General features: G+C 35.0%; 10 protein-coding genes across 13 annotated transcripts; 4 read left to right on the forward strand and 6 right to left on the reverse strand.

Moving 5' to 3' along the window:
* The first annotated feature begins 5,452 nt into the window (after positions 1–5,452).
* On the forward strand, positions 5,453–23,990 carry LOC145606706 (uncharacterized). Its single transcript, XM_081662531.1, has 25 exons — positions 5,453–5,618; positions 5,810–5,923; positions 9,418–9,769; positions 9,902–10,053; positions 10,242–10,481; positions 12,536–12,645; positions 12,740–12,817; positions 12,917–13,023; positions 13,679–13,767; positions 13,872–13,987; positions 14,977–15,080; positions 15,471–15,548; positions 15,660–15,738; positions 15,816–15,984; positions 17,045–17,115; positions 18,247–18,327; positions 18,406–18,476; positions 18,742–18,838; positions 18,967–19,026; positions 19,642–19,696; positions 19,790–20,181; positions 20,317–22,074; positions 22,345–22,920; positions 23,024–23,082; positions 23,535–23,990. Exons 2-25 carry the CDS (start codon positions 5,902–5,904, stop codon positions 23,728–23,730), a joined length of 5,112 nt encoding a protein of 1,703 aa, XP_081518657.1. The 5' UTR covers positions 5,453–5,618; positions 5,810–5,901; the 3' UTR covers positions 23,731–23,990.
* A 5,919-nt stretch (positions 23,991–29,909) lies between these two features.
* On the reverse strand, positions 29,910–32,853 carry LOC145606727 (DNA-directed RNA polymerases II, IV and V subunit 9A). The gene is made up of 4 exons (XM_081662552.1): positions 32,628–32,853; positions 32,429–32,504; positions 30,954–31,112; positions 29,910–30,196 (listed from the first exon to the last, which is right to left on the reverse strand). The coding sequence occupies exons 1-4, from the start codon at positions 32,654–32,656 to the stop codon at positions 30,116–30,118; spliced, it is 345 nt and encodes a 114-aa protein (XP_081518678.1). The 5' UTR covers positions 32,657–32,853; the 3' UTR covers positions 29,910–30,115.
* Positions 32,854–33,512: 659 nt separating this feature from the next.
* On the reverse strand, positions 33,513–36,643 carry LOC145606728 (DNA-directed RNA polymerases II, IV and V subunit 9B-like). Its single transcript, XM_081662553.1, has 4 exons — positions 36,432–36,643; positions 36,153–36,228; positions 34,476–34,634; positions 33,513–33,815 (listed from the first exon to the last, which is right to left on the reverse strand). The coding sequence occupies exons 1-4, from the start codon at positions 36,458–36,460 to the stop codon at positions 33,735–33,737; spliced, it is 345 nt and encodes a 114-aa protein (XP_081518679.1). The 5' UTR covers positions 36,461–36,643; the 3' UTR covers positions 33,513–33,734.
* Positions 36,644–39,902: 3,259 nt separating this feature from the next.
* LOC145609102 (outer envelope pore protein 16-2, chloroplastic-like) lies at positions 39,903–42,267 on the reverse strand. Its single transcript, XM_081664663.1, has 7 exons — positions 42,086–42,267; positions 41,317–41,368; positions 41,106–41,165; positions 40,972–41,003; positions 40,693–40,726; positions 40,427–40,494; positions 39,903–40,183 (listed from the first exon to the last, which is right to left on the reverse strand). Exons 1-7 carry the CDS (start codon positions 42,254–42,256, stop codon positions 40,040–40,042), a joined length of 561 nt encoding a protein of 186 aa, XP_081520789.1. The 5' UTR covers positions 42,257–42,267; the 3' UTR covers positions 39,903–40,039.
* An 810-nt stretch (positions 42,268–43,077) lies between these two features.
* LOC145607663 (uncharacterized) lies at positions 43,078–61,712 on the reverse strand. Of its 2 annotated transcripts, none has more exons than XM_081663258.1 (24): positions 61,385–61,712; positions 60,134–60,214; positions 59,957–60,056; positions 59,784–59,868; positions 59,654–59,703; positions 56,805–56,884; positions 56,034–56,093; positions 54,712–54,811; positions 54,512–54,589; positions 53,413–53,477; positions 53,203–53,271; positions 53,039–53,116; positions 52,869–52,964; positions 51,381–51,451; positions 50,444–50,521; positions 50,128–50,221; positions 48,910–49,008; positions 46,967–47,172; positions 46,755–46,869; positions 44,989–45,120; positions 44,791–44,898; positions 44,611–44,717; positions 44,413–44,514; positions 43,078–44,338 (listed from the first exon to the last, which is right to left on the reverse strand). In XM_081663258.1, exons 1-24 carry the CDS (start codon positions 61,499–61,501, stop codon positions 43,717–43,719), a joined length of 2,793 nt encoding a protein of 930 aa, XP_081519384.1. In that variant the 5' UTR covers positions 61,502–61,712; the 3' UTR covers positions 43,078–43,716. The 2 variants fall into 2 exon arrangements, with proteins under 2 accessions (XP_081519384.1, XP_081519383.1); XM_081663257.1 differs by having other exon boundaries at positions 56,034–56,096.
* Positions 61,713–64,281: 2,569 nt separating this feature from the next.
* Positions 64,282–64,776, reverse strand: LOC145607600 (uncharacterized). Its single transcript, XM_081663200.1, has one exon. It carries the CDS (start codon positions 64,774–64,776, stop codon positions 64,282–64,284), a length of 495 nt encoding a protein of 164 aa, XP_081519326.1.
* Positions 64,777–65,935: 1,159 nt separating this feature from the next.
* Positions 65,936–75,088, forward strand: LOC145606847 (dihydrolipoyl dehydrogenase 2, chloroplastic-like). The gene is made up of 15 exons (XM_081662690.1): positions 65,936–66,382; positions 68,018–68,164; positions 69,825–69,959; positions 70,157–70,262; positions 71,101–71,225; positions 71,497–71,622; positions 71,714–71,794; positions 72,064–72,126; positions 72,216–72,290; positions 72,376–72,454; positions 72,582–72,682; positions 73,531–73,644; positions 74,121–74,234; positions 74,380–74,451; positions 74,677–75,088. The coding sequence occupies exons 1-15, from the start codon at positions 66,077–66,079 to the stop codon at positions 74,722–74,724; spliced, it is 1,692 nt and encodes a 563-aa protein (XP_081518816.1). The 5' UTR covers positions 65,936–66,076; the 3' UTR covers positions 74,725–75,088.
* A 5,328-nt stretch (positions 75,089–80,416) lies between these two features.
* LOC145608121 (small COPII coat GTPase SAR1A-like) lies at positions 80,417–84,394 on the forward strand. Its single transcript, XM_081663721.1, has 3 exons — positions 80,417–80,695; positions 80,793–80,924; positions 83,878–84,394. The coding sequence occupies exons 1-3, from the start codon at positions 80,567–80,569 to the stop codon at positions 84,196–84,198; spliced, it is 582 nt and encodes a 193-aa protein (XP_081519847.1). The 5' UTR covers positions 80,417–80,566; the 3' UTR covers positions 84,199–84,394.
* Positions 84,395–86,497: 2,103 nt separating this feature from the next.
* Positions 86,498–87,951, forward strand: LOC145608166 (small COPII coat GTPase SAR1A-like). The gene is made up of 3 exons (XM_081663777.1): positions 86,498–86,711; positions 86,847–86,978; positions 87,474–87,951. The coding sequence occupies exons 1-3, from the start codon at positions 86,583–86,585 to the stop codon at positions 87,792–87,794; spliced, it is 582 nt and encodes a 193-aa protein (XP_081519903.1). The 5' UTR covers positions 86,498–86,582; the 3' UTR covers positions 87,795–87,951.
* A 6,572-nt stretch (positions 87,952–94,523) lies between these two features.
* Positions 94,524–104,517, reverse strand: LOC145608200 (calmodulin-binding transcription activator 5-like). 3 transcript variants are annotated; one of them, XM_081663814.1, is made up of 14 exons: positions 104,401–104,517; positions 104,125–104,249; positions 102,225–102,350; positions 101,622–101,737; positions 100,895–100,983; positions 100,664–100,709; positions 98,713–98,851; positions 98,480–98,599; positions 98,334–98,392; positions 97,463–97,897; positions 96,595–97,289; positions 95,616–96,162; positions 94,857–95,165; positions 94,524–94,771 (listed from the first exon to the last, which is right to left on the reverse strand). In XM_081663814.1, the coding sequence occupies exons 2-14, from the start codon at positions 104,186–104,188 to the stop codon at positions 94,721–94,723; spliced, it is 2,796 nt and encodes a 931-aa protein (XP_081519940.1). In that variant the 5' UTR covers positions 104,189–104,249; positions 104,401–104,517; the 3' UTR covers positions 94,524–94,720. The 3 variants fall into 3 exon arrangements, with proteins under 3 accessions (XP_081519940.1, XP_081519939.1, XP_081519941.1); XM_081663813.1 differs by having other exon boundaries at positions 98,334–98,395; XM_081663815.1 differs by lacking the exons at positions 104,125–104,249; positions 104,401–104,517 and having other exon boundaries at positions 98,334–98,395; positions 100,891–100,983.
* Positions 104,518–108,598: the final 4,081 nt, after the last annotated feature.

The following is a 108,598-nucleotide window of genomic DNA, read 5'->3' on the forward strand; positions in this document are numbered from 1 at the left end:
TTTGTGGTAACACAGGGCCTCTAAAGTACTTAAGACGGCCCTGGTTCTTGTCAAACACAAACATGTTCTTTTCTCAATCACAGGTATGTTCTTTTTCAAACACTAGCATGTTCTTTTTTTATACCCATGTTCTTTAAAATATGTCTAATGTTCTTTTCGGGTGCACCATGCGCATGGTGCACCCGGGTGCACTATACTATTTTCGCTCTAGATCCTTATAATATTACCATCGTAATTTATAAATATATAAACCTTTACTAATATAGTGTTTTTATAAAAAATAATTTACGAGTGAGAAGGTACGTACGGTGTACCCATATGGCCATATGTACTATTTTCTTACACGGTTAGTAGCAAAGACCATAGACTCTTAAGAGTAAAAAGGGTCAAATATTATACTAGTTGTTGTTCAACATCAAATTAACTCATGTAACTCGACACACCTTAATTAATACTCCAAGAGAATGTTCCTTTTTATAATTACTTCCTTGACCATTATCACTCATTGTTGTGTGGTATTGGTGTAAACTTTGGAACGCCGCCAAAACATAGTTGCATAATTGTCAAATTAATTCGATCAACCATTGATCCAAAGCCATTATTTTCATCAACTACTACATTTTTTTTTGAAGGAAACTACTAGCGTCGTTAATTTTCTACCCTCAAACTTTAGATTTTCATTTTTTTTTTAAACATTTCAATTACATATTTAGTATAATAAAGAGTTAATTTTATGAGACAAATTAAATACAGAGAAAGAGAAGAAAGAGACGAAAGAGTTTTAAGTCAAAAGGTGAAGTCGTTAATCCTTAACGCGTGGTTGGTTGACATTCAACCCGTACATGAAACATGAGTATATAGCCATGCAAAACCCCCTTACGTCATTGCAAATGATCGCATCATATATACGATGTATGTGTCAACGTCCTTATATCATTGTTGAGTAATAAACCATACTTCTATACTTCTATAGTTCTATGTCATCCGTATGTTTTTCTTTTGTGCAAGTTTATCAGTTTTTTTAAACTTGCTCCAAGAGATTTCTTTTTTCTTTACTCCCTCCGTTCCACAATGATTGGAATTTTTAACTTTTAAGAAAGAGAGAATTTTCTAAATTTCTCTTAATCTATAAGAGTAAATATAGTCATGTGGGATCTAGTTTGATTTGTCTTGGTGAGTGGATTATTAATATTTAACTTTTATAATTTTTGCCAGTGTGAGATTCAAGATATTTGCGGTCAAAGATGGGTAAAATTTTGCATCGATTTGCGAAACATGAACATCATTATGAAAAGGAGGGAGTATTTTATCATCCTATTGTGAATAAAGGATAATGATACATATATACAACACTAGACAACATACGGAGTATAAAAAAGCCAAAAAAAATATAGCATGCATTAACCTAGTATTAATAACAACGATTAACGCGTTATTTTGTCATAACTTTTCAAATTTATACATTTTTAGGAAATACCTTTTTTTTGTGTAAGTGAAACATTTTTCATGGGCATGTTTGTCAATGCATAACTTTGACCAATATATCTTTAATTATCAATTATTCTAGTAATTAGTAAAATTATAACCGTTAAATATTAATAATTCTCATTGAGACAGTTTCAATAAATACTGTAAAACTATATACGAAGTATTTTTTTTCTTATGTATAAATCACTAATATTAGTCAATGTGTATTGATAATTAGTACAAAAAGTCAAACAGTTTCAAATATATATATATATATATATATATAATTGATTCTTATTTTCAATCCTAAGGGCTTGATAAACCTATGAAAAAGATGTTGACAAAAAACAGTAGGAGGAGTAAAGTGTAAAAAACAAGAAGAAGAGTGAGGTGAAACTTTTTGGTGCACTAAAGGCTTACACGGTTTGTTGGACCATACATGGATTCCCCTGAACAGTGGACACACCCCATATTTGATATTCCTATGACATTAACAATAAGTCAAAAATAGTGGAGTAAAAAATAATGTACTAGTACTACTATGTCTTAAGAAAATGACCCACAACACACATGTTGCATATAATATAATCATGCATCAAAACAATTGAATTGTTACATGATTATATGACCCAAGCAATAATAAACGTGGAATTATGCTTTGTTGTTCCAATTTAACGCCGCCTTTTGGCATATTATATAGAGTACTCACATACTTTTGCCAAGACTTTACTAAATACATGTATTATTTATTATTTCTTATTAGTATATTATACGCTACGTCATGTATGCCATATATATTATACACTCGTGTATTATTAAAACTTAGGTAAACTTGTTTTGAAAAGTCGCATGCCAATCTGTTCACATATTATTGAAAGTAGGTCAACTCATTTTAAAAGTCTCATGTTTTCTATTTTACACTTACTTACTTAGGGCCTGTTCATATTTACTGAATTAAGCTGAACTGAACTGAACTGAACTGATTGAAACTGAACTGAACTGAATTGAGCTGAAATGAATATTTTATGTGAGAGGGAAATTAAGAGCTGAACTGAACTGAACTGAACTGAACTGAAATTAAGTAAATATGAATAGGCCCTTAGTATTTCTCATGATATATAACCTTGGATTCTGATGTAAAAAAAAAAATTAAAAAAATTTTAAAAAAAATTATAAAAGTAAACTCGGATTCCAAAGGAAAATAATAATTTTGTGTTTTCAATCCAATCTCAATAAAATATCAAAATTATCCTATCCACATCGAAAACACAGTTTATATGTGTATTTATTTTGGATGGGCTCATCAACTAATCATGAACCCATTTTATTTCCTTTAAACCCTATACACCTCTTACACTTTAATAGCTTACCCATTTCTACCTCTCATTTTCCTTCTTCCCCAAATTCTCATAAATTATCTTAGATTTGTAAAATTTTCTCAGTAGATTTGACGGCATTGACAACGAGCATATATCTAGTAATTTTGGCCCTCCATGATGAATAATATTAGTATTATTAAGGGTTGATAATTTTTATCCTTAGTATATATATAGGATTATAATCCGGTGTCTTTGTTATGATGTTTAATTTTCACTAGCCCTTCGATCATTATTTTTCCATTATTGCTCAAAATTGATGACTAGTTGCTCTAATCACTAACAATAATTATATGTATGAGTGTATGATAGATCCGGGCTTGTTTAATACGATCTCTACCAGGCGTTATATGTATGAGTGTATGATACTAAATACTAATTTCTTAGGGAGGTCTTCTAATTCTAAGATAAAGAAGCATTATCAAAAGGAAAATTTGTCAGAAAAAATATTTTTAAAACTCACTTTTACAAGAAAAAACCTTTTAAAACCTTTTTCTTAAAAAAAATAATCATCATGGCTATTTTTTTGTAAGATGAAGTCTCCCCTCCATTTTCCGATGTTGACCTCTTCTTTTCACTGATTGCACCTAAGTAAGTCTATATTTGCACTCCTTCTACTTTATTTCCCTCTTATTTTCACTTTTATCTACGTACCTTGAGACTTCGTTAGCTCTTGCCAAGTAAATTTCAACCAATAATTGAATGCGAAGAATTAGTTAGCTTTCCAAACATGCCCAAACACGAGTTAAAGATATTTGTGTTGAAGAAGAGAGATTTAATCATTTTATAAGGCTAAGGGACTACTCCTCCTATTGCCATATGATTTTGAGATGGAAACTTCTTAGACGTGTGAAGTGGACTTTGTCACTTAGTTTGCGGGTGTGGCCTAGACTCGTATATAACATGGTATCAGAGCCAGACCCACGATATGAGACCCTAAATAGCTAAAGTTCACTAGACCAAGAGTATGTTCATGTGAGGGGGAGTGAAGAAGCACTCTAACCTAAAAAATCACATGAGACAAAGTTAAAAAATGACCTTTACATGTGAGGGGGAGTGTTGAAGAATAGACCTCCCAAATGTCACCACATGTAAGTGTCCCACATTGGTTAAAGAAGAAAGAGTTAATCACTTTATAAGGCTAAGGATCGGGGCTACTCCTCCTATTGCCATATGATTTTGAGATGGAATCTTGGTTTGTGGGTGCGACCTAGACCTGTATTTAACAATATGAATATGCATGGGACGTTTTTGGAATCTATCATCATTGAATAGCTCTCTAATAGAGACAGAATGCATTTTTGTTGTAATTTATACGAAGTATTAGTATTACAAAGTAGTAAAAAAGATTTACCAGTAACCAAGAGGCCGGTATCACATATGTCTACACAAAATATAGGGTTTTGTCTTTTAAGGGAATAAGAGAGAAGATAGAGAGATAAAAGAATCTAATGTTGGGTTTCAGATTTTAATCCCTAATTTCAGTCAGTTATGAATACAACATATTAACTAATTTGCCAAACATACCCAATAACACACGAGCTTACCATTAATTAACATATAACATTTTTGGGATTTATCAATCTTCAGTTTTGCATATAGATCATTTAGAGCATTTCCATTAGCGAACTAATTAAGTATGGTTTTAATTAGTTGGACGTTAACTGATCAAAGGAATCTCACTCGAGAGCTAGCTAAAGTTGTTTATATACGATCAAATAAGGCTTTTAGCTCACACATAACATTTCTAAATTTTCATAAAAAAGCTTTAAAATACAATATCTATATATATACTTAACATCTGTAAACGCATACGCACTCTATAAGACATTATTCACACACTCGTCATCTTCAAATGCATGACTGCATGTGAGGTGACGATATAAAGTCAAATTCTAGCACTGTATCATTCACAGGAGATAAACAATACATTATAGCGAATAAAGAAAGTAGACGAGAAAGAGCGGACACTTTTTCTATCTATAAACTATTCTCGTATAACATTAACCTTCAATCAGTAAGAATAAACCGGAGTAAATGCTCCACTAAGTTAACCGATCAAAGCATTAACATACAAAACTCAACAGCCGATCAAACCTCGTTTACATCGCTTACTCTTTAAGACTCGCTCCACACAAAAGCAAATGTGAAATTTATTTGGTTCAGCCTGATCCGGATTGGCCAAACTGACCCATACAATCAAGGACTGGGCTTCAACATCTTTAAGGCCTTCAACAAACCACTTTACACCACTGAAATCAGCTATCATCATCCAGACATCCAGTGATCCAGCCTAAGCAATATCAATTTTTACAGATTTCTTTGATATTTTCTGATTTATTTCCATGTATTTCCTGATTTATTACTCCGCATAATATTTCCATATATTCTGAAGAAACAAAAAGTAACAAAGGACGAGTGAGCGTAAAGTATATAAATACACTTATAAATTAAAAAATAAAAATCATATATTAAAAAAAACAGTAAAAAAAAAAAAAACGCCTCCTTCGACGTTCTAATCTCCGCAACCTCCACTTTCTCTTCTCTCTCCTATAAACACCATAACTATATTATAGACTCAACAAAAAAAACTTAGCTCTGTTGTTTAACCCCTAAAAAAATCACTTCTTTTTTTTGTTTTTTGGTTTTATTTAAGAATTTGTTCTTTTTCTGCTTAAAAACCCTTAAAAATTCACCCCCATTTTACTATTCTATTCCATTGGAGGTTGATTTTGAGATAATCAACTAATTCTACAGAATTTTATACCATTGGAGGTAATTTAATTTTCTGGGTATTATTCTAATTTTTGTTTTATGTTGTTTGTATCTATTTTTTTGCATGGATTTTGATAATGGGATCTTGTAGTTTTTTAATAGTTTTTATTTTTGGGTGAATTTTGTTTTTTGGGTTGATGAAATTGTGGGGTTTTTTGGGAATTGAAAAGGGTAATTGTTTGATTTTTCAGGAGAATGCAATTATGGTATATGGTAATTCAAGGTTTTGGAGCCGCAGAAGAGAGTTTTTAGTGTCTGCGTATTGTGCTTCTTGTTGACCTTAATGGAAAATCCTGGAATCAAAGGTTTGATTTTTGTATTTTTATTTGCATTTTAATTTAGATTTATGTGTTGGAGACGGCGAGCCGTTTTTATTGAATGAGACTTAATTTCATGATTTTGTTTCCAAGATGTTATCTTGTTATTTGATTTTGTAATGTACATTGTCTTGTTCAACTTAACTAGTGGAGAAACTAAAATTTTAAACTTATTATAGCACCTTTAGGTTCACAATCATGGCCTATTTGAAATCCTGTAGTCTTTTATACTGTCTATTAGTTAGATTTTGGTATGGATTGTGCGTGCTCGATTGCTGTGATAAACTATACTGGTCCCCTGATTTAGGTTACCTTTGAATCAATTTGTTTAATCAAGTCTTGTACGGGCTTTAGATATTTGAAATTATCTCCTTGAGGTCACTATGGATAGAGCTGTGCCGTCGTTTATTACATTGAGATTTCTACATAGATTTGCTATTGAGCCTTAAGGATAGGTGAGTAGATTCAGTATAATCTCTTAGTCGGTCCAAAATACTTCGTTTAGTTTACTTCCATATTCGTGTAGCAAAGGTTTGATGTTTGTTTTTGTATCTGCATTTACATTATGATTTGTGTTGGAGATTGGGAGTCACCCTTATTGATTGAGACTTAATTTTGTGATTTTGTTTGCTTGTTATCTTGTTCTTTGTCTTTGTAATGTACATTGTCTTGTTCAACTTAATTAGTGGTTGAGTGGAGAAACTGAATTTATTAATATATTATAGCACCTTTAGGATCACAATCATGGCCTATTTGAAATCCTGTAGTTTTTGATACTCTACTAGTTTCGTTTTTGGTACGGATTGTGGATGCTCAATTGCTGTGATAATCTATATTGGTCCGCTGATTTAGGTTACCTTTGAATCAATTTGTTTAATCAAGTCTTGTATGGGCTTTAGATTTTTGGAATACACTCCTTGAGGTGACTCTGGATAGAGCTGTGCCATTGTATATTACATGAGATTTTTAGATGGATTTGCTATTGAGCGTTAGGGATAAATGAGTAGATTCAGTGTAATCTCTTACTCGGTCCAAAAAATATTACTTCCATATTCATGTATCAAAGGATTGATGTTTGCATCTGTGGCTGCATTTACATTTAGATTTGTGTGTTGGAGACGGTGAGTCAGTTTTATTGATTGAGACTAATTTCATGATTCTGTTTTCATGTTATCTTGTTAAGTTTTTGTAATGTACATTGTTTTGTAAAACTTATTTAATGGTTGAGTGGAGAAACTAAATTTTTAATTTGGTATACCATCTTTAGGTTTTCAATCATGGCCTATTTGAAAGCTTGTAGTCCTTGATACTGTTACTAGTTTCGTATTTTGTACCGATTGTGCATACTAGTCCACTGATTCAAACTTTTGGGGAAACAATTTGTCTAAACAAGTTTGTATGGGCTTTAGATATATAGAATACGCTCCTGGAGGTCACTATGGGTAGAGCTGTGCTGTTGTATATTACAATGAGATTTTTTGATAATGTGCTATTGAGCATTTAGGATAGTTGAGTAGAACCAGTGTAATCTCTTAGTCGGTCCAAAAATTAGTGTACTTACATATTAGGTCAAAATGGAAGTTCAGGTGAGCGCTTTAACCTTGCTCCACCACCTATTTGTGGTACTTATTAATATCGACATTCTCAAATTCTTGCCGACCTAGTTCATCGTTCCACTTGTACTTTTATCGCTAAAATTATCATGATAAAAATATTCTTAATGTAGAGTTATCAACCATCCTGGCGAAGCCCATAATCATTTTCATATTGTGCACTCTAACAGCGGGTTCTCTTTTGCCATTTCGTTGTACTGTTTTGGATGTCATCCCCCCTCCCGATACTTTTGTGATTATTTACTTTTGCATCGCTGTTGGTTGGTAGCACATGTGCCAATAAGCTTAGAGCTTCGTAACTTCATAAGGCTTTAATTGGCAAACACTCACAAGTCACAAGAGTCACAACTGTGTGCCATGGGTTGATTTCTGGTTGTAATATCTGTTCTCGGTGTGCTTTAGGGTCTCCTGAGATTTAGATTGTTCACTCTGCCTTTGTGTGTGTGTGACTGTGTGGGAGGGGGGTGTTTGCTTCCAACTTTACCCTTCACTCTAAATCATCAAGGCCCACCCCTTTTGCAGAACCTTATTTAGATTGCACCATACGTGCCCATATGCATGAACCCATGTAAGATAAGTATAAAGAGTTCTTGAGATGTTTGTAAAAACCAAGGTTTAACTGTTAGTGAAAGGCATGCTTCTTACTTTTCAGTAATTCAAGCAAAATAAAGCTGGATTGTTGGGCTCTTTGTCTTTTGGTCTTGTTCAGGTAAACTTTTTTGGACGTGTTCAATTTGATGAATCTCTTTGGGATCTTTTTTGGACGTGTTCAATTTGATGAATCTCTTTGGGATCATTTGTTTTATTGATCTTTACTTTGCTTTTGAGAGCTTGCATATCCCTGTTAATATGCTCCGTCCTTGCACTACAATGCATTGGATCTTTCTACCATGAAGGCATGAAGGTTAATGATCTTCTTAATAACTTAATGTTCTTTTGGAATAAAAGGGCTTTATTGTTATATTCAAACTACAGTGGAAAATTTTAGTAGGATAATCATTGAGGATATTTAAGATGTCTACTAAATTTTCGGTTACTTTGTTAAATTCTTTGAGGATATCATAGTGTTCCTGTGATTTCTCAAGAATTTGCAATTTTCAATATGTGTATGGCTGAGAATGTTGCATGTCAAGACTTAAGTACACCTTATATCACTGCTTGCACGCTATTATAATACTTATGATTAAAGGACATGCAGGCCAATCTAACAGCCCGTCTTATGTGTGGCTAGCTATACTGTGTGATCACTTATAAAAGAACAAAGTAACCCATATAACGCTGATCGAGTAAACCCTATAATAATGACTGAGTAACCCCTATTACACTAACCGAGTAACCCTATATCACTGACCAAGTAACCCCTGTAATAATGACTGAGTAACCCCTATTACACTAACCGAGTAACCCTATATCACTGACCAAGTAACCCCTTTAATACTGACTAAGTAACCCCTATTACAATAACGAAGTAACCCTTGCCACACGGTGTGGCCAGCCACATATAAGACTTTGTGTAAATCTAATAAGCACAAACAAATTAGTATATGTATTGCAGAGGGTGATAATTGAAGCTGGCTATATTATGTCTCATTTATCTTGGTAAGAAATCGAAGATTATTAATCCTTTATGCACTTCTCTATTCTTTGGTTGGGACTTGGGTTTGAGAAGGGGATTTTCTAGATGATGCTTATAGTTATAGCCTAAGACATCAGAGTTTTGGTCTGTTTAAATCTTACATTTCTATTCTTCAGTTAGTTTTTCTGGATCAGCTCGTGCCTAAAATATATATGTTGACAACATTATTTCTTTAATCATTTTTAAAAGTTGGGTGTTGAAGTGGTTACATGTGCTTGTCTGCTTCTGTTCAGGAAATATGGCTCTTGAGAAACACACCCCTGCTAGAAATCTGACTGCTAATGTGAAACCTTTGAGTTTCCCTCTCAAAGTCCGGGAAAAAGCAGCTCTTGCAGATCCAGAGATGAACACTGATTTGGAGGCTGACGTTGATGTTGATCTCAGAGAAATTTATTTCCTTATCATGCATTTCTTGTCTGATGGGCCATGTCAAAGAACTTGTGGACAATTTTGGAATGAGCTTCTTGAGAATGACCTACTACCTAGAAGATACCATGCTTGGTATTCTAGGAGTGGGGTTCCTAGTGGTGATGAAAATGATGACGGCCTGTCATTTCCATTGAGTTACAATAAACTAAAGCAGCGGTATGTTTTATGCTTATTATCTCGATCAAAAGATTCAATACAGACGATCTCTCAGCGAAGATATGCTGTAAATATATCATTGTAGCATTCGATTATGAGATTTCTCTCACTGGGTTGTTTTTCTTCCTGTAGGTATGCTCATATCGGAAAGAATCACTTAATAAAGCTTCTGAGGCAGCTATTACTTAATAAAGCCAATCCACATGGTATTGTTGCAAGGAATATACCAAATGCAGCTGATGTTCCTACACTTTTGGGGGCTGGATCATTTTCACTCTTGGCCGGTATGTTCATGTATCTGCACATCTATATTTTTGTTAGTATTCCTTTGAATGATTTATTGTTTGTTTCGGAGATGCAATTCCTTTTTTGAAAGTGTAGATGCTATAATGAACCTCTGATATATATCTGAAAAATACAGCAAACTTACAATTAAGAGCGATAACTTTTTTTCCCCCATATATCCTTGCAGATGATGGGATCAAAGGAGACAATGAGATTAAACCACCGCCTGTTTTCATGCGTTGGCCTCATATGCAAGCTGATCAGGTGCGTGGGCTGAGGCTGAGAGAAATTGGTGGTGGATTTGCGAGACACCATAGAGCACCATCTACACGTGCTGCCTGTTATACTATTGTAAAACCATCCACTATGGTGCAAAAGATGCAAAATGTAAAAAAAATAAGGGGACACCGTGATGCTGTTTATTGTGGTAAGCTGTTTATCCATATAATCCTTGTCCTGATTCTAGCTTTTACTGAGAGCAGATTTATCCCTTTTATTTGAATTTTTAATGTTTTTGGCAGGGTAGGAAATACTTCATCCATTCCACAAATATTGCAACAGTTACCATTATAGGAAATCTTACAAACATTGCAATATTTTTCTATTTACACATGTTTTCTCTCTTTCTCTCTGCTCCCCACATGGGTCCCTATCTTTATTCCTCTCTATCTCTCTCCTCTTCTTAAAATCCATGTCCTTCCCCCTATGTTGCAATATTAGGGGAAGTGGGTAACGGAGGAAGTGCATTTTTTATTTATTATAATTTTTTATAGTCTATTTGATGTCTAAATTTTGTGGTAGTTATAATATCAAAGAACATAGGTGAAAGCCTTTCCCTTTTCTTGGTTTAATCTATTGGTTTTTCTCTATGTACTCATCTCATTTCATGATTAATGTTAGTTAAATGCTGGTAAAGTAATTTTCAATTTGGCTACTATTATGATGAGAAGTTTGTAATGTCATGTGAAATCAAGAGAAACCGATATCACATTTCTATCTGAGATATAATTGATGTATCCTTTATTCCACATTTTCTTTGCTTGTCATGCTATTTATTGTGCTATAACTGCTATCCACTTTGAAGATCTGATCTTTCAGATTCTTTTAGTCTCTTAGTGGTTTAATGTACTTCACCCATTGATTGTCCAATATGCTTGATGCTAATTAGGCTTGTGATATGGCTTCATATATTAATCAGATTTTTTTTTAAAAAAATTTTGGTTAACATTGAAGTTCACATATCTTGCTTTAATTTTTCATATAAATAATCTCTGAAATACCACCACCACCACCACCAACAACAACAACAAAGTCATAATCCCAACATGATTTGAGATCAATCGTCATAAGGAATTGTCTTTGAAAAATGAAACAAGAAAGTAAAGAGAACCTCTAATGTACCAGGCTGTATCTTGCTTCAACTTGTGAGATACCAAACTTTTTTATTGTGGCTTAATCGTGTGGATTCTCAAGTTTTTGTTACCCCAGTCACTAAATTTTTTTCCTCCATGTTTTTTTCCTTGTAAGATTTTAATAGGGTTTGAAATGAAGGGTTATGAAACTTCCATTTTAGTCAAAGGAGTAATTGCTAATAAAGCATTGGATATTATTGCTTTGATACCGTTCTGCTAATACTTTGTTATTTTTATTTGAATCGTTATTAATGCACAAGGATTTTTATATAAAGCATTGGCTTTTGCAATTTATGCAACAGAGGGGGTACCTCAACGGTACCCATAGCGAAAGTCAACTTTTTCTGGAATCAAATTCAATAAGAAAGCCTATTTCGAGAAAACTTATACTTTATGTATATCTTTCCAACCACAAAATTGCCATACAAGCAGATTGCGTAGTTTTTTTTTTTTTTTTTTTTTTTTCTCTTCCCGTGGCCACCAATCCAGTATAACATGCAATTGTTTCGCAATGGAAACTGTACAAATCCACACTAACCATATTAATTTATGGAAAGAAACAAACTTGGCTTCCAGTCTCTCCACCACAATAAGTGTAATGCAAATGACTTCAATTGTGATGGATTTATTTGGCGTTCAAATCTTCTACTTATCTTGTGTATTTAGCCTTTACAAAACAGCTGTAAAGTTACGAAGTTATTGAGATTATTTTAGTACTTATATCTGATATTTTGTACTACCCAATTCCAATTACGGTTTTAACCCATATTTACACTATTTCAATTTTCATGAACACCTTTTACCATCTTACCCTTCATTACCCCACATTATACCTTTCTCATCTCCCTTACTTTATCGGCTTTCACCCACCTTATTTATTTTCTCTCTTGATTTATTTACCTTTTTTTTTTTTTTTTTTTTTTTGTTTCACATCCACTCACCTTTTGTTGTTGTTGTTGTTGTTGTTGTTGTTGTTGTTGTTGTGTTGAGAGAAACAAAAAATCACGGAGCTTTTATTTGTAGTTGACAAACAGTAATATCTCTCTTCTTTTTTGAATTATTTTGGCAGCTGTATGTGACCGCTCGGGAAGGTTTGTCATAACTGGTTCAGATGACCGCCTTGTGAAGATTTGGTCCATGGAAACTGCTTATATCTTGGCCAGCTGCCGTGGGCATGAAGTGCGCTTTGATGCTTTCAATTATTTTAATGATTTTCAGACAGTTGATTTTATATTCTTATTTTGTTACTTATTTACACTTGCTATTATCGAAGGGTGACATCACTGACTTGGCTGTGAGTTCCAACAATGCTTTGGTGGCATCTGCTTCAAATGATTGTGTTATTAGAACTGTGAGTGTGTGGTTCTCTTGCAACTCTGATATTACAACCATTGTCTCTTGTCTTCTCTTATAGAGTACCTTAATCTGTTCATTGTGGTTTACATGACAGTGGCGTTTGCCAGATGGGCAGCCAATTTCAGTTCTGCGAGGGCATACAGGAGCAGTTACTGCCATTGCCTTTAGCCCAAGGCCTAGTGCTATATATCAGCTTCTATCGTAAGGATTGTCCTGCTTCAAATTTTCTTGTCTCGTTCTTACATCATATATTGCTAGATGTTCTTAACTTTAAAGACTTAGTTCTTTTAGACCTTGTGCTGTGTGAGCTAGGAGATATTGGTATTACATTGTTTACTTAGTTGTTCATTGAATCATTTACTTCTTGTGGATATCAATTCTTGTTCAACGTTATGTGTCAATTGTGTTTTCCTTACCCGCTTATTTTTTTATGAATGGAAAGTGCCTATTCTGCCTAATGTGCTTTTTTTTTTTTTTTTTTTTTTTGAAAGCCTAATGTGCTTTATACAAAAAGTTTCTGGTGAATAAAAGCTTCACATGCTTTGTACATTAAGGGGTATATGACTTAAGCTTGTTACCTATGTAGCAAGCTAGCAATATATTGGTCTTCCCTTGTCCTTATTAATGTTATATTGCAACTTGTTCTGCCTGTCTCATGGTGATGCTAGGATATATCTAATATACTAGACTTATGTAGTTATGTTTGATTTTAGTTATGATGTCACTTTTCAAATTGCACTATCAATGAGACAATTAATTCACACAGAGAGAGTTGCTTTCTCCACAACTTTCTCAGCTAGCTGTTTGCTTGATTTTCTTATGCTATGATTCATGCACTGTATTCTCTGGTCTGTAGATCAGCTGATGATGGAACATGTAGACTATGGGATGCAAGGTACTCGCAGTTCAAGCCACGTATTTATCTTCCCAAACCTCCTGATGCAGGTTGACTTTTACTTCAATTGCAGCCGATTATTTGTTAATTTTATTTATTTAATAATTTTTTAATAAATTAGTAGAGTGATTTACTGAAGCTGGAAATGTCGTAGGAAAAGGCACTGCTGCTTCATCCATCGCTGGTGAACAGAATCATCAGATCTTTTGTTGTGCATTCAATGCCAACGGGACTGTCTTTGTGACTGGTAGCTCAGATAATCTTGCAAGGGTATGTTTAATTATGCCCGAGGTTTAGTTTATCCAAATTGAAACTGTTTTATGAGGGATATGTATTGAAGTAAATCTATATTTCACCTTAGTTAGCTGTGACTAGCGGAAGGCTTTTATGAGATGCCCCCCTTCCTCCGTTCCAACCCCCCCCCCCCCCCCCCCTTTCTGTAGTTTAACTGTATAGTAAAATGTAAACAAATGACAAAGGAGGAGGTGGAAGAAGGGAAGAGGAAAGGGGGCAGGGGATATACTTCAAGATAGCTTCCTTGATTGTCGCTGATTACATGGGTCTATAAAGGGTGGAAGGGCCATCTCTTATTGATGGGTTAAGTCTTGCCTGGTCACTTTTCCCCTTTCTTCTTTCTGGATTTGTTTTTTTTTTTTTTTCCCTCCTTGAGGAGGTGCTTTCTTCAACCAAATCAGGATTTAGGTGTGGGAAACTGGGAATGGAATAAAAAAAAACTTGAACCTGCTGTTTGGTACAAAATATTGCACTAGCAGTCCATATCTTCAACCCTTTTAAATCTTTTACCTTAATCCCAAGGAAGAGCAGAGGGATGCCCACAATCTCCACCAATACCAAACACCACAACTGTACTTACCAGCGCCAGCACCATCCCTATAAACTATAATCCCTTCTGACTCTCTCTTACCTCCCCACCCCAACCCCCCCAACATTTCAAGAGTTACAGATTATATTTTTCCGACCAAACAACTGGAATCAGTTTGAGGTTTGATAGCCAGCCCGATACCTGGTACTAGTGCCAAAACCAAACAGGTCATACATTCTCGGAAATTTCCTGCACCTTAGCACAAGTACCTCGCAGAGTGTATTTAAACCCTTGTACCATTTCTTCTCCCATTTGTCTTCAATAGAGGTCACCCTCACCTTATCTATAACGCTTTGCTTTTTAAACTGCGTGATATTGAGTTATGTACTACACTTGAATAACTTCTAGTAATGAAATCAATTTTGTTTTTCTGCAGGTCTGGAATGCTTGTAAATCCGCTACTGACAATTCAGAACAACCTATTAGTGAGATGGATGTTCTCTCTGGCCATGAAAATGATGTTAATTATGTGCAATTTAGGTCAGTTCACTTCAAATTACTGTAGCTAAAGGGTGGTTTGTCTCTATAGTAGCTGGGTGCTGATAAGAGATGGGAGCTTCAACATTTCTTACAGCCAGGATTGGGGTGGGTGGGTGTTGTGGGGGTGGGGTGGGGAGTCCGACCAATTTTTAAGCTCGTGGTTGGGGAGGCTACTTTGGCTTTAGCCTGAAAGAACCCAGAATTATATGAATTAATGTTGATTTGCTAATTATGTCTTGCATGCACTTTATTGGGTAGTGTTCAGAGTTCTATTTTCTAGTTGAGATTGACTACACTTGTTATGTTTTTGCAAAACAGAGGTTTGCATCTTTAATTCAGATTGTCCCTTGACATAATTGGATGCTGATAAGTTGTTGTGCTTTTCTACAGTGGTTGTGCTGTGACTCCTCGATTCTCTGCTACGGATACAACCAAGGAAGATAATTGTCCCAAATTCAAAAATACATGGTACTTAAACTGTTAAACACCTATTTTTTTCCCGGTTATCCCGTGTACAGTGTGGTTGATTTCAGTGAAAGTTTTTGCTTTGTGACAAATTTATCTCCCAAAATTTGGCAGGTTTTCTCGTGATAATATAGTTACCTGTTCTCGTGATGGTAGTGCAATTATTTGGATTCCAAGGTCACGCAAATCACATGTGAGCTATGATAGGAAATTATTCTTTTTATTATGTGTTTGGATTAGTTCATCACTGAAAACATGTTTTCCTGTCAGACAAGAGCTGGGCGTTGGACTCGGGCATATCATCTCAAGGTTCCTCCTCCACCCATGCTTCCACAGCCTCCGCGAGGGGGCCCAAGACAGAGAGTTCAACCTACGCCTCGTGGTGTTAATATGATTGTGTGGAGTCTAGATAATCGATTTGTCCTTGCTGCTATCATGGGTAAGTTAATGTCAATTAAATTTCTTAAAAGGGTGCTTTAAGAGCATAAATGTTTTGTAACTGCTTCAGGTGATCTTGTGTTTGATTTACCATAAGGTGGTATTTAGATAGTTTATTAAACTGCCTTTTTAATTCACTGTGCATGTTTGTATTTGCTTTGGTTTAGCCGTCATGTCGAATGGGGTACTATAGGGATTGTGTTGCCCATCTTTTATAGGAGAACCAATTTATTGATGTAATATCACGTTAATATTCTTGATAATGTGGCTCCCAGTTCAATGCTTTTATCTATTTCGAAAATCAAATACTAACTCTAGCTCACAGTATTTGAAATTTTAGAACTTTGCACATAAACTAAGGAAAGCAAAGGGAGAGTATATATACTTAGTATTTGATTAACCAATTGATGTGTTTTTCTAATCTAAATAATTTTATTGTAATAATGATAAGATCACTTTTGAGATTCAGGAGAAAAAGGGGGAGGATGCTAAGTTGGACATGCCTTTTTGTGGATTACATTGCTAGATCAAACTAGTAGAATTTCCCTGTGTAGATGTATAACTTAGTCAATTTTAAGAAAATTCCTGTCCTATCAATTTCCAACAGTATTTTCGGCCATATCTTCATTGGGCACTTATGTTTTGGAATTGTGTATACAATGATCAGGGGTCTAAATTTACGTGGTACTCTTATTTTCACAGCCTATTCCATGATGGCCATTCATTAAGGGAAGTGTTTTGAGAGTTTTACACTTATATTGAAACAGGATTTTCTTGTTTTTAGTGTGTTGTACATCAAATCTGAGTGTAAACAAGGCACATGGCTAATAGATGTTTTTCTGGGGCTTGGGCTTGTTTTGTTGAGTGATGTCTCTGTTGGTTGAACCTATGGCTGATGGTGCTAGTTAGAAATTTTAAAGCGTCTTTTATTGGATTTGCTCATTGAATTTGCTCGTTCTACACTGTAGATAAAAAATTTCTATGGTGCTATTATGTTAGTGAGACTGGTTTTGTCTCTTGACCTTATCCATATTACTATGCCTGCCTTTTCCTCATGACAGATTGCAGAATATGTGTTTGGAATGCTTCTGATGGTAGCTTGGTTCATTCATTGACGGGTCATACCGAGTCGGTAAGTTGTTTTCCTTCCAGAATTCCTGATTGCATTGCACTAATTATCAGATTTGGATGAGCAGTTTTGTATCTGTTAATTTGTCTCTTTTTCCTTCCCCCCCACCCCCCCCCCCCCCCCCCGTGCCGATCAATGGTTCTGGAAGGGGTAATGTGCATCAGACTGAGATAATTAGTGGTACTATTACATGTTATACTCTTCTTTGCTCCATGTTGCCCTTCTTGCAAATATTTGTAAAGTTACTAATGTATGCCTGAGTATTGTGACATACACTCCTGCTCTTTAATATGCATTCTCATCATGTTTCATACCTGAATAGCAGTAGGAAGGTTAGCTGAACAAGAATTTGGGAATTTGGAGTTTAGTTAAATATGAAACCACATTCCAGCCTTTTAATTCATGTGCTGTAACATTGACTATGACAACTTTCAGTTTCTAATTTGTGTATCGAAAAGAGTTCCTAATACTTGCCTAAGGTACTGCAAGGCTCACAGAGTGATTGCCTCTGACCTTGAGACAGAAAGACATGAGTTTTAGTGGTTTTTTTTTTTTTTTTTTTTTTTTTTTTTTTTATTTTTTTTTTTTTTATATCCTGATATATTTCCTCTTGTTTCCTATAAATTGCAACAACTTGAATGTTTGAATCACATGTGTTGGCACGCAACTTTGGCCATTAATATCTTTAATTTGTTGATAGTTCAAAATTATATAAAGTCGATTCATTGAAAAATATACATTTTGTCTAATAAAAAGATACTACTTCTCTTTTTTTTTTTTTTTTTTTTTTTTTAATTTTATTTTATTTTATTTTATTTTTTTATAATGTTCTTAACACTTTCCATTTTAATTTGTTACATAATGTTCATAAAACTTTCCATTTTAATTTGTTTCATAATGATCTCAGTGCTTGCACTTTATTCCACTTTTGGCAAACTCATTTCACCACCTTAAGCTTTTTTGTGTTAATAGTAAACATTGAGAACATTATGTATTGGTGAATCTTTCTTCAATTTCCTCGTGCATGTTAAATTGTCTATCATGTAGTTGTATTAATACTTTGTTTATTTCAGCTGTCTGAGATTTTATGATTGTGTGACATGGAAAAGTGTTTGTCCTGTTTGTTTCTTATAGACATATGTCCTGGATGTTCACCCTTTCAACCCTCGCATAGCTATGAGTGCTGGATATGATGGGAAAACCATAATTTGGGATGTAAGTTTCAGTGAACTTTCCTTATATACATTCCACCAGACTTGTATGCTTAGTCTTTCTAGTATCGTTTTATTGCAGATATGGGAAGGAAAGCCCATTCGAATCTATGACACTGGACGGTTTAAATTGGTTGATGGAAAGTTCTCAATGTAAGCGGTCATGTTGGCTTTCGTCTGTTCTTTTGCTTGTGCCACAGTGCTTGACTGCTTGTTACTGCATTTATCATCATATTCCTTTATTATTGTCTGGATTAAAAAGCTAAACTTGATTTGCAGCTCTTTTGTTTGCTACCTATAGAGATGAATGTGTCACAGCTCATCTGAATATCCTTTGTTAGTTTGTGTTTTCTCATATATATTTCTCTCTCTCTCTCTCCTTTTTTTTTTTTTTTTATTTTTTTATTTCTGTAAATAGGGATGGGACCTCAATTGTACTTTCAGATGATGTCGGTCAACTGTATTTTTTGAGCACTGGTCAAGGCGAGTCCCAAATGGATGCGAAATATGATCAGGTACTAAGAGAAAATACTCATTTCCTTATAATTTTATGCTGTGTAAGATGCTCAAAGTACCTTTTTTTTATTTTTTTATTTTATTTTATTTTTTATTTTATAATATCTTATAATTGCAAAATTTGCAGTTCTTTCTCGGGGATTATCGTCCACTTGTCCGAGATACTAGTGGAAATGTTATTGATCAGGTTAGTTTGTAGTATCTTTAAGGCTTCCATCATTCTTTATGAATGATTATAGTTCTCATTTTATAAAGATATAACTAGTGAGTAGCCCGGTTGTGCCCCGGGTTGAAACTGTTGTAGACGTGTGTAATCGATAATTTTTATATAGGTTTTTAAAATTGTAATTGTCATTGTTAAACTCAAATTGATTTTTTTTTTTTTTTAAGTATATTTTATTTTAATTGAACCTTGTGGTTTGCACTTATATAAGTTTTTTTTACATATTAATAACAATACTTGATAATTGGCTTAGATGGTGAAATGGTTATTCTTGCTATAAGAGGTTGAGGGTTCGATTCTCCTTACCCTTATGTTTTTTTATTCAATAATATTGGTTGCTTTGGTGATGTGGCATATGTGACATTGTTTGAGTGATGATGTGGCATCATGAGATATTGGGAAGATACGTGGCACATCAACATTCTTATGAACGCCTTTTAATATATAGCATAGATTTCTTGAAATAAGAGATTTCTGTTGTGAGCTGTGGCTGTACTGGAGTTATGTTTAGGAGTATTCATGTTGTTCATCTGCCTCTGTGGATATGTGATTTTGATTTATAGATCTCTCTTGGTGCAGGAAACTCAACTTCCTCCTTACCGAAGGAACATGCAAGACCTTCTTTGTGATTCAAGTTTGTCTTTGTTCCCATCACTTTATTTCAAGTGGTTAAATATAAATATTACTTTGTATTCAACATTATTGATTATTGAGATTTATTTTCTAGGCATGATACCATACCCAGAACCCTACCAAAGCATGTATCAGCGAAGACGGCTTGGAACTCTGGGCATTGAGTGGCTCCCATCTTCTGTACAGTTTTCTGTGGGTCCAGACTTCAGTTCAGGCCAAGACCATATGATACCCCTGCCAGATTTTGATGTATTAATTGATCCACTGCCAAATTTTGTGGATGTCATGGATTGGGAGCCAGAAGAAGTATTAGTTAGTGATGATACTGACTCTGAGTTCAATGTTACGGATTCCTTTGGCGGCAATGGAGGACATATTAGCTCAACATCATCTGGTGATTTGGAATGCAGTGAAGAAGACACTGATGCTGATTGCATTAACAGAGATAGTGTTCGTAGATCAAGGAGGAGAAAGAAAAAGAGAGAAGTACATTTTCTTATATGTTTTTTTTTTTTTTTTTTTTTTTGGTACAAAAATAATCTTAGTTCTCAATGACACACTCATCTTTTTACCTACATAATATTATGTCTATTCATGTGTGTACATTTTTTTGTTTTGCAGACAGAGATAACTACTTCTTCAGGGAGGCGTGTCAAAAGAAGAAATCTGGATAAGTGTGATGGTAGTACCCATAGAACTGACCCAAGCAGGAAATCAAGAAATGGGCAAAAACGGTCCAAGAAGAAGTCATTAAAGGCTTCAAGACCCCAAAGAGCTGCTGCTCGTAATGCTCTTAGCTTGTTTTCTAAAATCAAAGGTACTACTCCAGATCTTGATGAAGTTGTATATGACTCTGAAGGTGATACATCAGACAGTGAATCTGTACTTGAATATTCTGACTTTGAGGGTGAGGAATCTGATAAGTTTGTTCCAGATGAGAGAGCAAAGAATCTGAAGGGGAAAGAAGTAATGGTTGATGATTCTGAGGGTATATCTAGATCTAAAGTGTTCTCTGGAACTCATGAGAGTGCTGGGAACAGGAATAAGTTAGTTCTAAAACTTCCAGTTCGTGATCCAAATCGAGTTCTATTTTCAGGTAAATCTATCCCGACCTCTGGAAATCAGATAGATTTGGCAGGCTTTTCATCTTCAGCATCAGGTGGTCCTTTAGAAGTTGGAAAAGATTCAACCCAACAGGACGTGAATTACTTACATGGCAATGCAAACCTCCGTGAATATGATAGACTGGGTTGGCTAGGTGGATTAGGCAATGATGCTATAAAATGGGGTGTGGTCAGAGCTCGTACTTCTAACAAAATTAAATTGAAAGGAGCCCCTGTATTGGTTGGTTGTGGGTCTAGTTCTTTCAATGACAACCAAAATGAAACTGTTAAGGAGCTTGGTGCAGATCTAAAATCTGTAGTTGAGCGAAGTGATGATAATGGCAAGTTGCAGGAAATTGCGCAGCATAATCATGAGCATTTAGGGTATCCTAATGGGTTAAATGATGGAAATATTAATGAGCTGTCCGATTTCAATAGATCCCTGGCTTCTAATGGAGTGCAGGATGAAGTTCATGTAGCTACTGGGAATGGAGCTCCGTGCTCAAATAGCAGTGATGCAAACAATGTGTCTACATTGTTGAGTATTGGAGAAAAGAAGGTTGCATCAGATTCAAACGATACTTATGAGATGAAAGTTATACCCAATGAAGGGAATGAAAAGAATGGTACGATTCTTGTAGAGCAAAGATCTGGTGCTGAAGAGCTTGAAGAGGAAAACCCCCACCTTAAAGATGGTTTGGATGGTGGAGAGTCTAATGGAGAACAAATTTTGGATGGAGTTAAAGCTAATGCTAGCTCTGCATTGCTAAATTCACAGGCTTCACATTCACATAAGATTGATAAGATGTACAGTGCTGTTTACAGAAGGTCAAGGTCCTTTAAGGCAGTGAGGACATCTTCAGATAGCAATGTTGTTCATGTTGGTGAAAATACCTCAAATGCAAGCTGTCAAAGTCTGAATGGAAGTGCTGATACAAATGGTATTATGGTTAAGGGCATTAACCAGGCCCAATCTGTGGAGCTTAGGGACACAGTTGAAGAGCATTTGAAGAGATCGGTAGAGAGGTCAAGAAGAACTGAGGATTCTGCATCGAACAAGGTTGATCGGCGTCCTCAAGAAGAGTGGGGATCTAGTACGACTGTGGGACTGAGGTCCACAAGAAATAGGAGAATTAATTTTATTCGTGATGCTAGTCTAATGGATATGAGGAAGTCAAGTCAGTCACAAAGAAAATTATCCTGGTTGATGCTTTCTGTTCCTGATTGTTCTCGATATATTCCTCAGCAGGGAGATGAAGTTGCATATATGAGGCAGGTAATGACTTGGTATCGGGATTTTCTAAAGGTTACTGTACCTTCCCCCTCCCCCCTCTTTGTATATATTTATTTATATTTAACAAATGTTTAAAAATGCTCTTCTAGATTGTCAAATTCGACTGTTGAAATAAGGGATACTAATTATACTATGACCATTCTTACTATAGATGTTTGTAGAAGGGTACATTGGTAGTTGTTATGTATAGAGAATTTATTAAAGCCAGATAATCTTTCTGATTACTCTCCATTTTTGTTGATGCTCTTGTAGGGGCATAAGGAATACATATCTTGCAATAGCTCTTCTGTGAGGGGACCTTGGGAATATTTGAAAGGAGAGATCAGAGCTGTGGAGCTCTGCAAAGTTATTGAGCTAGAGTATTCTGTTGTTCCAGGCTCGGGTGATAGCTGCTGTAAAATGACACTTGAATTTATAGACCCAAATTCTAGTGTCTTTGGTAAGAAATTTAAGCTGACATTGCCAGAAGTTTCAGATTTTCCGGATTTTCTTGTTGAGAGAACAAGGTATGAGACTGCTATTGAGAGAAACTGGACTAAGAGAGACAAATGTCAGGTTTGGTGGAAAAATGAAGGTGATGGGGATGGTAGTTGGTGGGAGGGTCGAGTTCATGATGTGAAGGCCAAATCCCTTGAGTTTCCTGATAGTCCATGGGAAAGATATGTCATTCGATACAAAAGTGATCCAACTGAAATACATGAACATAGTCCTTGGGAACTTTATGATGCTGGCGACACACACTGGGAGCAGCCTCATCTTGATGACCACACCACAAACATACTGCTGTCATTAATTGCTAAATTAGTGCAGTCGGGAAATAAAGCTCAGGTAGTGACAGTAGATAATTTTGGGGTTGATTTGATAATATATCAGTTTTTGTGGATTTCTACTTCTTGGAAATTGACCTATTTTTTTCATTAACTTTTTTCAGGATATTTACGGGGTTCAGAAATTGCAGCAGGTTTCTGGGAAGTCAAATTTCTTGAATAGGTGAAGTACACATGAACGCTAATTTGTTTTCCTGCATGATATCTTCATTTCTTATAGTTACATTGAAAAAAATTTCTAAGGGAACCTTGATTTTTACCTCAAAAAGTATACTATTGCAATAGATTATGATATGTCATCATCCATCTTTTTTCTTGGGAAAAGATCCCCTTTTAATTCAACTGGAATGACCTGAATTGAGCAAAAATTGAGAGATGGTTTTCCTTAACTATTTTTATGTACCATGAAAGTAGTAAATAGTATTACTCAACCAATGGAGTGGTCTATTAGAGAGATCAGAAAGGCGTCAAAGCTAATTACATGTGATGAGTCATTGCTCTAATAAGCCCAAACATCGATTTCTACAAGCTCTTTCCTTGTGTCTACTGACCACTGAGATTCTGACTCTTGAGTTTTGTTAAATTTGACACAATCGTGTTTTTGTAAATATGCAGGTTTCCAGTGCCATTATCTCTGGAAGTGATCCAGTCGAGGCTAGAAAATAACTATTACCGAAGCTTGGAGGCAGTGAATCATGACATAAATGTTATGCTGTCAAACGCCGAGAGTTATTTTGGGAAAAATGCAGAGCTTTTGAAGAAGATTGGACGGTTATCAGAATGGTTTGCAAAGAAGTTATTATCATTGTAGCATTAGGGATCTCTCCTAATACAATTTTGTAGAGGAAATTTCAGTTTATTACAAATTTACAATTATTAAACACTCTGTTTTTTTTTTTTTTTTTTTTTTGGAGGGTAACATTGTGATTTTCATTGTAGATATGTAGCAATTCATAGTCCTCAATTAGGCGCCCCACCAAAGAGTTAGTTTCTTAGTGGGACATTCTTTTTAGCTTAGGAATTAGGGAAACAGGTAGGTTGCAATTACTGCTAAATCTGTATATACATACTACAGTTTAAAAAAAAAAAAAAAATTAATCTTAGTTTTTTCTGGCGAAATGTTGTCATGTTCTTTGAAAAAAGATGGAATGCAACTCATGATTTTGCCTAGTCAAGATGGGGCTGTTGAAACTCAAAAGGGGAATGTAAGGGCTTGATGACCGGTCTAAGACTGGACCAGACCAAACACCGGAATTTTAAAATTCAAGAATCGGAGACCGGACCCGTTTGGAACGGTTTTCGATTTTTTCTGTATCTTTAATACGGAGTAGTTTTTAATATAATAGTATGAAAAAGTAGAAAATAAAATATAAATCCTCCGTTACATATTAGTTGCAACTTTGGAATATTTTATCTCTCACAAATATTACCCAAAGTTGCAACTAATATGTAACGGAGGTAGTACATTTAAACGTTTGAGATAACTTTTATAAATAGTATTTAGAAATTAAACCCTTTTTAAAATGTTTTACTCATTTGTCTTCATTAATATTAATTGCATTTTTTTTAACTCTTAACATAGTGACAAAATTTATACCTCTAAAACTATGTATACATATTTTCCCTTATTAATACGGTTAACAACTAATATGTGGCTTAAAGGTCAAACTAAAAGAGCTCTCCAAATATGGCTAACTCAGGGCTTGTTCTAATATACTGAGCTGAACTGAATTGATAGGAACTGAATTGAACTGAACCGAAATGAATTGTTTATGAGAGAAGAAATTAGGAACTGAACTGATTGGAGCTGAACTGAACTGAATTAAACTGAAATTAAGCTGAAGAGAACATACCCTTAGGACATGAATTACGCTCGTTAACCACCATAGTATAAGAAAAATGATTATTTATTGCTTATTTTGAGCGTCTACAATGAAATTATTCACAATGTAAAGATATTTATAGCATATTGAATATAAAATCAAACATTTAAAAGGTTTATTCATAATCAAACAAAAAAAAAACCGATCTAGTCCAAGACCTGTTTTTTAAATTTCTCGATTTAGAGACTCGACCGATTACTTCATTCTGGTAAATTTTTATGGTCCAGACTGATTTTGGAACACCCTTCAATGTATAAAGCGTGCTGGTCATTAAGCTAGACATGATGAAAGAACGAAACCATAATCCCATTCCAAAGTATGCCTTAACCCTTAAACTAGATTGTATAATCTTTAAAAATTATGAAGTGTTAAAAACCCACCCCCCTTCAATATACTTATATGACATCATTATAGTCAAGTCACATCACATTAGTACACTTACATGACATCACTATATTTCATGAATTTCAAAATAGAATCAAAACTCATTCTTGGTACGTTATGGACATTTTTATCGGTGTCTTATGGTTTCAAACCTACTTAATTATATGACCCCAGGAGACATCCAACATATTCAGTTCATTTTTTTAAAAATATATCAAAAATTGATCCGAAATCGTGTATAGCCTTCAATTTTGGACAATTTTCCACTTATTTTGACTCGGAAAAAATAATTGCCGAGATACTTACCATGGACCCTAATACACCCAGGGAGTCTATTTGGGTGGGTGCAACCATCCAATATGCCTTTAAACAGTCAATTTCCCCGTTCAAAACTTGCACCGATTTCGTGAACTAAAGCCAACCACAAACATTTTTGACAACACATAATGGTCATGTATGGTTCCAAATGACATCAAATGACCCTAAGATGTATCCCCTAGGGTCAAAAGACTTTTCGCTACCGGGCCCTGTAACCTCAAAAATTCCTCAAAAAGCGTGGATTATAGCCTTTGATTTAGAAAATTTTTGACCTATATTCGCCCAGAAATTAAAATTGCCGAGATGTATACCATGGTCCCTAATACCCTCTGGGAGTCCAATTGGTTGGGTGGAACCATCCAATTTGCCTTAAAAAGGTCAATTTACACAATCGAAACTTGCACCGATTACGTGAACTCAAGCCTACACCGGACATTTTTGACAACATATAATGGTCATATATGGTTCCAAACGTCATTAATTATATGACCCTAAGATGTATCCCCTAGGGTCTCAAGATTTTTCGCCACCGGGCCCGTAACCTCAAAAATTCCTCAAAAGACGTGGATTATAGCCTTCGATTTTGGAACTTTTTGACCTTTTTTCGAACAGAAATTAAAATTGCCGAGATGTTTACCATGGTCCCTAATATCCTCTGGGAGTCCAATTGAGTGGGTGGAACCATACAATTTGCCTTAAAACGATCAATTTACCCGTTCGAAACTTGCACCGATTTCGTGAACTCAAGCCTACATCGGACATTTTTAACAACATATAATGGTCATATATGGTTCCAACCGTCATTATATGACCCTAAGATGTATCCCTTATGGTCTCAAGACTTTTCACCACCGGGCCCCGTAACCTCAAAAATTCCTCAAAAAGTGTGGATTACAGCCTTCGTTTTTGGAATTTTTTGACCTTTTTTCTTCCAGAAATTAAAATTGCCCAGATGTCAACCATGGTCCCCAATACCCTCCGGGAGTCTAATTGGGTGGGTGGAACCATCCAATTTGCGTTAAAGCAGTCAATTTACCCATTCGAAACTTGCACCGATTTCGTGAACTTAAGCCTACGACGATCATTTTAAAGAACATATAATGGTCATATATGGTTCCAAACGTCATTATATAACCCTAAGATGTAACTCCTAGGGTCTCAATACTTTTCGCCACCGGGCCCCGTAACCTGTAAAATTCCTCAAAAAGCGTGGAATATAGCCTTCGATTTTTGAATTTTTTTGACCTTTTTTCGCCCAGAAATCAAAATTGCATTAATAATTACCATGGTCCCTAATACCCTCATGGAGTCCAATTGGGTGGGTGGAACCAACCAATTTGCCTTAAAATGGTCAATTTACCCGTTTGAAACTTGCACCGATTTCGTGAACTCAACCCTTCAACGGACATTTTTGACAACATATAATGGTCATATATGGTTCCAAACGTCATTATATGACCTTAAGATGTATCACTTACGGTTTCAAGACTTTTCGCCAACGGGCTCCGTAACCTCAAAAATTCCTCAAAAAGCGTAGATTATAGCCTTCGGTTTTGGAATTTTTTGACCTTTTTTCGCCCAGAAATTAAAATTGCCGAGATTTTTACCATGGTACCAAATACCCTTTGGGAGTCAAATTGGGTGGGTGGAACCATCTAATTTGCCTTAAAACGGTCAATTTACCCGTTTGAAACTTGCACTGATTTTGTGAACTCAAGATTTTATTGGACATTTTTGACAACATATAATGGTCATATATGGTTCCAAACGTCATTATATGACTCTAAGATGTATCTCCTATGGTCTCAAGACTTTTCGCCTCCGGGCCCTGTAACCTCAAAAATTCCTCAAAAAGTGTGGATTATAGTCTTCGATTTTTGAATTTTTTGACCTTTTTCGCCAGAAATTAAAATTGCCGAAATGTGTATCAAGGTCCTAAATACCCTCCGGAGTCCAATTGGGTTGGTGGAACCATCTAATTTGCCTTAAAATGGTCAATTTACCCGTTCGAAACTTGTTGCGATTTCGTGAACTCAAGCCTACAACGGACTTTTTTGACAACATATAATGGTCATATATGGTTTCAAACGTCATTATATGACAACATATAATGGTTATATATAGTTTCAAGACTTTTTGCCGCCGTAACTTCAAAAATTCCTCAGAAAGCGTGGATTATAGTATTCGATTTTAGAATTTTTTTGGCCTTTTTTCGCCCAGAAATTAAAATTGCTGAGATGTTTACCATGTTCCCTAATATACTTCACGTCTTCAGGAGTCCAATTGGGTGGGTTGAACCATCCAATTTGCATTAAAACAGTCAATTTACCCATTCGAAACTTGCACCGATTTCGTGAACTTAAGCCTACAACAGACATTATTGACAACATATAATGGTCATATATGGTTCCAAACGTCATTTTATGGCCTAAGATGTATCCTCTAGGTTCTCAAGACTTTTCGTCACCGGGCCCCGTAACCTCAAAAATTCCTCAAAAAGCGTGGATTATAGCGTTCGATTTTGGAATTTTTTACCTTTTCTCACCCAGAAATTAAAATTGCCAAGATGTTTACTATGGTCCCTAATATCCTTCGGGAGTTCAATTGGGTGGGTGGAACTGTCCAATTTGCCTTTAAACGGTCAATTTACGCGTTCGAAACTTGCACCGATTTCGTGAAGTCAAGCCTACCACGGACATTTTTGACAGCATATAATGATTATATATGGTTCCAAACATCATTATATGACCCTAAGATGTATCCCCTAGGGTCTCAAGACTTTTCGGCACCGGGCCCCGTAACCTTAAAAAATTCTTAAAAAGCGTGGATAATAACCTTCAATTTTGGAATTTTTTGACCTTTTTCGCGTGGAAATAAAATCTGCCGAGGTGTTTACCAAGGTCCCTAATACCTTATGGGAGTCCAATTGGGTGGGTGGAACCGTCCAATTTGCCTTAAAACGGTCAATTTACTCGTTTTCGTACATTCCACTTGTATTGGCTATAAGCTTTCACGGGGCATGTATGTAGCCGGATTTTGGTCAAATATGTGTCGAAATAATATTATATGACCCCGAGATGCATCCTGTAATGTTCCTTGATATTCTGGCACCGGGTCTCGACACCTCCTAAATCGCTCCAATTTCGTGTATTATAGCCTTTATATTTTGCCTCCGTATATCATTGTTTCACCCGGCCTTGGGAGTCATAACTAGTGCTCGGAACTCAGTATGCCTTGTCCTTGGGTGCACATGTCTTGTGGACATGCCACACGGCCCCTTGTACCATCTAACATCCAACACTTAGGCTTTGTGACTTGTCTTCATCCCGTACTTAGCATTTTTTTAGCATACGAGATGCATCGCTAACCTCGTTTTCCAAAATATAGGTGTTTTTACAGATGGAGGGGAGGGACGAAACTCAGCGACATAGGGCTGAATCTCGGTGGATCGTGGCAACAAGGCCACTCTGCCACTTATAATACCCCGTCATGTATTTAAGTCTTTTGCAAAGGATTCAACTTGCCGCTCAGTAGAAATTGTACTTCAAGGCGGCTCTCACGACGCATCCACCGCGCGAGCTTAGCCGATGACATGTGCCCTTAGGGCCGAAACCCCTTCTATAGGACGACAATCGGGCAGCGGGCTCATGCGTCGTTTTTCGCCCGGATTCTGACTTAGAGGCATTCAATCATAATCTAGCACACGGTAGTTTCGTGCCATTGGCTTTTCAACCAATCGCGATGACCAATTGTGTGAATCAACGGTTCCTCTCATACTAGGTTGAATTACCATTGCAACACTTGTCTCACGACAGTCTAAACCCAACTCACGTTCCCTAATGGTGGGTGAACAATCCAACACTTGGTGAATTCTGTCTCACAATGATAGGAAGAGCAGACATCGAAGGATAAAAAAGCACCGTCGCCATGAACACTTGGTTGCCACAAGCCAGTTATCCCTCCATGTGCTAACTTTTCTGACACCTCTAGCTTTAAATTCAAAAGGTCTAAAGGATCTAAAAGGAAACATTTAAAAGGTTTATTCATAATCAAACAAAAAAACCGATCTAGTCCAAAACCTGTTTTTTAAATTTCTCGATCTAGAGACTCGACCGGTTTCTTCATTCCGGTTAATTTTTATGGTCCAAACCAATTTTTGAACACCCTTCAATGTATGAAGCGTGCTGGTCAGTAAGCTAGACATGATGAAAGAACGAAACCATAATCCCATTCCAAAGTATGCTCCCTTTAACACATTTGTAGAGTCAAGGCCTCCTTTACCCTTAAACTAGATTGTATAGTCTTTAAAAACTATGAGCAAAGGGGAAAATCACATGTACAAAGGTTGGAATCCATAATGAAAAAGAAACACAAAAAACAAATGCCAAACAAATTGCCAATACAATAGTAAAAAGACCGGTAAGGCGACCTCATTTCATAAGTCATGGAGAGTAATTTGATATTGGTATACATCTTAAAGCAAGGGGTAGGCTCCAGTTCACAGAGCTTAATAACTAAACCACCAATATTAGTCCAGCTGTTGGTTTTAGAATATACATGATATCGGGAACAGCTGGCCAGAGCAGATTCATTAGCATAAAGTTGGGACAGTTAATCTCTCCAGCGATGACCACAGCTTGGATTGCAGCAGACAAAGAACAGTGTCATACCTTCCTCTCCTCTAGATGTTGCCTGAACAGTAAGTTCCATTTGAATTGAATTAGAAAATTAACTTGGTCGTCAAAAAAAAAAAAAAAAAATAATAATAAATCTAAAAGATAAATAAATACATTAACTTAAATCAACCACTGGAAGGTTATTCATAGTAAATTGTAATCTTAGAAAAGCAAGCTGTAATAAATTATGTAAAACTGAAAAGGGTTCATTGAAATGTCATACATTTATTATCAACAAAAGATTAGATCTAATTCTGCATAAGCATGGAATAATCTGATATACCCCCCCTCCCTTTTCCATGGTGCCACAGCTCCACCCTGCCCTACCTGACATGGATATCTTAATTTTGCAGGGGCAGAATGATCTGATACATAAGCACTTACATGAATCTAGCAATATATCAGAGAATATTTGCATGATTCAGAATATTGTTGTCTTGATTTAGTAAAGATGCTATATGTATCACAAGAACGTAGTGGCAAAGAGAATTTAGTTGGTAGCAACAACCTAGAAACATCATGTCGTAGCAACTTTTGCAAAAGGGCAATCACAATAGGCTTAGTCATAGCAAATTATTAAATTGTTTAGCTCCCCTTTTCCTTTTCCCCATCTAGTACTTTTTTAGATTTTAGAGTGGTTAAATAAATAAATCACTGCATTGTGAGTTCCATAGTAAGGTGCTCAAGACAGCAGCCAAAGATATTGTAGGTGAAAGGAGTCCACCCACTAGCTCATGTGCTTGCAAGGATAGTAACCAAAAGTAAAAGTTCACCTGAAAAAATACAGCCTCTCCATGATTGCATTGAGTACAACGGACTGACTTCGTACGGGGAAGAGTTGGATCTGCAGCTACATCTTGTAAGACCTGAGTACGTTCACCAACAGCGTGATGTATCTCATTTCTGTAAACGCAGTTGTTATCAGCAACCTCCTACATGAAAGATAAAGATCATAGGTAAGTTAGCAAGCAGCCAAAGTAAAGAGTTTGCAAAGCAGCTATGTGAAAATGACAGATTCAGAAAGCAGTTTGAATGCTGCAAACTGTGCAAATAGACATTTCACCCTGCTATACCAGATTCAGTCATTGGGTAATACGGTAATTCACAGCGGAAAAACCAGTTACGCAAATTACTACATAACTTCTAGGGCGACTAGTACAAAAGGACAAAATGATGAGCACTTTACTGCTAACTCAAAAAACACGAAAAAAAATCAAAGGCTAAAAGAAGCACCAAAAGAGCTCCATCCCCACATTCCCCTCCCCCAGCAGAGAGGCTGACAATAAAGCAAACAGAACACTTTTCACCTTTTGAAAGATTTGCAGAAGTTTGCAACATGTACAATCAGGAATCTCAAGATACAATATAATCAGAACTTCTGACTAACCCAAATGTAATGAATGATCATAACCATAAAATTTTATACCAATTCATTGCAGAGGCTAGGCTGCTAGGTTCATAATGAATACAGAGACTTGGCTTCTATTAACAACATTAGGAGACTTTACTGATGTTTCATTGTAGATACGTAGTAACACAGACTTTGAAGTTCAAAAAATTATAAGTCACAGTTGAAGATATAATGATTCACATACACTAAGAGGAAATAGAAACACCGAAAATGAATAAGACCATGGTCACACAATCAATTCCATTTATATCCACAAGAGATGTATAGAACCAATACCACTGATATGCAACATTCCTTTGACAAGAAAATTAACCACATTACTCAGAGGGAAGGTGTTCCTTTCACACACCCCCCCCCCCCCCCCCCCCCTCTTTTCAATTCCTATAATATGCAAATTGGCCATCTTCATTCATACTACGAAGCACTAGTCCATATTTTTTCATGATAATATAAAATACAATCCTCGGCTCAATTTCTATGGTTAACAGGTTAAGTATTGCCACCATCGATGCAATTTAAAGTTATAGTACAGAAGCACAGCTTCCTACATCCAAACGACCAAATCCCTCACTCTTTTCGTAGTCGAAACCAACGTCATAATGCCAAACTATAAACCCAATTATTATGACGACCAAAAATCTTATTGCATAAAAACTTCAGCTTTTATCAATTAATGTAAAACCCAACAATATTTCAAAATTCAACTACTCCAAATTCCATATTATTAATCAAACCAATTAAGAATCAACAAGTTCCTGAACATAAAACCCTAATTAGTAAACTTAAAACTGTAATTAAGAAAGATAACAAACACAAAAAGGAGAGAGAATTGAAAACCTGGTGATCGCAATTTCGGCAAGCGTAAAGGAGAATCTTATGATCTTTGTCCTCCTTTGGGTATAGAATATTGTTGCTGTTCATTCACGCACAAAAATTAACAATAAAAAAATAAGAAAAAATAGAAATTTATCAATATTAAAGCAAGAAAACTGTTGAATTAATTGATTTTGCAGAAGAAGATGAGAAAGTTACTGACCATTCACGGCAAAACTTCATGGTACTCATCTTGGATAATGTATTAAGCTCGAATCAAATCGATGAAAAATTGGAGAAAGGGATTTGGGGAAATCAGATTATCGAAGAAGAAATATTGGATGCCCTAATATTGTGTTTTCTTACTCTTGTTCTTCAGTCTTCACTAGAATAAGAAGCTAGAAGCTGGGGTTTTAGAGTTTAGTAGCCCTGAAATTAGTTACGAGTTTTGTTGGGGGTTTAACAAAATAAAAACTTGGATGGCTTAAATTACTTAAATAATTACCGTATGACTTTAGCACTTTTCACGTACTTTTTTATACCTATATTTTGTAATTTGTATATCATGAAAAATATAGTCATGTAAAATTTTGTAAATTCATCACAATATATATTTTTAAAACATCAAATTTTATAATTTTGTTTATTGATTTAAAGATACTAATGGTTTAATTTGTATCTTGGCATACATGACTATAGTCTACTTAAAATAAATGGCGAAAGAACTTATACTCTGACATACTTGTTTTCTACCCTTGTGATGTACGATATTTTTTTTTTATGAATTACTGTATTAAATTTATAAATCGTACTTATTCAAATAGATGATGAAATTCGTTTTGTTGGCCTCAAAAATTATAATTACAAAGATTAAATTGTCGCAATTTAATCAATTTGATGTACTAACGTGTGAATAAAGGTGTCAAAATCTGACTCGATCGACCCGGTCTGAAAAACATTCGATTAAGATTTCGGCTCGTATGGACTCGATAATTTAACATGACTCAAGTTTGAAATTAGACTTAACCGACCTAATCGAACCCGACCAGGATATCCAAATTGACACCAATTGGGATAAAAGGTTTATCGAGCATAAAAGGCATTGAAATTGTGAAAAGAAAGAAAAAAAAAAAGGCAAGTGAAACCCTCATACACAAGAGATCTAGTCAGCCAGGATCATGTATTTCCAGTGGTTGAACTTACAACTTAACATTTCTAAGTTATGAAAACACCATAATTAAATCTACTGTAGGTTTCCAAAAATACAAATTAGGATGATTAGAATCATGAACAACTGGTCAGCAGATACATCAGCATAAAAAGGGGGCAATCAATCTCTCCATTTATGATTACAGGTTGGATTGCAGCAGACAAAGAACAATGTCATACCTTCCTCTCCTCTCAATGTTTCCTGGATAAGCCCCAAATGAGATGGATTAGAAACATATAGCGAAATTCACCATGGTATAGCTGAAGTATTATATTTAAATTGTATATAGCGAAAGTCAGTCCTAGGTTAAAAATTATGACACATGAGAAGTAAGATGCTATATGTATCATACAAATGGCGTCAAGAGAATTTAGTTGGTAACATCAAACTAGAGAGCAACATATCTAGCTAATCAGATTACAGGCTTCGTTGTGTCTTATTAGCCCATGCCCTTTTTTTAACATGTTTTCCCTTCCATAAATTCCCCCCAAGTTAGTGCAGCATGTAGAACTTTGCATGATAGTAAGGAATCGAACCACAATATGAGGTCAAAATAAAGCCCATGCCCTTTTTTTAACATGTTTTCCCTTCCATAAATTCCCCCCAAGTTAGTGCAGCATGTAGAACTTTGCATGATAGTAAGGAATCGAACCACAATATGAGGTCAAAATAATAAATTGATCACCACATCATAAGATCCAAGAATTGCCAAGATAACAAAGAACTAAAATGATCACTGCATCATAAGTTCCATAGTAATTAGTAAGGGTGGTCAAGGTAGCAAACAAACACGATGCTTGGTCATAACAGCTGACATATCACATATCCTTTCAAAGAGAATAAACAAAATTTGAGGTTCACCTGGTAAAAGACAGCCTCTCCGTGATTGCATTGAGTACAACGGACAGACTTGGTCCGGGGAAGAGTTGGATCTTTAGCTACATCTTGTAGGGCCTGAGTACTCTCTCCAGCAGAGTGGTGTATCTCCTTTCTGTATACACAAATGTTATCAGCAACACCCTACAGGGAAAACAAGGGTCATAAGTAAGTGAGCAAACTCCCAAAGAAAGGAGTTGTTTATAAATAAGAAAACATTAGCCATGCTTATGGCTTTTCATCCTCCTATCATCAAGTAATAGATAAATAAACAAAAAAACTACCACAAGAGCGCCCTCCCCCATAGAAAAAAGGTTGACAATCAATAATAACAGAGAGGGCCAGCCAGCTTCTGAATGAAGTGTGGATATACAACACTAATAAAGCATTTTTTAAAACTAAGCCAAATGCAATGAATGATCATGCAAGATAGAAACTCTTGTATCAATTCACTATGAAAGCTCCTAGGTTTATAGTGAATCCAAAGACCGTCTTTCTTGGGTTAACATTATGACACATTTTTTACCTTCCATCTTAAAGCAATAAAAGCACATACAGTAAATAATAATGAAACACCAAAATTACACAAGATCATGGAGACAGAAGAAAAATCAAAAGTAAATCTTGCACACTTTTAACCTTGAATTGGTTGAGATGGCTCACTTGAAGCATTATGAGCACATACAATACATGATTCATTTTTAAAATCAAAAGTAAATCTTGCACACTTTTAACCTTGAATTGGTTGAGATGGCTCACTTGAAGCATTATGAGCACATACAATACATGAAGCGCCAAAATTGCACAAGTCCAACATTGTGGTCACATCAGAAAAATCAATTCCATTTATATCCATGAGATGGCAATAACACCACCACACAACATTTCAACAAGAGAATTTATAGCAAGAAATCTATAGTGAAGGTATTCCCTCCAAAAGCCTTTTTCATGTCCTCTAACAATGCTAAAAACCAGGTTCAACAAGCAAAGACCAAACCTTTTGTTAAGAAAAAGAACACTATTGCAAGCCAAGCTAATAATAGTGGTAATAGCCTAGCATTAATAGATGGGCTGTTGTGTCAAATGTGTGTTTGATATAATAAGTGGATTTTATGAAGTCAACTCACTTACTAAATCCAAGCAGGTTTAAAACAAACCCAACAACTATATCCAAACAGGTGAAAACCTTATTCCAAACGCGCTAATTTCATGCCGGGTTGTAGGATCATGTCATTTATTGTCAATTAACATAAATTTACAAAGTTAAACAGGGTCATACTAGGGAGCATAAAGAATCCAATAGATTTCTATATTACATACGTTCTATGATAAACTAGAAACTATCCTCTTCTCCATATCCTTATTGAAGTAGTACTACGGCCATGGCTCATCGACGCCTTTTCAAGCAAGAGAAGTGGTATGAACTTCCAATTCATAAAACTAATCAATATTACTAATACATCAAAATTCAAAAATCTTCTTGCATGCAAAATTGAGCTTTTTATCAAGTTACTGCAATACTAATACCCAATTGCATTGCCAATTATACATTCATATGTACAACAAAATTAAAGCAAATAAATCCCATTTAGTAAACCTAAAAATTTAACCAACAAAGCTAACAATCACTTTATAAAGAAGATGGAGAAAGTTGGGCGCAACCTCATGGTGGCAGTAGCGGCAAGCGTCAAGCAGAATCTTGTGATCCTTGTCCTCTTTTATGTACAGAATATTGTTGCTGTTAAATTACAAACACAATTCAAAATTAAACATTAACCCACAAATTCCCACAAGAATTTAAGCAGAATTAGCAAGAACTTTGTTCAAATTGATGTTAAAGTGTTGTATTAGCAGCAAATATAAACAATGTAGGTAGAAAAATGATGAATTTTGGTTGATAAAGATATAATTTTGACAGAAGAAAATGAGAAAAATACTGACCATTTGCTGCAAAATTTCATGGTACTCATCTTTAAAATTGTGGTTGATTGGAAAAATTTGTAGCCCTAATTTTGAGTTTTCTCACTCTCTCTTCAGTCTTCACTACTACTCACCAAGTCACTAGCAACCCGAAGTGAGACAAGTGTGGGAAAGTGGGGTTTTAAATTTCTATTCGGAAATTAGAACTCAAATTAATTATTGAAGTGGGTATAGTGTGATACAATGTTTTTTTTAGGAGGCACACCCCATTGATATCCGTTATAAACAAATGTTGTTAATATCATCCACTTTTGTGAAAAGTAGTAATAAAATATTGGCACTATGATCTGGACTCCGTTTTCTAATTTTTAATAATAAATGCTACACAACGGTACCAACCTAACTTGGGAGTTAACGCCGTCTTCTGATTTTCTGAAATTGTGGTAGGATGGAGGAGAGAGAAACCATTAATCAAAGACTTGTAGAGAGAGATCGGGAAACCATAAACGAATTAAGAGAATCCATAACCGAGACAGAACCAAACATAAAGATGATCGGTGAAGAAGTCGGAGTTGCGTAATCCGGCACACCCGTCACCTTCGCAACCATTGAAAATCAGAAGACCTCTCATACGGGATTGTGTACAGTTCTGGAATGGGCGTATTCAAGTAAAATTATCGAATTCGAAGCTGATAGGTTCACATGTGAGGTATGGTTTCTAATTCATTGATCCAGTTGTTTATATGTTGTACTCTGGTTGTTTTTGTGTTTCATATTGGCTAAATTCAGCAAATTTGGGGTTTTTTCTCCTTATTGAAATTGTTGTATGAAATTGGTAAAGTGGTAAATAATTTAAGTATTTTGTGATTATGGATTTCACCGATTCTCCTATTTCCTCCGAGATAGGGATATGGTTGAAGGTGGTTGATGCGAGTGTGAAGGTGGAACAAATGAACGGAAAGTTAACCTTGTTATATTCGTCAACGACGACGTTACCTTTCAACTCTTTTAAAACGGGGATGATATAACGGGAACTTACTTGGTTTATTCACATGGACCTCCGTGCCCCTTATTTAACTGACTAAAAGACAGTATTACCCCTGATATCAACATACCATGTTGATATCAGTTATCAACTTGTATTTCCTCTTTTTTTAGAGCATAATGATTTGATTAAGAAAAACGGTTAATTAGCATCCATATGTTTTGTATTGAATTAAGGAAAAGGCTAGGATTATACTACGTATTTGTTGACACCGTCCCAATAATATTGCGTCAATTAAGCAAGTCCCACAAAATAGAGGAGGGAAGTTGAAATATTAGAGTAGATCAAAGCGTCCTTTAATAGTTCTATGAGATATTGTAACTTAATCAAAATATTGGGAAGGAAAGGTAGACACACTGCAAAATTTTTGATCTTTTAGTTGGTAGGCTAGTAGGGTTAAGCGTGATAGTATCCCTTGAGCAATGGAGAATTCCTCAATGGTGGGTTAGGGGACAATGGCAAAATTGGAAGAAGAGGAGAAAGAATGAGGATGACACCCGATGAAATTAGAAGCGTGTATGAAAACGGGTAAATTGATCGTTTTAAGGCAAATTGGATGGTTCCACCCACCCAATTGGACTCCTAGAGATATTAGGGACCATAGTAAACACCTTGGAATTTTTTTATTTTTGGACGAAAAAAGGTCAAAAAATTCCAAAATAGAAGGTTATTATCCACGCTTTTTGAGAAATTTTTGAGGTTACGGGGCCCGGTGGCGAAAAAATCTTGAGACCCTAGGAGATGCATCCCAGGGTCATATAATGTCGTTTGTAACCATATATGGCCATTATATGTTGTCATAATTGTCCGTGGTAGGCTTGAGTTCACAAAAATCGTGCAAGTTTCAAATGGGTATATTGACCGTTTTAAGGCAAATTGGACGGTTTCACCCACCCATTTGGACTCCCAGAGGGTACTAGGGACCATGGTAAACACCTCGGCAATTTTTATTTCCGGGCGAAAAAAGGTCAAAAAATTCCAAAATTGAAGGCTATTATCCACGCTTTTTGAGAAATTTTTGAGGTTATGGGGCCCGGTGGCGAAAAGTCATGAGACCTTAGGGGATGCATCTCAGGGTCATATAATGCCGTTTAGAACCATATATGACCATTATATGTTGTCATAACTGTCCGTGGTAGGCTTGAGTTCACAAAATCAATGCAAGTTTCAAGCGGGTAAATTGAGCGTTTTAAGGCAAATTGGATGGTTCCACCCACCCAATTGGACTCCCAGAGGGTGTTAGGGACCATGGTAAACACCTCGGCAATTTTTATTTCCGGGCGAAAAAAGGTCAAAAATTTCCAAAATTGAAGGTTATTATCCACGCTTTTTGAGAAATTTTTGAGGTTATGGGACCCGGTGGCGAAAAGTCTTGAGACCTTGGTGGATGCATATCAGGGCCATATAATGCCGTTTGGAACCATATATGACCATTATATGTTGTCATAATTGTCCGTAGTAGGCTTGAGTTCACAAAATTAGTGGAAGTTTAAACGGGTAAATTGACTATTTTAAGGCAAATTGGATGGTTTCACTCACCAAATTAGACTCCCAGAGGATATTAGGGACCATGGTAAACACCTTGGCATTTTTTATTTTCGGGTCAAAATAAGTGAAAAATTATCCAAAATTGAAGGCTATATAATACACGATTTTGGATCAATTTTTGACATTTTTTCGAAAAATGAAATGAATGAGTTAGATGATTACTGGGGTCATATAAGGTGGTCTGAAACCATAAGACACTGATAAAGATGTATATAAAGTACCAAGAATGACTTTGACTCTATTTTGAAATTGAAGAATGACTTTCAAATTCATGTGATGTCATATAAGTGTAAGAATGTGATGTGGCTTGAATATAGTGATGTCATATATTTATGATGTTGTCATATAAGTATATTGAAGTGATGTGACTTGATTATAATGATGTCATCAAAGTATTTAAGAAGTGATATAACTTGACTATAATGATGTCATATTATTGAAGATGAAAAACCATTTTGGTTTTAGATGTAAAACACTAAGATAAAAGATGATGTATTCTCTCTTTTATTTGAGAATTACAATCATTAATTGGTCAATTGGGTGGTTGAAAAGTTAAATTTAATTTGAATTTTAAATCTGAAATATAATTTAGGTCCCACCAAAAAAACTTCTAAAAATGAGCACATCAATGGAACCTAATATTTTGCAAACCCTATCATCCTCTAAAGTCTTGTTTTGCAAGAAATAAAGAACATCCAACATAGGAGAGCATAAGCACCAAAATGCATGTCAATTAGGACACTTAAATGTTTGATGCTGACTGCTGAGTACTTCTCCGGCTGTAATCCAATATGCATGTCAATATGGACTCTCAAATGTTTGGTGGTGAATACTTCTCCGGCTGTAACCCAATGATACGCAACAAGTATTAACAAATCATATAAAACATGTAGGCAAAACCAAGGCGCGAAACTATCACTACATGGCTATCATCTATGTTCATATATTTGAGTATCCACAAAATGTTCTACGTACTCTAGCGTTGAACATAAACAACAACAAACTTAAACAATAGCATAAGCCAATACTGCTACATCTAGAAAATCCCGGTTAGCATATTAGCAGCTGTAGCAATAGCTGCTCCTGTGATTGCAGACTGCACAACTTGCTCATGCGTTGTATCATCAGTCGTAAGTGCAAGAGTCATGCCTGTTATTGCTCCAGCTACAGCGCTGTTTTTCTGTGTGAACATGAAAGAGAAACAGTTTAGATAACACATTATCTACGGAGTAATCCTTAAAAGATTAGAGATAACATCACACAGGCCAACTAATTAAGCCGAGTTGCACATGTACAGCTAGAAAAACATATCAGCAATTCAGCAAATGAGCTAAAATATTGTGCATTAAGAAGCTACAAATGAAATACCTAGTACTACAACTATATTTCCTATTAAAGGAAGAGCAAATAAGAGCATTATTACCCAATCGTGATAACCACAAGCCTCATTCAGCCCATAAGTCAGACCGGAAAACACCCCTGCAGCCAACCCTGCACCAATTAAGCGTGTTTGTGAGCAAAAGAAATGGCTCCAGAACTCATTTTACATAAAACCTCAAGTCTACAGAACAAAAAATCCATTGAAAATGATATACTCCTAGAGCCCCTAGTACATCCACACTTACTGCAGTACTGCACAAACAAATTGGAATTGATCTTTACATGTTTTACATAAGAGAATAAACTTACCCCACTGAAAAGTCTCTTTGCCTGTACTTTTTACCTGAAAAACATTATAACAAGAATGATTTAATCACACTGTATTAAGGTAACTAGTTACGGATTTCTTTACATCTGGCACACACATTTGTTTGAGTCAATATATCAGCAAGAATTGTCCATTGATGATAACGTCGTTAGCAAGAAATAGAAGATAAACAAACAGCGTGCTTTGTTAATTAAGTACTAACACCACAAGATTAAAGAAGCATTGAAACAATATGAAACAGAAGATTCGAGAGCAATTACCAAAGCCTCAATTGACTTTCTGTTGGTCTCCCCTGCACAAGACGATTAAAAACGAGTTAGTTTATTACTAGCTATACAAAGCTGCATTGCATCCGCCACTATCCACAACTAGTTACGATAGAGTATATGATTACCTCTAAGATCCGGAAATCTTTTCTTGGCACCGTTACCATCTGTTGAATCAATCCCCACACCTGGTTCACGAGTATTACGTTAAGTTCGAGTTGGACAAGTACTAAATGTTGTCCACTTCTTATGTTAAATGGTGGCAATTCAAGAAGTTTCAGTATCATAACTATAAGCACTTAATGATTTCAACAAGAATGTATGGCAGAGAAATTTTACCCTCAACCACAGTAAAATAAGCTTCACGAGACACAGCCTGAAGAGCTCCAATCTATACATATAAATTTATGATAAAAGATTTATCAAAACAAAGACTTCAAGTGTGCATTAATTTAAACAATTGGACATATAATAAACATTACTAATTCTTAAGCACTTTGAAAAAAGGATGCACATGCATGCTCTTAGCAACAATAAGATAACATTAACAATCTGATCATTCGTTACCAATATGTCTAGAATTAGTTATCATATAATGTCAACTTACCACGATATTAACAATAATTTAATATAATTAACTAAATGTGCTTATCTGGTTAAAGTTTTAGGAGTGGCACCCCAAATTAAATGTTGGCTGCATGACCAACGGGTTGTATTGGTTTTTTAGTATGTTTGACATCTAATTCTTTTAAGAAACATATTTGGTAAAATTGACGGTTTAAAGGCAAAAGCTACTCGAAGCAACTTTTTCATTATCACAAGGCCTTTTACCAAACAAATTTTTTGAAGGTTTGACCATACTAAAAAGCCAAAAGCTAACTAATGGTCATTTAAGGCCTACATAGCTCAACAACATACATGCATAGGTAATGGACAACACCCAAAAGCACAATGTACACCCGGAAGTACATACAATCCTAAGTAAAAAGAACATACTTCAATTCGTCCATAAAAGAGATACAATAAAATAACATAGAATCGACAGCATAATAGACATCATGTTCCCAAAATATACAATCAATCTAACAATCGGAGAAAACATACGTACCCCAGCAGCTTTAATAAAGCTATGAGCAATGCGATTAAGAAGAGGATGTCCCAAATCAAAGTAACCTTCTTTCTCAAAGCTTCTCAATTCGTCCATAACTGATCTTTTCCCCAAATTATCAATACTACTATTAGCTGCTCTAGTAGTTGCTGTTACTGTTACACTGCTCATTTTCTACTTGTTATTTTTCTTTAATGTAATTCTTCTTTTTCAAAATTTGTTACACCGAATTTTTAAGGAATTGGTTGATGACAAATTCACAACCTTGTGTGTCGTGTCATGGTCTGCATGTTACGTAAAATACGTGTAGGTTCATGAGAAATTGTAGATTGTGTATTGTTGTACTACGTGGCAATACTTGGGCAATTTCGTGCCACCTTTCCAATTACCTCGTCAAATTTTTGTATTTTTCTTTCATAGATGATGTAACTCATTCTTGGATATTATCTGCAATTACTTTTTTTTTCAATAAACTATTTCATCGGGTATTAAAGAGTAGGGTTGATCAACTCTACTGTTACCTGATTTTTTCAATTGCAACTTTGGAGTATTATTTGAGAGATATAAAATAATCTAAAGTTACAACTAAAAAAAAAAAAAAATCAAAGGTAGTATATAAAATCTATCATAGTGAAATAAACCACTGCAATGATCTTAATTCGTTTTCTTATTGTAATTGAATCTATTGAAATTGAACTATTATAACAAGAAATATTAAGGGTTAATATATGCATTGATAAACATGAAAACAAATACTTTGCCAATAGAAAACCTGATATAAAACTTTCAAGATGTGTGAAGTTAAAATATTTACCACATTTTTTGGATCTATACAATCCATTTTAGCTAAATTATACACACAACTTTCAAAGTTACACGCCTCATTCGGCAAGCTATTTTAACTATACAATCTATTTTAGCTAAATTATGAGCCTTCTTTATCAAGATGAAAGGAAATTATTTGTAAGATTAACTAAAGACAAACTATGAACACTTCTAAAGAGGATGGCCTTCAAATAATGATAGTAAAGTGCTATAAAAATAATGTACAAGAAGCATCTATTAAGCAGATGAACTAATGTTCCGAATCAAGGTCACTACTCACTAATAACTTTATATTACAGTGATCACAAAATTGCAACACTAACAGCGAAAAATATTCGAGGCGATGGCAAATTATTGATTGCCACTCTATCAGACGATTGTGATTGCCAGGACGAAGGGAATGTAGGAAAGATTGCCAATAACAAAAAAGATTAGGACTAAAATGAGTTTTACAGAACCCACCTTTTTTACTCGGGGAATATCAATGCTAAAGCAAGTTTTTACAGAGGCAACTTGTATATGCTCAAAACACATACCAGGAGGCCAATGCTTGAGAGAAATAATACACTTTCTTGTCATCTGACGGTCTTCGTTATAGCTCTGTACAAAATCACCCCCTCTATATATAATCATATATGAACCCAACAGCACATCACTCGCTTGTCTCACCTGATAAATCTGCTCTACTGATAGGGGTGCGATTCTCCTCTAAAATCAAGGGAACAGATGGCCATTCAGCTCAAGATACATAAAGCAACTGTTATCTGGTAGTATATCAGCTTGAAATTGAACATCCTACAATGAAATCAAGATCCATTTACCACCATCTCTGCTGAATTTGTGGGTAAATGAGGATGTTCCTCCCCTTCCATTTGTCCATTTTCTCGACTTTTAGATGAAGTGCCAGAATTATTTGGAGAAGTAATGATATCTTCGCTTCCGTTTTCATCACCCGAATTATTTTGGCAAGTAGTGATCTCTTTGCTTCCAATGTCATCAGCCGAATTATTTTGAGATGTAATGATCTCTTCGCTTCCATTTTTATCAGCTGAACTGTTTTCATCATAGTGATTTCTAACTACTTCAGCTTCTCTCTTTTGACCATTGTCCATGTCCACATTACTCTTTGTATTTGAGCTTTGGGAAGCATTATGTGCAATACTTGCTGCTTTTTTGTTGGGCAAAACTGCCTGGCTGAGAGTCGTGCACAAGGAAGCAAGGATACTCTCTCTTGACACTTTCTTTTGATCAAGCCGCTGCTTCTTGACTAATCCAGGCTCCTCCTTAGAAGCTACCTTCCTCTTCATACTTAATGACTCTAGAATACCTTCATCCCCATCAGAAGCTTCTGTCTGTCTTCTAGGTGGAGGTTTGTAATCTTCATCATCCTCATCATCATCATAATCCACTAGTCCACCAGGTTTAGGGCTGCAAATATTAACATATAACTATTATATACCAGTGGCAATAGTAACAGAATACTGTCTGCAGATTCAATTTACCTTAATGTTGCGCAGCTAGGAGCAGAACCGTTGGATGAAATAGGATGCTCTTGTACCTTTTGATTGTTTGACACTGAAGCTGATGCAGTGTCTTCCTCATCACTGTAAAATGACAATAAAATTTTGTTTTAAAAAAAAAAGTAGAGGCGGAAGCCATACATCAATTCTCTTTATATTGGACAGGATTACAGCAGATACCTGTCCTCATTGAAGTAGTCTTCCTCTTCTTTCTCCAAAGCACGATCTTCAACCCGTTTTCTTGAATCCACATTAACTGCAGATTTCGTTCCAACGCTCTCCAGGGACTGCAAAGTCTCAGATCAGATAAGTGCATTCCAGAATATAGTAGTATAAAACAACAATTATCTAACAAGATACCTGCTCATATTTGACTCTCAAAGATTGAATAGAAGCCAACTTATCAAACTTGCTTAGCTGACTCCAGAAAGATTCCACCAAATACTTGAGCAATGGCTTCACACTTTCCTGCAAGAGAAACTTCACACCATCAGGACTAGAGCTCATACAACATCCTTTATCAGCAACAAAGTAAAAAATAATAAGTGCAGCAATCACCTTGCGTATGTACTCAAAGAGCTCCAAAGCTGCAGAATTGAGCAAATTATATCGATCACCATTAGCAACAAATGCATCCACTATGGGTTTGAGAAGGTTACGTCTCATAATATAATTATTAAGATTTTCATCCTGCAAAACAGCACAACTGTTCAATTAGTTTCAAAAGATTCAAAGGTTAACAAATCACAGCTTTAAGCTTAACATGGAGTAATTTAGAATGGCTCATGATATTGCCTCGGTTCCTATTGATAATAATGTAGCAAATGGTGGTAGCATATCGAGCAAAGGATTTAGTTATTGCCTTATTGCAGTGGTGATGGCCAAAGGGTAAAGCCACCAAGGAGGCTCTTTAGATGCAATGGCCACTGAGATAATGTCAGTGACTTTAACTTTTAAATAGATATTTGTTTAAAGTTAACTAGACCTGGTGAAGATGGAACACCTTTGTTTCAGCATTACCAGGCAAAAAACACCAACAGAGAGTAAGACTATAAAGTCATAAAGATACAAAGCAACAACACCGGGAAAGTTTCACACTTTGAAGGCACCCCCCCCCCCCCCAAAAAAAAAAAATAAATAAATAAATAAATAATAATAATAATAATTGATTTTGAAAAGGGAAGGCTGAGCATTTATAATGAATTCCATTGTAGGTCACATCAAAAGGTCAACAAACCAGAGGCACATCATCAAATTATTATTGATCAAGTAGCCAATATCTACAAGGCTAATAACGGTACAGACAATTAGACACACACTTCCACAAATCAATTGTAGGTGACTTCATTACGAAACAATTTGGTGGAGAATATTGTGGTCATTGATATCAATATTTCCAGTCTAGTACCAATTCTCTGATGTTTGACAACCAAAAGCACAATGGCCCAGTTACTTGAATGATGCTATAGCTTCAATGTCTCGTAGAGATCCATGAATCTCACTTAGCACGTCATCTATCCCACACCAAATTGGAAAAACTCACTTACGTAGAGTCATGTTAGCCTGTATGCAGGCACCAAAAGTCCAAAACTAGGTAGAGAGTTGAGACCCCTACAGCTCAAGAGTCTTTTAGGATTTTATCATCTTCAAAGAAGGAAAATACATTTAGTCGTGATACAATACTTATATCATGACTATATGATCTAATAAAATATAATCTCACTTCAAATTTAGTAATAAGCACCACATGTCAGGTAGGTTTTTCCACGACTACTATGTGTAGGCACAACATGCCCGAAAGGCCACAACACAATTGAATTCTTATTTTACCCAAAAACCCATATCCAAATATCTGAAAATGCATGGCCCTGTCTTTCACAAAGACTACGTAATTTAATTGTTACTCGTATGTCATCACTGCTTGGTCTATTGTAAATCCAAAGGCTCGAATGCCACAGTGGTTCCCGAATAAAAGGATATCAACAAAAAGATCATGGCCAGGTCAGGCTTTGGCAAAAAAGTGTCCTATGTTGGGCCAAATAATTCATGTCCAAGCCCACTGAAATCAGGTTGACTTGCAGAGCAGGATTAGACCTAAAAGTGCATTTTTCACTGTCCAAAGCCCCAGCATTTCTATCCCAAAAGTCTGGATCCCGCACAATTTCTGGACTAGGTCAGACTGGGCCAATTGATGATCAGCTATCCTTAAACAAGCAAAGCAAAAAAACAAATCGACTGCATTTTTTATATAATCAGCAAATTTGACCTAGTCTTAAAACTAACCCTCAAAGATTAACTGATCAATGTGAGATAAAATTACTTACGTTACGAGAAATCACAGTGCGGACAAATCTAACAGCAGCAACTACTAGATACTTCTCTCTTCTCCTCGTCAGATATAAAACTTTGTCCATGGAATTGTTCAGCAGGAAGTTGCACCTGCACCATAAAAGAAAAATAACAGATATTATGCCAAATCAGAAGCAACTAAAATACCAAGTTATATCACTGGAAAAACAGGAAAATGAATATTTACTTTATCTTGTATAGATGGTGCACAATGCAAAAGCACAACAGCTCGCACACGCTCAATAGAATCTCTGGCTTTGTGTAGCTGTGTTTATCCAAATTTTCGACATCAGAGTTAGCTAAAGTCTTGCCTCCACCAGGGCAAGAATAAGTTATGGCATCAATTAACTGCCCCAAATGCCTCTCGTAGAAAATCTCAATTATAGTATCTCTCTGCAATGCAATACATTATAGAACATGTAAAGTATCATCACACATGCAAACATAAAATGATAAGAAGGAAGCAAGAAGCATGAGAAAGAAATTAATCTTACAAGCAAAATTCAGGGACAAAGCATTTTTGTAAAACTCGGCAAATAATATTTCACAACAAAAATCAACAACCACTATTTCACACCTGCACACATAAATTCAACCAGGTCGCACACTCCATTTGCGCAAGGAAAAAATGTGTAATTTATTGTTGCTCAACGATTATACTAATAGTTTATACAATCCATTTTAAGAGTCGGTTATATAGATTTTATATAAGAAATATATTTTATGAAAAATACACAAGCGTACAAGTACAAAGAGGACAGGGTGTCCTCCCAAAGATACAGAACTAAGATTAGCCAAATTCCTTTGTATGTCCACAGTAAAGTACTACTACCTCCGTTTCAAATTAGTTGCAACTTTGAACTCAACACGGTTTTTAAGACAATTTCATAATGGTAGATTAATGAATTAAAGAATAGTAAATTAAAGGTAGGAGAGAGAAAGTGAAGATAATTAATAAATTGACCACCACCACCAGGTCCACCACTAACAGTCACACCACAACTGTCGCCTAACAATAGCCACCACGAAACCACCCACTTCACAGCCTGAAACCACCCACACGTAGCCCAAACCACCTAGGAACCACCCACACGCAGCCCGAACAGCCACAAAATCACCACCTCTCAGCTCGAAACCACCGCCTTCTCATGCGGACCACCTGGAAACCACCCACAAGCACTCCGAACAACCCTAAAACCACCAGATCTTAGCCCGAAAAACCCCCAAAATCACCCCCTCTCAACCCAAACGACACCGAAACCACCCCATCTCAACTCCAACCACACCGAAACCAACCCCTCCCAGCCAAACCATCCCAAAACCACCAACACTCGCCATAAACCACCCCAAAACAAGAACCCTCCCTTGGCCCCAAAACTACCTTAACTCACCTTGAACCACACCGAAACCACCCCGAACCATCCTTAAACCACCCCAAACTATCCCACTCACCACTCAAACCATCAGATCTAAGTGATTTAAAAAAAAAAAAATTTGAAAAAGAAGAGAGGAAGAAAGGAACATTGGAGAAGGTTAGATGCGACAACAACTTAGAATATGGTGAAACTATGTTGACGGTGGTGTAGTGCGTGGTAGATTTAGCGGCGACGTTGACGATGGTGGTTGGATGCAGCAGTGACGTTGATCGAGAAGTTGGTGTTCGACTGTTGAATAATTTTTGGATTGAATTGTTGATTTAATTTATGTTTTAGATGAGTTAAATTAGGTGAAAATATTATGTTCATAAGTTAGATTAAGAATTTAATAAAATCTGATTTAAGTAGTTAATGGTGTATATGAGTTCTTTATTAAGGGTATTTTTGTACTTTCATTTAAAAATAATTACTAAAATAGGAAAAAAAATGGAAAGTTGCAGCTAATGTGTAGCACCCCGTTTTGGCAAAAGTTGCAACTAATATGTAACGGATGTAGTATGTTATTTAAAAAGTCCAATTAGTAGGTTAACACGAAAAACCCAATCGGAATGTCATAACTACATCAGGAACAAGCTTAAACTATATCCGCCACCCTAGAACCCATGAATGGTGCACATAATAATAAATGAATAAACAAATAAAGAGTTAATTACTAAAAACATGGTAGATAGCAAGGCATAGTTGACATACATACCTGCGCTCCTGACAATGTGTATGAATCTAACAAAGTACGAAGGATTTCAAGAAACTGGCAGTGCATATTATCCCCAAAATCGGTAAGCAGACCTTGGACCTGAATAGAATAAATAGTCATATAATCACAGCCAGTTTTTTCAAATGTGATAAGAGTATAAATATGATTCCAATTTACTGCATGCTTCAACACTTTTGGCACCATAAACAAGAGCAGAGAATCACAATAATTGTCTATCTGTTGCAAAATGAGTTGGGCAGATAGAGTTATCTCAGTGAGTCAATCTAGTAATGGTTTTGGGTTGACAAAAATTCTACTAAAGGACTGACGCCATAATAAAATCTAGCACTCTTGCAGCTGTTACGAGGTTCGATCCAATAATAAACCCCATTATATTCTTTTCCATAAATATACTTACCGAAAGAAATGAAACCAAGAATAGTTCATAAAATTTGCAACAGTATTAAAAAAAATGACGAATTCACACAACAAAGCAAAGAGATGTAGTGGCTATACGTACAAAATGCAAATCGCATATAATGAGTTAAATAGTCGATAACTATAAAGAACCATTACTTTATCCAAAGTTCATTATTGAAAACGAGGATGCTGATGCAGCAATATATCAGTATTACTGCTCAGTGTCTACATTAATTTGATATACATTAGTCTTAACACCCAAATGTCATTGATAGTTTGAAAGCTGCAAGTAGGCTTTCCTAAGACATAAGCAGCTCAAAAACTTCTTTAAATTGTATTCTCTCACAAGCCTTTTTCAAGTAAAAATAACTATCATAAAGATCTTATGTCTATGTTTCAAATACCCCACTAAGCATCTGAATGGACGCATGGCAATCGGCAACCAATGTTTACATCAATCTAGAATAGTTTATAAATCATGCGGCTGGACAAAAACTAATTCAACAGCATGGGAAGAAATAATTGTTTATTGGGCAGTTGGGAGGTCAGGAGGCCACTTCAGCTTCTCCTACTCAAGGTGTATATCTTAACGACCAAGGAAACACATATCAACACAATTGCCCAAAACACAAAGTGTTCTTTCATATGCATAAATAAGAAATCGCAGTTTCAATATTACTCACTAAAGTACGACTTTTACAATGTTTTACTAATGCAAAGCAATTTTTCTTTCAGATAAGAGTGGATTGCCAAAATAAATCCAGATTACAATTATATCAAAGTCATTAATATGCGTACCAAAAGACCAAGAAGAGGACTTCCTTCAGGTCGGACAACATAACTACGCAAAAGGTTTGGATCCTGATTCAAGAAAAGTATAAGGATATCTGTCCTGCATGCATCAGAAGACATGTCATTAGGGTTTAGGCAATATGTTTAAAAGAATAGCCTTAATAAAACATCTTTTTCATCACAAGTCAAAGAGGCTTTTTGGTAAAGAAAGACCAAAGAGAGCAACCATGCACAAAACTGTCAAGACCAAATGGCAAGGAACCAGAAACATGATCCATGGAAAAAAAATATATAACTAGATTAGGAAGCAAAATATCCTTACCCGGTCAAGACAAGTCGTTTGTCTTCACTCTGCAGAACGTCACTGATGATGTCAAAAAGGCCTTCATTTACGAGATCCCTACAAGAATTTCAAGGTTAGAAAAGATAAATATAGTAAGAAAGTAAAAAAGTACTAGCTCAAGTGCTCAAAAATAAGAAAATTCTTTGTGTGTGTGTGTGTGTGTGTGTGTGTGTGTAGAATTTTCTTAATTAATTTAATTAAGGGGCTAATTTTAACAATCAAGTTGCTGATTAATTTTATATTTCAAAACTATAATCATTAATAAGCAAGCCATTATTTAGTGGGTGTGCACTTTTCAGATTTAATGTCAGTTAATGGGTCTTTAACTCTTTTTTTTTATTTATTTCAGAAACGCTAGGGATTAAATTGTTTAATCTTATCTCAAATAGATTAGTTAGTCTATAACTCTATAAGGATCCTCTTGCGTACAAATGTTTCCTTCAGATTATGATCAATACGAAAAGCAGCCTTTAAGGATCAAACCAGTCTAAAGGTTCTTAGGGGCCTAAGCAAGAGTAAATTAATATAGAGGTCTATTTACAGTTCTTAATGAGAGCAAATTCAGTTCATATTTATAATACAGAGATAACATGAAATGTGTTCTGCAAAGTTTCACTATATATAAAAACCCAAAAGATGCAGAGTGGTAAATAGTAAATGTACACTAAGAGGTGTCAAGCACTCAAGCCTGTATGAATACAGAGCTGGCTGAGGACATATGTGCCTCCAAACTCTTTACAGTCACAAGAATAGGATTGAAATAATAATACAGATCAAATAATCCAACTACGCAAGAACAATAGTCGTAAATCTTCAGAATGAACCATTACTAAATTCGAGGAAATTATTGAGTGCATCAAAACAATCAAAAATATTGCTTGAACAAGAGAAACTTGAAACCATAGTAGTTAAATACCTAAAAAGTCGAAGCTGCTGAACCATTTGTAGACTCTTGCTTAAACTGCAAAACTCATGCAAAAAATAAACCTGCACCCATAGAAATAAAAGAGTCAATGCTATGAAGGACATCCATCCTGTCCCAGGGCAATTGATGTTTAATCGGAAACTTAATTTATCTTAAACCACAAAACGATGGAGACGAGACGTATTTAACATGAAGAAATATACATACACACAGATGGGATGAGATAAGAATTGCAACAAGAACTAAAAATCAAATCAGCCTGAAATGAGTACTTGTACACTAAGAGCTACTGTAGTAAAAATTTCTATAAAACCAAGAATATGTTCCGTTAACGGAAAGTGCCCACACTCTAGTCCAATTTTAGGAGTCTTGTGTCTGAAATTGTAGCCATTACATGCCTAACACTAAGAACACTCGTGCTCATGTCTCAGATACATAAATAATAAGTCTAAGACAGGTGCAGTCGTGCAGAGCTAGATAATTGATAACCATCCTCTTTAAACTGTGATTGTTCAATGATGAATCCATTACTTTCAGATTAAAAGGGGCCCAATGTATAAAAAGGCTCAAGGCACACCAAGGCGTTTTGGAGTACCTTGCGCCTAAGGCGCGCCTCAGTGCACCTTGGTGCGCCTCATTGAAGTGAGGAGCATATAATAAGAAACAAAAAAATCTGGAAAAAAAACTCATTATGCGCCTCAGGCTGCGCCTAGGCGCGCCTCGGTGCGCCTTAGCTGCGCCTCATTGAAGTCGCCTCGTCTAGACCATAAAAAGTGCATGCCCTCTAACGCCTTGCGCCTCAGCGCCTAGGCGCGCTTTTTCAAACACTGAAGGGGCCTAGCCAATAATTACTTCCCGTAAGCTCAGCTAGATGAATCCATCTAGACTATACACATGCAAAGCATCTGGCAACCTTTCATTCGCAGTATAGTACTTCTATAATTACCCCCCACCCTACCTCATTGGCAGACGACACACTGTACTCTCACTAATCTCTAAAAGCTTCTTCTCACTCTAAAATACGTTCTCTTCAAACTTGATGAATAACATAGGCACCGCAGGGGGTTTCCCAGGTTAAACTCCCGAAGGTTGCTGATATTAGCTAATCCTAGCAGCGCACGAGCATCCGAAGTCCCCAGGTCACAGACTTGGAACACTATGGATACATTTTTAAAGCAATTTTTGCGACATATGATTTATATGGTGACAACATCAAACCAGAACATAATTAATACTTCCTCCGCTCCACAAATATTGCAACATGGGAATTGGACACGGATTTTAAGAAGAGAGATATAGAGAGGAATTAAGACAAGGACACATGTGATGAGGAGAGAGAAAGAAACATCCGCAAATAGGGAAATGTTGCAATATTTGTGAAACTTCCTAAAATTGTAATTGTTGCAAATTTTGTGGAACGGAAGAAGTATGTGACATCACATAGGTAACGTGTTTTGTTTTCAAGAGTCATCAGAATACCAAATTCTTCTTGGAATCCACTGATGTGCTGGGTGATTTCAACCGTGAGAACAGTTCCTGAATGAAAGTATTGTCTTCCTTCAATAACGAAACTACCTGCAAATAGAAATTCAACCTGAGGACACAACAAAAATTAACAACACTGTACAAGATTTGAAAGTATGACTTACAACACCATTATTTGCATGTACTATGGAATTCAAACTGGCAATAGTTGCGTCATCCAATACTCTAGTCAAAGCCACATCCTATCAGATATTAAAAAGCTCTAGTAAGAACCCTTTGAGAAAAAATTGAAAACAAATAAGCATCTGAAAGAAATTCAAATAAAAACCTTCAAGTAACCAATTCTGTATGTTTGGTGTATCTTTGACAAGACTGTGGGATCTTTGATCGGTATGGCCTGAAAAAAATAAGAAAAAAACATCGCAATGCAAAAATTAAGGGGGCGTAAATGTGTTGCAAAGCTGATTCCATATGTTACAATCTCACATACTTCGCCTTCTTCAAATTCAAAACAGAATTAAATGACAGTTCAACTCACCTCCTTAAAAACCACATGCTCCGTCAAAAAATCCCGATGTCGAACATGGGGGACATCTGGATCATCTACAGAAAATTTTTAAAAAAAACTACAAAGATCAGTCATTAACCCATGATACAACTTGTAGGGCTCACATCTACTACTTCATATTTTTTAAAAAAAAAAAAAAATCTTGTTAGTAGGATCAAAAAAGAAATTCAAATGCAGCATAGGTTGCCCCATGTAAAAAAGCATTTTCTCATTGACCAATTTTAACAATCACTCAACATCGCCTTTTGAGGACCCCATGCAGTCTAACTAGTACACAAAAACAAGGTGAAACATATACCAACAATAATTAAAAACTAGAATAAAAAACATTTGATGAAACGAGTTTCACCCAAAAACTCCCATCAGCATAATTTTAGCAATAAAATCACAAAAAGCCACATGTAAGAAAAGCCCAGCCAAGAAAAACATAGAGATATGTCTAACATGTTCATGGCTATCAGACTTCAGTAAACTGATATAGATGCCCATAACCAGATATCAGAAATTAGAGATTAACTCTATTACTTTGTGTTTCTTCAATGGAATTATTCTTATGCCTAACCCAAAAATGTCACTAAAATGCTACCTAATACAAAGTTTTTTTCTTTTTTTTTTTTTTTGCCAAATATGCTACTTTATCCCACAACAAATCAAGCAAGAAGGCCTCTTGAAAAAATACAGGCATTGTGCTACAACCACGCACTCCAAAAGTTTTCCAATACAGCAGTGCACAAAAGCAATTTCTATTCCTTAATCCTTCCAAAACCCCCCTACCCCCCACAAAGAGAAGGTGTGGCAAATCCGAAATATTTAAAGGTCATACCCAAGACTCTTCATGCAAGGCAACAACATTCTCAGTTTCTCCATCGATGATATGCCAATGATAACCCTAAAAGTGAAGGATATACATGTGAACAAGACTCGTTATATTGAGGAGGATTGCATTTTTTAACACACTCATTAACAATGGTGAAAGCCTATTCCTGAATCATTTAGGACACTCATTCGGGATGACACCACTACATAATGAACTAAAATTGACAGGAAACAAGAAGGGGTAAAAACTTACATTCAAGACAGCCAATGATATCCATGATGAATTCATCTCCAAAAACCTTCTCAAAGATCTGCGGACTATTGAGCATTACTGAAGAAGGAAACACAAAATCACAAATAGCAACACTCCATGTCACAAAGTTAAAAATAAAACAAGAGAGAACTGAGGATAAAACAACTAAACTACTTTTCACATAGGCAGAGAATACTTACGAATGCCTTTGACAATTTTATAAATAATATGAAGACTGTCAAGATTCTCAAGGTCCTCAGAAATCCTAAACAGGTTCATCAGCTTCCTGAAAAACTCTTGCTGTAATAAACCACAAGGGTGAAGCTTAAGAAACCAGCTAGAAGAACAAAGAACAATAAAAGAATAATAGACAACACAATTCAACTTGAAATCAACCATGTAAAGACATTATAAGAATCGAGGTAAACAACAAGGGTGAATCCACAATACATTACATGACACAAAATTCCACTCATAATTGAATACTGTGGTTTACCTAGATTCTTATATGACTTGTGAGGACAAAACAGCTAATCACAGGAAAACCACATATCTCTGTTCAGAAATGCCCAATCAATCAGCTAGATAAGATAATAAGCAGACAAAAGAACAAATTTCCAACACTCCCTCCATACCTATAACTCTAAATAAAATAGGGTTGTACACACTTTAGAGATCAACATTGTAATTTTAAACCACTTTTATTAGAGTTAAAGAATGACTCCCTTCGACTGTTTATAGGTCTTCCTACTTTTTATTCTAATCCATTCCTCAAAATTCTTCCTACTTTCTATATTATGATACGATTTTTGGCAAAACTTTTCCGTCACTTAGCCTATCTCACGGGCCTGTTTACTCTATTTAGCAACACCATGTCTCTAAAAAACCGTACTATTTCCTACCAAAAAAGTCAAACAATGGGACCCCCTACCAGAAGAAAAGTCAAACAAGGAACCACTTCCCACTAAATCCCTCCTTTCCTAGGTTTTGTTGCGACATTAAATAAGAACATCAATGTAAAAACAGAGGAAGATAAATGCATTGACAATGTTAGATTTTTACAAATAAATTCTTCATAAAAGGTGATTCAAAATCATATGTAGTACAACTATCTTTATTATAAAAATATATAAGAGATAAAAGCATGACCTAAAGACCAATATCATTTCCCATCGACAATTTGAACTTGAATGGAGGACTAAAAAATGAAAGAGTGTTGCTGAACCAAACAAAAAACAAAAAAAAAACAAAAAAAAAACAGCTTACAAACGAAACGGTGTCAAGAGAACTACTAGTACATAATACCCTCTATATCTACTAGTTAATTATAATCAACAGAGAGTTAAATGCCAATTTAGCAAGATTTACAAGCAGCAAACTTACTTCCTACACACACACACAGTCACACACATGACGGGACACTATTAAAACGAGACCATATCTAATGGGTGTATAAGCAATCATATAAGGACTAAGGAGAAACAGAGCAGCAAAGTTGACAGGAGGAAAAGGCCATACTTACATCATGCAATACAAGTTCCGTCAATCGCATTTGATCCGTAATGCCACTCTCTACCACAATCTGCTGAAAGCAATGGAAACCAAACCAGATTAGAATTAATATTTCAAAAGCACACACAAAAGATAAAGGTCAGGGAGCAAATAACCTTCCATTGATGACCCCTTTTCAACAATTTTTACAGTAATTTTTAAATAAACATGACGGAAACTGGGGAGCCCTCTCTCGCCCATACCCCCCCCCCCTCTCTTACACCTACAGTAAAATCCATAGTAAAGCTATAACGTACACTACTCCATACCAAGATAGGAAACATTTTCATAGAGGGCCCGGAGAATTGACAACAATTAGCAAATGCCTCGTTAACGGATTGAGTCATTACAGCCGAATCTGCCCAAGGGCAACTGCTTCATGGGGACATGCAAGCGACATGATTGCTTTCTTGACTTAAACAAAAAGGGCTACTCTCATTTTTAGATTGGGTACAAACAGTTAGGAATGAAAGGAGTAGCTCATTTCTCCACCAAAAGAAGATGACCTTATACTTTTATCAATACTATTGTTGCATCAAATTTTGTAATTATTCAATACTAGTGTTCTGTGCAAGTCAAGAAAGCAGTTGCCACTAATAAAATTGATATCTTGACAAGATCCAGCAGCATGTAGAGATTTTGAATTTGAGAGTGTATAATGCTTTAGTCTCATCAACACAAGCAATACTAGCAGTTAGCAAAATAATATTAAAATAAAAAAAATAAAAAAAATAAAATAGACCTTCAATATTAAAGGGAGTGTTGACAGCTCCACGGCAGGAAGCTCCCGCAACTCACTGTTCACACTGTGGAAGGTATCATCTGAAAATCACAATGAAAGTAAATCATTAAGAAAATATAAATATTAAAAAGGATGACATACCAATCAATTGTAGACATGAAAGCTTCCACAATTTACAAACAGATACTCATATGCAAAATGAAGCCAACAAAGTCAGTTATTATTGAAATTAGATGGCAGCACAGAAGGAAAACTGGTTGAAGCAAATTAGCCAAGCGCTCTAAGATGAATGCATGTTAAATATAATTTTTGCATGTAGATGATGAGGTTTGGTGACTGTCAAGTAGATGGACAGCGCTTTTGTAGGCAAGAGATTTTGTCCAACTTATCATAGCATCAATTAAGAAAGCTACAATAATAAGTTAAAACTTAAAAGAGTGAAGATGTTGTAGCAAATTAGGTCCAATCAAAGTTACATTATGTGAGAACATGGTGTATCGCTAGCAAGGAAGGTTGCACATTAGTCTCTATCTCAATCACTGAGGTCCTTAAATCGACATGCAATTCTTGATGATATGGCCCCAAATTAGAAAACCCACTATGGTTATGACTTATGCTATTGGAAACATTATCACAATTCATAACTAAGTGACATATTTGAAGTTAAAAGACTGTTTTCATAATTAAATAGTAAATCATGTTGCTGTTCTCAAAATTTATGATTACAAAGTTCAAAACCAATAAAAATTCCACATACAAGTCACAGACTAACGATCCAATGGACTCATACCCCTCCAACAAATAATGACAGATGAAAAGAATCATTGTTTAAAGTACAAGTAAAGCTTCATTAATGAAGAGAACAGCAAAGAAAAGGCTGATCTCAGAGAATTTAGGCAAAGCAATGACTGACAAAAAACCCTAAAAAGAGCACAATTGTGTTTTCAGCACATCTCCCAGCTATTTATTGTAATATCTACGTCCTGATTTACTAGTTTCATCTTTAATTGACAAAACTGGGATTTGCCATTCAAATGCTAAACCTAGAGCCTTTATTAATTTTTTCTCACACACCAATAAACCCATCTAGCACAAACAGATGGCAACATTACAAAGGTTCAATGTTAATATGTCAGCATATGAGACACAGATCATGCACCGTAGCAATTAGAAACTCTAGATGAAATGCTAGATCTTGAATTGAAAACGACGCTTTCTCTCCAAACTGATCTCAACTTATGCAAACCCTATATTGCAACCATATTATCTCTAACCCCTCACCCAAGACCCAATCAATGATATCTCGGCCATGAAAAAATCTACTAAAGCCTAATGCACAAAACAGAATCACACACTTGCTAACACATGTACCAAACATAAACATTAAGAATGGTGATACCCAACAGCAGCCTCACACCTAGGACAGTAAAATCCAGAATTATCGCATTCCCCAGCCAAACCATGATGAGCAAATAGGCAAATGTGTACTCCCTCCGTCCCTTAAAGATTGATCTTTTCCTTAATGGACCATCTTCCAAAGAACATTCCATTTCTATTAACTATTAATCCCACTACTAAAAGTAAACATTTGCCGGCTTTTTAAATAAAAAAAAAATCCCTTTTCAGTGTCATCACCCTCCCTAACTTAGACTCCATCCATACAATTTGCCTTTCAACTACCTGATTTCTTTCTCAATCTTATCCATCTTCCTTCTGTCTTTCGTCCATCTCAACCACTTCTATTACTCCCTCTATCCCATGATATAAATCATGTTTTCCTTTTTAGGTGTCCCAAAATGTTATTCTTGTTTCATTTTTTTTTCCTTTTTAGACACAGTAAATGTCTAAAATACCCTCATTATTTTTGTCTATACTCACTTCACTACCCAATATACCCTCACATTTCTACTCGTCATTTGTGTCCCACTCATCATCATGTACTTTTTTCTTTTTCATTTACTTATTATTTGTGCCCCCACTCACATGTCTTGTACTTTTTCTCTCTTTTTCATGTACTTCATGTACTCCCACCTCCTATTTCTTAATTCCCATGAAATACTACAATTGGGAACTATATTGTGGAACGGAGAGAGTAGTAAATTTCAATATCCTTCCCCCTCATAGATACACTTCAATTTTTATAACAGCTATAATACCTTTCGTCAATCTCTGTAATAAATCGTTAATATTAGTCCAGAACTCTCAAAGAATTATCACGGTCACGAAAAAAATGCATAATCATCATTAATTTCCAAAAATTAAAAAAAAAATTAAAAAAAAATTAAGAAAGGATTGTGTGATTTTCATAGGCGAAAGAGTAATAACCAGAATATTATAAAGTTCCAACAATAATCTTCCTCGACGACGAAAATAGACAGCAGCAGACTTTTGTCCAAAACTCTTAAAAGAATGAGTAATCTTTTGAAACCTTGAACTTTTCTATCCCAAAATTTCCCATCACCAATTCATCATAGTTAATGTCTGGCACAGGTAACAGTACTTGCAGTATACATAGCGGTGCTAAAATTTTTATAAATTAACTTCTGCTCGTACTAAAAATCCTACTAGGATGATTATTGCAACTATATTTCAATGAAGATTCCAGCTAAGCTTGCATACCACATAGTAGCAGTTCTCAGTATAGAGCATGGCAACAAATAACTGATAATGATTTACTTCAAAATTATCTAATATCACAGACATATTTCAAACTGTCAAAAACTATCACATCAAAAGAAACGAACATACACTAACCATCAATTTCTTGATACGGCAATGAACTTAAAAAAAACAGTAATGAAGTAATATAATGAGAATAGAAACTGAAAGTAACAAAAGGATAAACTTACGATTAAGAGTAGTAAAATGCAGATTTCGTTGCACATTGCATATGTGATCCCTGCATAAATCAGCATATAAGGGCTAGAGCCAACAAAAAAGTTCCAAACTAAATCCAAATATAAAAGAAGTTTGCATTACCAGATATAAGAACATCCAGCAGTTTCCTGGAAGCTAAGGGCTAATTCAGTAGAATATTCTGGATCTCTCCAGGAAATAATTGTATCTAGAAAAGAGAAATATATCAAGTTAAAGCAGAAAATACAACCCCGAATGAAAACAAAACCCAAATACTAGTGTGCACAAACTAGTACCTTCTTGTTTTCTATAAATGTCGTCTGGGGTGATCCGGTGCAAGAGCAAGGTTTCATTATCCTCTTCATCAATGACAAACAGACCGAGATCTTCTGACCGCTGCATTAAGCATTATTTTGTTACTGGTATAGCAATGTAACTAGTTGTATAATATTAAGAAAAGGAATAAATCCAACCTCCACATAATCCACAGTGACATGACCAGTTCCCTGATCCTCCCACTTGCCATCCTCATTCAGACGATAGACTTTGACCCGCTGAAAGGAACAAAATATAAATATTGCAGCAACAAAATTGAGATTTTGAAACAAAATATATCAAATCCAAATAGCAATTCAAGAACACATAGTCTATGACAGTTTGATTACTAGCTTCAGTATATTATACTGATAACCTAAACAATGAAAGTCATAAATTCTTTCATCTGATTAAAAAAAAAGGAGAAAAAACAAAACAAAAGTTTAACTCAGTACTAGTATACTGCACCATAAATACAGTGATAACTGTGAAGTAGCCTACAGGCCACGGCACATAAAAACAAAGAACTCACATTTCAACAATCAAAAAATATATGTAAGTTCAGCACTTGACTCCCCCAATAAACTGAAAGTTACTGATCTCACTCCATCCATATTCCCGGGTTCACCCACTAGCCCTAAGGGCTTGGGAATCGGGATATAAGTGATACCTTATGTGGTAAATAGGATGACGTAGTGATTGTGTGCAGAAGAGGGAGGACTAGGGAATTATTACTTGCTACTAAATGCGCACTCTCTCATTACCCAGGCTCTACCCCGAGTATTGTTAAGCACATCATCAAGTGGGAATTCATGAAATCATTATCATCAAGAGTTTCTACCAAACTTCTCAAACAAATAAACCCTTTTTCAACCTCATTAATAAGAAACAAAAACAACTTGACTGACATCCACAATTAGAAACCGCTTGCACCACCAGCACCAACTTCACAACCTATTCCACAAACTATCTTCTTTAGTAGCTACCACTCGTTGTAATACGAAGTACTTTTTCAGCTGTTCAATTAAGTGCTATCTAGGCGTATCAGTTCAATTTCAGCTGTTTACGTTACCCATCAAAGAAACAACTACTTAATCAAGTGTTCTCCACAATCAGCTATTATAGTAGTAAAGCAAACAACTATTGCAACCCAAAACTCTAAAACCTAAAGCTCAAAAACATCATATTTATCATAAGTAGTATTTTAACTTGTCTAAACACTAAAAGCTACTATCGAAAAACGCCCGAAATCAAGCACACAAATTTTTAGCAACTAGGGTTTCGCCCAACCAAATAAACCCTAACAAAAAACGTATACAAACTGTTTCATCAAGTAAAAACGCCAAACACAACAGATAATCGAAACGTTTCGAAAACCAAAAACCCAGAAAAAAGCATAAAAACCATACCTGATGCTCCCGAGAACAACCAACAGCTACTAATCCCAACTCACGCTCCCTCTCTCTATCTCTATCTCTCACGCGCCGCCGTTCAATACAATTCTTGAGATCTAGGGTTGCGTCCATTGAGCCCTAGATCTGTAAATTCGAAGCACCGATTGAAAAGGAAGGGAAATTGGGGGAAAATCGAGCTAAATTAGGGTTTAATTGGAATTGGAGAGATGACTACCATGGAAGTTGAGCTTCATCGAGTTGCCGGCAATGGCGAGAGAGGAGACCAAAGGGGGTGTTTGCGCTCGCGTCGAAGTGTTTTTGACTCTGAAAAAATAAAAGAAAATAAAAAAAAAAAAAGGAGAGAGAAAGTGAAGAGAGGGAAAACTTGTTGAGACACATCTATTAGTAGCACGTGGCAGTTTATTTTAATAGTTAACCAAGTAATTTTGCTTAATTAAAATCTTAATCTTAATCTTATCATCAATTTGATCTTAATCTTTAGATTTTGATTTTGATCTTGATCTTGATCTTTAAAATTTGATCATTAATTTTTTAAATTTTTTTTTAACTCGTGCGATTAGTAGGTTGGATACTTTGTAAGAGAAACGATAAAGGGATTTTCACCCATGAAGTAACTTAGTAAAGACGTTAGATGTTGGGTATTGACGGTTCTTTAGGAGTAGGGTGAATGGTAAGGGAATCCATACTTTAAAGTTGTTCCTTTTAAACAAAACTATCAAGATTGATATTTCACTTGGATCGGTGAAAAGGGTATGATCGAATTGGTAAAATCAAAATATAGAAATGTGGATCCTACAATATTGACCAAAGGAGCAATGAAAATTATCACTCAATACACATCTTGCAAGCAATAAAAATGCTAAAAAGTACATTTGGATCTTGCAGTGATTTACAACCTTTACGATTTTCAAGTGATTTTGCAGTGATTTACAACCTTTACGATTTTGCTTTTGATTCAGATTGTTTGGTTAAGATAAATTGGATCGTAAGATCGTGCAGTCTTATGATCTAAATCGAGATTCTAACAACCGTGCTAATAGGAATTTAATCCTACTTTCATAATTATGATATACAGTTATACAAAACCTTAATCATTACTAGACCAAGTACCACTTGGTAAATTGTCATTGGAATTTACTACATTGTTTTATATAAAGTGGCTCAATTTGACCAGGACATTTATGTATACAAAAAACTCATAAATTATTATGAAAAGTTGTTATGTTGAAACGATTCTATCAAGGACACATGCTGTTTGATTTTGTTATAGAGTACAAACACCATTGACTATTATTCAACTTAAAAAAAATCATTAGTAATATAGAAACTTGTAAGGAAATCAAATTTTTTTTTTACGTGAAGGAAATCATTAGTAATGTAGGAATCGATAAAAAAAAAATCATTAGTAAAAAAAATTTTTAGGTCCTTTTTTACATTACTTTTTTGGATAAGTAGGTTTTTTTTTTTAAATGAGAGGTTGAATTTTGTTATATAGCTCGTATTTGATTAGTTGATAAGTCGCATTGATTAAATACAAACTAAATTAATTTCAATTATAATTGTATGCTCTAGAAATTTGTATTGGGTTTGTATCAAATTTATATGTCTAGGTCAAAGATAACTTTTAAATAGTTTTTCAATTCATCAAGAGAATAAATAAATAAATAGAAGAAATATCTCTAAGAGTGCATTTCTTTTAAGAAAATAATTGTATTTCTAATCATCTTTATTTTGACGATGATGAATGATTGGAACTTGCAAAATACTCGTGTTATAAACATAGTGATTCAATACTACCAAGTAAATCCTCTAACCTAAAGCAATTGTTGCAATTATCCCTTACATGAGTTTGATTCACTTCTTAATAATGGTGTAGAAAGACTGATGGGCATATGAGTAATTATCGGGGTTTGGATTTAAGGGGGTGAGAAAGTGCCACATTGAAGTTTATCGATGTGTTAGCTCATTATGAGACTTGTGTTTAATCGCTATTATAATGTAAATGTGTTTATTAACCCTTTCATTACTTTTTAATGGATTAAGATATTCATTAAACACTTGGTGATTTAGAGCCAATATGCCAATACTACTTGTAACTTAGGCTCTTGTAGCCGCCCTTTAATTTTATGGTAAATTTACTGCTCTTGGTAATTTATAGCCAATACCACTTATAACTTAGGTTCTTATAGCCCGTTATATATATTCTTCACTTGTTAATGTTTACCAAATTAAACTATATTGTTTTTAAAGAAGCTTATAATATTTGTAAAATGTATATAGCTAAAATAATCCCATAAATTCTATATAAAATATACATGACATGCTTTTTAGAAAACTACTTTATCTACAAATAATTATATTTGTGAGAGTGAGGGATAGCTCAAGTGCTAGAGCTTCCCACCTGGTTCCAGGAGATCTTGGGATCGATTCTCACCCCCGCCCTTGTGGCTCTCTAAACACAAAAAAAAAAGAAAAAAAAAGAAAAAAAAAACAAATAATTATATTTGTCTAAGTGAATAATATTTGAAATTCAAATATTTTAAAAAAAGGAGTTATGGCCACATGGACAATGTATTTATAAACTATTAGTTTACTTTAATTTTTATAAACAAATATATGTATATTGCAATTTCTCCAAATTTGATTTTGATAAGAAATCAAAGGGTTATATAGATGTTTAATGATAAAACATATGAAAAATTGTGATAGTTTAGGAATTAGATTGATTGAATTCGTAACATAGACACCATTTATACTTATTCTACCTATATAATAGTACTGGAAAAAAGCAGTATCTAAAATATGCAAAATCATATCACGATCACCTCACAAATTAGCATAATATATCAATTCACTGAAAAAAGAATTTTTAAAAAAAAATTACATTTCATTCACTTTTCTTGTTGTGATTGGCTTCTCCAAAAGCCATTGAACTTCGTAATCATCTCCTTCTCTAGTTCAATCAAATCGTCATCTATCCTATTAGTCTCGCCAATCACAAATGTTACCTTATCACCATCATGGACAAGCTCGATGGTTCTTTGGAAATCTGGCGCATTTAAATCTATTTCACAATGGTGGCTTAACGTGGTAAATGATGGGGTGTCTGGATAAAGGGGTAACAAGCCTTTTTTAGCCAATGCTCTCCTTCGAAATCGCTTGAATGCCTTTCGACAAATCTTGCTTGGTACCTTATATATGACTAGAGTTAACAAGTTAGCGGCTGCGTATGGGAAACAACACCATACGGTTGCACAATCTGCCGTTACTCCACCTGCCACCTCTGCCACCCTCTTTGTAACTGGTGATCCCATCGAAGATGTTGGGCGCATGATAATTTGCCTTCTATATGTCATTGGCTCAATGGTATTGTGTTCCTCTGCCATCGATGTATCACTCAATTTATTATTCCTCTTTACTACTCCTAATATTATATAATAATATGTTTATTCATTAGAACAAATGAGTTATAGTGAATATGAAAACTGAAAACCATTATTTTTATTTTCCTAAAACCAAAATTCCCTCCATAACACGAGAATAAAGATTTATTTGCTCGTGAGATGATAAAATCGTGGAAGAAAATAATTCAACAAAACCCCTCACAAGCGGTATAAACCAGCTTGTGAGGGGAATATAATTAGCTACTTAAGTTATATATGTCCATGGTTTTCAAGGAAAAGAAAACATGTGATTTTGTATGTTTTCTTAGAAATCGATAATAAAACGATAAGACAAAGTAAATAAAGCAAATGGTGAAAGAGACATAAGTACTTGAGCTATAAATGGCGAATATCCTCGTGAAATAAGGGTTATCTTAATGATATGATCTATATTTAGTGTCCATTAAATCATATAGATGGTGTCTTATCTACTTGAGATCTATAAAAATAAGGGACATTTCAATTATTTTCAAGTGCGAAGAATAAGGATGTGATTTTTAGTAAAAAAAAAGGTTTAAAGTAGCAAAGAAAACTAAGTTGGATCATGAAAAGAAAATTGTTAATCCAAACATAAAGTTTATCACAATTAATCTGATTATCATACAAAACTTCCACCCCAACGAATATGATACGATACGAAGTATATGTAATATTAATATTCTCCTGATCTCATTGTATTCTTAACTGTAATTTATTGATACTTGTCATTTGATAATCACTCTCCATCACCAACTTCATTGTCAATTAATTTTTTCCATTTTTTTTCCTTGAGAAATGAAAAAATAAATAAATTAAGCTTAAGTATAATAGTCATTATTCTTAATTACAACCTCGACGCTGTAAAATCATAAATACCATTGTACGAAAGCACGAAGCATATAAACCCTCTATCAAAACTGAATATCATAAAGCGTCAATAGAACAATCGTTTACTCGTTTCTACATCCAAATTTCACGATTCAATCACAGCTCTTGAGTACCACCCCCAAGTCCCCAGCACTAACTAGTCAAAACAAAGACTTTGTCAATATCACCATCCTCCCCTAAACCAAAAAAAAACAGGAAAAAGAGTGTCGACAAATTAGGAGTAGTAATTACAAGTAGTTTATCTGCCACTCTTTGATAACTCCGCCCTTCTTCTTAAAACCTTTCTCCAAAACCCCCATTTCTTCTCTCTCTCACACTCAAACTCAAATTTTCCAGAGAAAAATCGCCATTTTCGATCTCATCTTCAACCTTCACAATGCAGTCATCTCTCTCTCTTTCATCATCTTCTCCAATCACAACCAGATCAAATCACACCTTCGATTTCCCCTCATTTTCAGCTAAACCTCTTAACCTCAATCTCCGATTTTGCGGACTTCGTCGAGAAGCGTTGAGTTTCTCCGTCAAATCTCGCCGAGTTGCGCTTCCGAGTCGCCGAGTTCCGAATTCTATCTCTGCTGCTTTATCTACCAATGGTAGCTCTCCTAAGAGCTTCGATTATGATCTCGTTATTATTGGTGCTGGTGTTGGTGGACATGGTGCCGCGCTTCATGCCGTTGAGAAGGTTGAATTCTTTTGATTTTTGTGTTTTTTTTGGAATTTGATGATGTATTGTGGGCATGTTTGTGTCATTGTTGAATTTTGTTGGAATTTGAATGATTAGGGATTAATTTTAGTCGATAATGGTTGTGATTTGCATCGGATTTTGGTCGCGAATGTGCTGATTGTTTCTTCGTGTTTTGAATCAGTTGTTTGTTGTAAGGTTTTTGAGTTGGTGGATCATGAAAGTGGAATTGAGATTTTGTTGAACAGAGCATAATTAGTTATTTTTGTTCCGTTATAAGAAGAATAATAATGCTCCTTTTAATTCTGAGTAAATTATAACATGTTGCGTTAGACATTTTCACGCATATCATATTGTTTAATTTTGGTTGAAAATACATGGGTGTTTGAGTTAACTTTCATAATGATATTATAAAGTGACTTTGATGAGAAACATAAAGGCACGATTTTTAGCAAAAACAGAATAGCAGACAAGCAATATGAAGAAATATTCCTACTCTCTATTTCATCAGACTTACTGTTGCATTGATATGGTAGAAATGAAGATGAATCTCAGCAATAAAGATTTATACTTTGGATGGGAAGGAGTGTAAAGGATGAATCAAAGCAATAAAGATTTAAACTTTGTGTTGACTAATTGGGCATAATATTGAAGGTGATAAGGTATATTGAAGGTGAAAAAGAATGTGGTAGCTATTTATTCATTGTGTTCAGAATTATGATTTACAAACAATAAGCTGATTTAATGGCTCAATTTTTAGAATCAGTTGCAATTGCATGTTGATCACCCACATTCCCGCAATTGGTTTTCCTTTCAAGGGTTTTATGGAAACATCCTATTTGCTACCTTAGAGGTGTGGCTACTCGTAAATTTTACCCTCATACCATGGGACCCTTGTTAGAGGCATTGAGGTTTCCTATAAAGTATGTGTTCTTGGCGAGTTGGCCTTTTGGCAGATATTACAACTTTATCTTTTTGGTCAAAAGCAGTACTATGTTTCATTTGCATCGCGCATTGTCTAATATCATGCAGAAAATATTCCAAACCTTCACTAGTATGACAACAATCCAAGCATTTGCTTCTAAAGCCTATCTTAATTATAGGCTTTAAGCTATAAATGGGACTTCTTTCTTTTTTTCTTTTTTTCTTTTTTTTTTTTTTTTTTTTTCCCGTTTAAATCATATGAACCAGATTGTTTCAGTTTGCTAGGAACTATCTACCAAAAGCTTGGATATGTCACCTTGTGGTTTCTGCTGGTGTAATTGATGGAAGATGATGGTGTTAAACTATATTTGAAACTCTAATGCTCATATTGATATTGATATCGCTGTTGTCAAAAAAATAAAATAAAATGATATCGCTGAAATTTCAAAATCCATGGAATGAAAGAGCACTGTTTTCAGAATTTTGGCTGTTCTATGAAGGCGTTGATCTAATGAATTGGTTCTTATTGATGCAGCAAAGTACTGATGCTATTACTTATGTGGTTGTAGAAATTTGAATCTTCCTGAAAAATGAAATATGGCTCATCTAGCTCTTTGTAACTGAAATTAGTGTATGGCGCATGACCTTTGTATAAATGTTTGTTTCACTTTATTGGAAGAGATTGTTGAATAATGGAAGTGCTAATTCCAGGGTCTTAAAACGGCAATCATTGAAGGCGATGTGATGGGAGGAACTTGTGTGAACAGAGGTTGTGTCCCTTCTAAAGCACTGCTGGCTGTGAGTGGGAGGATGCACGAGCTTCAAAATGAACAACACTTGAAGTCCTTTGGAATACAGGTACCATTAGGATATTTTGCTTCTCTGTTTCGTGTAAAAAGGCATTATGTAGGTTAAGCAATATGCTCCCCCCCTTCTCTCTCTCTTCGTAATGCATTGTGGCAAGTTAATCCAATCCAATAGTGCAACAGTGTATGGAATTATATGGATAGTGACAATTGGCAAGGCAAAGGAGAGTATGGGTCAAATAGTCACACTTATATAACTCTTCCAACCATAGAATGTGCATACATTTGGGGCTTTAGCTCCCAACTTCTTGGTTGGAGGAATGGGAGAGTGTACATTTGATTCTTATATACGAAGTATATTTTGTTGTCCAAGTGGTTTGCTGGTGCTGAGAGATGACTACTTTACTATCATTTTCTTAAGTTAAGGATTCTGATTATTAGTTTTAATACTAACCTATCCAATTGTTATATCTTTCACCTTTTATCCTATATATTGGTTCATTTGAACAAAAAATATGGCTATCACAGTATCACCTGATTAAAATTAACTCTAAGATTGCTGGCTAGGTATTTTGTTAGAGTTGATAATATGCTCTTGGCCTACTGTGTCTTGTCAGAATACAATTGCTCAAAATGTAACTGGTATTTGTTCCTTTCAACTAGCTACTTTGTTGAAACTGCTTGTTTTTTTTTTTAAATAAAAAAACCTTCTTGCTTCTCTAGCCATAACCTCTATCTGATGATAGCTTTGTCTTGTCGATTACTGTCTAGTTCTAGAATTTAGTTTCCAGTTATTTTATAGAAAGAATGATTTCACCTCTGTCTGTTAATACAAAAGCCATTTATTGATTCAAGTGTAGCCTCTGGCGGATCTTGACAAAATTTCTTTCGGGGGCCAAATTAAATATTCAATGCATGAAATCATAAGCCTTGCCTTAGAGCCCATAATGTATACTACATCCGTTTCATATTATTTGCAATGATTTGACATAAATCGTTGCAAATAATACGAAACGGAGGTAGTATTAAAAAAAATGATTCGTATTAAAACTTTCACAACTAAAATTGTTAATCTAAAGACTAATTTCATATCATAATAATTCTGTAATTTAAAGGTATTTCGTAATATGTCTACTACTTTAATACTACGTATATTAAACTATGTACCGTGAATAGCTAACTCATAAGTACATTTTTAACTCACTGCTTAAATAAAAAAACAATAACAAAGTACTCGTATTACTTTAAACAGTAGTAAAAACTCTAAAAAAAGATGCCATAAACATTAAAAGAAATGAAAATAGACATTAAAAAATAATAGAAAAAAGATTTGCCAGTAGTATAAATGGTCATCAAACCACATGTGTATCACTGTATTGGAAACTGCGCACAAAATAAACATAAACAAAAGTATGTACTACTTTGGAGCTTGAGCTTCAGCTAGCGTAAGTACGTAACAATGAATTATGATTGGGCTATATCACTTTTGGGCTTCTTCGTAACTTTTGCTGGATAAAAATTTTTGGCTAAAATTTAAGGGGGGCCAGACCCGGCCCGCCCCTTAAATTTTCCGCCACTGAGTGTAGCCATGTAGCTATCCTGCCTACTGCAGGACATATTAAATGCCTAAAGATCTTGTTGAAACTGTGAATAAGAAGTCTATGCTAGAGCCTTTTTGAGTAACTTCTCCCTTTTATTGGGACTTGCAACAGGTTGGAGCCGCTAATTATGATAGACAGGGAGTGGCTGATCATGCTACCAATCTCGCTTCTAAAATTCGTGGCAATCTGACTAATTCACTTAAGGCGCTTGGTGTGGATATACTGACTGGCTTTGGTACAATTCTGGTGAGTCTTGACCTGCCATATCATTTTAATTTGCTTTATTTATTTGGCCTCTACTTTTGAGTATTGCAAGTTCTTTGAGAAATAAAAAGGAAAAGAAAGCTTGCATTGTTTAGAAATTAGCTTGGCTTTACTTGCTGTATATGTTTGCTCATATTTAGATTGCATATGGGTGCTAATTATCTTTATGTGTTTTCCAGGGTCCGCAAAAGGTGAAATTTGGTAAAGATAACATTGTAACTGCAAAGGATATAATTATTGCCACCGGTTCAGTTCCTTTTGTTCCCAAAGGCATTGAAGTTGATGGTAAATGCTTTTTTACTATAATATTTTAGCTTAATTGTACCCCCACCCCCCTCAATTAGATTCTCTGACATTTAGATTTTCGTTTATAAGTGATTTATGAGTTTCATTATTGGGCAATCATTTTACATCAGATTACAGTGACTAAATTAAACATCATACCAAAAACGTAATTTATGCAGTTACTTTGAAGTAGTGGCTCAATCAGTCCCTATTGTAGGAAATTTTGGACTGAAATAGCTCATGTTCCATTGCAAGGGTAAGGTTACACCATATGAACCCACAACCCCTTTATTTTTTTCGAGATCTCTGGTTTGGCTTTCAGGCTAAGTTTTGGACCTTCTACCGGTGATTAAGTTGTATTGATGTTTAGGAATTTAGTTAGGTAGTATTCAGTTTGAACCTTTGAAGAGCCTAACCAATAACAAGTTATTTGTTATTCTGATTAATTGATTATGTATGATGTCTAATCAAGTGATGAATAGGAAATTTTGTACTTCCTCTTACCGTATTTTAATTGACACGCAGACACGCTTACTTTATCACATTATTGCATAACCATGACATTCAATATATCTAATTATCAATAGTTAATATTATAAAAAAGTTGATTTTTTGAAGAGATTCATCGAGATGAATCTAACAAGTTCCTACATGACTATATATTATTATAATTATAAATCACTAAAGCTAGTCAAACTAGAGTTTGTGAATGGTGTCAAAAGAAAAAAAAGTATGTTTTACTTGATGTAATAATACTTGTAATTTGGTGCATTTTTCTTTTTGCTTGGAACAATATTCTTCATTCCAAAACTCTAATGATTGTATGCTGGCATTGTAGGAAAGACTGTTATTACCAGTGATCATGCACTAAAGTTGGAGTCTGTGCCTGACTGGATAGCAATTGTGGGGAGTGGCTACATTGGTCTTGAATTCAGTGATGTCTATACAGCCCTTGGAAGTGAGGTAGCAATTACTACTAATCATCTTTTTCAGCTTTTTTGTCTCGTACTAGCTTTTGCTGTCTCATCTGTCTAGTGGGGAAGGAAGAACAAAACTCTATCTTTATGGTTTTTGATGCTTATTAATTTTTCTCATCCCAACTTTTCTACACAATCTTTTTGGGGATCCTTCCACTTGTGTTGAATCTGTTGATATATCTGGTCAATTGCACCTGATTTTTGGTAGGATATGTCTGTTCTTGGTGTTAACTTATCTCAACCTATGTGTTGCACAGGTCACATTCATTGAAGCTCTAGATCAGTTAATGCCTGGATTTGACCCAGAGGTTTCAAAATTAGCCCAAAGAATATTGATAAATCCCAGAAAAATTGATTATCACACTGGTGTTTTTGCAACAAAGGTAATCTACATGTTAATCTTTGCAGCATTTGTGGTTAGTTTGAACTCTGGAACTATAAGAAAACTAATTTATGAAATATGATATTATACAGATCACTCCAGCAAAGGATGGGAAACCAGTCACCATAGAGCTTACTGATGCCAAGACCAAGGCACCCAAGGAAACTTTGGAGGTAAAGCTTTTTAAAGTTGAACAAAAGAGGGAGGAGGGAGGGGGAAGTCATGCCACAGTATATATGAGTTTATGGCATTTCTATTGTCTTAAGTGAATGCCATTTCTGTTTGGTCTTTGTAAGGCTGAACTGGATAGCTCTGACAATTTTAAATGTTTTGGTATTATTCTAATTTGCTGTCTTAGCAAAGTCTACACAAGCTCAGTATTATAGTTACTTGACCCTGCATGAAAGGTTGTTGAGATCTGGCAAATTATGTTCTATAATAGGTTGATGCAGCACTGATTGCAACCGGAAGAGCACCCTACACCCAGAATCTTGGTTTAGAAAGCGTATGTTATCCAAGCCAACTTTTTATTGTGATTAAAAGTATGAACATCTCCTGCTGCATTATGGACACTGAATTGAATGTTCTCTGCAGATTAATGTAACAACTCAGCGTGGTTTTGTTCCTGTTGATGAGCGCATGCGAGTTATAGATGCAAATGGCAAGCTAGTATGTCTGACAGTGCTTTCCCTGTTGTCTTTCTCTGGTTACAACTTGCAAGAGCTATATATCCAAACATGTGTTTTGGTTTCAGGTGCCTAACTTGTACTGCATCGGTGATGCAAATGGAAAAATGATGTTGGCTCATGCAGCTAGTGCTCAAGGAATCTCAGGTAGAGTTATTACACATTGACCAGTATGCTATGCATTCATTGATATTCTAGCACATTCCCTTATCTGCAACTCATAATTCAATTCCATTTTCCGCACTTGGATTAACTCTGTGCTTTCTCATTACAGTTGTCGAACAAGTCACTGGAAGAGATCATATTCTCAATCATTTAAGTATTCCGGCTGCATGCTTTACTCACCCAGAGATTAGCATGGTTGGATTAACTGAGGTAAATTTTTATTGTTCGTGAAATGTGTTTAGGCTATAACATGTAGTTTGCTTGTACTTGAATGCTTTGATGATAGTATGCCACTTCTATGCTTTACGTAAATCTGTGAAAGGAGAGATAAAGTTGTTGATTGATCTATGTGTTAATTGGAAAAATTAATTTCAATTTCAAGCTTGACAGGGCTTCATTGAATTTCCAGGCTGCAGCTTCTTTTTGTAAATTGTTCCCTTTGTCTCAGTTCGAACACTTTCTGTTTCTATCTGTTCCCAAATAAAGTTTACACTTTATGGTCTTTCCTATTATCTCGTATAGTCGTATTTCTGACCTTTTTTTGGACCCATTGTCTCCCTTTACATCTTCTTTTCCATTGTAATAACAAAATGCCTACCCCTTTGTCTCCAATCACATCCACTTTTCCATGAAAATAGGTATAGAAGAGTAATCACAAGATTCACAACTACTCTCTTAAAACTATGCACATTGACAAGTGTTTATAACTTTAGACTATTCTGGGACCGAGGGAGTATATAACTGTATATCATAGATTGAAGGTTCAATTGGTTTTCTCAACCAATATCCAAGTCAGGACATTTTAGTCTAAGCTAGATTCTATCTGCTTTCTAGTGGAAGCCTGAAGCTATGATATGGTTTTAGAACCAAAAATTGCATAATTAGAACTGCAGGTTATGTATTGTGATTGTATTTGATAGAGGTGGAGGCATTCCTTAAGTATGTAATTAATGTTGTTATGTTGTATTGAAACGCCACTCCTTGTAGATTTGTGTTTACATAAGCGGACTGTTTTAAGTTCTCCATTGATATTTAAATGTTTATGTACAATTCTGCAGCCTCAAGCCAGGGAGAAAGCTGAAAAGGAGGGATTTGAAGTGAGCGTGGCAAAGACAAGTTTCAAGGCCAACTCAAAGGCACTGGCAGAAAATGAAGCAGAAGGACTTGCTAAGGTTGCAATCCTTAATCTTTGTATACTTCAAAACTTTTTTGTGGCTTATTTTGTCATTCATCGAACATGTCCTGCATACACAGTTTGATTTTTGGTCAGTCAATAATTGCCTAATTAAATTACTCTCACGTAGTCGTGTACTCCTGTCCAGAGTCCACTTTGAGAGAAGCTATTTGGTATGTACTGAGCTTGCCTAAAGAATTGCTAAACAATTTTATAAGAAAACCAAAAAAACAACAATATCAACAAATATCAAATTTTCTGTAGCCTCGATGAGTTTGCAGCAGCACTGATAGTAAATATAACAACATTTATTTACATCCCAAAGAAGAAATAATTTTTTTTGTTTTTGTTTTGTATTTTTTTTTTTTAAAAATAATTTTTTTTGATACAAAGTCGTACTTGAAACAATTCTCTCCAAATGCAGAGCTGATATTTAATCTAACAATTCTCTTGTAATTTTGTGACATGTTGCAGTTGATATACAGACCTGACAATGGGGAGATCCTTGGAGTTCATATATTCGGATTGCATGCAGCAGACCTCATCCATGAAGCATCAAATGCAATTGCAATGGGCACCCCTATTCAGGTAACTTTTTGTTCTCAGCAAATCTGGGTGGGCTATTCTTGTGCAGTTTGGTTGCATGATTCGTTTGGTTAGGCACATTTGATATTGCATGTTCTGGTCTGTTAAAATAGTTGTGACATCAATTGAATTTCTTTTATTTATGCAGGACTTGAAGCTAGCAGTTCATGCACACCCAACACTATCTGAAGTATTAGATGAGCTATATAAAGCAGCTAAGGTAAGCTCTAGTCTCTATGTCTATTGAAAAACAACCAATGCACTCTTTTTGAAATACATTCAAAAAACAGAACTACCTAGTACTTGTTTGCTTCATATGAAGATATCGTTTTAGGAATTCTATTTTCAACCTAGTAAATTATTGGTTACAGTGTGAGTATATTTATCTGCAATTTATCATCATACCATCTGCAGGTTAATTAGATGTTCAACCATTTTGGAACAGGTTAATGCTCAAGTTTCTAGTCCAGCTAAAGTGCCCGTTGCAGTCTGAACCTGGCCAAGCATTATGCTACAGAAAGTTTTAAAGGCAATAGCTTGTATGAAGATTGTTCAGAGAAAGCACAAGACACCCAAGAAAGAGTGACAATGCCTTTTGCCCCAGCAGTCTGGCAGTGAAAACAGCCCTTCAACGTACTATTGCATCTGCTATGGTTACAAATTTCAGCGTTCGGCTGTATTGGGTGTTTTAATTTGCTCAATTTCTTGCAAGAACACTTGCACATACCTGCTTAATTGGAATGTTTTTTTTTTAGTTCATTATTACCTACGCCATTAGATTATAGCATTGTAGTTGTATAAGGGGTGATTATCACTAAACGAAATTTATTTCATATTTATAGCAAAAGCTTTCAATACATCCTATGGTTTATTTTTTTATATACTTTCTCTTCTCTGACCCTTTATCTTCGGTTGACTCGATGGCTGTCCATAGAATCATAGATCACGTCCAAAGGACTCCAACCAAATCCCTTTTTTTTTTTTTTTTTACCTGTTTTAGTAAAATTTTATAAGGTTTGATGTGTACTGGTCTCACAAAATTTTGATCGTATTTTTACACTGCATATATAATAAACAAGATATTTTTAATATTGTATCAATGTGTACTTATCAGTTTGAACACTTTGTAAAATTAAGGCATCACCTAGTTTATAAATTCTTAAATAGACCTGGTTCACATTAATTTATTGTGGACCAATAACATTAGAGAAGTTATGGTTCTTTATTAATAAAAAAAAAAAGTCACTATAATTAAATTTAGGTCAATATGTTTAAAATAAAACTCATTTTGGTGATATATAAGGCATGTTCGGCGCTAGCTTTTGAGTAGCTTTTAGTGGTTTGACCAAGTCAAACCACTACTTAACAAAAAAATGTGAGTGTTTAACAAAGTAGTGGTTAGGGTAGCTTTTAGTGGTGGAGGTAGCTTTTGTGAAAAGTTAGAAAGATTAGCTTTTGAAATTAGATATAGCATTTGAGGTAGCTGTTGAAAGTTTAATCTATAGTTTTAAAAATAAAATATTGATTTTTATATGTAACAGCTAGTCAACTGCTACTTTACCGAATACTCATATCTAAATTATTTATATTCACATCTAACAGCTTGTAGACGGCTAACAACTACCTACATAGCTAACAGCTGTCTCCACAGCTACAGTTACCTTCACAGCTATATTTTGCCGAACACGCCCATAGGCTATAAGAGGTTAATTTTTTTAATGAAAAATTTTATAAGGTCAATATAAATAAATAATAAAAGTCACTATGTTAAAATTAGGATCATAACGCCGTACTTCAAGTTTACAATTATATTAAACGTTATACAAGTTTTAATAAAGGTTACTATGTAAAAAAAAAAAAAAAAGGTTACTATGTTAAAAATAAGGGTCACTATATTCAATATAATGTCAGTTGCGCGTGTATAAACTTCGGGTCCACAATAATATTATTGTGGATCAGGTCCACATGAGTGTTTCTGCACCTAGTTTAACACACAAAAAAAAAAAAACATAGCGATAATTAAAGAAATTTATTATCAAGTAAACATTAAACATTCTTGTGTGATCTGGATAGTGTTTGTTTTAATTTCGACAAGTAATAATTTTCCGATGTAAGAGAAGAAATGAGTTTGAATTCGACATACAAAAGATGATACATAGAGAAGCAAAATAGAAGGGTGCTTGTGAATCGCATTATAATGATTAGCGTAGAGCCAATCAAAACTAGATGATCGCCATCACAGACCCATTTTGTTTCTATTCCTACAAGCTCAGTCTTCAACCAATCAACCATAACAATTCACACTACCCGGTAAATCTTGCAAGGAAGATGATATCGGATATCCATAATACGAGCACCAACGTAAAAAAATTGGCATGAAAACATACGTTGGACTATGAAACGGGAACCATTCACGACTTTGGGCGATAAAATGGTCCTTCCACATTTGCAAAGAATCCAGCAAGCAAACCTCTATCACAAAAACAGGTGGTATCATGCACAACATAAGATTTATACCACCTCAGACCTCCACATCATCTTGCTCACATCTAACTCCCCACGAAAGAAAACGCGAATAAATAGACGGTAAAGGCTTCCACATTCTCATTGACCATTACTAAAAAGGAGTCAATATTGCTTGTTGATAAAGTGTAATTACTCAGAGATGGACGACATTAGAAACAATTTGGGGGGGATCATACTAATAAAACTGTATTAAAGTGAGCAGAATCAGAAGCATCTAGAGTACTCCACAAGAAAGAGCTCAACAGCTTGTAAAACTATGCCGCGCCATAGCAGTTAACAGTCACTGCAGAACTTAAGGATATTCAAGTCGCAATTAACAATCACCAGTATCACCCCATAACTTGCACAATAAAGACAGAATCACCGTCAGTCACCACAAAGAAAACTAGGTGATTCAGGGCAAAGACAGTTCCGTGGCAGACACTATACACTCCCTGAAATCTTGTACAGCAATATAAGTTTACAAGAAATTTTCTAAATGACTCAAAAATCTTAATCAGGTTCTACTGCCACAATGTTTGGCAACAGCATCAAACTAAAATACTTGATTACTCCAGGCATCACTTAATGTCACCAATCTCTATTCGCCCATATAATCAGATGTCCGCCACAATCAAGCACATAGACAAAACTAGGAGAAGGAGCTACAACAAGAGGTAACTCCCTAGTCTTGAAAAGAATTAGCAACCAACAAGGACTAGGAAACCTAAATTACCTCTTTCTATATTCCACATTCCCAAAATGAACACATTTATGCCAATACAAGCTCTCCTCTTCATCACTGCTTCAGACTCAACCGCAATACATACATTGTTCCCCATCACTGATTCAGACTCGACAGCAATACATTGTTCCCCAAGTGCCCCAAAACCACCAAATTTCCTAAAATCTACCAATACTTCAGCTAATATCATGACTAAACAAACTAGACTGAACACATAACCGAATTTCCTGTAATCAACCAATACTTCAGCTGATGCTACTCTGCCCCACATCACCATATTCCTATGACTAATCCAAACTCGACCAAACCAGAAATACATACATTACTTCACAACAGCCCTAAACAATACTTCAGCTAATGCTACTCTGCCCCACATTACCATATTTCTATGACTAATCCAAACTCGATCAAACCCGATATACATACATTACTTTCCAACAGCCCCAAACAATACTTCAGCTAAAGCTACTCTGCCCCACATTACCATATTCCTATGACTAATCCAAACTCGATCAAACCCGATATACATAAATTACTTCCCAACAGCCCCAAACAATAATCCACAATCGAGTAAATCAACTACAAACAGTATAATCTACTAATATTCAACAAGATCAACAATTATGAAATAGAGTGGCAAAATACTCAATGAGAGTAATCCATAATAACTATTCGTACTAAATTGCAAATACAATATAGTCTGAATCCTCCATTAAATTAACAAAACCAAAAGTAGGCAATTCTTCTTTCATCACAAGAACAAAACTTTAGATAGATTTAAATCTGGGTACAAAAAACCCTAAGCAATATCCATTATCAGCAAAAAAAAAAAGAACTTCCCTAAAATAATGAACGAAACATCTATTCTTCCTCAGTAGCAACCTCGTCGCTCTTCTTGTTGTGCTTCCTTGCGTACCTCTGGTTCCTCAAGAACTTTGGGTCCATCTTCATCATTACCCAGAAAATAAAATCGAAAAATAATCAGCAAAATTAATCGAAAAAATTGCATAAATTCAAATAATTTCAAATTCAGGGGAAATTAACAGAGAAATAGCGTACCCCTTTGGTGGATTGGTGACGATGACGGCGAGGCTTCTTGATTCCATTCTTGTGAGCCTTGTAAGACTGGTTGTGAGCAGTGTGATTCTTCGACTTGGCCATTTTTGAGTTCTGCGAACACCTGATTCACAAAGCAAGATTACGCCATTAAATTCGAATTACAAGCAGAAAATTGATGGAAAATCGAGGAAGAAGAAGAACAAAGAGGGAGGAAAGAGGAGAGAGAAACCTGGAAACAGAGAGGTTTGTGTCGCAGCAGCTAGGGTTTGCGGAGAGATTGGAGATGTAGAGGTGAATGGGTTCTTTTTATTTGAAACCCTAATTTTGATGGCTGCTTTTTCTAATTGAGAAAGGATCATTTTGATATTGGGCTCATTTCATTTTTCTTCTCTTGGGCCGTATTATCCAAACCCACTTTGCCCCCTTTCTACGATGAGATATTGCCATATCGGACCCGGTTACATATCGGTTCGTTACATTGTGAAAGCTGACAATCAATGACTTAACTCAAAACCGACTTAAAGTTAGTAACAGAAACATGAACTCTATTTGGATTGAACTTGAACAACTTGAATAATTAAGTTGATTTGCCTAAAATGTTAAACTTTCTTTTACATTTATCACGAGAAATACATAATGAATTAAGAAACAACTTTGGAAGATAAATTAAGTGATCATTGTTAGCAGTCTTATGCTAGATTGCTAGTAGATATGCCTTTGCATTATGAAGAGGTGCTACTTCAACAATAAATGATATTGTGTATTTGTGTTGCATGTGTTATAGTGTTGTTGTTGTCTTAGGGTCTGTTCACATGTACTTAATTTCAGTTCAGTTCAGTTCCAATCAGTTTAGTTCAATTCAATTCAGTTCAGCTCTTAATTTCCCTCTCACATAAAATATTCATTTCAGCTCAATTCAGTTCAGTTCAGTTCCAATCAGTTCAGTTTAGTTCAGTTCAGTTCAGCTCCAATTAGTTTAGTTCAGTTCAGTTCAGCTCAATTCAGTAAATATGAACAGGCCCTTAGACTCTTATAGGATGGGCGTCCTATTGCCAAGTTGCCACAAATAGAGAGGGGGGCTCTCAAGGGACTAGAGGTGAAATTGAATTCAGGATGAGAGAAGTGGTCGGATCTCATAGATAGAGACTTGTTAAAAGAATTGAAATCCATGTAAGTTTTGTATTTGTCGGCATACCCAACGAAAATTGCACTTTGTGCTAGGTCTTCTAACTGATTACTTTGATCTCGTTATATATATAGCATCATTGTGTATATTTCAAAAGATATAACACATATCGCAACATTGGATGAAAGCCAACAAACATAACCCAACTAACAACCTACTTGATGACACATGGGAAAATGCTACTACGAGTAGTATTTAATACAAGAACTCAAGTTGATGCAAAGGTTAAGGCCATGAATTAGGCAGGCCTAAAAGTTGATATAGTATGAATTTCATATTACAAATTCACCATTTTTCAAAATGCAATACTTCCCATAATTCGTTATCGACCCTTTTTCACCTACATTACCGAGCACTCCCTATTGTGGAAATAATGTATATTTTGCTATTATACCTATCTCCTTTATTGGTTATCACTCGCCTGTTTTCATTATCTTATCAAGGGCAGATCATAGTTAGGAATTTGTGGCATAGTGGTTGGATCCTTATTCCTTAGTAGGCTCCAAAATTCCCAAGGTTTTGTGCAGTTGAGGAAATGTGACTATTTACCAGTTTACCACGAGTAGCTAGAGAACGTGAACAACGAGGTCATATGTAGTACATACAAAAATCACAGCACCAAATTAAAAAAATAAAATAAAATAAAATAAAGACCATAATAATAATAATATTCTCAAACCTAACCACTTTCACTCTATTTTTCTTTCCTTTCTTGTAGATCTCCGTCAATAATACCCCACCTAAAATTTTACATTTTCTTATTCTTCTTAAATCAAATCAAATCTCACTACAAAACCCAGTTCCTCAAATTCCAATCAAAACCCCCAATTTTCTTAAAAAATGTTTCTTTTTGATTGGTTTTATGGAATTCTTGCATCATTGGGGTTATGGCAGAAAGAGGCCAAAATTCTCTTCTTAGGTCTTGATAATGCCGGAAAAACTACTCTTCTTCATATGTTGAAAGACGAGGTAAATTTTTTTGTAGGGTTTTTGATTATTTGATTTGGGGATTTTGACTTTTTTAGATTGATTGATTGATTGAATTTGTTTTTTTGTGGGTTTTCAGCGATTAGTTCAGCATCAGCCAACTCAGCATCCTACATCGGAGGAGTTGAGCATTGGTAAAATCAAGTTCAAGGCTTTTGATTTGGGTGGTCATCAGATTGCTCGTAGAGTTTGGAAGGATTATTATGCCAAGGTTTGACCTTTTTTTGTTGTAATTTGCTTTATATTTATTTATTATCAATTGTGATGAATTATGATGAATGTATGTTGGTTATTTATGTTCATATAATTAAGTTATGAAATTTGTGACAAATTTTGGTTTTGATCCAATTTTTGATTGAGGCTTTATGAGCAATTACAAAAGTCAATTGAGCTGAAAAGTCTCTTTTTTGGGTGATCAATTGGATATGAAAGTAGTGCAATTTTTGTGGGGTTTCAAGTTTGGAGTGGTAGATTTGATGAAAAAGTTTTTGATCATGAAAATTTTAATTGAATTTGAAGCTAGCCCAACTTTTTTGGGGTATAAGATGAAGGTCTAGGTTTGATGAAAGTGCTCGTTTGTGAAACTTAAATAATGTATTGCTAAAAATTATATCTGGAGGATCTGCATGACGATGATGATGATTGGGGTTCTTGAAGTGCTTTATGTGATTTACTAACCCCCTAAAATTCGAACTACTGGAATATCATTAATTGCAAATATGGTTTGATGTTTGGGGGCTAATATGGTTTGTTATTTTTGAGGGAGGCTGATGTGGTGTTGTGTTTGCACATTTGTGATTGTCATCTGTTTGTCATTTGTGTTTAAAATTAGAAAGGTGTGGAGGGATTTTTCTGTACAATTTGGTGAACTTTATCTACATGGAGAGTCATAGTGTATGGCTGAATGCAGTATGCACATTGAAAAATTTAAGGTTTGTATGAAGATGCATTTTGTATGAATAACTTCATTCTCGTTTTACCTTTTTCATGTGTTGATGTGCTCTCTGATGTTTGTTCCATTTCCCAACACCGCTGGTTGCTAGAAAAATGATCTTGATATCTTTTTTTTAGGTGGCACTACCAAACATAATCTTGTTACATGCTTACATTATTAGTAACAAAAAGGTTTTAACTTGGAACTAGGATCCTGATTTGGCATATCATCTATTAAGTTTGGATCTGTTATGCAGTCCTAGGGTTCATTTGGCATGAATTTTGGGGGCCAAAAATGTGTTGTTTGTTCAAGGGTTCAAACCCTCTATTTGAACATATTTAAATAAACTTAAGCTTGTCTTGGATTATTTTAGCTGTAAAACCAACTGTTAACCCTTTTGTTTGACTAAAGTTGTTTTTTAAAGTGAAGAGAACAAGGCGTAAAAGGATGTATTTACACAAACACAATCTTGTATTCTCTTCGTTTTCCTGATGTAATTCTTAAATTGATCTTTCTTGCTGAGTGTGATATTGCAATTTTTTGTTTTCTTTGATTGGGTATAAATAATACTACTGCTATTGAGCAAGCACTTTGAAGAGCATTAGTGCTGGAAAATGGAGACAGGGCAGGGGGGTAAGATTGTAAACTTAGCTTGCCCACATTTTTAACCTCTCACTTTAATCACCTTTTATCTTACACCCAATCAACTCTTCTACAAACAAGAGTCAACGGTAAATGGGTATTTCTAAAGAAAACAGAGGGAGTACATTATAATTTTAAATGTGCAGAGGTTCCATCTTTTGGGCATTGCTAGTCTTCACAAAGGACCTTCCATTAATATCTTGATTTTCTATAGAAAAGTAAATTAATTTCATGCTTGAGGAAATTTCTATTGTAGCAGCATTTTCCAATCTCTAAGGATGTGTGACATGTAAAGGCTCTAGAAGATGTTGATGATTATATTTCTGAAATAATGTTCGGAGGCCGTTCAGCTGAAGTGATCTGCAAAAAGTCTAATCATGAAACCCTATTGTGCTACTAATTACAAGTTTACATCCTTTACGATTCATAAAATGAAAGGAACTTCTCTAAAACATCTCTGTGATGGACCTGAAGCATCCATTTTCCACAGGCTTTTCCCTTCCCTCTGAAGACTTTGTATTTTTTATTTGAATACACTTACTTGGCAGTTAGAACAGCAGTGTGATGCAGCCTACCTAACTGAAACTTGGGGTAGGGATATCGGACCATGACAGTGGAGGTAGTGCTACATAGAGAATAGCACTTGAACATACTACAATCATGTTTCCTGGCTTGGTTCCTTTCGGTTGGGGATTGATGTTTATTTTTTCTTGTCAATGTACCCTCTTTTAATCTGTCCAGCCTTGTAAAGAGAAAGGGAATGCCCTGTAAGATTCCATGTTTGACATTGTCCCATGAAATGTAATTGCTAGATTATAGGATGAGTAGTAAAGCATTTTCAATCACCAGTAGCACCCGTACTGTAGCTAGCAGTTTTTTTTTTTTTTTTTTGAAGGAAAGACCTCTGCAATTTGTCTGTTTTTTCAAAGCTTGTCCCTTTCCTTTTTTTTCTTTCCCATATGAAGGTGGCTGGTTGTGCAGCCTCCTACGAAGCAGAGCTGTGGCTCACAGTAGTTGGTCTTGAATTCTTTCTCCGGCTCATTATTTTCCATGGGTGAACTAAATTACAGACAAAAGGCAGGAGTTCTTTATTGGGCACTGGAATGCTGATTAATGATGTTAAATTATGTTACTTTACCCCTCTTTCTTGTTGAATGAAAAGGGTTTGTGGTTTATTTTATTGTTGTCGGTTAATAAGAGATGTGTGCTGACTTCTCCCTTGTATTAACATAAGAGAATGAAGTTTGCGGTCACACTTCAAAATTTTAATGATGATAGGCTTCTCATCAGATATGAAATTTGTTCACTATTGTCCATCTGCCCTGCTATCTCATGTTATACACTATTTTCATTCAAGTATTTTTATAATTATAATTGGGAAGCGTAAACAGTGAGGGCCTTGTACCATGCTTGCCTAGTCTAGTTTCTATAGAAACTTTTCTCTCATACACACTTGTAATGTAAACTTTGCAAATGAGGCTTTCATGTACCTGGGAACTTTACATATAGCCTCTTATTTCAGGCATCTTGTGTAATAATTTCTTGCTATTTTGCTTTAACACTTACGTTTTGCTTTTTGCTGTTTCAGGTTGATGCTGTTGTTTACCTTGTGGATGCTTTTGACAAGGAGAGATTTGCTGAATCAAAGAAGGAGCTCGATGCCTTACTTTCTGATGAGGCCTTGGCCAATGTTCCATTTCTTATACTAGGGAACAAGATTGACATACCTTATGCAGCTTCCGAAGAAGAGCTACGCTTCCATCTGGGTCTTTCCAACTGCACTACAGGCAAGGGGAAAGTGAATCTTTCGGGCTCCAATGTCCGCCCCCTTGAAGTATTCATGTGCAGCATTGTCCGCAAGATGGGATATGGTGATGGATTCAAGTGGGTTTCCCAATACATCAACTGAGACTAGAATTAAGAGAATTGTACTTTGGATTTCTGTTGCTACTCCTATTCAATGTTTCTTGTGACTACAGATAGAATTCGTAAGACTGATTCTTTAATTCTTATCGTGAAGCTGTCAGATATTGTCATGCTGATTGTGCTAATATGGAACTCCCTAAGAAAGATATATTCTATTGCCTATGTTTCTTTGTTCTGAAGTTGTGCAATAATATTTTGGATTACTTGAAGTTGTAGTAGTCTCATCAATCAATGAAGCTCATGAAGTGAACTTATTTATTTCAAAAAAACTGGTAATTTGTAGGGTTACTGTCTCACTGCAGGAGCAAACTTTTCACACACAGTTAATACATAAACGAAAATAAGATCAAAGAGAACTTTTCCTGTGTTTTATAAGCAGAAGCAATTGTAACCGTGAACACTGATGTTTATGCGCTGGACGGATCTGGTGCTGGTTTGGGGGAGCTGTAATTAGAGTTTGGACTGGCTGATGTGTGTTGCAGCCTTGCAGGTGTGTGTCGGGTCAGGGTGAGGTGTTGTGTGGAGTGGGGAAAAGCTGCAGCTTAGCCGTAACAAGCTGCCGACTTTGGTGTACAAGGCTTGGAAAAAGGCATGGATCCGAGTCTCCAAGAACACTATTCTAGATTGCGATTTATTTATTTATTTTTAATAAAATTCAAGAGTATAAGTTGATACAACTTTTTATTTCTTCATGTTTATTACTTCAAAAAAAAAAAAAAAATGTTTATTACTTCAAGAGTATAAGTATAAAATAATATTTATATTACGTGTGTTTCTTAGCTTGTATTTTATAGTTTACGGAGTAAAATATAAATTTACAACTCAACTCATAAAAAGAAAAAAAAAAGTTAATGAATGTGTAATCTAACCTTATTACAGAGTATGTAGATATTTTGGTTATTAAAAAACTTAGATAAAATTTGTTTGACTGAACTTATCATTAACTCTAACTTTATTATGGAAAGTGCTTAAGGCCCTGTTCTTTTGAGCTTCTGGGCAGGGCAGAGCAGAGCAGAGCCGAGCCGAGCCGAGCAGAGCAGAGCAGATTTCATTAATATTAATATTATTATTATTACTAATATTATTATAATTACTAATATTATTATTATTATTATTATTATTATTATTATTATTATTATTATTATTATTATTTTTACTATTATTATTATTATTATTATTACTATTATTATTATTATTATTATTATTATTATTATTATTATTATTATTACTACAATTATTATTATTACTACTGCTGCTGCTGCTGCTACTACTACTACTACTACTACTATAATCATTAAATTTTATTATTAAATATTAATTATAATTAATAATATTTATATTATTAAATATTAATTATATTATTATTATTAATATTATTATTATTATCAAATATTAATTATGTTATTATTAATATTATTATTATTAAATATTAATTATATTATTATTAATATTATTATTATTTAATATTAATTATTATTAATATTAAATATTAATATTTAATTATATTATTATTATTAAATATTATATATTATTATTATTAAATATTAATTATATATTATTATTATTATTAAATATTAATTATATATTATTATTATTAAATATTTATTATTATTATTAAATATTATTTATATATTATTATTATTAAATATTAATTATATATTATTATTATTAAATATTAATTATATATTATTATTAAATATTAATTATATATTATTATTATTAGATATTTATTATTATTATTAAATATTATTTATTTATTATTATTATTAAATATTAATTATTATTATCATTAAGTATTAATTATTTATTATTATTATTATTATTAAATATACATTATTATTATAATAATTCAATATTAAGTATTAATTTTAAGCAGAGCAGAGCAGGGCAGGGCAGAGCAGAGCAGAGCAGAGCAGATTTCAGCAGAGCAGAGCAGAGCAGAGCAAAGCAGAGCAGATTTCAGCAGAGCAAAGCAGAGCAAAGCAGAGCAGAGCAGCTCTAAAGAACGGGACTTTACATGACTAATTCAAATATTCTTGTCTTCCTTTCGGCATTTTACATGTAGATTCCTAAATTTAATTGTTTTCAAAATATAAAAAAAAGTTTCCTAAATTAATTACTGGCCCATTGACAAAAAACTGACGGATATAATCCAATGAAAAAACGCCACATAAGCACAAAAAAGTGTCCTTTTCCAAATTATACTAGGACTAGGATTATATTCTAGTCATCCTATATATACTCCCTTCAATCCTTTTTTCTACTAAACATAAACTCTTTCTCTTGTTAATTCGTCTAGAATTTTTATTGATCATATTAAGTTTCTTAGTTTTTGATTGATTTTTCAATCGAATTAGTTCAAGAAAAATGTTTCTAGTAGATTGGTTCTATGATATATTAGCAACATTGGGAATATGGCAAAAAGAAGCTAAAATCTTGTTTTTGGGCCTTGATAATGCTGGCAAAACTACTTTGCTTCAAATGTTGAAAGATGAGGTTTTTACTTTAATTTTTCTTGTGTGTGTGTGTGTGTGTGTTTTTTTTTTTTTTTTTTTTTTTTTTTGGTGATATTTAGTTGATTAATTTGCATGGGTTTGTGATGATTAATCTTATTTTGGTTTGTGAATGCAGAGATTGGCGCAACATCAACCAACACAACAACCTACATCGGAAGAATTGAGTATCGGAAGGGTGAATTTTAAGGCTTTTGATTTGGGTGGCCATCGAATTGCTCGTCGAATTTGGAAGGATTATTATACTCAGGTATTACATGACTACGTATTTATGTTTATGTTTATGTGACGTATAAACCTTTTAAACTCTTTATGCATAATTAAAGATATGATATAATTTTTCTAGAAGACTTATTAATTATCATGACATCACAAAATAACAACCAAAAAGATTTCGTGTTGGCTATTATTTTTGGATGGAGGGAGTAAATCCTGTAGTTGTATATTGTGTTACAACATTAACGGAATACAAGTTAGTAAAAGCACCAAACTCATGCTTTGTAGTTCTAGCTAAGTTTTTCGATATAACAAATTTGATGGTAATTTTGTCGAGTGATATAAAGAAGCAAATAACACTGCAAAGATGTTAAACTACTACTGTAATTTTATGCTGTCTACCTTAGTTTACTACGTTATGATATATTATGTGTATCACAATTATATATATAAGTCTTAATGTTGCATTCTACATATGTTACATACACCTCGAATCCTTGATTTTAAGTATGTGTTGTGTACCATGTAGGTGGACGCTGTTATCTACCTAGTTGATGCTAATGACAGAGAAAGGTTCGCGGAGTCTAAGAGTGAGCTCAATGCACTTCTTACCGATGATGCACTATCTAAGGTCCCGTTCCTCATCCTAGGCAACAAGATTGATCTCCCAGAGGCTGTCTCGGAGAGGGAGTTGCTTTACGAGTTGGGTCTGACGTGCTGCACGACGGGTAAGGGTAGGGTTAACATTGAGGATGATAGTGATGTACGTCCGTTGGAGGTTTTCATGTGTAGTGTTGTTCGTAAGATGGGGTATGGAGAGGGTTTTAAGTGGCTCACTCAATACCTTTAATTCATTCTCTTTTTATTGTCGAGAAAGACTAGTTAGGTTGATTCTTGTTGAGAAAGGTTTTCTAATTTGTAACGCGTACATATAATGTATTTTTTTTATTTCATACAAATTCGTCTATAAAACGGAGGAAGTACAATATAGTACTCTACCTAATACAACAGTCTCATTACTCAATCTATCGTATAAAATGTTTACTATTATAAAATAAAGGGAAAAGAAGAATATATGAAAGAGAGATAGATAGATGGTAATTGTGTTGTCTATATACATCCATTACATGAGTCACATATATATATACATGATAGAACATTGTAACCTATATGGACAATGAAGAGTCCATTCATGAGAGGATTAATGTGACCTAATGACAAAGGAGGATTACAAGGGTGCTATTACCACCATACTTAAGATAGTCATAAAAGTGATATTTACAAGCTATAATGACCATCCATTATTAACATATTTTATAACACTCCCCCTTGGATGGTTATTATCTAAATAGATGTAATGCGCATATATGCTGCCTCATTAAAAACCTTTCCAGGAAAAACCCTGTGGGAAAAAACCATGGATAAGGGAAAAAGAGTACAGCGCGCAATTACTCCCCCTCATTATTATATCACTGAAGATCTCTGAGACGACGCAATCCAATACGATAAACTAACTTTTTAAATGTTGCTGTCGGAAGAGCCTTAGTGAATAAGTCTGCTAAATTCTCACTTGAACGAATCTGCAATACTTTTATATCTCCATTCTTCTGAAGATCATGAGTGAAGAAAAATTTGGGTAAGATGTGCTTTGTTCTGTCGCCTTTGATGTATCCTTCCTTAAGTTGAGCAATACAAGCTGCATTATCCTCATATAAAGTTGTCGGAGCCTCCTTCCTAAATGATAAACCACAAACTTCTTTTATGTGTTGAATTACCGACCTTAACCATACACATTCACGACTAGCCTCGTGAATTGCTAAAATCTCAGAATGATTGGAAGAAGTAGCTGCAATGGTTTGTTTCATAGAACGCCAAGAAATGGCAGTACCACCATATGTGAACACATATCCAGTTTGTGATCGACCATTATGAGGATCAGATAAATAACCTGCATCTGCAAAACCAATCAAATTTTCTTTGGACAACTTTGGGAAAAATAATCCCATATCTTTCGTACCTTGAAGATAACGAAGTAAATGTTTGATCCCATTCCAATGCCTCCGAGTTGGACATGAACTAAACCTTGCTAATAAATTAACTGAAAATGATATGTCGGGTCGTGTATGACTTGCAAGGTACATTAGCGCTCCAATTGCACTAAGATATGGTACTTCAGGACCAAGAATCTTTTCATCATTTTCCCGAGGTCGGAATGGATCTTTATCTACTTCAAGTGATCTTACAACCATAGGGCTACTCAATGGATGTGATGTATCCATAGAGAATCTTTTAAGAACCTTTTCTATGTATGTTGATTGATGCACAAGGATTCCATTCTCTAGGTGCTCTATTTGTAACCCCAAGCAGAATTTTGTCTTTCCAAGATCTTTCATTTCGAACTCTTTCTTTAAATAATTGTCAGTCACTGAAATCTCTTCAGGAGTTCCAATGATATTCAAATCATCAACATACACCGCAATTATAACAAATCCCGATCCAAATTTCTTTATAAAAATACATGGGCTGATAGGATCATTCTTATAACCTTCTTTTAACAAATACTCACTTAGACGGTTATACCACATACGCCCGGATTGTTTCAATCCATAAAGAGATTTGTTCAATTTAATACAGAAATGTTCTCGAGAACTAGATTTTGCTGCTTCTGGCAGTTTGAATCCTTCCGGGAGCTTCATGTAAATGTCATTATCCAGTGGGCCATATAAATAAGCTGTGACTACATCCATCAAACGTAAGTCAAGTCCTTCTCTTATTGCCAGACTAATCAAAAATCTAAAAGTAGTTGCATCCACCACAGGAGAATATGTCTCCTCATAATCAATACCAGGTCTTTGTGAGAATCCTTGTGCAACTAAGCGTGCCTTATATCTTACAACTTCACCCTTTTCATTTCTTTTTCGCACAAAGACCCATTTATATCCCACTGGCTTTACACCTTCAGGTGTACGGACTACAGGTCCGAATACTTCTCTTTTTTCAAGAGATTTTAATTCTGCTTCAATTGCTTCTTTCCATTTTGGCCAATCATTTCTTTGTCTACATTCTTCAATGGATTTTGGTTCATGATCCTCATTATTATCCATGACATCTAATGCTACATTGCATGAAAAAACATCATCGACGTCGATTTGATTTCGGTTCCATGTAATTCCAGACATGATATAATTTGTTGAAATTTCTTCATTATCAGGTACCTGAATTTCTTCCTGTATCATGTCTAAATTCTCTTCTGGAGATCCTTCGGAAATTGTTTCCTCAATTTGACCATCATCAATCAATGCTCCTTTTCTTTTCCGAGGATTCTTATCTTTGGAACCTATTGGTCTTCCACGTTTCTGACGTGGTTTAGACTCATAAGCAAATTTATTTTGTCCTTCCGGGACATCTATTTTAAATGGAGCATTTACAGCTGGAATATGTGACTTGGTCACTCTTTTTGGGTCAGCAAACGAGTCTGGCAATTGATTCGCTAAACTTTGTAAATGAATTATCTTTTGAACTTCCAGTTCACATTGTTTAGTTCGAGGATCAAGATGGGATAATGATAATTCATTCCATTTAATTTCCTTTTCCAGCTCTCTTTTTTCTCCCCCTAATGTTGGGAAAAGTGACTCGTTAAAATGACAATCTGCAAAACGAGCCGTAAATAAATCCCCTGTTGTAGGCTCAAGATATTTAATTATTGATGGGGATTCAAACCCAACATATATTCCCAACCTCCTTTGAGGACCCATCTTAGAGCGTTGTGGTGGAGCTATTGGAACATAAACCGCACATCCAAAAATTCGTAGATGGGAAATATTTGGTTCCTGACCATAAACCAATTGTAATGGGGAGAACTTATGATAGCTTGTTGGCCTAATGCGAATTAGTGCTGTTGCATGTAATATTGCATGTCCCCAAGCAGAAATTGGGAGATTGGATTTCATAAGTAATGGTCTAGCAATTAACTGAAGACGTTTAATTAATGACTCAGTCAGACCATTTTGTGTATGAACATGTGCTACAGGATGTTCAACATTTATCCCAATGGACATGCAATAATCATTGAAAGCTTGAGATGTAAATTCACCAGCATTATCAAGCCGAATAGTCTTAATAGGAGTATCTGGAAAATGTGCCCGTAACTTAATCAATTGGGCAAGTAATCTCGCAAACGCCAGGTTACGAGTTGATAACAAAGACACATGTGACCATCTAGTTGATGCATCAATTAAAACCATAAAATATCTAAATGGTCCACATGGGGGATGTATGGGCCCACAAATATCTCCTTGTATACGTTCCAGAAAACTAATTGATTCAAAATTAATTTTAGCTGGTGATGGGCGAATTATTAACTTGCCTACTGAGCAAGCAGCACATGAAAAATTATTATGAAGAATCTGCTGGCTCTTCAAAGAATGTCCACATGAATTCGTAATTATTTTTCGCATCATTATTGAACCGGGATGGCCTAACCGGTCATGCCAAACAACAAAATTATCAGTAAACTTCTGGTTTACTATAGCATGAGTTTCAATAGTATTGATTTTTGTGTAGTACAAACCACTAGAGAATGTAGGGAGTTTCTCCAAAACATGTTTTGTGCCTTGAGTTATTTTTGTGATTTGAAGGAATTCGCTATTTTCTTCATTGATTGTCTCAATATGATAGCCATTGTTGCGAATATCCTTAAAACTTAATAAATTTCTTTGAGACAATGGGGAGTATAAAGCTTCAATTATTTTAATTTCAGTTCCCCAAGGCAATTTTATAGTGGCTCTTCCGGAGCCCTCAATAATATTTGTACTACCCGATATGGTACTCACATTAATCCTTTTCATCATTAATGTAGAGAAGTATTTTTTATTTCTAAGTATTGTATGAGTAGTTGCACTGTCAGCAAGACATAATTCTTCACCATTCATAGCAAACTGAACTTGAGTAATATCCATGTTCTTCATGAAATAAAATATATGTCAAAATATTAAGCATAAAAATAAAAATGATAAAATAACTAATTCAATAAAAACACCCAAATAGTTCATAAATTCATAAAACATATAAAGTCCTTATTACAACCATAGAAAATAACATAAGTAAATAACTAAATAAAGTCTAATACTTAAAGTTGACATAAAATAATATAAATTTAATTATTCCCTTCCGGGGCATTGAAGAAACCACCAACTTCTAAATGAGTTGTACTGCCGAAATCAAAATTATTCTCTTCCGGGGAAGTAAGGAAACTAGCAACATCGAATTGATTTGCATTGCCAAAATCAAAATCACCTTCACCATCTTCAAGAACAAGGTTTGCCTCAACTTTCTTTCCTTTCTTCAATGATTCTTGATAAAGTTCAATAAGATGCTTTGGAGTTCTACAAACCCGAGACCAATGACCTTTCCCTCCACAACGGTAACATATATTGGTCTCATTTTTCTCTTTATCATCCCTACGTTCCCACTTCTGGTGGGAATGATAATTTGTGTAATGACCTCCACGACCTCTACCATATCCACTAAAACCACGCCCACGACCGCGACCACGCCATTGGCCACGACCGCGACCTCTACCTCGACCACTACTACTGGAATGGTCTCTGTTCTTAGTTTCTTTCTCGTTATGGGTTGTTACATTCGCTTCAGGGAATGGAGTAGAGCCAGTAGGACGTGATTCATGATTTTTCATTAGCAGCTCGTTATTTTGCTCAGCCACAAGAAGACAAGATATTAATTCAGAATATTTTTTAAAACCTTTTTCTCTATATTGTGTCTGCAGGACAATATTATTAGCATGGAAAGTGGAGTATGTCTTTTCAAGCATTTCTGCATCAGTAATATTTTCTCCACATAATATCAATTTAGAAGTTATTTTAAACATAGCTGAGTTATATTCACTAACAGATTTAAAATCTTGTAATCTCAAATTCAACCATTCATAACGAGCTCTAGGGAGTATCACTGTTTTTTGGTGGTCATACCTTTCCTTTAGATTACTCCAAAGGATTTGTGGGTCTTTCACAGTTAAATATTCATTTTTGAGCCCTTCATGGAGGTGATGGCGAAGGAAAATCATGGCTTTAGCCTTATCTTGAGCTGTTGCCTTATTAGCCTCTTTGATTGTTTCACCAAGCCCTTTAGCATCTAGGTGTATTTCAGCATCTAACACCCATGATAAATAATTCTTTCCGGTAATATCAAGGGCCACAAATTCGAGCTTAGCAAGGTTCGACATTTTTCACTATATAGAATAATATTAAAAATTAGAGATAATAAAACACATCAAAGTCAATGTATCTAAATATAAAATCATAATTATAATTGGTGCCAAAATAATCAATATGCATTGTCTTTAAAAAAAACAAAGAAAATAATATACTATCAATCAAATGGATTAGTATTAGCATCAAATTAATGTTTCAAATAATCGTACTATCAAACAAGAAAAATATGCACATTAAAAGTAATAAATTAACACTAATCACGTGATAGCAATAAGCAAACAAATAACAAACAAAAATGATGTAATACGGTAATCGGCATTATCAAACAAAAATGATAAAGAGATAAGTTGGATGAAGTGGAGGTAATTCGGCCCTATCTATCTACCACAATAACAAAAATTATAAAGTTTTGGTCAGGAGCAATTCCAAAGGCATATAAGGTGGAGGCATAGTAAACAAAGATGTACGAAGGATATGAATGACATAGACACGTATATATAGAAGCCCATATTGATGAAATCTTTAGAAGGCATGTAACCACGATATCATGATATAATACAATTCCTAGCATCAATATTTGATACGTGTTAACTAATATTATAAAATGAATACCTTTGGAATTTTTTTTTCTTGGCTAGTATACTTAAGGAGTGATCAATGTAATAGTTTCGTTTAGAGAATGGTGCTGATAACGTATTATAAAATAAAGGGAAAAGAAGAATATATGAAAGAGAGATAGATAGATGGTAATTGTGTTGTCTATATACATCCATTACATGAGTCACATATATATATACATGATAGAACATTGTAACCTATATGGACAATGAAGAGTCCATTCATGAGAGGATTAATGTGACCTAATGACAAAGGAGGATTACAAGGGTGCTATTACCACCATACTTAAGATAGTCATAAAAGTGATATTTACAAGCTATAATGACCATCCATTATTAACATATTTTATAACATTTACCGTATTTTTCTTTTATGTAAAATCTAATTTAACAGTACTTTATTTTGTTACTAAAATTAGTACTAGTAACAATTACACTACAATGTTTAGAAACATATTGGATCAGAATCCTAGAAGAGTCAAATTTTCTTTTTTTTTTTTTTTAACTCTTGTGATAATATTAGGGCTGCGAAAGAAACAAGTATAAGGACTGGATGAACAAGCTGGTATATCAATAGAGATAGCCAGAATTATGTCCTAATTAGATTTATGCAATACAAATAACCTAAAGTTTTTACAGCTGAAGGTTAATCAGTATTCTGTCCTCCAACAGTAATCTTACATGATAAAGTACACAACCCAACACCCCCCCCCCCCCCCCCCCCCCAAAAAAAAAAAAAAAAAAAAAAAAGGAAAAGAAAAGAAAGGGCTATTCTCTGCCCCTGACTCGAAGGGTAGTACTATGTGCGTGGCAAACTGACCAATTCTACATATCTACACCTTTACAAGACATGTACAGAGCTGAAACAGCATCACTTTCCCCATATAGCCATAATACGCTCCCACGAACATATTCTAAAGTGCAGCTGACTACATATGGTTCATATAGCCATTAGGATTGCCTGAATCTTCGAAGTGAAGCTGCAGAGAATGAAATTTGGTAAGCCATTATAATTTATAAGTAAATACTGTTAGAATTTGAAAAGGATGTTAAAAGTCTATGCACCTGTGCTTGTGTATGAGCTAATTTCATTCTTCGATATTCTTGCTGTGCCTGCTTTGAACGGAACATAGATTGTACACGCACTACAGCTTTTTCAACACGCTCCTCAGCTTGCTTTCTGCTAGCTCGATAGAAGTCTTCTTCTGTGTCACTATCTCGCTTCTGATCATCAACAGGCTCTTCAATTTCAACCTTAACACCACGGAGACCTTTCCTCCTCAGTCGCCACCGCAGTATTGCTTTCTCAAGAATCCCAACAGACCAAATAAATTTTCGGTATTGCCGGCGCACTTGGAAGCCCCTATAAGCAGCCTGAATTAAGGACAAAAGATTAGAGATATCTCATTTGAACAATAATAATAAGACTAATAAATCAGAGCAATTATGGTATATAAGGTTTGCTACTGACTCAGACACTGGCCGTCAGACACATTGACTGGTGATCAGATACTTCCCTACTATAAAGTATCCCAGAATATTCAGGGAAATCAACAAGATATAAGGATCTCACTATCATGTGTACTGCATCACATCAAATAGTTGAAGTATATAAAAACCTTCAAGAGGGATGAAGTCTTGGATTCTACTACATATATATAAGGTCATAAAGATATTCCTTTTGTCAAAAAAAATAAAAAAAAAAAAAAAAAAAAAAAGATTAACTTTTATGTACGAAAAAAATAGAAGTGATGACACCACCTCGGAGGAGCAGCTAATACTTTAATCAGTATGACAGCATGAGCATCAAAATCTAGCATTTACCTGAATTTTGATAGCTTTTCGTCGCATATTGAGGAATTCTCTACGAAATTTCCATGTCCGGAATCTATGTTGTATGCGAGCAGCAGCAGCCATCTGCTTCCTTAACTCATAGTTTCTGAAAGCATGCTGTATCTTCATTGCTGCAACAATATATTGTGCTTCAGTCTCTGGGTTTAAGGATTCAACAGTTCTCGTCTTTTGCTTGAGTGCGTTCTCCCTAAAAGCAACTTGTATGCGTGCAGCAGCATCAGCTGCTGTACGATAAGCTGTCAGAGTATCCTTCAGATAGAGATCCTCTTCAGTTATGTTGCTGGGATTTGTAGTCTCATAAGTGTGGGTTTCAAGGGAGCCACCAACATTTCCTGCAACCTTCATATCTTCAAATTGCTGAATCAAGGCCTTTTCGGAAAGATAAGCAGCTAAGCCCTCAAAACCCTGCTTAGATGCAATATCAGCAGCTGTGCATCCACCAGGGTTATCAGAATTTGGATCAGTAACCAAGTTTGGCTTTGCTCCAGCAGACAGAAGGACAGCAACCATATTCTCCCTGTAAAGCAAATCTTGAAGCCAATTATCAAAAATGAACAGCCATACTTCAAAATCATTAAATAAGCTTTTAACATGTCCTATTTCTAGTCTTTAGAGACAAGGTGAATCAGTGATACTTATATAAACAACTGTTCTGTTCACAAGGTAGTAACTTAAATGAAATGTCCAAAGGAAATTTCAAGGGTAGTAAATATTGATTTGTGAGACTTTTCTGTTCTTCATTCAATTTCATTACCAAAGCCCACACGCTTGCTGATGGAGAAGCAATAATTGGAGAGAAAAATGATAAAAGTTACAGACAAACTTCATATTCACCTTAAGTTATTACCTGGTACAAACAAGCCATAATAATATATGATGGATGCAATAAGCTGATGAACAATCAATATATAGTTAGCAATGCAATATAGATGGTTTGACTTTGACATACCTCCCATAATATGCAGCCCAATGAAGAGCAGTCCATCCAAACTTATCCCTGAAGTCCAATGATAGACCGCTGTAGGAAAATAAATAAATTGCCCATGTATAACCAAGGATAGCACACAAATGCAGAACTCCTTGACCTTCGGCATCACGTTCAGAAATTTTACTGCCATCAACTACTCTTTCCAACAACCACTCCTTAAGCCTGCTCTTAATAGAGAGTTCAAACAAGTTGTCTTTAGCTCGTTCCAATGTGATCTTACCACTTTGTATTAATTTTGCAAAATAAGCCCAACTATCAGCAATATTTGAGTATTTGACAGCAAAATTTTTTCCTTCCTTTAAAGCACTCTGTGATACTTTGCTAGATAGAATGTCAAGGCTCCTTGATGTGGTAAAAAGCAAACATGCAAGTCTCATCTGTATCCGGAACATATCCCACTGAGAATTATCCTCTCTAACAGCTTGATTAGTAACTGCAGGAGAACGGAACTCAAAAGTAAGCACTTGACTTATGGGCGTGCTACAGTCAATGCTCAAGTAAAAGTTCACGGATCCAGGACTCTGGGGCGAAACCATACAACGAAACACTCCAACTTGAATAATTTCAGCAGGAACACATGTGTCACCACACACACAATAGACATTTGACGTTGCTAAATGTCGATAGTCTTGGTGAAAGAATCCAACCACTAATATCTGCAACAATAAATAGATGTTCACAAATGACCAAAATATTTTCGCCAAATTTTCTCTTCTCATTTCTACAAATCCAAATTAGTGACCGCCCCAATTCAACACAAAATGACCTAATAAATGAAATGCCAGTTATGCCACAAGTAACATAGTTACACTTGCAAGCTAATACTAACCTTTGCTCCTTCAGTTGAAAATGTCCATGTTGGTGAGATATCAGTTATACAGAAGATCTGTGCTGGGACAGGTCCTTCATGATTAATTGCTCCTGAAGACACAAGAGATCCATGACTAGTTGCTCCAGAAGATTCAAATGAAGGATCATCCACTGACTCAGGTGAGTCGACTATAATTTCATTCATCCACCTCCCAAAGCTGTCTTGAGTTTGCAAACCATCATTTGCCATTTTGTTTAATAAATTCCCTGCACCTACAGTCCCCATATCATACATTTTTCCTTCCACCTTTGGATCTTTTTGAACCCCCACCAAGGGAAGATACATGTCACTCACATGAGTGATTTGTGCAGGACTTGTCCCTGCAACAGGGTTCATAGAATTTCCGGAAGTCAGCATCTCAAGATGAGGGTTTCCAGTTGACAAAATGCTACCCTGCAAATGCAAAAGAAATCAAGTTATCCCTGTAAGCTTAAATCAAGCAACCACAATCAACTGCATTCAATAACTCTTATATATATACCTATATTTTCTTTAGAGTAACAATTAGAACACACTAGCATCTTACCGTCAGTAGACCTAATTGATTAGCATACGCAGCAAGTAATAATGTAATCATATAATCCTAGCAGTCATTATTAAGAGCTCCTACAGGCTTCCCTCTTTTCTTTTAGTGGTATGACATCAAAGTAAGGAGTAAGGACAGCCTTTACTGAGATGAAATGATGGAACATGAAATCGTAGCACCTATTGTGAACAAACTACTTTTACGGTTGAGAATTGAGAGGCATAGAAGCTGTTAGATAACAAATATCACAGGAAAGAGGAATATTCTATTCTCATAAACTCAGCCTCAGGATCACCTACTTACATTATTTTCTGATGTAAATGCGGCAGGTTGCTTGTCTTGGTGAAGGTATGGAGTCTGTTCTGCTTGAAAAGGTGCAAAATAAAGGTGATGAGAAAGATATTTAATGCAGTCTATTGGCACTGTTACGTGAAGAGCACCATCTTTACCTTTAGTGGTTAAAGTTGCTTCAGTGGGATCACTCAACAATAATAGCTCATCCCAATCAAGTGTGTTGATTTCATGCAGTCTCATTTCATGATTGTTCACATTGATACCATCACCAAGATCTGATTACCATTCCATAAAGAAGTTACAAGCCCACAATATTCCAAGAGCAGAAAGAAGAGGTCAGGGGTATAGGCAACATCTGATATATGATTTTACATTTTTAAACAACTACCTGTGCATGCTTTCATGGCAGGATAATTCACTTGATCAACCATGCAGTCATTTCCCCTTGGCAAAAGCGGAGAAGCTGAATAATCAGATAAGTCTGAACGCAAACCTGAATTTGTGGGTGTGATTGGAGAAACCTGTAACTGATTATAAAAATAGAACATAATTATATAAACACACTCACAAATTTTTAATATTTAAAAAAAAAAAAAATAATAAAAAATAAAAAAAAAACACCACTTCCCAGTGGAGATCACAGAAAGCACTCCCATTTATAATATAAAAATTACAAATAAGCTTGAATCCTTATATCCACTCCCCCATCAGGCACTTGAGCAGTGGCTTAATTGAAACCCAAATTTTGACCTTACCTAAAAAAATCAAGAACTTACAAAATGTAGTGCCCAAGTGGATGCCCAAAACCAAAAGACAGCGTATCTATAAGATTACGCAAACTAGTAGCAACTAGCAAGACATACATGTATATATCTACTCAGATTTAGGTTCTTGTGTGAGTGTGTGACCCCCTCCTTGAATCCGCATCACAGAATACACCATCATTGTGGTGCGAACTGGTTAAGGAAAGACACTAAACATTTAATAAAGAAAAAGCAAAATTTGAAAAAATAGCTTGTAAAACTGAGACAGAATACTTAGAAGATGACTATTGTAAAACTGACAAAAAACTTGTAAATAGACATAAGAAACTTGAAAAACTGACACAATATATTTAAAAGCTGACACTCAAATATAAAAAGTTGGCATTGAAGTTTTGATAATGATAATTGACATAGATCACTTGAAATTTGAAAAGCAGCACTCATAAAACAGACAAATTACTTGAAAATGACACTCAATCTCAAAAACTAGCATTGTAAGAAAAGATACTTGAAAAATTGACATAGATTTTAAAAATGACACTTGTGAGACAGACACAGAATACTTGAAAATTGACACTTAAAATCTTAATAACTTAAATTGAAGGCTCACAAGAATATAAGTAGTCCAATGTGATTAGATACTCAATTCATTAACTCACCCTGTATAAGTTGCCTTGTTCGCCAGGCGAGATTGAGTCAACTATCAATATGTTTCATAGTCTTGACTTCCAGGAGTGTGTTATAGAATGGAGATATAAATATAGAACTGAGGTAGAAGAATTATATTTGGGGAAGTTTGATTGATGATGGAAATGTTGGTGCAATTAAAACACCAACAATGATGTTTACAGTTCCAGCTTTAGAGCAGCTAGACACTAACCTAACTAATCAAAATTAAACAAGTAAACTAACGCTCTCATTATGTTCATCATGCTTTCTCTTTTCCTAAACCCCTCTGTGTATAGTTTAACTCCCTCTTTTTGTAGCTTGAGCCACCTCTAATCTAACAACTAATTTTGCATTGCCTAGACTACCCCTCCCCTTAAGCTAGTTTTTTACTTTGTGTCATTCACAGACAATGTTATGGTTTGTCACTGTTATATATGCAATTTTAATCACAGCTATTTGTGTATGCATTTACAACATGATGCTAAAATACAGGATTTTGTTTCTCCCGTGCAAAGAAATGGAGAAAGGTCAACATGTTTCCAAATAGAAAAGGCACGATGTACTGGTCAGTTGAGGTTGTTGCAATAAAAACCCAGTTTGCGATTATAAAGAATCACAAGAAGCAGCAAAAATTACTGAATAAACTCATTTCTCAGAATATGAAAGAAGAGTTGCCAACAATTCATCCTCCATATAGAAACCCCTCTTCTCTAATCACCATCCACTTTATCTCAAAATTAGCTCTCTAGCATTAGATAAGCCTCTTACACACTCAATTCAACTCCCAACTCTTCTAGAAATCAAGTCTGGCTGCCCTTGACTCCTTGAACCTTTAATGGAAAGCTAAATTCCAGAAAAAGTACAGATCTAATATCAAGTCATTAATCAATAAGCCAAGAAGCTAACCTCTTGAGTTTCACGATAATGAACAAGCACTATGTGTTCCAAAGACCTGGAACAACAATGAAAATAGCAATCAATCCTATCTGGAATATTTGGACACAAAACAAAAAAATAAAAAATTAAAAATTTATTTATAAAAAAAAAAAAAAAAAAAAAAAAACGTGTATGCTAGTTTAATTACTACAAATTTTCAATGTATGAACCAATAAACTGAATGGTTTAAAACATACATACTTATCAAGCAACCAATAACACCTGCGGACAAAGTTTGGGTTATCTTCACCGTGAGCATAGTACACATGTATTTTCTCTTCAGTACCCACCTGGAAAAAAGAGGGAAATATGAGGAAAGAAGACATCAAATGGCAAATTCAGCAAAACAAAACAGATTTAAATCTGTATGAACAATGATAAACAAAGCATCGAGAACTAACCCACCAATTGACATGGCTACCTAGTTATCTTACAATAAAGCATTGGTTTACAGCCACTAAACTCTTTTTTACGTTTATAGTTGAACATCAGACACCTAATTATCTCCAGCAACAGATGGATAGATTGTTAATAATTTTTTTTATTTTTTTTTTTTTTTTTGGGGGGGGGGGGGGGGTGTCGTCAAAAGCTCCAGATTCCAGAAGCAAGAGGAAGGTAGAAACATACTCAATAGTAGACACAGTCACATGAAGAGAAGGGCAAACCCGTCAACTGATATGCAAAAGAATGTTTACACATACACACACACACCGAAAAAAGTTTAACAACCTCTACTTCATTTTCAAACTTTGACCACTAATTTGTTAGAGAGTATCATCAAAGGTAAGCTGAGATAAAGTCCATGCACAGAAGAGTACTGAAGTTCAAATTTGGTGAATGAAGCTTGAGCTATGACAAAGGGAAGGGAAGTATGAATAGAAAATTTCATGATTTTGAAGACTGTAATTCCAATAATGAAAGTTCTCACTTTGAGGTGCTCATGAGCTTCTTTAACAGTTTTTCCATCTTTTTTCTTCTTCCAATTGTGACCATCTTTCCGGAAATTTCGTAGCTTTTTACGATCAAATAACACAATCGTGCCCCCTGTGAAAATTGTTCAAAATGATAACAATCAATGAGGTAAAACCGTAAAAATAAGTCAAACATAGGGTTGTATACAATCTACGTAGACAGTTGCAACACCATATAATTACAAATTTACAATATAGTCGCGACAAATTCAACAAAACTGTAACACACAACATAATACTTTCTCAGACATGCAAAAGCTATTAATATCATTAACAGCATCTAAATTAACTGCTAACAATATTTAACCAGCTAATGTAACCAGCTTACCAGCCTATCGTAGGCGGCTTCTGTTAAATGGTGTAAGCTGGGCCAACTGGCACATAAACTAGTTTCCAAACAATTACCAAAATTGACTCCAGCCACAAATGTTTAATAGTTGCTGATTGAATCTCAATAACTTTTCGTAGGGCAAGAATCAGACTCCGATCGCATTAAATAAAAATAATAATAATAAATTAAAAAATAAAATAAAATAAAACTTACTAGAGAAGATAGTTACCTCTTGGTAAATTCACTGGTTTGACATGGATGGTAAAATAAGCATAGTTAAACAGTATAGCATGGATCTCATTGGGTCGGAGCCACCTGCTCCTGGCTTCCTTCATTATGTTTGGGATGTCCAAATCTGTCAACAAAAGATAAGCTGAGATGAACTTCAAAACCTTATACCAGCATAAGTATTTGAAAGATCATCATTACTGCCATGGGCCCACTACAAATCTACAATTGAAGGGGAGAGATAATCTTTGAGAAAACATTGCCTGGACAAAATCACAAAAGTTACAAGTCCGGAACTACTAACCAAAAGGCAGCAGCAGATACCTATATACAAACTACTTAAATAACCAAAAGCAATTGTTCATGCCCATGAATCAGAATATGGGTCCATCACATCAGGCATCTCTAATAGTAAATCATATATTTTGTCCTTTACCCAACTCAGGACTAAAATTCCGTTACTTCACCTATGCAATCACATGAAGCCTTTTCTGCTGGGTTCTTTCATATTCTGACATAAGTGCAAAGAGTCAACTTTGTGCATGACATTCAAACATGCATGGTACAACAGCTATAGATATAGACTACCATCACAAATTCACAATAGACCAAAGATAAGATAGCAAAAAATTAAGGCTGGTTTATTGTGTGGGCAGCATGGACCTCCAACCACAAGTTTAATTTCTGATAAAGTTCCTGCAAATATTGTACTAATTGTAGTATAAATATAGTAACCTATATTCAGTACATTTCAACAGCAGGAGTGCAGTCAGCATTCTTACAACGATAAGTAAATTTATACTCCGTAATGTCTAAATACAAGTTAGGAATACCATCTATAATCTTCAAGCTCAACGGGTTTTGGGGTAAGAAGATGATTTAAGAGTACATACGTTTCATCAGACATCCAGATTCCAACAACAACCCTAATTAAAAGATAAGTTAGTTCAGACTTCAAAAGAAAGGGTGTGAAAACCATATCCAATGAGTCCGTAAGGATGCATTCTATTCACCGAATATTTACCTATTAGAACTTAATTTTTCTTGTCCGAAATATCTCGACCTATTAGGGTAACCTTTATCTTATCTATACCTGAAATTAGGCCCTAAATCAGTAACGAATCAATGGCACTGGCTAAAAAGACAAGCAGACGCTCTATCGATAGTAATGACTGATTAGCACTACAAATGCAAGTTGATCACCAACTAATCATCCCTATCTCAAGTTACAAAGCTATAACCACCATGCTTGTATGTAACTATTCTTCCACTAGTCGACACTCAACAGTTAAAAGACACAAGCACCATTGCATTGACCATTTAACTAACATCCAGGCATCCCCCCCACCACCCCGCGCCCTACCCCCGGGATTCGACATTATACAATTATATTCACTGGCCTCAATCTTCCATTGACCCCTTTTTCCCTACACATCCACTTTAGCCGAATTCCCAATTCCACATAACTGAAACCAATCTGAACTTGGGCCGAGTGAGTTTCACATTCTACATCAAGTGGTTAAGTACAGCAAGTTCAAAGGTAAAAATAACAATACAGTCTCCTTGCAAAACACTAGTAGCATGAACAGCTACAATATTCCGAACCCAACCCAATAAAACCTTCAACAATATACAAATACATTAGATGATCACACCAAAATTAATTTTATATTTTAATCAATTTAACCTTTCTTGAGATGAACACCAAAATAATTTTTAAAATATAATAAGTAAATAAAAGGAAAAAAACGAACAAAAAGAAAGAGGGAAATTAGCAAATCAATACTTTCAAAAATATACAACAATATAATAAAACAATAAATTATAAAATTATATTAAAAAAAATGACATCATCATGAAAGCAGCAAAGAAATCGATCAAAAAATTAATCTTTACAGTACCTTCCATGGTGCGAAACCCATGAATTTCAAATCCCGCAAGTCCGCCATTAAAACCGCTCTCCATGATAATTGAGCCTTATCAGATTATAACCCAGGTGATAATTTGCAGAATCATTAACACCCAACTGAAAATAATTGTCAATTTCAGCGGAATTAATCAAATAAATTGTATAATAAAAGGCATATATTATAATCGAATAATCAAATAAGAAGGCCAATCAAACGCAATAAACAAAAGATGAACAAAATAATTGCATTAGAAAAAGAAATTCGTACTTGATTTTGATTTGTTACCAGCAATTAGAAAATTCAAGACAGCAAAAAGAAATAGTAACGAGGATTTTACAGGGGTTTTTTCAGACAGGTTGATTTTAAAGGGTTTATAACGCCAAGTCTCAACAATGCTGACCAAAAAACAAATATGGGGTGATTGTGATATTAAATGATATGGGTCATTGACTCATTTCTTACCTAATGGATAATTCCCTTTTTATTTGGGATTTGGAAATAGAAAATACGTACGAGTATATTGTTAACAATACTTCCGTACTTCCGTTTTATGTTATTAGCAATGATTACATATTTTGTCCTCTCTATTTGATGTCAAATCATTGCAATTAATATGAAACAGAGGTATGAGGTTAATTGATTAATTGATGACTACATTATACTGTAAAAGAATGTTTAGAATTTAATAAAATTATTCAATATTTAGACATCAAATCCTCAAGAAATAGTTTATACGAATAATCTACCCCTTTAGCTTGATTATTTCTTTTTCCGTTATGGTTTTTCGTTTTTTCAGCCTTTCATCTTGCGCCGCACCGTTTCTTCGTCCGCCGCCGTTGTTCTTCTCCGACCAAGAGGCCGGCCTGCCGTCGTTTCTTTGTACCGCCTCCCCGCCGCGCCTACGCCCCACCCCCTTGTCCGTTGCCTCGACGTGGTTTACGAGAACGGGGAGGGGGAGTTTTCTCCCTCTGAGTCCCTCGTGTAGGGTCGTTCTAAGTCCCTCGTGTAGGGTTGTCGTTGCAGCAGCTCAGGGGCGTGTGGGGTTCGGGCTTCTCAGGCGGGCCTTGGTGGCCCGTGCGTTTCTTTCCGGCGGTTCGTGGGCTGGGTCGGTGAATCCCAGAGCGTTGGTGGTGGGGCTCGGTTTGGTGGCGGGGTGGGATGTTAGGGTTTCGTTTTTAGTTTTAGGTTTTAGTTTTCGTTTTGTTTTTCCTTTTAGAAGTCATTGTGTGCTTTTTAGTTTTATTATTTTTTCTGTTTGTGTGGTGTGTTGGGGTGATATGGGGCTTGCAGATCGGTGTACCGATCTTCTGGTGCAGGATTTAAGCCGGGTTTTTTGGCTATGGGGCTTCGATTTGATCTTCTGTTGGTTTGGGCTAAAGGGTTTTTGCTTCTATGCTGATATCCGTGTTTGAATCGGAGTTGGTCTTGTCTATGGTGAAGTGTACGACACCAATTTTGATTTCGGGTCGAGGAGTACGGGATTCTGAGCCAATGAAGGTTCTCGTCAGAAATTACATCATATTGCCAGACATCCTTGCAAGAGGCTGCATAGGACAGCGTTATATGAGCCAAGGGTACTTAAGAAAGTCATTCTGCGCGTGCAATTGTAGTTTCTTTTATTTCGAACTTGTAATTGGTTCGGTTGTCTTTGTATTGTTCGATTACGATCTCTTATGTAAGTGCCGTATGACTTTTTATTAATGAATTTAATCTCCCCCCTTAAAAAAAAAAAAAAAAGTTCATGTGTGTAAGTGTGTTAGGTAAGTAATAAATTCATGCCCCCTAGAACTTTGGGCATCATTTCTAGACCCACGATACTAGTATAATTTTTTAAGGATTAAATCAGAAGCAATCCAAAAAAAAAAAATACTCTTAGTATACTCGTATATTATTTGGTACAAGATTAAATCCATGATTTTAGCATGTTTGGACATTAAACTTATGCATGGAAACATATTCAAACAATCTTCTTGGTCTGAAAGTTGAAACAGTCATTTTTTTGCCTGAAGCTTAAATGATTACCTATATTATAAGGGAACAAATGAATAAATGATCAATTATTTAGGGCTGTTGCTACATTTGTTTGTCTCCACCACCCCTAAAATTAAAGCATCTTTCTTTTTATAAAGTCATGCTTTTCCTCCCAAATGATTTTGCTGCTATCTTTGTCTATTAAAACTTTGTACACAAATTAAAATGATTTTCGGGCTAGCAAACCAAAGCATTAATCATGGTATATTTTTGCCAATTTTGATACTCTATTTGACCCTTAATAGCTTAATGAGCCCTAAAATCTAAACTGACCAATTATTATGATCTGCTAGTCGCTAATTGAGAAGATTTGCATGTCATGGGTTATAATTTATAAAGGTTTAATCGGTTATTTAAATTAAATGATTAAAATATAAAAAAGTCAACCGATCAAATAGCAAATTGTATCACACACTTAAACCTATTAGATAGATTACCAACAATTACAATCTATCTAAATTTTTTGGTGTTCCACCCGATTCACCCTTTAGGCTAATCCGGATTTGAGATCAGTTTTGGGTGGTTAGGTTTCACTCCCTTCCCAATTGTTGTTGGGATGGATCAAATACAGATCCTCCCTACCAAGTGTAATCTCAATCGTCACTGCACCAACAACTAATTAATATACAATCTATCTAGTTAGATACCCTAAACATGATACTCGTATTTTATTATTTCAGAATAATCAAAAAGTCATCTTATTTACTTCGTATAAAATATGGACCAAAAGTCATACTCGTACAAGTATCAGAGTATGACTAATCGCACACTGCCCCGTATTTTACTTCAATGCTCTTGTGTAGCAGACTAGCAGTGTAGTTTGCGACTTTGTGTAGTCTGTACTGAAGTACTGTAGTTAAGTAGTTATGTACTCCGTATTTTTTATGATATCATTTTTTGAATTTTTTTTTCCTATTATACATTTTATGATATTAGCAGGCAAATATTGAAAACTGCATAAAATGCAACCGAGTTGAAAAAAAGTTGGATTATTTGAACAATCGCCCTTTCTCCAAAGGCAAATCCCATAAATGAAGGCGTGTGGGTCACCCTCTAGGACCGTAACCACCGCCAAAATGTCCTTCATAAAGGTTAGTGTGTACGCACAATGTGTCACCAACTACAAAATTAGGGGTATTAATTTGATTTTGGTAAGTGCTAAATACATTAGCGGTATGTTTAAAGACACTCGTTCTATCTCGATATCCTCAATCAGTTTCACAATTTATCTAGCACATTTATAGAAGACAAATCGTGCTGCAGATTAGATCACTTATATAGGCCATATATTTGATAGTATGAGTTATGATGTGATGTTTTGTAATAACTTTAGCCTGTATACAATGTTTTCTTTTGATAAAATAGGAATTTAATTTCTCTCGTGAGAGGGCCTTTCTAATGATTATTTTTCTTACCTTTAATAAAATGTCTGAGTGACGACCCCAAAACAACCCAATGTATATGTTTTCATCATTTATAAGATGTTATATATGTGTTGGGTTTAATTAATTCAATCAATGAAAATAAATTACATTTGAATTTCAATGGGAAAATTTAATCTAAATTTTTTCAAATGATTGTGGAATGCCGACCATTTTCAAAAAGTGAACAAAACATAGCCTTAGCCTTCATTACGAAATTGAAACATAGCCTTAGTGTCATAGTGTAGTGTGTAAACGTAATTAAGGTATAGGCATAGCTAACTTATAAAAAGTGGGAGGAAGTTTGGGGGGTTGTTCTTTTATCTGCTGTCAATTTCATCTAGATTGTCACTTGATTTTCACGGACTTTTCAATATTGTGATATTTCAGCAAAATCCAAAACTGAATAAAGACAAATGAGTTATCTTAATACTTGTATTTGTTGTATAGTTGTACTATATGTAGAGCATTGAGCTTTTATGGTCTGTTCTCTTACGTTGAAATTCAATTCAGTTCAGCTTAGCTTCTAATTTCTCTCTCTTATAAAATATTCAGTTCAGTTCAGTTCAGTTCAGTCAATGAGAACAGGCCCTTAGCCTTCTAATATACGAGGTACTTCATATTAATCATCCAACTTATTACAATTAATCTTAAGGCAGGTTAGTGATTTATAGTTTTATACCATGAAAAAGACCGTTTATGAGTATATAGGTCAAGAACTCAAGATCTATAAAATGTACACTAAAGAAGATTATGGGCTATGTTGCACCCAAAAAAAAAAAAAAAAAAGATTATGGGCTATTAAATTCCCCATTTTTATGATAATTCGACCCAACTAAGGATCAAAAAGACTACAAATCAAACAATGCAAATAGCTATGTCCTCCAAAACTTTAACATTACATTCCGCATTTTCATTTACTTTCATTATCCAACCTACATTAATATGAGTTTCATTAATAAATCTATTTACTTTCACACCATCCAACTTACATAATACGAGTTTAATATGTA

Source organism: Chenopodium album, chromosome 23, assembly GCF_948465745.1.
Source record: "Chenopodium album chromosome 23, dcCheAlbu1.1, whole genome shotgun sequence".
Classification (NCBI taxonomy): Eukaryota; Viridiplantae; Streptophyta; class Magnoliopsida; order Caryophyllales; family Amaranthaceae; genus Chenopodium; species Chenopodium album.

Excerpts from the sequence above, each read along its gene's own strand:
- LOC145608121 (XM_081663721.1), top strand. The coding sequence starts at position 80,567 with ATGTTTCTTTTTGATTGGTTTTATGGAATTCTTGCATCATTGGGGTTA. Across the intron at positions 80,696-80,792 it reads TTCATATGTTGAAAGACGAG|CGATTAGTTCAGCATCAGCC; the intron begins GTAAATTTTTTT and ends GTGGGTTTTCAG. Across the intron at positions 80,925-83,877 it reads GGAAGGATTATTATGCCAAG|GTTGATGCTGTTGTTTACCT; the intron begins GTTTGACCTTTT and ends TTGCTGTTTCAG.
- LOC145608166 (XM_081663777.1), top strand. The coding sequence starts at position 86,583 with ATGTTTCTAGTAGATTGGTTCTATGATATATTAGCAACATTGGGAATA. Across the intron at positions 86,712-86,846 it reads TTCAAATGTTGAAAGATGAG|AGATTGGCGCAACATCAACC; the intron begins GTTTTTACTTTA and ends TTGTGAATGCAG. Across the intron at positions 86,979-87,473 it reads GGAAGGATTATTATACTCAG|GTGGACGCTGTTATCTACCT; the intron begins GTATTACATGAC and ends TGTACCATGTAG.
- LOC145606727 (XM_081662552.1), bottom strand. The coding sequence starts at position 32,656 with ATGAGTACCATGAAGTTTTGCCGTGAATG. Across the intron at positions 32,505-32,627 it reads ATGAAGTTTTGCCGTGAATG|CAACAATATTCTATACCCAA; the intron begins GTCAGTAACTTT and ends GTGAATGAACAG. Across the intron at positions 31,113-32,428 it reads GCCGAAATTGCGATCACCAG|GAGGTTGCTGATAACAACTG; the intron begins GTTTTCAATTCT and ends TCTTTCATGTAG.
- LOC145606728 (XM_081662553.1), bottom strand. The coding sequence starts at position 36,460 with ATGAGTACCATGAAATTTTGCAGCAAATG. Across the intron at positions 36,229-36,431 it reads ATGAAATTTTGCAGCAAATG|CAACAATATTCTGTACATAA; the intron begins GTCAGTATTTTT and ends GTAATTTAACAG. Across the intron at positions 33,816-34,475 it reads GAGAGGCTGTCTTTTACCAG|GAAACATTGAGAGGAGAGGA; the intron begins GTGAACCTCAAA and ends GGGCTTATCCAG.
- LOC145606847 (XM_081662690.1), top strand. The coding sequence starts at position 66,077 with ATGCAGTCATCTCTCTCTCTTTCATCATCTTCTCCAATCACAACCAGA. Across the intron at positions 73,645-74,120 it reads AAGCAGAAGGACTTGCTAAG|TTGATATACAGACCTGACAA; the intron begins GTTGCAATCCTT and ends GACATGTTGCAG. Across the intron at positions 74,452-74,676 it reads AGCTATATAAAGCAGCTAAG|GTTAATGCTCAAGTTTCTAG; the intron begins GTAAGCTCTAGT and ends ATTTTGGAACAG.
- LOC145608200 (XM_081663813.1), bottom strand. The coding sequence starts at position 104,188 with ATGGAGAGCGGTTTTAATGGCGGACTTGCGGGATTTGAAATTCATGGG. Across the intron at positions 101,738-102,224 it reads ACCAGTGAATTTACCAAGAG|GGGGCACGATTGTGTTATTT; the intron begins GTAACTATCTTC and ends CAATTTTCACAG. Across the intron at positions 98,396-98,479 it reads AGCAACTTTAACCACTAAAG|CAGAACAGACTCCATACCTT; the intron begins GTAAAGATGGTG and ends CACCTTTTCAAG.
- LOC145606706 (XM_081662531.1), top strand. The coding sequence starts at position 5,902 with ATGGAAAATCCTGGAATCAAAG. Across the intron at positions 18,839-18,966 it reads TGGATGCGAAATATGATCAG|TTCTTTCTCGGGGATTATCG; the intron begins GTACTAAGAGAA and ends CAAAATTTGCAG. Across the intron at positions 22,921-23,023 it reads AGTCGGGAAATAAAGCTCAG|GATATTTACGGGGTTCAGAA; the intron begins GTAGTGACAGTA and ends AACTTTTTTCAG.
- LOC145607600 (XM_081663200.1), bottom strand. The coding sequence starts at position 64,776 with ATGGCAGAGGAACACAATACCATTGAGCCAATGACATATAGAAGGCAA.
- LOC145607663 (XM_081663257.1), bottom strand. The coding sequence starts at position 61,501 with ATGGACGCAACCCTAGATCTCAAGAATTGTATTGAACGGCGGCGCGTG. Across the intron at positions 50,222-50,443 it reads AAACGACTTGTCTTGACCGG|GACAGATATCCTTATACTTT; the intron begins GTAAGGATATTT and ends TGATGCATGCAG. Across the intron at positions 45,121-46,754 it reads GCACTGTGATTTCTCGTAAC|GATGAAAATCTTAATAATTA; the intron begins GTAAGTAATTTT and ends GCTGTTTTGCAG.
- LOC145609102 (XM_081664663.1), bottom strand. The coding sequence starts at position 42,256 with ATGAGCAGTGTAACAGTAACAGCAACTACTAGAGCAGCTAATAGTAGT. Across the intron at positions 41,166-41,316 it reads TTATTTTACTGTGGTTGAGG|GTGTGGGGATTGATTCAACA; the intron begins GTAAAATTTCTC and ends CTCGTGAACCAG. Across the intron at positions 40,727-40,971 it reads GAAAGTCAATTGAGGCTTTG|GTAAAAAGTACAGGCAAAGA; the intron begins GTAATTGCTCTC and ends AATGTTTTTCAG.